Source organism: Carcharhinus amblyrhynchos, chromosome 10 (genome assembly GCF_965287045.1).
Source record: "Carcharhinus amblyrhynchos chromosome 10, sCarAmb.v2.hapA, whole genome shotgun sequence".
Taxonomy (NCBI): Eukaryota; Metazoa; Chordata; class Chondrichthyes; order Carcharhiniformes; family Carcharhinidae; genus Carcharhinus; species Carcharhinus amblyrhynchos.
In genome coordinates this window covers 82,413,527-82,557,705 of record NC_137333.1, presented here as the reverse complement: position 1 = coordinate 82,557,705, position 144,179 = coordinate 82,413,527, and the positions used below count along the sequence as shown (strand labels likewise).

The window sequence follows — 144,179 nt, the reverse complement described above, 5'->3', positions numbered from 1 at the left end:
ATCCATAAAATAATGAGAGGTATAGATCAGCTAAATAGTCAACATATTTTCCCAAAGGTTGTGGAGTCTAAAACTAGAGTTAATCTGCCAAACCAGACTAACACAAGACTCCATGTCAGGGCATTTTGTCAGGACAATGAATAAATCCTATTCATGAAATATGATTAAGTGTTCTAAATGTTCTCTCCATCTGAAACTTTACTGATAAATCTTGCATATTCTCAAGGTCTAAACATTGTCTTGAAATATGGCTTCACCCTAATGCCTTTTGCCATGATGTTTCATAGTAAATTGCTCTTGACTAAAGTGAACAAAATACCTTAAAAATACATTAATACGTTCAAAATATCAGCATACGTGTTTTAAAATCATAATCACTTGTTTAAGTCTCTTACTGCATTTTATATGTGTAAACTGCTTTCTTATTAGCTCATAAGTTTGTTTTAAAAGTCATTTAACTTACTGTTAGCTCTATCAGTGCCTTAAAGTCTTTTGATTTAAAAATCTTAATAAACCTATTAAGATTCTCCCACTTACAGTACCCAAACCTCAACAGCAGGTGGCAGTGCAGTGTGCAAGAGGGCTCTGAGTGAAGAAAAGTTATCTGAAATAACTCAGAAGAAGCAAAACACTCAAAGTAAATGAAGCTATTCTATCGGAAATGTTTGCATCAAATCTGAACCGGAAGTTATCAAGCACAAAATTCAAGCCGACTTAACAAGATGATGCACAGAAACCCAGAATGAATTTGCATAAAGTCAGTAAGAAAATAAACAGCTGAAACAACAGTTGATTGTCTTTCAAAATCAAATATGAAAGGAATGCAAGACTGTTCAGCAACTTGACAGCTATCCTAAAGGAGAAGAATGGACACATGGCAATAGAAAGCCATGGAGAATGAATTAAAAGGACACTCAAAATGAAGCAAGCAAGCTTCACAAAAGTAAGGAAAACATGTTGAAATACCTTCACATGCGACAAGAATCCCAAAGGTCAAAGTTTATTCCTCTGGAAAATTATGAAGAAAAATGAATTTAATGTAACTCTAAGGGGCTAAAGGTAGACAAGTCTCCTGGTCTTGATGGAATGCATCCCAGGGTACTATAAGAGATGGCGGGAGCAATAACAAATGCACTAGTGGAATCTTCCAAAATTCACTGAACTCTGCGGTGGTTCCTGCAGGTTGGAAAACAGCAAATGTGACGCCATTGTTTAAAAAGGTAACAAAAGGCAGGCAACTATAGGCCAGTTAGCTTAACTTCTGTAGTAGGAATCTATCATCAAGGAAGAAACAACGAGACATCTGGATACAAATTGTCCCATTGGTAAGACGCAGCATGGGTTCATGAAGGGAAAGTCACGTTTGACTAAATTGGCGGAATTCTTTGAGAACATTACATGTGTAGTGGACAGTGGGGAACCTGTGGATGTGGTGTATCTGGATTTCCAGAAGGCATTTGACAAGGTGCCTCACCAAAGACTGCTACATAAGATAAAGGTGCACAGTGTTACGGATAATATATTAGAATGGATAGAGGATTGGTTAACTAACAGAAAGCAAAGAGTGGGGATAAGTGGATGTTTTTCTGCTTGGCGATCAGTCACTAGTGCTGTGCCTCAGAGATCATGTTGGGACCGCAACTGTTTGCGATTTACATAGATGATTTGGAGTAGGGACCAAGTGTAGTGTGTCAAAATTTGCAGATGACTCTAAGATGGGTGGCAGAGCAATGTGTGAAGAGCATGCTGAAAGCCTGCAAAGGGATATAGATAGTCTAAGTGAGTGGGTGAGTGTCTGGCAGATGGAGTACAATGTTGGTAAATGTGAGGTCATTCATTTCATTAGGGATAACAGCAAAATGGACTATTATTTAAATGGTAAAAAAATGCAGCATTCTGCTGTGCAGAGGGACCTCGGTGTCCTTGTGCAGGAATTTCAAGGAATTGGTCTGCAGGTGCGGCAGGTAATTAAGAAGGCAAATGGAATTTTGTCCTTCATTGCTGGAGGGATGGAGTTTAAAAACAATGAGATTATGTTGCAGCTGTATAAGGTGCTGGTGAGGCCACACCTGGAGTACTGTGTACAGTTTTGGTCTCCTTACTTGAGAAGGGATATACTGGCACTGGAGGGGGTGCAAAGGAGATTCACTAAGTTGATTCCGGAGTTGAGAGGTTTGGCTTATGAAGACAGACTGAGTAGACTGGGGCTATACTCATTGGAATTCAGGAGAATGAGGGCAGATCTTATAGAAACATAAGATATCATGAAGGGAATAGGTAAGATAGAAGCAGAGAAGTTGTTTCTACTGGTGGGTGAAACTAGAAGTAGGGGGCATGGCCTCATCAAGGGGAGCAGATTTAGGACTGAGTTGAGGAGGAACTTCTTCACACAAAGGGTTGTGAATCTTTGGAATTCCCTGCCCACTGGAGCAGTTGAAGCTACCTCATTGAATGTTTTTCAAGGCGAGGATAGATAAATTTTTAAACAGTAAAGGAATTAAGGGTTATGTGAATGGGCGGGTAAGTGGGGCTAATTTCATAGAAAGGTCAGCCATGATCTTATTGAATGGCGGAGCAGGCTAGATGGGCCAGATGGCCTACTCCTGCTCCTAGTTCTTATGTTCTTATAACTCTGAACAAACTGAAGAACCAGTTGACAGATATCAGGAATTAGAGATAGTTTTACATAATCATATTTGTATTGCGGTTATTATAAATAAGGTACAGGTTTAAGCTTTATTTGTGTTTCTGCATTTGTCTGCTGAGGAATAAAACTTCAGTTTAGCTTCATATTAAATGAAGATGTCTACATGTCTATAGTTTAGTTTAATCTTTGCCTGCATTGTGATCAAGATTTTATGTCATAAAAGTGATTGCAAAGGTAAAATTAAAAACTAAGCTATTGCTTAACAACCAGAGGCTCACATTAAAAAATAGCAGTACATGAGGTTCAGTCTGGAACCAGGTAACCCAGAAGTATGAAGGTTTCCATAGAAGCTGACAGTACAGGCAGAACAATACAAAGGGGCAGACGGCAGGTCCTAGAAGCCAATGCACTGATAATACTATAAACCAGGGTTTGAAAAGAGGAAAAGCTTCAGAAGATCAAAGTCAAAGGAACAAAGAACTGGAATCTGAACACAGTGTTGTTCACTGAAGTTGAAGGAGCAGAGATGGACTCACAGTTAAAGATAGAGCGGCAAAGTACAAATCTGAAGTCTATCAGTGAGAAATCAGACATCCAAAGTAATAGTAATGTTGGTGTCAGCTTAATACAGTCTTTGAGGCACTGGTGTTCTGTTGGTGTGGCTCAGTACCAAAGAGATTGTGTACAAGCCTGAATGTACATACTGATCCAGGGGAGAGAAATACCAAAAGGAGAGGCTGAAAAACTGGATGTGGATCCTTGGTGAAGACCTCTGAGAGCTTTGCGTGTGCTGAGAGTCCGAAGTATGTCCATTTAGAATGGTGATTAGAAACTCTCATATGGTAGTCAAAGTTCCAGTAAGACCAGTTGGCTCAGAGTGTGACAAGCATCTGGAGGGACTTGACGAGAAACCCACAGAAGTTGAATTGGATAGCATCTGTCACTTGGTTTCAGAGTGTGGTGTGCCTGACCACATTTTGCCCATTGGTTTACATAGACAGTGCATTTACTGAGAACAGTAGAGTATAAAATATGTTCTGTAATTTGTGTTACTCTTTCAAATCTACACGTATCCAAATGTGAAGGAGTAACTATGGTGAAGGAGTAATGTATATTTAGTTAATATTTTCTTGGTTAGTAATTCTTTTGTTAAAGGTTGATTGGCAGTCCTGTAACCCTGTTTATCCATATGTCTAAACAAAAAAATAAAAGTGGGATCTATCAAGCCTGGTCCCATCCAAGGATCTGACTTGTCCAGTAGTAACATCAGCCGGGATCGTAACAGCAGAGGAGAATCAGCAAAATTCCATATTTTATTAGGAAGCCAAAACCTACAAGAAATAGATGGAAGAAGGAGTTGAATTAAAATGAGGAAGCATTGAAAGGAAAAGTCAAAGAACTTTCCAAGGTATAGACAGAGAAAAAAAGACAGAAATAAGATTGGAAATTGTAAATCCAAAAAATGAATGTAAGGAGAAAAAGGACTGGATATCTCAGACATTGAGTCGAATGAAAAGACTCTTAGCTTGCAAAACAATTTGAAAATAAAGCAATAAACGGATGTTTGGTCAACAGTGTGAAACAAGAGGAAACAAAGTTTCCATTTATGAAACATTTGCGACCAGCAAGAACATGGCAGATCCCAGAGAATTGGAAATTTCAAGTCCACCCTTAGTGTGAACGCAGTGCACATTCCCTTTGAAAGGAATGGGTCGAACTGCAGTATCCAAAAAAAAGCACATGTGTTTTTAACAAAGAGAAATGAAACTCAAAGGAGCACAAAGGTGAATTAAATATAGAGATACCAGAAACACGGAGTACTGCGACCATTCCTCCAAATGTGGCAGACTAGGATGTAGAAGAGCTGTCAAACCTTAAGACCACCTGAATTCATAAAGTCAGATACTTGAGGTGAAGGAAAAGTGAAAGCAAGTAAAAATTGCACTGTAATATTCAGTTGGAAGGGTGGAATGTTTTCTTTGGAGAAGAAAGGGGGATGTTGTGATATTCTGTTCATGCCCTTGTAGCGTGAGAGTGCTGTGAAGAGCATGGGTTAATGTCAGACTGGAGAATAGCATGATACATGGTATGAGGTATAGAATCAGATGGTCATAGACTCAAAGAGAACACACTGAACACCTACCTGCATGGATTAGCAGCACCATTTTGTATGATGGTCCCACCACTACCAACAATGTTATATTATGGTGTCACTGTTGCAGTGTCTCAGTATTAGAATATCTGCCTAAAAGATATTCAAAAATTACATCGCAACTGCCTTTTGAGGAAGAGAATTCCAAAGTATCACAATACTCCTAGAGAATTTATTTTCCTCATCTCTGTCTTAATCATAGAATCCCAACAGTGCACAAAGAGGCCATTTGGCCAATTGAGTCTGCACCAACAACAGTTCCATCCAGTCCCTATCCCTGTAACTCTACATATTTACCCTGTTAGAGTCCCTGACACTAAAGGGCAATTTAGCATAGCCAATCAACCTAATCAGCACGACTTTCAGACAGTGGGAAGAAACTGGAGCAACCAAACAAAACCCATGCAGACACAAAGAACAAAGAAAAAAGAAAATTAAAGCACAGGAACAGGCCTTTTGGCCTCCAAGCCTGCACCAACCATGCTGCCCGACTGAATTAAAACCCCCTACCCTTCCAGGGACCATATCCCTCTATTCTCATCCTATTCATGTATTTGTCAAGGCGCCCCTTAAAAGTCACTACCGTATCCGCTTCCATTACCTCTCCCGACGAGTTCCAGGCACCCACCACCCTCTGTGTAAAAAAATCTGCCTCGTACATCTCCTTTAAACCTTGCCCCTCACACCTAAAACCTGTGCCCCCTAGTAATTGACTCTTCCACCCTGGGAAAAAGCTTCTGACTATCCATTCTGTCCATGTCTCTCATAACCTTGTAGACTTCTATCAGGGGGAGAATGTGCAAACTCCACACAAATAGTCACCCAAGACCAGAATTGAACCTGGGTCCCTGGCGCTGTGCCACCTTGCCACTCTATGACCAACCATTATTTTAAACAATGGCCCCAGTTCTAGATTCTCCCACAAGAGGGTGCATCCTTTCTGCATGCTGACATGTCCCCTCAGGAACTTATATGTTTCAATCAAGTACTGATGGACGCTGCTGGACACCTAGACTGTACTGTTATTTAATAACTAACAGCTTTAGGTTAGTTTCCAAGAACACAAAGGATGGAAATTCCCATTAAGAAGTAACAGTTTTAATGGGTACCCTTTCACCTATTGAAATGAAAGAAACCAATGATACACCTTTTGCATTCCAGAAATCCATACATTAGGGATGTCTGGTACTTATGGAAACTATGTGTAAATTTGCAAACAAGTTATGAAGTATTTAGTTTTATTTTTATTCTATTTGTCAAGGGCCATGGCACTGGGCCAGAAAGACCATTCATTCCTTAGCTTTGCTTCTTGGTTTGTGTTATTAGCCAGCTGCAGCTCCAGCAGTGATAGTTTCCTGCCAATATTTCGGCAATAGGGAGGAGAAAAGAAATAGACAGGGTTCGTGCTCTTGCTTGCTATCCAATGAGCCCTATTTAAAATGTGCACTTGGTGTAGAAGATATTACAAAAAGTGAAATCACACACAGAAATGAGTTCAGAATTTATTGTGCAAGAGCCACATTTACTTCATACTTTGTATTCTCCAAAAGGTTCCTGAAGTTCCAGTCCAAAGGTGTGTGGGTTAGCTGGATTGGCCATGATAAATTGCCCCTTAGTGTCAGGGGGATTAACAGGGTACATACACAGGGATAGGGCCTGGGTGGGATTGTTGTCAGTGCAGGCTCGATGGGTTGAATGGCCACCTTCTGCACTGTAGGGATTCTATGTTCCAATCATTAATTCTACAGTGAAATTTTAACACCATGGGGGGAATTTTCCTATCCTGCCTTTCACTGGAATCATGTAAAGGTCCATTGATCTCGGGCAGGATTTTCTGGTTTGGGGAGAAGATGGCCGGAAGAGCCCACCCACATCTACTCTTTGTACAAATGAATTCACTGAGCTCCTAATAAAATACGTACAGAGGTTGCTGCCTGATTCCCCCAAAGACTTAAATGCCCAATGTGAATCTTGTCTCAGAAAAAGATATTAGCTTCTAGCAATTCTTATTCTTGCAGGAAGAGGAGTGTTGGGCCCATACCAGAAGCTGCCTTATGTTCTGCAGGGATGGGGATCTAACAATGACAAGCTGAGTGCTCCTCAGTTACCCATGCTGAGGGGCCTGATGCCTGTTTTTGTTGCGGTCCCTGACAAAACAATCTGACAGAGTTTTGGGTGGGAAGTTTCTCAAGAGCACACGGTTTTGGTCCGTGAAATTAATCCTCATTGTGCCTGTTTTGCATCAAAATAGATCCAATCAAGGTCCCATTGCTATTCCTAAATGTCAGTTATATAGTCAAACTTGGCTTATGAAAATAATCTAACTTTGAGATTGGGAGGTTTGTAAATTTGGGCACCAGTCCAGAACACTGAGCTCATAGTCAAATACTGTCTGCTGGATGAGATATGAAAATCAAACCTCAGGCTGTCCTCTTGGGCGGACATAAAAGATCTCATCGCACTTTTGAAAAAGAGCAGAGGAGTTCTGTTGGAGCCCCACCATTGATACCATCAAAAACAATTCACCTGCTCATCCATCATATTGTAAGAAGTCTCACAACACCAGGTTAAAGTCTGGCAGGTTTATTTGGAATCACGAGCTTTCAAAGCACTGCTCCTTCATCTCGTGTCCACTCACCTGATGAAGGAGCAGCACTCCCAAAGCTCATGATTCCAAATAAACCTGTTGCACTTTAACCTGGCGTTGTGAGACTTCTCACTGTGCCCACCCCAGTCCAACATCATGGCATTCATCTTATTACTATTTGCCGTGCACAAATTGACTGCTGCATTCTTTCTACATTAGAATAAAAAACTGCGCATCAAAAGTATTTAATTGGTAGCGAAGCGCTTTGGGACATTCTGAGTGCTTGAAAGGCACTATGGTAAATACAAGACATAGAATTTCTACCGATCAGTTCCTTCCATCATCTAGTATTGCTTCAAAGACCCAGACTGATCATTTTTCAGCTTCTCTGAACCCCAGTTTTCACTCCTTCCTGAATCAGGATTTACACAGTGTTCAGCTTAATATTGAATGCACCACCTCAACACACTAGATGGCAGTCTATTCTACTAAGTGGCTCAAAACTCCAAGAAGTAGTTTTCACTTTTAACCTTTTTTTGCCTTATAATCTGATATTCTTGTTCTTCTTTCCTAACTTAGTATAAAACTGTTATCAATTCTGATAAATATTTCATTGAGAATTGGACCAAAGTTTCTCATAGTTCTTTACCACAGCAAATGCATTTAGATTATCCGGCCCGGATGAGGTATATCCCAGAGTGTTGAGGAAGGCAAGGGAAGGGATATCAGGGGCACTGGCAGTAATTTTCAAATCCCCTCTGGCCACAGATGAGGTGCCAGAGGACTGCTAACGTTATCCCATTATTAAAAAAAAGGGATAGACCAGGAAATTATCGGCCAGTCACTGATAGAAGCTGAGAAAACAGAAAAACTTAGAAAACTTTCGTGGTAGGGAAGTTATGAAAGAATTCTGAGGGACAGAATATATCTGCACTTGGATAGATATGGGTTAATCATGGACAATCAGCATCAATTTGTTAAGGGAAAGTCATATTTGACAAACTAAATTTGGGCAGCACAGTGGCAAGCACTGCTGCCTCACTGCTCCAGGGACCCGGGTTTGAATCCCAGCTTGGGTCACTGGAGTTTGCACTTCCTCCCTGTGTCTGCCTGGGTTTCCTCCCACAATCCAAAGATGGGTAGGTTAGGTGGATTAGCCATGCTAAATTGCCCCTTAGGGTCAGGGGGACCAGCTAGGGTAAATGCATGGGGTTAGGAGGATAGGGCCTGGGTGAGATTGTGATCAGTCCAGACTCGATGGACTAAATGGCCTCCTTCTGCACTGTAGGATTCTGTGATTCCACGATTCTAAAAGGAGGTAACCAGGCGTGTTGAAGAGGGTAATGTATTGGTTTATGTGGACTTTAGCAAAGCTTTTGATAAAGCCATGGCACGCTGGTCAAGAAAGTAAAAGCCCTTAGGATCCAAGGCAAAATGGCATACTGGATCCAAAATTGACTGAGAGGTAGGAAGCAGAGGATGTGCTTCCAGAAGGTGCTTGGATGTGCTTTCTAGAAGGTAGAAGGATGTTTCTGTGACTGGGGTCAACACAGTAATAAGTTAAAGTCCAACAAAAGTTTCCAGTGGGATCCCGCAGGACTCAATGCTGGGGCCCTTGCTATTCATGGTGTACATTAGTGATTTGGATTTAACATAGTGGGTGTGATTAAAATGTTCACAGATGAATGAAAATAGGTCAGGTGGTAAATAGTGAGGAAATTGCTGTAGACTGCAGGAGAATATCAATGAACTGGTCAGGTGGGCAGAGCAGAGGCAAATGAAATTCAACCTAGAGAATTGTAAGGTACTGCACTTAGGGAGGCTAACAAGGCAAAGGATTACATATAAATGGTAAGACCCTGGAAAGTACTGAAGATCAGAGGGACCTTGGAGTGCATATCCACAGATCCCTGGTGGTGGCGGCTTAGTTAGATAAGGTGGTTAGGAAGACATATGGGATACTTGCCTTTATCAACCGAGGCACAGAATACTGGGGAGGCTGCAGTGGAGGTTTACCAGGATGTTGCGTGGGCTGGAGGGTGTGAGCTATGAGGAAAGATTGGATAGGCTGGGGCTGTTTTCCTTGGAGCAGCAAAAGTCGATAGGGAAATTAAGGTTATGAAGGGGAGGGATAGGGTGGATGGGAAAGGATTTTTTCCATCAATCAGGGAGTCAATAACCAAGGACACAGATTTAAGGTGAAAGGTAGAAAGGCTCAGAGGAGAGCAGATGAGAAACCTCTTCATCCAGACGGTGGTGGGAGTCTGGAACTCACTCCCTGAAAGGGTAGTTGAGTTAGGAACACAGATAACATTTAAGAGTATTTAGATATTCACTTGTACTGCCATAACCTGCAGGGCTATAGGCCAAATGCTATAAAATGGGATTAGGGTAGCCAGACCTGTTTTGACTACTGTGGATACAATGGGCTGAATGGTCTTCTTCTGTGATGTAGACATCTATGAAGTTATGTTATAATTTATTTTCCCAGTGATCTAAGGTCTATTGTTTCATTTTTTCTACCTCTATAAATATTTCTGTTGTGCCAAAGGAACTGGATTTTGAATTTGATGGCTAGCTATAAAATGGAGATTAGTAAACCAGCAAAAACACCATTTTGCAAGGTGAAAATTTACTTCTAAGGATTCACTGACAATAAAACCCTGCAGACTACAGAGAGTAGAGAAGCTGATTCATTACAGAAAATCTCTGCAGTAGGACATATAAATTAACCTAAAAAATTAGCACCAGAAGTTGGTGAAAAACTTCAAAAGAGCTGACAAAAACTTAATCATGCAGTTATCAACAGGGTCCGGTGAGACGGCTCACTTAACACAGTGGGCTGGAACTTGTGCAGACTGTCACTGCGGGAAACATGGCCAGGCCCACTTAACGGTGGGAAAGGCACCCAAGTCAACCTCTCGGCTGTGAGAAAACATCCCTAGCCTAAGACGTGGGGTGGTTCACACCCCTCTCGCAACCCCTGGCCATCTTTGTATGCGACTGCAACAAGCTGTGTGTAGATCCTCAGTACTCTAATACTAAATGCCACTAAGTTTTGAGGTTCTACCTGTCCCAGGTGTTGCAGAGGATGGGTCTGGCCACGCTGCCACGTAACACTCCAAATAGTTGGATCATATCTCAGCACCTGTCCTTCGTGGAGAAAGTTTTTCAAAAACACATCTTTAACCACATGACAATCAAGCAGTTGTCAGTGCATTATGTCCTCAAGGCTCTGAAGGAAAAGGAGATGGTGGATCTTGTCAGATGGTTCCCTGAGCAGACTGTTAGTTATTTGTCTCATCACCAGAACTTTCAAGCAGGCACCAAGACCTGGCTTGGCTGGTGGTGAGAAGGGCACTTCCTGTCAGATCCTTTACGCATGCCTGAAGTCTCAACATGACTGCACATTGCCCTCGAAGCAGCTGCAGGGGAAGGGGGGGTGGGTGGGGGTTGGGGGAGCGGATGAGACAGTCACACACTTCCTTTTTGGAATGTGCCTTTGTAAAGAAGCTCTGGAGAGGAATGCAGTGTCATTTGTCGAGGTTCATCTCAAGTAGCTCTGTGATGCAGGACTGTGTTCTGCAGGCTGTTCCCGGGGACACACACCGAGGCAAACATGAATTTCAGCTGGAGTGTCTTCAACTTGATGAAAGATGCTCCTTGGTCTGCCTGAAACCTGGTTGATCTTCCAGTGCAAAGAATTGTTCTTCATCGAGTGTTGCAGACTGGCACATTGCAAGGTCCAGGCCTACATTCTGAGGGACACACTCAAGCTTAGGGTGGCCGCCGCCAGGGCACATTTGGAAAAGGCCACTATGTAAGGCTGAGAGGCTAGTAACTGGGAAAAAGCCTTCCTGACTCTACAACTGCGCGTAACTCCATTAATGTACCACAAAGTGCAATATGAAGAATGTATGTAGTTTGATAAAGAACTTTGGATTATATCGTAATATATGAAACATTTTTGGACCGAATGCTGCAAATTTTCATCTTGGAGAAACTGTAAATATGATCGTTTTTCACTGTTGTAGTGATTGGAAACATTTTTGCAGATTATATAAGAATAGAGTATATTTTTGAAATTAAAAAATCCCCATCCTCAAGTATTGCTTCTCAGTCTTTTGGCTAAGATCACGTGTAAGCACCAAGGTAGCCAATGAGGTTAGACGGAGGCTTCACCTGGTGCAATTTTGAAAGCCATCTCGGCCTTTCAGCTAAGATGAAGCTCAGATCAAGCCCAGGAGGGGGTGCAATGCCTCATCCTATCAGCTTGGATCTTGTTTGATCGAGCCCAAGATCTGATGTATATCCTCATCTGTCAGCTTGGATCTCATGTGAAGACTCTGATTGGATTTAATTGACTTTTTGATTAGGAAAAAAGTATCAAAAGCTACAAAAAAACCATCCTCAAGAGTCAGATCAAGCTCAAGGTCAGTTGCAATGCCTTTTCTTATCAGCTTGGGTCATGTACGTCTCTTGTGGGAACCATGAATTGGATTCAATTTGAATTTGAATTGGTTTTTGGAGCCTCTCTGTCAGACAGACATATCACTGGGGATGAACAGAGTATCGCTCTGTCCTCAATGTAAATCATCATTGTTCACCCGCAGAGTCCAGCCAATAGCTTCAGTGCCCTGCCCATGATGGGAGCTTACTGCTGGCACCACATAATTGGTTAGATGTTAGTCCCCATGGTGGGACAGCTAGTCACTCCTAGTCCTGCTTTTCCCTGAAATGAGACACTATGAAGCCATCCCTAGAGTGTCGGCCCAGTCAGGCCCTGACAATTGTTCGGGCTTCTTCCACCTCTTCTTCTGTAAGGTCACCCTCACCGCCCTCCTCAACATCCTTATCTGAGATGGTGTGGCATTCCTCCAGGTCCAGGTAGTCTCTCCTTTGCAGCGCCAAGTTATGGAGAGCACCCCAGACTACAATGATGTGGAAGGCGGTCTGGGGTGCTACCCTGGAATGAGCCACTCACATGCAATTCAGAGCAGCTGTGCATTTAAATGCCACAGGCAGTGGGTATCCTTCCCTTCCCTATGGTGCCAGCTCTTGCAGGGTCTGGCAGGGATGGTCCACTATCCCCTGAGACAGACACAGCCTTCTACAGCACTGCAAACCTGATGTCTGCAGGTAGGATGTTGGAATACTCTCCTGGTACCTACACATCTGCGGAGCTGCTCCCAGAAGAGCAACAGGCCCAACCTTTCCCTCCGCCACAGGGTGCTGTTCTTGGCCAAGTGCTGCGGCATGTCAGTTTCTGCTGCTGCTTTATGCCAATAAATAGGATAGCCAACTTGACAGGCTCCATAATCCTCCAGACCATGCACTGTAAGGAAGAGAAAACCACAGTGAGCTACATGGGTTTGTGACTGCGTCCTGACCCTCATCCTTCAGTCCTTCTGGGATTACCACCCAATGGCAGCACACTCAGTAAGTGCATCAACACTACCTTTTGTATTCTCCACTCAAGACATTATAGCCACATCTCCACATTGGTCCCAGTCAACTCCAGCAGACTGCAGCACATAGATCCACCAGCATCTCAGTGGCACCAAATGGCCACATTACCTCAGCCCCTTAGCCCACACCTCGCCCCCCCCCCCCCCCCCCGCCCCCCCCCCCCCCCCCGCAACACACAAAGAAACCTGGTGTCATGTTAGCAGGCAGCTGAGTGGCTGCATGTGACTAGAATTTGCATCCAGACAGGGGGCTTCACTGATGCACCCCATCATACCCCACATGGGGTGTGTGATGATAGATATCACCATCACACTTTGCACAGGGGGCACATCAGTGTTATCTGTGTGATGTTGCAGCCTTACTGGGAATGTCAACTCAATGCTTGGGATACAGGGTTAAAATGTTTTGGCTGCACAGCATTTAATGGCATAATCACGAGTGAGGGGAGGCTTCTCAGCCAAGTGTCTTCCTCTTGTGGCAGACGAGGCAAAGATGAATCATGAGGCCAGCAATTAGCATGTCTGGCTCATTCCCAGAGGGCACCCTGTTCCTCCAGGTCACAAGAGGTACAGAGTTCAGCAGCCTTCCATGGCTATTTTACCATTACACTCAAACAACCTGACAATTGGTTTTGACCTTCTGGCAGCCTCTCCCCTTTGTCCTCGCACTGCTGCCCAAGTGTGGGTTCCAATCACACTGCAATCATTCTTTCCCCCACCCGCACCCCCCCCCACCCAATGTTCCAATCACACAGCAGTCATTCTTTTCCACTCCAACAACACCCCCCCCCCACCCCCCCAGTGTGAGACCCTTCAGGCTGCATGAGGGGAGATGCAGCCCACTTCTGAATCTAATCTGACACCCTGACCTATCATGGGATGCCAGTGCTGAGCCTCTTGTTTTCAAGCCCTCCCACCCTCTTGTCAGCCCCCAGGAAGGAAGTGCACTTCCTCAGCTCCGATACAAACAGGAACCAGGAGGGAGGATGTGGGAAGTGCTGTCTGCAGATCACCTTCACAACCTGTTTACAGTAAGGGGCACACTGACATGAAGGGAAGGTATGGCCTGCAGGTGATACTCCCCCAATACGGCAATTGTGGGACCCCCATCTCAAGTCCCAAGTGTTACTTATTTGTGTTCCTCCAAGTCCACTCCAGTGCCACCTGAACAGTAAACACACAGAGGGGGCTGGCTGCCTAAGCGATCACCTTCAGATTCCTCCTTGGATGGGATAGCAATAGGTTCACGATAATGTAGAGCTGTTGAAATGGCAATGGTGTGATGTCATGCCAGCGCCCTCCAACAATCTGATGGGGGAGGGCGGAGGAGAAAAGAGTCCAAAAAAGGGTGCTCGCTAATGACATGTTAATGTATTAAATGAACTTTTCACGCTCCCATGGCGCATTTCACACTACTCCACCAGCAAGGGGCAGGAAAGATCGGAAACTCGCTAACACGAATCACACTTTCCAGATTTTGAATTAAAAATCTACAATTTTTAACAAATAAAACATGAATGTTCACGCACTGCCATTCTCGCAGATGGCGATTGCAAGCTCAAAAATAGCCCCACATATCACTGTTCCCTCACTATCACTGGATCAAAGTCCTGGAACTCCCTTCCTAACGGCCCTGGGGTGCACCTATACCAGATGGAGTGCAGTGGTTGATGATGGTGGCTCATCACCATTTACTTAAGGCGACTGACATTCATAGCCCCCAAAACAATTTAAAAGGTGGCCCCCTTCCTGTGATCAGAAGGAATAGAGACTAAATAGTATCAATGACAGACATGAAAATCTCCCTCAAACTGACTTGTTTTATTTGTTAAAGATTGTGGTATTTTTTATTATGCTAACTCCCCATCAAGTTCGATACCCTAATTCCATTTCACTGTGTATAACAGCTTATTCTTTTCAATCTTAAATATCATGATTGCATCAGCTTTAATAATAATTTGTGTTTTATAGCTCTTTGCATAAAAAAAGTTCATTCTTTACACTTCATGTGTAACTCCACTAATAAAACGGGTGTGCCATATGTTTGAAATCAATGCTCACATACCCTGACAGTTAGGCAGCACATAGTTACGTCACTTATTAGCTTTGAATAGATGAATATGTTGCAACTGACATTGAACAGATAAATCAAACAAAGCCAAAATGTTTTCATATGGCAGTCTGCAATGATGTAAGTAGTGGCTAGACAGAAAATGTTTTCTTCTGAAGGAAACCACATACATCAAGCAGAAATCTGCACCACAGATGTGATTATAAAACAGAGAGAGGCTGAGAGAGAGAGAGACGCACACAGAGGGAGAGAGAAAATAATTACTTGCATGTAATTCAGATTGAAGTTACACTACAGGTAACTGATTTTTAAAAATGTGAGTTGGATGCTCCACCCCCACCGGTGTATTTGAAGGTGGGTGGTCTTGTAAAATAAAGCAGGGAGTCTTCCCACCACCCTCCTGCACACCCCCAACCTGTTTCCCATGTTTCCAAGGGTAGCCCACCCGCCCTTGGGTCTATTCAGTGGTCTATTTTTCTCATTCCGCCTCCAACATTACTTTACATGGGGCAGGGGTAGACAGAGGCAAGATGGGTATCCTGTGAGCTGTCATTGCATGGACTACTGTTGTGCAAGAAGTGGGGCGTGGGGCGGGGGGATGTAATAGCAGGGCATTTAGAAATGCAGGATCCCCTGTACACATTGGAAACACCCCGTTAAGTTTGCACTCCGTCATTTAATGCTCCCCGCCACCAGCCTCTAAAACCCAGTCCTCACCCCAAACCCTCACTTTGCTGGGGTCTGCCCTCCCAGAATTACTGAAGTCCAGAGTTCATGATACACAGGATTGCCTGGGTTGAGTGGAATACTAAACCGATGCTCGGCATCATATGAAAGAAACTTTACCCAAGAACTGCCTTTCCATGCATTGGATCCTTAAACCATAATCCATAGCAATTGTCAGAAGTTATTGACTTTATTTGCAGATAATTACTATCCAACCAGTTCAATGGAGAGCATAGAGTAGTGTACCAGAGACCCTACCACATTCAGTTCAAAAGTAGGACAACTAACAGATGCCAACATCATGAACTTTTGCATTGTCAACAACTGAGTGAAAGAAAAAGTGCCAAACTGTTTTTAACTGAATTCAGACTAACTATCAAGTGGTTTCTTCAACTTGGCCTTCTTCCAAAGTCCCAACTGTCATAGATGCTGGTGCCCAGTCCATTGCAGAGAAAATTACTCACAGCAAAGATATATCCCACTGAGAAAGAAGGATTCTAGGAAAGGGATAAATCAACCATGGTTAACCAAGGAAGTCATAAAACCAAGGAAGTAATCAAACTGAAAGAAAAAATGTACAATGTGGCAAAGATTAGTGGTAAGTCCGAGGATTGGTAAAGTTAGAAAAATCAAAAAAAGATGACCAAGAAAACAATAAAGAGGGAGAATATAAACTATGAGGGTAATCTAGTAAGTAATATAAAATTAGCAGCAAGAACTTTTTTAAATAGATAAACAGGAAGAGAGAGGCCGAAATGAACATAGTCCCTAAGAGAATGAGACTAGGAAAATAATAATGGGGAATGAGACAACAACAAAGGAGTTAAATGAATATTCTCATCAGTCTTCACAGTGGAAGATACTAACAACATTCCGTATATACTAAACAATCAAGAGGCAAAAGTTGGGGTGGGAGTGCAAGTAACAATAACAAAGAATAAATGTGAGGTTATCCATTATGCTAGCAATAATAGGAAGACAGATTATTACTTAAATGGGTGTAAATTGAGAGGTGGATGCTCAGCGAGACCTTGATGTCCTCGTGCATCAGTCACTTAAAGTAAGCATGCAGGTAGCAACGAAGGCAGATGTTATATTGGCCTTCATAGCAAGAAGATTTGAGTATAGAAATAGGGATGTTTTGCTGCAATTTTATAGCGTGTTGGTAAGGCCACACTCGGAGTGTTGTGTGCAATTTAGCTGGCTTTATCTGAGGAAGGCTGTCCTTGCTGTAGAGGGAGGGCAATGAAGAGTTACCAGGCTGATTCCTGGTATGGCAGATCTGTCATATGAGAGATTAAGTTTGTTAGGATTATATTCATGAAGTTTAAAAGATTGAGAGAGAATCTCATAGAAACTTATAAAATCCTAACAGGGTCAGACAGAGTAGATTCAGAAAGAATGTTCCTGATGGAGGGGGGGTGGTCCAGAACTAGAGGTCATAGTTTGAGGCTAAGGCTTAATTCTTTTAGAACTAAAATAAGGAGAAATTTCTTCACCCAGAGAATGGAATTCATTACCACAGAATGTAGTTGAGGCCAAAACATTGTCTCATTTCAGGAAGAAATTAGGTTTCACTCTTGGGACTAAAGGGACCAGGATATAGATGACACCTGGAATACAGCTGGACAATTGGAAGTAAAGAGACATTTCACAAATAGAAAATACTGACTTTTCCCCAAAGCGCAAGGGTGATCACACTAATTATAATGAACTGAATTAAGTCGATGAAATGAACAATGTAATTTCAGGAGCAGACAGAGACAAAATACTGCAGATGCTGAAATGTGAAACCAAACAGCAATTGCTAGACTCACTGCAGATTGAGCAGTATCTGGAGAGAGGGAGACAGACTTAGTTTGGTGCCCAATGGGTGGGAAAATGGGTGAGCCGAATGGATTGGATCTCCGGGACTTGGTGCACCATAGAGTCCCTGGTGTGATTTACTCAGCGGGGGGGGGAGGAGTGGCGGAGCTGCTGAACCTGACGGCTGGCATCTAGCGCACCAAGCAGGTCACTGCATATGCACCAATCTGATTTCCGGTGGATTACATTTTAAAAAAATAGCCTGGGGGAGTCACAAATGGCTGGACATCAGTCACAAATCCCGCTACAGTTTCCGTCCCCCTACCCCTCGACTGATATCTCCCAGCCCGCTGCACTACTCGAGCAGCACAGTGAGCTAGGAGAATTGGTCCCTTAATGTTTCAAGTCCATGACCCTTCATCAGAACTAGAAGATCACAGGAGGAGAAGTACTGGGTACATTAACATATGATTCTGCTTCTGATGCCTCCCCGCCCCCCCGCCCCACCCAGTCTCAGGACTGTTTACACATCTCAAGTTAGAAGTTATGGAAATTTCCACCAAAAGTTTGGATAGTTGCAGCCACAACGACAATTAAGAGGTTCAGGAACAGAGCAGTTTACTTGATCACCAACTCCTGTCATTGTACTGAATGCCCAATCCATCTATTACACTATGTACCACCTACAGGTTGCATTGCAGCAATTTATCAAGGTTACTCAACAGATGCTCCTTTTGCAGTCTCAGAATTGGTGTTAACTTCCAATGCCACTTTCCATTACATGGTTGCTGCAGCGCTTCTTACAACTGCATAGGCAGCGGAGATTCAGCAGACAGCTTGCTGTTTGGGCTGATTAATTAATGAAGACCAAACCTGAAGGTTCGCTTAGAAACAGTCATGTGCACTGCATCAACGGATGTCCAGCAGCACAGTAATCCATCACCAGGACTGCCCATTCCAATCTCAAGCCTCATATGTTATCTTTGGGTCTTTTTCCTGAGGAGACAGAAACAGAATATTTTCTGCCGGCTGTTTTGAGGAACAGATTTAAGGGGGGATAATTCTAATCCCGCTCCACCTCCCACAGCAGTTGAGAGGGGGTTGTAACATGGGTGAAAATGCTTCCCCCTTCGTACACAAACCAAACAAAACTATGCAGAAGAGAAAAAAGGTTCAAAAATTACTAATCGACAGTAGTTAATTTTTAAGGAAAGAAACAGAAGGCTGCCATCTACAAAAATATTTCTCAGTGGATTATGGTATACTTGATCTTCTCCAAATAAAAAAAGATATTGGGGGCGGTCTCACAACCTCATACACCATCAGCAAGGTAGGAGTGTGTGGACGAACAGGAATGGCGACATTCCCATTTTACCAAACCTGGGCGCAATGTGGGACTCGCCCAAAATGAAACGTCAACTTGCACGCACGTAGTTAAGGTGATACTCTCCCAATCGTCCCACCTCACTTACCATAACAACTTCACTGAGGCAGCTCAAACCAGCCAGTAAAACACCTGCTGCAGGTGCAGCAACAGAGCGTGAGCGAGGAGATAAGTCATTCAGACCCAAGGGTTCCACGCTGTAGGGCGGGTCACCAAAGCGGCCATGTTGGGCAGGGCTAAAAAGAGAAAGGTGCCACTCCTGGAGTCTTAGCAATGACCTCAGGTCCTAGTGTTGCCAACAATAGTGAGGGTGCATCGATGGGGAAGGGGGTGGGGGATAAATTTTGGGATAAGTGTGACACTGTGGTTATGGGGGTGAGGGAGTAACAGGGAGACTTTCCAAAAAGCAGGGGGGGTTGGGAAGAGGGGGGAGCACGATTCTCTGCAATCTGGGGGAGCAGAGGGAAGAGTGATATTGTGCTAGGGTGGTGCAAAGAAATATTGAGAATGTGGGGGGAGGTCTCTTACGTCTGTGGAGTGGAAGGGAAGAATGTGTCCACGGGGGGGATGGAGGGTGCAGGCAAATGCGCTGTAATTTTAGTGCTTCCTACGTGCATGTGTGTTTAGGACATCCAATCTGAGCTAGAACATAAGAACATAAGAAATAGGAGCAGGAGTAGGCCATCTAGCCCTTCGAGCCTGCCCCGCCATTCAATAAGATCATGGCTGATCTGTCGTGGCTCAGTTCCACATTCCCACCCTCTCCCCATAACCCTTAATCCCCTCTCTTATCAAAAACCCATCAACCCTCTTCTTAAAAATATTTAGTGAGGTAGCCTCCACCACTTCAACGGGCAGAGAATTCCAGAGATTCACCACCCTTTGAGTGAAGAAGTTCTTCCTCAACTCCGTTCTAAACCGCCCCCCCTTTATCTTGAGGCTGTGCCCCCTAGTCCTACTGTCCTTTCTGAGCGGGAAGAGTCTCTCTACCTCTATCCTATCCATCCCATTCATCATCTTATACATCTCAATGAGATCTCCCCTCATTCTTCTAAACTCTAACGAGTACAAGCCTAGTTTATTCAGCCTCTCCTCAAAGCACAATCCCTTCAACTCCGGCATCAGCCTAGTAAACCTCCTCTGCACTCCCTCCAAGGCCAAAATATCTTTGCGCAGGTGCGGCACCCAAAACTGCACACAGTACTCCAGCTGCGGCCTCACCAATGCCCTATACAGCCGCAGCAAGACCTCCCTACTTCTATATTCAATCCCCCTCGCTATGAAGGCCAGCATCCCATTCGCCTTCCTGATCACCTGCTGCACCTGCAAGCTGGGTTTTTGCGACTCATGCACAAGGACCCCGAGGTCCCTCTGCACAGCCGCCTGCTGCAGTTTTTCTCCACGTAAGTAATAATCCTTCCTACCATTATTCCTACCAAAGTGGACCACCTCGCACTTGCCAACAGTAAATTCCATTTGCCAGTTCCTGGCCCATTCGCCCAGCCTATCTAGATCCTTCTGCAGACTCTCCACACCCTCCGCACAATTTGCCGTTCCACCAATCTTGGTGTCATCAGCAAATTTCGACACCATACACTTGGTTCCCTCCTCCAGATCATCTATATAAATGGTAAATAGCTGAGGCCCCAGCACCGACCCCTGAGGCACTCCACTAGTCACCAACCGCCAATCCGAATAGCACCCATTGACCCCCACTCTCTGCCTCCTATTTGACAACCAGTCCTCTATCCACACTAACACCCTACCCCCAACTCCATGTCCCCTGACCTTCTGCAATAACCTCTTGTGAGGTACCTTGTCAAACGCCTTCTGAAAATCAAGAAAGACCACATCCACCGGCTCTCCTCTATCGACCGCCCTAGACACATCCTCATAGAACTCAAGTAAATTTGTCAGACACGACTTCCCCTTAAAGAAACCGTGCTGCGTCTGCTCTATCAAGCAATTCCCCTCAAGATGCCTCGCTACTTCCTTCTTGATAACGGATTCTAACATTTTACCTACAACAGACGTTAAACTAACCGGCCTATAATTCCCTGCCTTTTGCCTGGCACCCTTCTTAAACAACGGTGTAACATTAGCCGCTTTCCAGTCTTCCGGCACTTCCCCGGAATCCAGCGACGTCTGGAAAATAACCACCAAGGCATCCACTATCACCTCCGCCATTTCTTTCAGAACCCTCGGATGCATTCCATCCGGTCCTGAGCTGCCAGCTTTTGGGAGATTTAAGCCCCGCCCCCTCCCCTATTAGTGATAAGCATGTTGAAGAAAATTTTCTTGTTCTATGTGCATAAGATCACAGATTTGGACTCTCCAAAAAATGGATCAGAAACTCTCCTGTTTTTTTCACGCACGTTCTGAGCTGAGAATTCTTTATCATAAGATCACCCTGATTAAGTTTTCTAACCAGGATAGAGCAGTGAGTGCCTTGGGAAACCTCCAGTTTAATTGAATCTGCCTGTGAGCTATTAATGATGCAAATGCAATGACATCTGCCTTAATCTTAGTGAAGCAAGCCATTTCAGATGGGACCCCAAATATAGCTAATAAAAGAACAACATTTAGAGCTGTGGCAAGAGGATCAAAAATGGATGCCCAGAAACCAGCCAGCCTTAGACACAACTAGAATGTGTGGGTCTGCAGGGGGTGAGAGACCATCTGTCACATTTATACTTTGTGTTGGAAAAAAAACTTAGCAATTCTGGCCTTGGTGAAATGAGTTCTGTGAAAAACTTCAAAGTGAATTAAGCTTAACCGAGCATTGGAGGCTTGACCCTGAGAAGGGCCTCCTTGCATTGGTCAACTGTGAAGTCAAGTCCAAGGTCAGCTTCCCAATGGAGAGAAGGGGCCAGAGAACAGCATGAGACCATACAATCTTGAAATAAAACCACTGCGAGTTTGAGGCAATGATAAAATCCCTTCCAATAATGTGCTTGGAGACAGCTGAGAAAAAAGATGAACAATGAAAATAAACAAAACTACAGACCTGAAAATAGCAATAAAGACTGGATTGGGGCAAATTAAATTTGGCTACAAGCTTGATAAAACTGGCAAAAATCCCATCTTCAAACAGATCTGTAAAGCATTCAAGTTCCCTTTCCCCCCACAAAACAAACACTGAGTCAAGCTTGGAAGGCAAAATTAAGTGGTTATTGAAAAGCAATGAAAGAATGGAAAGTTTAAAATGTTGATGAAATTTTTTCCACATTTTTAAAGTAGAAATCACAACGGGGCTTGACATGTATTTTGAGGGAGAAAAGGGGCACAAACTAATGCAGGAAGAGAGGATGAACAGGAATGTATTTTCATAAGGCACCAGTTTATACTTGGATCATGACATCATATTAAAATCTTCTGAATATGGGCTGCCCAATGATAGTACAATAGCCTAGGTAGAGCTAGCCCACCAACCCATCTCCCCCTCTGAAATATTGTTCTACAGTCTGTACGAGTCCTGCCTGCCCAGAAAAATATTGCTATCTGCTTACTTACCACGACAAAAATCAATTTTTATATAAAAATAGGATACACTGAAAAGAAACAAGAACCTGGGCAGAATGTTCATTTTTATAGCTAACAGCTAAGGAAAGAGATATACCAAACCAATGCTGTAAATCCACCTTAACTTTAATAGCCAGGCTCATAACATTTATTCAATGAAGAGTGACAAAAGATTGTGTTAATGTTCACACCTAAGTAACTCGAATCAGCTCCAATTATATGAAATGGCAAAGCTTCTGAAGGAATTTGTTTGGAAAACAAATTTGGTGATATTCAATTTATAGCCAGGGAATGAGCCAAAGATGTGAAGAATATTCATTATGTCGTCAACACAGGCAAGAGGATTAGAATATAAGTATATATAAGTATATAGTATATTAGTATATATAATTAGGAGGTTGTTGGCATACAAGGACACAGGGTGCCCCATACCAACTTGATGGATATCCCCTTGACAGCTGCAACATATATAAGAACATAAGAACATAAGAAATAGGAGCAGGAGTAGGCCATCTAGCCCTTCGAGCCTGCCCCGCCATTCAATAAGATCATGGCTGATCTGTGGCTGCTCAGTTCCACTTTCCCGCCCTCTCCCCATAACCCTTAATCCCCTCTCTTATCAAAAACCCATCAACCCATGTCTTAAAAATATTTAGCGAGGCAGCCTCCACCACTTCAACGGGCAGAGAATTCCAGAGATTCACCACCCTTTTATTCAGCTCTACTTATGGAAAACAGATCAAATTGAGCCTTTATCCTGTCTGCATTTAATTGGAGAGTGGGGTTAATGGAATATTAACTGTCTCTTTCTAAAATTGAATCCACCGATCCTTGTTGCTTTAATCTCCTTTGTTTGAATTGTGAGAAATATTTCCCTGGGTTCCCCATTGCACTGATGGCACGGTGAAATCAGATTTCTTCGTTTTGGTAAAAACATCTATACTGGCAGATACAGACTTATAAAAATCTTTGTCAGATAGTAAGGTTATGTTAAATTTCTATAGGGACTGATCTTTAGCTTTGGACGTGAGGACCAGGTTGAGGGCAAAAGAGAAAATGCTGGAAAATCTCAGCAGGCCTAGCAGCATCTGTAAGGAGAGAAAAGAGCTGACGTTGAGTCCAGATCACAATTTGTCAAAGCTTTAACCAGGTTGAGGGAATGAGATGCATTTCTGATATAACTATGGCCGTATACTCGGCAGCTTTAGCTGTGGGGAGAAGAATCCTGTCGAAAAGGAAATGGTCAATGCGTGGTGTATGTGACAGAAATAGGAAAAGTCCCCTGTGACTGGGTGGAGAAAATGTCAAGGTGGAGAGTGTTCCTTGGATACACTGGAAGTCTTTGGACTTGAAGAATCAAGTCTTGTATTCAAGGCACAATTAAAATCCCCTCCAGACATGAGTTGGTGGTGTCTAGGTTGCAAATGGAGGATAGAAGTGACATTATAAATTTGATATTTAAGGGTCTATGCCCAGTTAAGGGCATGGCCATTCACCAAAATTTCTGGGCTTGAAGAAGTGTGCTACGAACTATTGGGTAGGAGCCTCCAGCTTAAAGGGGAGAAAACTATATTCTTTTGTTGATTAAAATGACGTCCCCTTAGCTTGGCCATTGAAAAGAAATGCCTGGCCAGCCCATGTGTGCACAATCTGGTGAGATCCTTATCCTGAAGAAAAGCAACATCAGTGCGAAGGCTCTTGAGATATGGCAGCACTGTAGACTGTTTTACTGGGCTAGTCAATGCCCTAACATTCCGTGTAATTAGTCTGATTGAGAGTCTCATTCCACCCTGACCGCCTGTGCTAGTCATATGTGTAGGAAGACTTTAAAAACAGATCAGTAACTTAAATAGAGAAGACAACAAGGCCAAGATCCGTTACATAGCAACAATGAAAAAATGCAAAGAGATTTTTTGGTTACTTTCAACATAGAAAATCCCTTCCACCCCAAAACATCCACGCACTTCCAAACAGCTAGAACTAAAACCAAACAATGCGATAATAAAACTATCAAGCCCCATGCTCGCCATAACTAAGTCCAATGCCAGGCAATTCACCTTACGTTGCATTCGATGACTAAACAAATGCGGCACAGTGGCACAGTAGTTAGCACTGCAGCTTCACAGCACCAGGGACCCGAGTTCCCGGCTTGTGTCACAAACTGTGAGGAGTTTGCACGTTCTCCCCTTGTCTACATGGGTTTCCTCCGGGCACTCCAGTTTCTTCCCGCAGTCTGAAAAGCGTACTGGCTATGCTAAATTCTCCCTCAGTGTATCCAAATGTGTGGCGACTAGGAGATTTTCACGGAAACTTCATTGAACTATTAATGTTAGTCTACTTGTGACAAATAAATAAACTTTTGAACTTGTCAGTGTGGCTTGAGCCCAACATATGAACAATACTATATAACATGCTAATGAAACCATATAGTTACAGCTCAAATGCATTCAAACAAGTGAACTCACAATGACAAGCTTTCCTTAATCGCCACAGTCAAGTTGGACTTGGATGTGCAAATCCTGTCGCTGTGGTCCGAGATGGCCACCTCACAGACGGCGAGGGTGTTGGCATGAGAATCAACAACTAAACCAAATAGGACCCAGTGACTCTTAGTGAATTTTTCATCTCCAGAGCCAAGTTTTATAGGGATTTGTCAAGCTCAGTGACAAAAACTTTGCTTAAAGTTTCGGTTAGAATCAGAATCATAGAATCCCAGCTTTAACAAAGGGTCACCAAGACTCGAAATATCAGCTCTTTTCTCTCCTTACAGATGCTGCCAACCTGCTGAGATTTTCCAGCATTTTCTCCTATGGTCATAGGATCCCAACAATGCAGAAGGCGGCCATTTGGCCCATCAAGTCTGCAACAACAACAATCCCACCCATAATCCCATGTATCTACCCTGGGAACCCCCATGTCACTAAGGGGCAATTTAGCATGGTCAGTCAACCTAACCTGCACATCTTTGGACTGGAGGAGGAAACCAAGATTTGATGCTAAACCCATTTGCGTCTTCACACCAAGGGTCAAAACTCTTGCATAAAGTCAAGGGTGAAATGTTACTCTGGGGGAGGGAGGTTATCACTCCAGCGACCATATCAACAAAGTGCTTTTCTAGAATGGTCACAATCCCAAAACAAAAGAGTGCATCACAAATCTGAATCAATTTAACTCAACTAAACAGATAGCCTCAGTGAATGACAGTCTTCTCAAACCAGCCAAGAGTACTTTATTCACTAAATTTGATGCAAATGGTGGATTTTGGCATTTGCCTTGGGGCAATGATATGGGCATTCAAGGCCTTCTCAGACTATGTACCCAGCAAATTTAAAAACCGTATAGCCCATCGTCTTAATTTTTCCCAAATAAGCACCAGGAAAATATGAAGCACAATTCTGATGAGCGAGAGGGTCTTATTGAAACTTACAGAACACTGCGAGGCCTGGAGAGAGTAGACGTGGAGGGAATGTTTCTATTAGTAGGAAAAACTAGAAGCAGAGGGCACAATCTCAGGTTAAAGGGACAATCCTTTAAAACAGAGATGAGGAGGAATTTCTTCAGCCAGAGAGTGGTGAATCTGTGGAACCCTTCGCCGCAGAAGGCTGTGGAGACCAGGTCATTGAGTGTCTTTAAGACTGAGATACATAGGTTATTGATTAATAAGGGGATCAGAGATTATGGGGAAAAGGCAAGAGAATGGGGATGAGAAAAATATCAGCCATGATTGAATGTTGGAGCAGACTCAATGGGCTGCGTGGCCTAATTCTGCTCTTATGTCTTATGGTCTTATGATCTAATGAATTCCCTGATTTCAGGTAACATATTCTATGTGTCGTGTGTTCCAGGAATAAAAAAGTGCATGATCTTGCTCCAAGTAATTTCAATTCTTCATCTTGTTGCTTTATGTTGAATATTGTGAGCCCACCATGTGCAAATCACCTTTGACATTTTAACAACTCCTTGTAAAATATAAAGACATTAGGAATAAAGTGCTGCAATTTAACTCTGAGTTGCAACAGGAAGCCAGTGAAGGATGACCAAATTTTAAATGGTCAATTGGCATAATCAGCAGCATATTAAAATTCTCCTGAAGAAGTATATTTCTTGGCAAACTACTTCTATAATTACTATACTGGGATACAAACTATACCAACTTTGACTGTAAATCTAACCATGCAGACATTTTGGAAGCAATTACATTTCATGTTTGGTTGACAGATTGTTCATGCCCTGACTGCTAGTTCAATGTAAGCAAAGCATCAATAGGGAAGGCAAACTTCTAGAATTGGCTTTAACATTGAATCCTGGGGCTTGGCTTCAGATGTACACTGTACCCTGGGAGGGAAATCAACTCAGCAATCCTTCAGCCAACAAAAATTCAATTCAAAAGCGAAATTGGTTACGTGTCATTTATTTGCCTCAGACTCTCCAGTATCCTGTGGTCCCACATGATATTCTGATCCCTGCCACTATCCTCAGGGTTTCATATGGTCTGGTCACTCACATTATATTCTTATCCCTCACATTATGCCTTGGGGTTCACTTTTTATCCTCATCTGCCACTCTAGAGCCTGCAATCTCACTTTATACATTGGGATCTCACACGACAATGTTAACCCTCAACTGTCTGAGATTGAATCAGACTGCTTGCAGTGTTGGTGTCATATCTAAGCCAGAGAAAAATTTTTACGCATACAGGAAGATGATGGTTCAGTGAGTCTAAGGGCAGCAGGACTTCTTCAGTGTCTCCTCAATGAGAGGCTTTGTTGAACTGCTCAATATGTCTGCTTCCTGTGAGGCAGCCTTACGGCATAGTCACATGACTATGGAAAGCTAGCTCTGACATACTGTGAACTTTTTAAAACACAAAGCTCCCCCTTTTCACATGAAATCAAAAATATAAACATCTCCCTTTTCATAGTGAACAAAAAAAACACATCTGCGTGCACAATTCTGTGTGACTGAGAGATACCCAAGTTACCCACATACACTCACCGTTCTCATGCATTAATGACTTGTTTGTTCTATTAGTCAGTCACTGCACATGCTTACACCCATAGCTTTTAAATCATGCAGGTCCTGAATGATATGTGTGCGCATTGACGTTGACTGTTCATTGGGTGATGTTCCTTGTCCGGAGAGAAGGAACATCCCATGGTCTTTGTTGCCTTGGTGACTGTTGTCATTCTATTGTGGTTGTTGGAGCCATGTGGATCTCTGATATTGAATCTAATTCAGTACACAGTACAGCTGGTGAAATCTCCTCCTGACCTGCTGACTGCAGTGAAGGAGCAGCTTCACCGGTTGATTGTATATGCCTGCGGCCAACCCAGTTTATTTGGTCATTCATGCCCATCATATACAATTGAGGTGACAGTTTCTCCACACATGTCCCAAGTTTACACACAGGTTGTACTCAATTGAGAGCATTGAGGTTTGCACCCTGAATGGCTCATATTTTTCCATGGTTACATATTGATCCTTCAAGAAGTCTTTCAATTTTGCAACTTCTTTGCATGTCTTTTCATCTGCCGTTTTGCCTGATAATACATCTGGTTGAGTTTTCTTCAACTCCCATTTTTAAGCTGCTAACTGAGGCTGAAGTGTCACTATTTCCTCCTGGAACCTTTGTGTCATCTCTGATATTTATTTGTTCAGCTCTCTGGCAATTTGATTCATTGAAGACTTCTGTTTAATTATGCTTGTTCAAAGGTTATGCTTGTTCAAAGGCTCAGCTTGAATCTTGCACTTCAAACCTTCCACTTCAGCTCTGATGCAAACATTTGCTAGTAGACCTACTTCATTTATCTTTAGCTCGTGCATTTCATTGCACTCAAGTGATCAGCAACCATCTTGTGGTTTACTTAAATATTGTCTCCCTTTCTCTGTCCTTCCTGTTAGGTCTTCTGTTGCCCTTCCTCTGTTAGCAAGTGTAGTAGTGGGTGCTGCCAGGTCTACAAGTAGGCCCATGGAGAAGATTGATAGATCCTGGACTTCAGTTTAAGTCCCAAACTTTTAGACTAGGATGAGACAGGGTAGCCAGGAGAAGGGGAGCAAGACTGGAGAGGAGGGAGGGAACGGGTTTCCAAGGCCAGGTAGGGAGGAACAAAAGCGAAGGTAATATTTTGGTGGTGGTGCCCGCAATATTCACAAAACACTCCCCCAAAAAAATGCATTCCCCTTCCTTCCCACATTTTCTACAAAGTTATTTAAAAAGCGGCCTTTTGTATCTTGTCTATCTGCCTAGGTAACCATTTCATAGTGTGGGCAGTGTATTATTTGGGACTATTGATTTACTAACAAGTTGAATTGCCTGTTAAATGTTATGGGTGGGCACCAATTTCAGCACCCAGCACCTACGATATGGTGAGAAGGGGGTCAGAGATGGGTGGGAAGGTGGTCAGTCAGCCAGTTGTCTTATATTAAGTACCCTCCCATGCCAAAAGCACGCCCAATGGCAGCTATAAAATCCATCCCAAAGTCTATCCTAGCCCTTTGATAATCTTGTATGTTCATATAATATCCACCTCACATTCTTCTAAACTCCAGAGAATCTAAAGCCAAATTATTCAGTCTCTCATAAAATTTCATCCCTGGGACCAATCTAGTGAAACTTCACCGTACTGTCTTCTAATGCAAGCAGGTCCTTCCTTTAATATGGAGGTCAAAATTGCACAGAGCATTCTGCATGTGGTGTCACCAAAGCCCTCTTTATCCTTGTGCTCCAATCCCCTTGCAATAAAGACCCAACATACCATTTGCTTTATTAGTTATCTACATGTATCTAAATGTGAACCTTTTGTGTTCCCAAGATTTATAAAATTTATGTTTCATACCTTTTAAAAATGTTTTTTCTGTTCCCATGACCAAAATGATTAACTTCATTCTTCCCCATGTTATATTCTAACCAACTAGAGGTGAGGCTATATTGGACTTGGTGCTGGGTAATGAGCCAGACCAGGTGCTAGACTTGGAAGTTGGTGTGCATTTCGGTGATAGTGACCAGAATTCAGTTACGTTCACCTTAGTGATGGAAAGGGATAGGCATGAACCTCGGGTCAGTAGTTTTAGCTGGGGGAAGGGTAATTATGAGGCTATTAGGAGAGAATTAGGAAGCATAGGTTGGACTAGGAGATTACAGGGACTGGGAACGTCCGAAATGTGGAATTTTTTCAAGGAGCAGCTACTGCAGGTCTGTGATAGGTATGTCCCTGTCAGGCTAGGAGGATTTGGTAGGGCTAGGGAACCGTGGTGTACTAAAAAAGTTGATTCGTTGGTTAGGAAGAAAAAGGAGGCTTATGTTCGGATGAGGCTTGAGGGCTCAGGTAGTGCATTAGAAAGCTTTAGATTGGCTAGGAGGGAGTTGAAGAGGGAGTTAAGAAGGGCTAGAAGAGGACATGAGATGACTTTGGCTGATAGGATTAAGGAGAATCCTAAGGCGTTCTATAGGTATGTCAAGAACAGAAGGTTGGTTAGGGCAAGATTAGGGCCAGTTACAGACAGTAGAGGGAAGTTGTGTGTGGAACCGGAAGAGATTGGAGAGGCATTGAACCAATATTTCTCTTCGGTGTTCACGCAGGGGGACATGAATGTAGCTGAGGAGGACACTGGGGTGCAGGGGTGTAAAATAGAAAGTATTGCAGTTGATACCGGGGATGTGCTGGATACTCTAGAGGGCTTAAAAATAGATAAGTCCCCTGGTCCGGACGGGATTTACCCTAGGATTCTCTGGGAGGCTAGAGAGGTGATTGCAGAGCCTCTGGCTCTGATCTTCAGGTCATCGTTGGTCTCTGGTATAGTACCGGAAGATTGGAGGACAGCGAATGTTGTCCCATTGTTTAAGAAGGGGAACAGAGACTTCCCTGGGAATTATAGACCGGTGAGTCTTACTTCTGTTGTGGGCAAGGTTTTAGAAAGAATTATTAGGGATAGGATTTATAGTTATTTGGAGAGTAATGAATTGATTAGAGACAGTCAGCATGGTTTTGTAGCAGGTAGGTCGTGCCTTACTAACCTTATTGAGTTCTTTGAGAAAGTGACCAAAGAGGTGGATAGGGGTAAGGCAGTTGACGTGGTATATATGGATTTTAGTAAGGCATTTGATAAGGTTCACCATGGTAGGCTTCTGCAGAAAATGCAGATGTATGGGATTGGGGGTAATCTAGGTACTTGGATCAGGAATTGGCTAGCAGATAGGAGACAGAGGGTGGTGGTTGATGGTGAATATTCGTCATGGAGTTCGGTTACGAGTGGTGTGCCTCAGGGATCTGTTTTGGGGCCACTGCTGTTTGTAATTTTTATTAATGATCTGGATGAGGGTATAGTTGGGTGGATTAGTAAGTTTGCTGATGACACCAAAGTCGGAGGTGTGGTAGATTGTGAGGAAGGGTGTCATAGTTTGCAGGGTGACTTAGACAGGTTGCAGAGCTGGGCCGCGAGGTGGCGGATGGAGTTTAATGCAGAGAAGTGTGAGGTAATTCATTTCGGTAGGAGTAACAGATGTGTTGAGTATAGGGCTAACGGGAGGACTTTGAATAGTGTGGAGGAGCAGAGGGATCTAGGTGTATGTGTACATAGATCCCTGAAAGTTGGGAATCAAGTAGATAAGGTTGTTAAGAAGGCATATGGTGTCTTGGCGTTTATTGGTAGGGGGATTGAATTTAGGAGTCGCAGCGTCATGTTACAACTGTACACAACTCTGGTGCGGCCGCACTTGGAGTACTGTGTGCAGTTCTGGTCCCCACATTACAGGAAGGACGTGGAGGCTTTGGAGAGGGTGCAGAGGAGGTTTACCAGGATGTTGCCTGGTATGGAGGGGAGGTCCTATGAGGAGAGACTGAGGGATTTGGGGTTGTTTTCGCTGGAAAGAAGGAGGCTAAGAGGGGATCTTATTGAAACATATAAGATGATTAGAGGTTTAGATAGGGTGGATAGTGATAGCCTTTTTCCTCGGATGGAGAAAGCTAGCACGAGGGGGCATGGCTTTAAATTAAGGGGGGGTAGTTATAGGACGGATGTCAGGGGTAGGTTCTTTACCCAGAGGGTGGTGAGGGATTGGAATGCCCTGCCTGCTGCGGTTGTAAATGCACCTAGTTTGGGGGCGTTTAAGAGATCTGTGGATAGGTTTATGGACGAAAAGGGATTGGTTTAGATTATTGGGTCAGTGTTTTTTTTTTAAAAACTGGTCAGCGCAACATCGTGGGCCGAAGGGCCTGTTCTGCGCTGTAATGTTCTATGTTCTATGTTCTATGTTCCATCTGCTACCATATTGCCCATTCACTTTCTTTGTCAAATATTGTCATTCTGGGCAACTTGTGACAGGAATGGGCTTGTCTGGATCCACTCAGCTGTAGGGCAAAGCTCTTGGCATTCTCCCTGAACAATGTGCCTGGAGCATTTAACACTTCTGGGGTTTCAGGCAGTATTTGAATTCAGGGGAAAATAAACTTTGACCAGCTTGAAGCGCAAAGACAGATTCGCCTGAAGAATGTACAACTGCACAAATCATTTTCTGACATTACATGGAACAGAGGAATTAATTCTAGCATAGCTGTTTGTGTGCAACAAATTAAACTGGAATAAAGTACTCATTAATGATATTTCACTTTAATGTTGTCAGTCAATATTTCCATTTAACATTGTCAGTTTCATTTTCATCCTGCTTGCTTCCAACTTCCTCTTCTATGGCCTGCCTGCCTACTCTCTTGACCTTTCTTACAGCGCTTCCCCTCTCACCATCAGTCTCTCTTGCTCCAGTGTTGCTTTACCACCCTTGCCTCCCAGCCTCTGCTCTTGCTGTTCCACTCTGGTCTCTGCTGCTGAACTAGCACTCAGGTCCTGCACTCCATCTAGTGACAGACATTGGTCAGTACAGGTAATCCTTGGGCTTCAGCTTCTACTGGCGCCGTTCAAGTTCTGGCACCAGATGGAGCCCAGTCAAAAAAAAGTGTACAAGCGAGTGCGCTGCAATTCTTTTAAACATTTTAAATTGTATTGTATTTCTTTTATATTTAGCAATGTATTCTATTTTTCAAGTTATTTCAGCTAGGAATATGTACTGCTGCACATATTTGCACACATGCTGTACATATTTCAACTTGTGCATTGCTTTTTCTGGGTGAGAAATGTCTGAAGGAACCTAATTCTGGCTTTAACATTGATTTCCATGGAAATTTATGATTTTCAGGAATGCCAGCACAGCTCTAATTGAGGACCCACTAACGGTAGCTTTATAGTTAATCTTTGGTGAATGAGCTCAGTCAGTCAATTTATAGAACAAACTGTGAATGACATGGTTTTCCCAACAGTACATCTGCCTCCTGTGGATTTAGCTCCACACATTTTTACTGGCATTTTTTTTTCCTTCACCCACTTCCCAGTTTCAGCTGGCTTCAATTTGTATCCTCAGCATCCTGGAATTTACTTCAGCGATTTGCTCAAAACAACAACTGCTGGTGCATACTTTTCATGCTGTAATACCATTGAATTATATAAGGTGTATGCATATTTTCCAGACACAGGCACCCCAAATTTCTAATGTGCCAGCTAGGGAATACATGCTTATTCTGCACTAAAGTGCACTGCCCGCCACATTAGGCCGGGTTCTGCCGTTGGCTTCCAGTTTAAAATACTGATCAAAATATTTAAATAAAAAGTCCTACACCTGTGAAATTTGGCAGTGTTACCACCTTGACCTGTTTAACCACTCATGATGCTCACAGGCTGCAAAGACTCTTCAACAACTCTATTTAAAAACCTTATAGAAACATCGAAAAGAGGAGCAGGAGGAGGCCATTTGGTCCTTTGAGCCTGCTCCACCAATCATCATGATCATGGCTGATCGTCCAACTCAATAGCCTAATCCTGCTTTCTCCCCATAAACTTTGATCCCATTCGCCCCAAGTGTATTGTCCAGCCGCCTCTTGAATACATTGTTTTGGCATCAATTACTTCCTGTGGTATTGAATTCCACAGGCTCACCACTCTTTGGGTGAAGAAATGTCCACTCTTCTTGGAAAGTCCCTCAGGATCAAGGATGACCTGTTTTTATTCAATTTCACTGCTTCTGAGATGACAAACAAAAATATAATGCACAATCTACAGACTCTGCCACATGTGGGTCAGAAGGCAGGACTGGGTGGATAAGTTACTTGGAGGTGTAAGCACTCCCTCAGAAGCCTTGACTTCACTTCTGTGTTCCTGACAATGTTCCTCAATGTGTTGGTGGCTTTCTGAATTAAACTTCTCCATTTGGTTTGTGTGGGTGTATTTGACCCCTTTAGTGATGACCTCCTGACAATCTCTTGGGGGGCTAAGCTCCAAGCAGAGAGGTAGCTTGGAGAATCCAATTGGAGTTATGATTGGAAACTGGTGGAACCCTAGTGGAATTTCAACCCTTATTTCCCCTAATAAAAACAATACAAGCATGGATTCAATGGGCTTTGTGGCCCCCTTCTGGAGCAAAGGGGAAGATCAAGAATACATTAGAGGCTGGGGAGATTAAATAATTTTTCAGTATGTTTAGGGGTGAGATGGATAAGTTTTTAATCAGCAAGCGAATCAAGGGTTATGGGGATAAGGCGAGAAAGTGGAGTTGAGGATTATATCAGATCAGCCATGATCTCATTGATAGGCAGAGCAGATTTGATGGGTTAAATGGCCTACTTCTGCTCCTATGTCTTATGATCTTACAGCAAAGGGAATGGTAATGATAAGATTGGTTCTGAGATTTGAATGATATTGTCCAAGGGGCGGCATGGTGGCCCAGTGGTTAGCACTGCTGTCTCATAGCACCAGGGACCTGGATTCAATTCCCAGCTTGGGTGACTGTGTGAAGTTTGCACGTTCTCCCAATGTCTGCGTGGGTTTCCTCCAGGTGCTCCGGTTTCCTCCCACAGTTCAAAGATATGCAGGTTAGCTGGATTGACCATGCTAAATTTCCCTTAGTATCAGGGGGACTAGCTAGGGTAAGTGCATGCGGTTATGGGGATAAGGCCTTGGTGGGATTGTAGTCAGTGAGGACATGATGGGCCAAATAGCCTCTTTCTGCACTGTAGAATTCTGTTCCATGAAGTTAAATTGCCTACTTCTTTCCACTTTTAGACACTGTTGGTAATGATTCAATTGTCAATTATAACTCCCAAGAAAGTCAGGGAAAAAAATGCTAGAAATACTCAACAGCATCTGTGAACAGGGAAACAAAATTAATATTTTAGGTTGATGACCTTTGCTCAGGTTTGTAAAAGGTTTCAGATATAACAGGATTTAAGCAAGAATAGCGGCAGGGATAGATGGCGAGGTGATGACGGACAAAGCAAAGGTCTTTGAAAGGTTACAAGGCAGGAAAGAAAAGGGATGTTTATGTAAGGGAAAAGGAGTAGGCAATGGGACAAGCAAATAAACACGTCTAGAGATATGAATGGGAGGAACAGAGCCATTGCCAACCGCTGCTGCCAAAAGTCCTGGCAGCAGTGGCTGTGTTGAACTCCAGCGTGAAGTCAGGAAAGCTATAAAGAATCTAATCAAAAGCTGAACTGTTGTTGCTCCATTTTCTGATAAGCTTCATTGGAAAAGTGTAGGAAGCCAAGAACAGAGATCTCATGGTGAATTAAACTGACAGACAACCAGAAATTCAGAGTCACATTTTCCGATTGAATGGTGGTTTCTTAAAAAGCAGTCACTCAATCTGCATTTAGCTTCTCCAGTATCAAGGAGAGTAGACCATCAGCAGCAATTACTGTACCCAAATTGGAAGAAGTACAAGTAACTTGCTGTTTCACGCCTCTGGAATGTATTATAGTTCCATTACCATCCCTTTTTGCCTTCTCCCATTACAAGAACATAAGAATGGGCAATTCAGCCCCTTGAGCCTGCTCCACCATTCAATACAATCATGGCTGATCTAATCTCGGCCTTAAATCCACTTGCTTGTTCATTCATCATAGCCCTTCAAACCATTACTAATTAAAAATCTGTCCACCTCTTCCTGAAAGTTAATCAATATCTCGGGATCCACCACACTCTGGGGTAGTAACTTCCACAGACTCATGATCCTTCAAAAGAAGTCATCTCTCTTCAACTCAGTTTTAAATCTGCTACCCCATGTAAAATTATGATCTCATTCTAAACTACCCCTTAACCTACACCTGTCATTCTAGAGAGCCCCAGAAGTGGTAACATCCTCTCTATGTCTACCTTGTCAATCTCCTTCAGCATCTTATATACCTCAATTAGATCTCTTAAACTCTAAAAAATATAGACCTCAACAGCTCAACTTCTACTCAAAGGCAACCCCCCCACCTCTGAAATCAATCTAGTGAATCTTCTCTGAACTGTCTCCAATGTAACTACATCCCTCCTCATTGAAGGGGACCAAAACTGTGCACAAAACTCTAGATGCAGCCTCACTAATGCCTTGTACATTTGCAGCAACACTTTTATATTCTCTGCCTTTGGCAATAAATGTTAAATGAGTAAGAACTTTTTTAACACATCAAGTCTTAATGATCTTGAATTTGCTGCCTTGTGAGAGAGTGGAAGTGGAGATGATTGAGGATTTGGAAATAAATTTGATGGCTATTTGTGGTATCTTGGCCACAAAAGGTAACTGAACACGTTATGATATTCAATCTTTATTCAGTACAGCATGGACTCAAAACTGAAGGCAGCTAGTTACATCAGTATGTACATTCATATAGGGAGATGCTTGCTATAACACTTGAGAGGAATAAACTTGTAAGTCACACGGTCTAGAACATGTGAATGGGAATGACTGGATTCCTCTATAGTGAACCAACATGGATCTGAGCCATAATTCTCAATGGTCCTAGGGCTGTTAAAAAAAAAGCCACAAATTATATCAAACAGACCAAAAGTCCCAGTGTTAAAATTCTTCCTTATGTGCGTCAGAAAATTTCCAGATCCTAAAATAGGTATTCTGCCCAAAAATTCAAATTATGTGGCAAGGAGAATTTTTGACCATCCGTAGACAATCAATGAGCACAATGACTTCACTGTTTGAGTAGAAATCCTCTACTGTATTAAAATCTATAAATCTATGACTCTGTATTAAGAACTTCATTCCTGGCTGGCAGGCAAGCAGCTCAAGCTGCTTCCTCTTCAGTCCACCCACTGTCCCACTTTGCATTTCATCTAGGCAATTATCTATTGACCAAGTACAAAAGAGAAAACTCTGCCCCAATCTAAGGTCTTGCATTAGACTACAGCCAGGTCCTACAATTTTGTGTAAATAGCCCAAGTTGAGTAACATGTTTACAACTGCAATGCAGTTGCTTCTTAACAGTTCAAACCTTGAATCATTTCTAGATGGTGGTGGTATATGAGACAGGATTGAGAGAAAGGAGGTCCAATTGTGAAAATGCGTTCTCCCCTGTTGGAAAGTTATCAACGCAGTGATTCATCTGCCACTTGTGCTAAACCTATCACTCAACCTATCACCCAACCAGCCTGCCACCGGAATTGCAGAGAGCGGAACGTGAACCATGCTAAGGCCCATGGTGCCACATGGGAAAGAAACAAGTCTCTACTCATATCTATACTTGAAACAACCCTCACAGGGGAAGAAATGCATGAACTTACTGTGGAATATTTCAGGGAAGGGGTTTTTCATTCAATGTTTTGTTAGAATGAAATTCCGCCTTGTGGTAGCATAGCCCTTTAAGGGGGTAATCCCTGAGGGCTGCATGATTGGGATGGACTGTATAGAGTGTATAGATTGTATAGAGCCAAGCCAATCAAATGCAAAGTTGCTTGTCCAGAGTTGGGGAGGAGCCTCAGTTGGAGTGGAGAATCGTCGTGTATTTAGTTCTGTCAGGTCCTTGTTTGTAAATAACTACATATTGTTGGTAGTAAACCCTTTTACACTTGAACCACAATGAGCTGCCTTCAATCTATTACACCCTTAATGGAAAGCATAGAAATAGAAACTTTAGGAAACTACTTCCTGCAACAGTTTCTCTTCGTGCTATTTCTATAGAGCCTCTCTGGTCTGCCATGCTTTTCTATCACAATTACACTCATCTACTACATTCACTTCCTGACTCAGTCCTCCAGGTTTCCAAAGTAAATGGTGCTTTGCATTCTTATTGCCAAGACCTAAGCAGACATTTCACTCCCAACATAGCTGATGTCGTCATCCACAACCTCCTAGAACCTCAAAACGGCATGTCAAAAGAAATTTTGATGCTGCAATTAAATTATTGGATCACAAAATCCCAGATGAAGTTTCAATTTGCCTTCAACTGTCTGAAGTCAAGATCAAACATAATATCATTCATAATCCTCAAAATTTCATTGTGTTAAGAAAATTGGAAAAACCATTACAGCAACATCAAAGTGCAGGCATTCTTTCCAGGATGATTAATTTATATCAAGGCTTTTTAAAAAAAATACATATTTTAAATATATCATCGTTCCTTCACTATCAGTAGGTCAAATCCTGTAACTCCCTCCCCAACAGCACTATGGGCGTACCTACATTATAAGAACTGCAGCAGTTCAAGAAGGCAGCTCACCACCATCTTCCGAAGGCAACTAAAGATGAGCAATAAGTGCTGGCCCAGCCAGCAACACCCACATCCCATAAGTGAATTAAAAAATACAGCATTTAAAGGAATAGAAATAGGCTTTTTGGCAACCAGTCCATGGCATTTCAGTGATTCTTCTCTACATTTACCCTATCAAGCATTTTCATAATCTTGAAACTGTATCAGATTATGCCTCAGTCTTTTTAAGAGGAATGAAGCAGCCTGTTTCTTACAGATAATACACACAATAGTGTGTAATTTTGGGGGTCTCCTCACCCAAGGAAAGCTATATTTGCCATAGAGGAAGTGCAACAAAGGTTCAAACTAATTCCTGTGTTGGAGGGATTGTGCAATGAGGAAAGATTAAATAGACTGGCCTTTTTTATTCTCTGGATTTTGAAAGACTGAGGTGATCTCATTGAAACATCCAGAATTCTTACAGGGTGGATGTAGGAAGGATGTTTCCCCTAACTGACCTCATCCAGAACTAAAGGGACACAATCTCAGAATAAGGGGCAGGCCACTTACGACTGAGATTAGGAGGAATTGTGTCACTTCGAAGATGGTGAATATTTGGAATTCTCTGCTCCAGAGGCATGTGGAGGCCTATCATTGAGTATGCACAAGGCAGAGATTGATAGATTTCAATATATTGAAAATATCAAGGAATGATGCAGGAAAATGGTATTGATGGAGAAGATCAGCCATGATCTCATTGAATGGCAGAGCAGGCTTGAAGTCTGAATGGCTTAGTCCTGCTCCAATTTATGTTCTTAAACAGAAAATTGAGCCTTTTGCTTGTTCTGAATACCAGGAGCTGCATGTGAGTTTCCTCTGTAATACAATCACCTCTAGCTTATGTCTTTTTTGTTATTTTGTTTTCATTTCCATAGCAACCTCAGAGTCTAGCTTCTTGGAAACTGTGTCACAGCCAGAAAATCCAAATTTTCCTCCCTTCCCAAAAAACTAGCTCAGTCTCACTTTGGCCAGGGAAAGTGTACAAAAACAAATTTCTGGCAAACTGCAAAGTTAACCACAATAGTTTCTTTTAATTTATTTCAATTTTGCCCTTTTTGTCAGGAACAAGAGGGGGCTGCTGAGAGGAGGAAGGGGGGTGGGGAGAGGAGGAAGGGGGGTGGGGAGAGGAGGAAGGAGGGTGGGGAGAGGAGGAAGGGGGGTGGGGAGAGGAGGAAGGAGGGTGGGGAGAGGAGGAAGGAGGGTGGGGAGAGGAGGCCTCAGCCTCTCAATCTGCATAACAGGTTTGAGGTTCTTGCTTCCAGTGTGGACGAGGACGAGGGAGGTGAGGTTGGTGAGCAAACTGCACACGGTACAGTGATGCAGCAGGACATCAGCAAGGAGAAGGTGAAAAGGAACGTAGTAGTGATTGGGGATAGTGGGGTGAAGGGTATTGACACTGTCCTTTGTCACAATGACAAAGTGCACAGAAGGATGTGTTGTCTACCTGGTGCTCGGGTCCGGGATGTCGCATCTGGGCTGCAGAGGAACCTGGAGTGGGAGGGTGAGAATCCAGTCGTTGTGGTACATGTGGGTGCCAACGACGTAGGCAAAATGCGAACTGAGGATCTGGGGAGGGAGTATGAGAAGCTGGGAATGGAATTAAAGAGTAGAACCGACAAGGTAGTTATCTCTAGGCTACTGCCTGAACCGAGTGCAGATGGGCGTAGGGTAGATAGGATTAAGGAAGTGAATGGGTGGCTCAGGGATTGGTGTGGGAGGAATGGGTTTGAATTTATGGGGCATTGGCATCAGTATTGGGGTAGGTGGGACCTGTTCGGGCGGGATGGGGTTGGTCTGAACCGTGCTGAGACCAGAGTGCTGGCGAATAGAGTAAAGAGGACTGTAGACAGGGCTTTAAACTAATTGGGGGGGGGGAGGGTGTGAGGGTAGGTGACGTTACGGGGGCTAAATTTGAGGAGAGGGTACAGGTAAGGGAAGAGGCCGAGGATGTCCCAATAATAGAGGGAGTAGGGGGTGTGAGTATGGTTGGTGGCATTACGGCAAATAGGGTCCAGGTGAAGGCTGGGATGAAGGCACTTTACCTGAATGCACGAAGTATTCAGAATAAAGTGGATGAGCTGGTGGCGCAGATCAGCACAAATGGATATGATCTGGTGGCCATTACAGAGACTTGGCTGCAAGGTGACAGGGACTGGGAGCTGAATGTCCAGGGATATCAAGTGTTTAGGAAGGATAGGCAGGAGGGAAAAGGGGGGGGTGTAGCTCTGCTGATTAAGGATAGCATCAGGGTGGTAGCAAGGGATGATATTGGAGCCAAGGAGCAGAAAGCGGAATCGTTGTGGGTCGAGATTAGGAACAGCAAAGGGAGGAAGACGCTGGTGGGTGTCGTCTATAGACCCCCAAATAATGATCTGGAGGTGGGGCGGGCTGTTAACGCGCAAATAAGTGCGGCGTGCAGGAATGGGACAGCCGTAGTTATGGGGGATTTCAATCTTCATATAGATTGGTCGACCCATGTTGGATGCATAAGAACATAAGAAATAGGAGCAGGAGTAGGCCATCTAGCCCTTCGAGCCTGCCCCGCCATTCAATAAGATCATGGCTGATCTGTCGTGGCTCAGTTCCACTTTCCCGCCCTCTCCCCATAACCCTTAATCCCCTCTCTTATCAAAAACCCATCAACCCGCTTCTTAAAAATATTTAGCGAGGCAGCCTCCACCACTTCAACGGGCAGAGAATTCCAGAGATTCACCACCCTTTGAGTGAAGAAGTTCCTCCTCAACTCCGTTCTAAACCGCCTCCCCTTTATCTTGAGGCTGTGCCCCCTAGTCCTACTGTCTTTTTTGAGCGGGAAGAGTCTCTCCACCTCTATCCTATCCATCCCATTCATCATCTTATACGTCTCAATGAGATCTCCCCTCATTCTTCTAAACTCTAACGAGTACAAGCCTAGTTTATTCAGCCTCTCCTCATAGCTCAATCCCCTCAACTCCGGTATCAGCCTAGTAAACCTCCTCTGCACTCCCTCCAGGGCCAAAATATCCTTGCGCAGGTGCGGCGCCCAAAACTGCACACAGTACTCCAGCTGCGGCCTCACCAATGCCCTATACAGCTGCAGCAAGACCTCCCTACTTTTATATTCAATCCCCCTCGCTATGAAGGCCAGCATCCCATTCGCCTTCCTGACCACCTGCTGCACCTGCAAGCTGGGTTTTTGCGATTCATGCACAAGGACCCCGAGGTCCCTCTGCACCGTCGCCTGCTGCAGTTTTTCGCCCCGTAAGTAATAGTCCTTCCTACCATTCTTCCTACCAAAGTGGACCACCTCACACTTGCCAACATTAAATTCCATTTGCCATTTCCTGGCCCATTCGCCCAGCCTATCTAGATCCTTCTGAAGACTCTCCACACCCTCCGCACAATTTGCCGTTCCCCCAATCTTGGTGTCATCAGCAAATTTCGACACCCTGCACTCGGTTCCCTCCTCCAGATCATCTATATAAATGGTAAATAGCTGAGGCCCCAGCACCGACCCCTGGGGCACCCCACTAGTCACCATCCGCCAATCCGAATAGCACCCATTGACCGGTGGGCTCGAGGAGAAGTTCTTGGAATGCTGCCGGGATAGTTTCCTCGAACAGTGTGTGTTGGAGCCGACGAGGGAGCAAGCTATCTTGGGTCTGGTGTTATATAATGAGGCAGGTAGAATTAGGGACCTTGCGGTGAAGGATCCTCTTGGGGAGAGTGATCATTGTATGGTGGAGTTTCTGGTGCAGATGGAGGAGGAGAAAGTGGGTTCCCGGACGCGCGTCCTTTGTTTGAACAGAGGGGAGTACGGTAGGATGAGAGAAGAATTGGCGAATGTGGACTGGGGGAGCGCGTTGGAAGGTAGGTCTGCTGAGGAGCAGTGGAGGATCTTTAAGGAGATCTTTCTTGGTGCTCAGCAGAAATTTATTCCGATGGTCAAAAAGGACAGTAGGAGGAGAGGTAATAAGCCGTGGATAACGAAGAAGGTGAAGGAAAGTGTTAAATTAAAAGCGGAGGCGTTTAGAGTAGCAAAGAGTAGTGGGCGAGAAGAGGATTGGGAGAGGTTTAAATGTCAACAAAGATTGACAAAGAAGATGATAAAGAAGGGTAGGAGAAACTATGAAGCTGGGCTTGCGCTTAATATAAAAAAGGATAGCAAGAGTTTTTATAAATATATAAAAAGGTAGGGGCTGGCTAGGGTGAACGTTGGTCCCTTAGAGGATGAGAAGGGGGACTTAGTGGTAGGGGATGGGGATATGGCGGAGGTCCTGAATAACTTTTTTGTTTCTGTCTTCACGGAGGAGGACATGAATAATTTGCCAGGTGTTAGAGATGGAAAGGTGGTAGGACTGGAGGGTCTTAATGACATTACTGTTACTAGAGAGGAAGTGCTCGACAGACTGGAGGGACTGATTGTGGACAAGTCGCCAGGACCGGATGGAATGCATCCGAGGGTTCTGAAAGAAATGGCGGAGGTGATAGTGGATGCCTTGGTGGTTATTTTCCAGACGTCGCTGGATTCCGGGGAAGTGCCAGAAGATTGGAAAGCGGCTGATGTTATGCCGTTGTTTAAGAAGGGTGCCAGGCAAAAGGCAGGGAATTATAGGCCGGTTAGTTTAACGTCTGTTGTAGGTAAAATGTTAGAATCCGTCATCAAGGAGGAAATAGCGAGGCATCTTGAGAGGAATTGCTTGATAGAGCAGACGCAGCATGGTTTCGTTAAAGGGAAGTTGTGTCTGACAAATTTACTGGAGTTCTATGAGGATGTGCCTAGGGCGGTGGATAGAGGAGAGCCGGTGGATGTGGTCTTTCTGAATTTTCAGAAGGCGTTTGACAAGGTACCTCACAGGAGGTTATTGCAGAAGGTCAGGGGACATGGAGTTGGGGGTAGGGTGTTAGCGTGAATAGAGGATTGGTTGTCAAATAGGAGGCAGAGAGCGGGAGTCAATGGGTGCTATTCGGATTGGCGGATGGTGACTAGTGGAGTGCCTCAGGGGTCGGTGCTGGGGCCTCAGCTATTTACCATTTATATAGATGATCTGGAGGAGGGAACCGAGTGTAGGGTGTCGAAATTTGCTGATGACACCAAGATTGGAGGAAAAGCAAATTGTGCGGAGGGTGTGGAGAGTCTACAGAAGGATCTAGATAGGCTGGGCGAATGGGCCAGGAAATGGCAAATGGAATTTAATGTTGGCAAGTGTGAGGTGGTCCACTTTGGTAGGAATAATGGTAGGAAGGATTATCACTTACGTGGCGAAAAACTGCAGCAGGCGACGGTGCAGAGGGACCTTGGGGTCCTTGTGCATGAGTCACAAAAACCCAGCTTGCAGGTGCAGCAGGTGATCAGGAAGGCGAATGGAATGCTGGCCTTCATAGCAAGGGGGATTGAATATAAAAGTAGGGAGGTCTTGCTGCGGCTGTATAGAGCATTGGTGAGGCCGCAGCTGGAGTACTGTGTGCAGTTTTGGGCGCCGTACTTACGCAAGGATATTTTGGCCTTGGAGGGCGTGCAGAGGAGGTTTACTAGGCTGATGCCGGAGTTGAGGGGGTTGAGCTATGAGGAGAGGCTGAATAAACTAGGCTTGTACTCGTTAGAGTTTAGAAGAATGAGGGGAGATCTCATTGAGACGTATAAGATGATGAATGGGATGGATAGGATAGAGGTGGAGAGACTCTTCCCGCTCAGAAAGGATAATAGGACTAGGGGGCACAGCCTCAAGATAAAGGGGGGGCGGTTTAGAACGGAGTTGAGGAGGAACTTCTTCACTCAAAGGGTGGTGAATCTCTGGAATTCTCTGCCCATTGAAGTGGTGGAGGCTACCTCGCTAAATATTTTTAAGACGCGGGTTGATGGGTTTTTGATAAGAGAGGGGATTTAGGGTTATGGGGAGAGGGCGGGAATGTGGAACTGAGCCACGACAGATCAGCCATGATCTTATTGAATGGCGGGGCAGGCTCAAAGGGCTAGATGGCCTACTCCTGCTCCTATTTCTTATGTTCTTATGTTCTTATTATCTCTTTACTCATCTTTGATATCTCATTATTGTTTGCTTTTGGTTTTTTTTTAGTCAGACATTCTTTCCTGGATTCTTGAGCAACTGTTTTAAATGTTTCCCACTGCTGTTCTATTTATCGATAAGTAAATAATTCCAATTTATTTTCCCTTTTTCCATTCTCATCCCTAATCAGCCTTTTTCTATAACTTGGTCTTTATTTTGCTTGCTTTTTATACTGATATAAATCAACCTTTCATATTGTATTCAAAAGGATTATTGTAATCAATGTTACACTAACATTTGTGTCAATCAGTATTTGAGGCGGATTTTCACAGTGGGGGAAGGAAACTGATGTCACAATGACTTCCAGGTACCGAACCAGACCCCAGGAGGAAGCCACAGTGGGTCCAGTATAACATGGGGGAAGAGGACATTGGGAGCATCTTAACTGATATGAAGGTATTTGGTGATCAATTAACAGCTGCAGAGGTGGGGACAAGTGCAAGCTTGATTTAACATAAACATGGGTGGCATGGTGGCACAGTGACTAATACTACTGCCTCTCAGTGCTAGGGACCCAGATTCAATTCCAGCCTTGAATCACTCTCTGTGTGGAGTTTGCACATTCTCCCCATGTCTGCGAGGGTTTCCTCCAGGCGTTCTGTTTTCCCCCAAACTCCAAGTGTGGGTTAGGTTGACTGACCATAGTAAATTGTCCCTCAGTGTCCAAAGATTTTTGGATTAGGGGAAATCAATGGGGTAAATATGTGGCGTTACAGGGATAGGGCCTGGGTAAGATGTTCTGTGGAAGAGTCAGTGCAGACTTGATGCATCGAATGGCCTCCTTCCATACTAAGGATTTAGTGATTCTCAAAATCATTATGGAAATAACATTTCCAAGTGTTAAATATGCACTCTGTAACTCAAGCATGAAGTGCTTCTGAGAGATTTTTTTCCCTCTGAATGTGATGATGTCATCAATTGGCCTGTCATTTCCAGTTCTGTACACAATAAAGCCAGCGATTTTTATTTTAGTGCCAAACTGAGTTAGGGACCTCGGTGGAAAGCTTTTGAAGATTTCGGCCAATGTGATTTTTCTATCCCAGCAGCAAAGCAGGGAGTTGGAAACAGGCCTCCTTCTTTGGACTTTCTGTTCAGCCAGGATCCAAGGAGTCATTTTAGCTTTCCAGGCAGGACTGGACAGGTGGGCATGAATTTTGCAAGCAGGTAGGGGAGAGCAGTTGAAATTTCAGACAGTTATTCCTAATCATTCACTCCTTTATCTGCTGGCTCTTTCTTTTTCTAACTTCTCTCTGTCTCGAAATTGAGGCTTGCTTGCTCAGTCATGGTGCAGCTGCTAGTGCAAAAAGCAGGCAGGGCAACAAGCAATGACGTTCATGAGCACAGCACACGTGTTACGTAAACAGTCCTGTGCAGGAGTGCTGCCTGTGAATGCACCGTTCAGTTAAATGGGCTCTATGGCCACCTAGTATCGATCATCATTCTAAAATCTTTAGGAGTGCTTTTCGCAGAACTATTATGGAGCAGGAGGCCATTTGGCCCATCATGTCTGCACCAGTTCTCCTAACGAGCATCATGACTTAGCGCCATTCCCTGCCTTTTCCATGTAGCTCTGTGCATTGTTCAAGTCATCATCTATTGTAATGTCCACATCAATCCCTTCATTGAACTTGTTTCTACCACAATAGCATTCCAGACCTGAACCACTTGTGAAAACAATTTTCTCACATCACAGTTGCTTCTTTTGTATATCACTAAATCTGTGATTTCTCATTTTTGATTCTTTTGAGTGGGAAGTTTCTCCCATCCACAATATTGAGTACTATCAGGATTTTGATTATCTCTATCAAAACTCTTTTTAGTCTCCTTCTCTTCAAGGAAAACAGTCCCAAAAATCTATCCTCATGACGAAAGATTCTCAACTTTGGAATCATTCTTGTAAATCTCTTCTGCACTCTTTCTAATGCTTTCACATATTCCTGCATTGTGGTGCCCAGAATTGTACACAATATTCCAGTGGAGATTTAACAAGTTCCTTGTATATGTTTATCAGTGGCCCTATTAATAAAGCCCAAAACACTATACGTTTTATTAATTGCTCTCCACCTTCAATGAAAAATGTACAAAAACACCCAGTTCCCTTTGTTCCTGCACTCCTTTCAGAATTTTACCTTTTTGTTTTGTATTGTCTCTCCATGGTTTTCCTACCAAAATGCATCATAGAATCATAGAAACCCTGTCGTGCAGAAAGAGGCTCTTTGGCCCATCAAGTCTGCACCGACTACAATCCCACCCAGATCCTACCCTCTTATCCCTACATATTTACCCACTAATCCCTCTAACCTCAGGACACTAAGGGACAATTTTAGCATGGCCAAACAACCTAACTCACACATCTTTGGACTGTGGGAGAAAACCGGAGCACCCGGAGGAACCCCATGCAGACATGAGGAGAATGTGTAAACTCCACACAGACTGTGACCCCAGCTGGGAATCGAACCCAGGTCCCTGGAGCTGTGAAGCAGCAATGCTAACCACTTGCTACCGTGCAGCCCTTCTCCGCATTGAACCTCATCAGCCCACTCCACATGTATTGGGATACAGTGAAAACTATCATTTCTTGCACGTGATACCAATGAAATGTATGGTTTATAAACTGCATAGGGGAGAAGGAAAGGAGAGTGTAGACTATAGTGTTGCAGTTAAGGTGTTGGAGGAATTTGAAATATCCTGGGATTAAAACACCAAAGACTATTTATACAGAATGGATTTATTTAGGATAAGAATCACAGACTGCCTTTATATTTATTTATTTATTATAGAGGTACTGTCTGTATAGAAATGCATATAACCACAGTTAGAGGATTTAAATATGTATTTTTGGAAGTGCATTATTGAATCGGCATATAGTTTGGCTAAGAGCACAGAGTTCTTAGGCATCAGGGGAAATAGGTAAGTAAAGTGAAACCATTTCCTTATAGCAATACACCCATAGAAACATAGCTCTTATCAGCATGGATACCAGACAGCTCAGTGAAAGAGACGTTCATTGATCAAGGATAAACTAGTGGTTCCAGACAGCTCAATGAATAGGCAGAGTCTTCAACCAGGTCAGAGTGTCTGGAACTGGCAATAGGTGGCCATGGGAAAGTCAGTCAGAACTTATTTTTCCGATGAGAATATCTGCAATTGGTCAAGGTATATGACATTTACTAATGATGATTGATCTGTACTAATGATGAGCCAGAGGACAGATAAAATATATAATTGTAATGCCATCACGATGTACCTTCAGAGAAGTGTTGGACTGCCCAGCTCCTTCTTTCCCAGCATGTGTCGGTCAATAAAGAACTGTGGTCATGAGTCTTTGTATTAGCTAAAATTGATCCTCTAAGAAAAAACCCTACATACGGTGAAGAGAAAGATCAGCTTAATGTTAGATCCATTCAAAAGTCTGATAGCAGCAAGGAAAGATGCTGTTCTTTGAGTCAGTTGGTTTATGTTCTCAGACTTTTGTATCATTTTCCCAACGGAAGGAGGTGGAAGAGAGTATGTCCGGGATGCATAATGTCCTTTATAATACTGGCTGCAGGAAGTGTAGATGGAACCAATGAATAGGAGGCAGGTTTGCCTGATGGACTGGGCTACATTCATAACCCTTTGTGGTTTCTTGTGGTCTTTTGGAGCATCAGTAAAAATTGGAGAGTGTTGTAGTGGGCATGCCAAATTTACTTAGCCTCCTGAGAAAGTAGAGACATAGGTGGGCTCTTTCAACAGTAGTGTTGGCATGGAGGGACCAGGACAGGTTGTTGGTGATCTGTACACCTAGAAACCTGAAGCTGTCAACCATTTCCACTTCATTCCCATTGAAGTAGACAGAGGCATGTTCTCCATTACGTTTCCTGAGGTTGATGACTATCTCCTTCGTTTTCCTGACATCGGAGGGAGAAATTATTGTCATTGCAATTTTCTATCTTTCATGTACACTGTCTCATCATTGTTTGAGATCCTCCACACTACGGTGTCATCAGCAAACTTGAAAACCGATGTCAATGCCCTTTTGAAATTCTACACCACCCTTTTCAGTTACAGTACTTCCACGTTTTGCGTCATCTGCAAACTTTGAAATTGTCCCCTTGCACATCAAGGGTGGCATGGTGGCATTATGGTCAGCACTGCTGCCTCACAGCGCCAAGGATCCGGGTTCAATTCCCAGCTTGGGTCTCTGTGGAATCTCCACATTCTCCCTGTATCTTCATGGGTTTCCTCCAGATGCTCCCAGTTCCCTCCCACAATCTGAAAGACGCGTTGGCTAGGCGCATTGGCTATGGTAAATTCTCACTCAGTGCACACAAACAAGACAGAGTATGGCAACTCAGGGATTTTCACAGTAATTTCATTGCAGTGTGAATGTAAGCCTACTTGTGACACTAATAAATAAACTTAATATCATTAGCCAGCAGGAATTTGAGGGTGAACATTGTTGCCTGCAGGCCATTGTGAGGATGGGTTGACAAGTACCCATTGTCATGATGAAAATACTTTTTAAAAGTGGAATTTGGATCATGATTAGCTGATGGCAAGTTGAAAAGTTACTGCTTGGGAGTCAACTGCTTGGAGCTGATCTTGTTTTAACCTCTCTCTTGTGGCGTTGCTCTAGATGCTGTGGAAGGTCTGGCCTTGTTGCCCCTGGCAACAGACAGGGCATTTCCGGTTTCAGAGCCCCGCCCCCTGGCAGCGGACCGGAAGTTGGGTCGGATTGGGGGAAAATGGCCGCCGGGAGAGCGGCTTCTTGGCGATTCCAATGATATTAAAGAAATAAAACGGCCGGGCGCTGAGAAACCTCCAATAAGTGGTTGGCGATGGCACGGGAAGCGGCAAGTCAGCTTTATTTTCGTCACTGTTTGTGTGTCGGAATTTTTTGCGGGGGTTGTTTGTGAGTGAGATGGCACTTCCCCTTCCGCCCCCAAGCTCGGCCCGGGATCGGGACACAGATTACCTCCAACAGCAGGCCGAAAGCACAGCGATCTCTTCCCAGCTCTGGGCACCACTGACCTCTTGCCCCAGATCCGAGATTGGGTGGCCTGGTCCCGACTCATCCACCCCCTCTGGGCTGAGGGGGGTGGCGCTGGGTTTTGAATGGGAAAAGGTGGTAGTGACAGTGGCCTCCCTCCCTGTCTTCTCCTTTCTGGAGGGAATATTCAGATATCCTAATTGTAAAGCCTATTGATTGACCCGAATAATGGCCCTAATTTATCCAACTGGCAATTAATGCAAATCTTCCCCTCCCTCCCAAAAACAAAGAGTAGCAGATACAAACATAGGTGTTCTACATAATCAGAAAATGCTGGAACTTAGTAGGTCTGACAGCATCTGTGGTGAGAGAATAGAGCTGTTGAGAGTCAGCATGACATAGAATTCCTACAGACAGCCCATCGAGCCCACACCAACAACAATCCCATTTAGGTCCCATTCCCATATCACAGTTACCCTGCTAATCCCTCTGACAATAAAGGACAGTTTAGCATGGCCAATCCAACTAACCTGCACATCTTTGTAATGTGGAAGAAAGTGAACTGGAACACATGGAGGAAACCCATGCAGATATGGGAGGAATATGCAAACTCCACGCAGTCACCTGAGGCCAGAATCAAACCTGGGACCTTGCGCTGTCAGGCAGCAGTGCTAACCACTGTACCAACATGCTGTCCCATCATCCTGACTCAAAAAGTTGGCTGTATTCTCTGTCCGTAGATACTGTCAGATCCGCTGAGTTTTTTCAGCATTTTCTGTTTTCGTTTCAGATTTCGGCATCCACAGTATCTTGCCTATGTCCAGGTGTTTCTGTCAGTTTAAGACATCCTGTGCATCAAACCATCTCATTGAAATCTCTCCTTCTGCATTGTAGGGATTCTGTACAATGTTCTGAAGGGGCTCGTCAGGGTAGACTCAGTTTTCTTCCTGGCTGTGCAATTTAGGACACGAGGGTAGTCTCTGGATAAGAGGCCAATCATTTTAGACTGAAATAACAATCTTCTTCACTCAGTGGATGATGTGGGTTTAAAGCTGAGGTGGACAAATTTGAGGGAGTCAAGCGACATGGGGAATGGGCAGAAAAATCAGCCATGATTGTATTGAACGGCAGAACAGGTGCGATAGGTTACATGGCTTACACTATTTTCATTACTAAATTACATTATTCTCTTGCAGTAAATTGTCTCCAGTTTGGTTCTAATACTTAGCTGCTATTTTGGAGTCACTGATCTTATAAGTTTAATCTTTCTCACTCTTCCCTATGTCTGTAATTTCCATCAGTCCACAGTCCTCAGAGATGTCTGCACTCATCAGTCTGTATTGATTTTAATTGTTCCACCATTGGGGCTATGCCTTCAGTCAATTGGGCCCTTAGCTGTGAAATTCCCTCCCTACCTCCTTTAAGATACTTCTTAAAAGTCATCACTTTGACAAATCTTTGTGTCATTGGACCTAATACCTCCTTATATGGCTTAGTGTTATATGTGTTTTGTAACGCCCATGTGTATTTCTGTCAAAACAGGATATCTATTGCTGGAAATATTAAAGCTCTGCAGAGAGAGATCAACAACAACTTATGAGAGGAACGGGATTAGCTCTCTCAGTCCCTCAATGATACATAGAACACTACAGCACAAACAGGCCCTTCGGCCCACAAGTTGCGCCGTTCATGTCCGTAACTACAGGCCAAAGAACTATCTGTAACTCCCAATCCCATTAAATCCCATGTACTCATCCAGAAGTCTTTTAAAAGACCCCAGCGAGTTCGCCTTTACCACCACCGATGGCAGCCGATTCCATTCACTCACCACCCTCTGAGTGAAAAACTTACCCCTAACATCTCCCCTGTACTTGCTTCCCAGCACCTTAAACCTGTGTCCTCTTGTAGCGACCGTTTCAGCCTGGGAAATAGCCTCCGAGAATCCACCCTATCTATTCCTCTCAACATTTTATAAACCTCTGTCAGGTCGCCTCTCAACCTTTGTCTCTCCAGGGAGAAGAGACCTAGCTCCCTCAACCTACCTTCGTAAGGCATGCCTTCCAATCCAGGCAACTGGGTACTGTTGAGAAAACTAAGTCGGGGGGAATATGTGGTTGACAATTCAATTTTTGTCACTATAAGTAACTGGAAAGAAACAGTTAGAAAAAGGACTGATATAAAAGACGGATGAGACTTAAACAAAGAGACAACAACTAAGAATCATTTAAAGCAGAAAGGTAGCTCCTAAGACATTACAAATCCCCAGTGGGCACCGCAGGGGCTGGGGTGCATTATGGACCCCGATAATCACATTTTGATTTGATGTTTTAAGTTTCCTTTATACTTCTGTTCTGTTCGGGCTGTTGCCCCTCCTTTTAGGGAGCTGCCCGTTTTACTTTGTCCCAGATTTCATTCAATTTCATTTATTTGGTTTGCCCTAAAAGACAAAAAAAACATTACAAATCGCAAAGTAGCCAGTGGGCTGTATAAACAATATCAGAGTGATGTACAAGAAGTAGAAACCAGGAATAGGCAGAAGAATGTGAAAGGCAGTTTGTCTTTAGGATATATCTACATAAATGCCAAAACATTTAGAAATGAGGGCAAAAACAATATGCTCTTCTCAAGAAGAGATAATATAAGTAAAATGAATTGCTAAATGAGATGGCAATGTTGGAAAGGGGCTTATAACAAATGAAGTCCACAGCTAAGGATCAAATTTATTGCAGGTACTAGGCCAATATTATGTAAACCCTGTCATTTATGAGAGTATTACTGGACACTGATGGGGGATTAGATGGCAAAGATATTAGTAAACTTTTCATGTGTTCATCGGGGGAGGTGATGGCCCAGGGGTATTACCGCTAGACTATTAATGCAGGAACTCAGCTAATGCTCTGGAAGTCGGGGTTCGAATCCCACCACAGCAGATGGTGGAATTTGAATTCACTAAAAAAAATCTGGAATTAAGAATATACTGATGACCATGAAACCATTGTTGATTGTCATAAAATCTCCATCTGGTTCACTAATGTCCTTTTGGGAAGGAAATCTGCCGTCCTTATCTGGTCTGGCCTACATGTGACTGCCTTCCTTATCAGGTCTGGCCTACATGTGACTCCAGAGCCATAGCAATGTGGTTGACTCTGAACTGCCCTCCAAGAGCAACTAAGGATGGGCAATAAATGCTGACCAGCCAGTGATGCCCATACCCATGAACGAATTAAAAAAAAATCTAAAAGGGAGACAATGCATACACACAAAGCTACAGACTCGTTAATTCACCTTCAGTCCATGTAAGATCATGAAATCAATAATCAGGAGTAAACTTGAGAATACCTGTACAGTAATAACTTTGTTAACAATGGGTCAACAGGGAGAATCCTGCCTGACCTCCCACAACTTTCAGAATATTACCATCCTAGTGGGTTGTGGGAAACTTGATAACATTGTGTACCAAGATTTCAAAAAGATGTTCTGCACAAATGATTATAAATCACAAAGAATCAAGGTAACAATATGAATGGATAAGGAATTGGTATACACTGGAAAGCAACAATATTTGTTAGCGGAGTTAGTTCCAGGTAGAAAGAAACACTGGGTTGGATTGCTGTGAACATGGGATTGGAAAATTTGCATCTGGCATACTGTAGCCTACTGGTTATGGTCCTGAATTAGAAACTTAGAGCTTGAGAGTTCCAATCTTGGAAAGCTGTGAAATTAAATTTAATAAATCTAGTTTGGTCTACCAACATGTAATCTGATTCCACATTACAAAGTTGACTCTTTCTTCCCCCGAGGAAAACAAAAGATTGAGTAAATTCCTCCTTGCAAATAACTCCAACATTCTCAGGGACAAATATGTTTTTTTTAAAGTAAAGGACCTGTACAGAGAAACTCAATGGTCACATTTACAAATGATACAAAACTAGGAGTGACTGAGGAAGCAACTCAGAAATTATACTATTGGACAATGTATTAACAGTTGAGTGGAAACATGGCAGATGAAATTTAACATAAACAGATATAAAGCACTACATGTCAGAAGAAAAAATAAGTAACCGATGTACTCCAAGGATGATGTTGAAAAAACTAAGGAGGCTAAAAGAAATTTAAGAGTTTTAGTGGACTCCAGGTCAAAATGTGCAACCAATGCAAAACAGCAATCAATAAAGACAATAAAATATAAGACTCTTAATTATGGGAAGACAACGTTAAACAGGTTAGACTATACCTTGGGTATTAGCTCCTTTTCTAGTGGCCTGAATGTAAAGGAAACACTTAGTGCCATAGGCTGACTCCTAAGGCTTGACTTTCACAGTGTTGAGAAGACACTGCATACCTTTAAAAATGGTGAGTGGGACCCGGGTGGGTAGCACTGCTATCTCACAGCACCACAGACCCGGGTTCAATTATGGCCTCGGGTGACTGTCTGTCTGGAGTTTTCACTCACTACCTGAGTGAGTTTCCTCCGGGTGCTGCAGTTTCCTCCCACAGTCCAAAGATGTGCAGGTTAGGTGGATTGACCATACTGAATTGCCCCTTAGTGTCAGGGGAATTACCAGGATAAATATGTGGGGTTGCGGGAATTGGATTTTGGTGGGATTCATTGTCAGTGTGGGCTTGGTAGACCGAATGCTCTCTTTCTACACTTTCAGGATTCTATATCAAACCTCCAAAGAAGTTGATAAAGGAGGGTAGAAGAAACTATGAAGCTGGGCTAGCGCTTAATATAAAAAAGGATAGCAAGAGTTTTTATAAATATATAAAAAGGAAGAGGCTGGCTCGGGTGAACGTTGGTCCCTTAGAGGATGAGAAGGGGGACTTAGTGGTAGGGGATGGGGATATGGCGGAGGTCTTGAATAACTTTTTTGTTTCGGTCTTCATGGAGGAGGACGCGAATAATTTGCCGGATGTTAGAGATGGAAAGGTGGTAGGACTGGAGGGTCTCGATGACATTACTGTTACTAGAGAGGTGGTGCTCGACAGACTGGAGGGGCTGATTGTGGACAAGTCCCCAGGACCGGATGGAATGCATCCGAGGGTCCTGAAAGAAATGGCGGAGGTGATAGTGGATGCCTTGGTGGTTATTTTCCAGACGTCGCTGGATTCCGGGGAAGTGCCGGAAGATTGGAAAACGGCTAATGTTACGCCGTTGTTTAAGAAGGGTGCCAGGCAAAAGGCGGGGAATTATAGGCCTGTTAGTTTAACGTCTGTTGTAGGTAAAATGTTAGAATCCGTCATCAAGGAGGAAATAGCGAGGCATCTTGAGTGGAACTGCTTGATAGAGCAGACGCAGCACGGTTTCGTTAAAGGGAAGTCGTGTCTGACAAATTTACTGGAGTTCTATGAGGATGTGTCTATGGCGGTGGCTAGAGGAGAGCCGGTGGATGTGGTCTTTCTGAATTTTCAGAAGGTGTTTGACAAGGTACCTCCCAAGAGGTTATTACAGAAGGTCAGGGGGCATGGAGTTGGGGGTAGGGTGTTAGCGTGGATAGAGGACTGGTTGTCAAATAGGAGGCAGAGAGTGGGGGTCAATGGGTGCTATTCGGATTGGCGGATGGTGACTAGTGGAGTGCCCCAGGGGTCGGTGCTGGGGCCTCAGCTATTTACCATTTATATAGATGATCTGGAGGAGGGAACCGAGTGCAGGGTGTCGAAATTTGCTGATGACACCAAAATTGGTGGAAAGGCAAATTGTGCGGAGGGTGGGGAGAGTCTACAGAAGGATCTAGGTAGGCTGGGTGAATGGGCCAGGAAATGGCAAATGGAATTTAATGTTGGCAAGTGCGAGGTGGTCCACTTTGGTAGGAATAATGGTAGGAAGGATTATTACTTATGTGGAGAAAAACTGCAGCAGGCGACGGTGCAGAGGGACCTCGGGGTCCTTGTGCATGAGTCGCAAAAACCCAGCTTGCAGGTGCAGCAGGTGGTCAGGAAGGCGAATGGGATGCTGGCCTTCATTGCGAGGGGGATTGAATATAAAAGTAGGGAGGTCTTGCTGCGGCTGTATAGGGCGTTAGTGAGGCCGCAGCTGGAGTACTGTGTGCAGCTTTGGGCGCCGTACTTACGCAAGGATATTTTAGCCTTGGAGGGAGTGCAGAGGAGGTTTACTAGGCTGATGCCGGAGTTGAGGGGGTTGAGCTATGAGGAGAGGCTGAATAGATTAGGCTTGTACTCGTTAGAGTTTAGAAGAATGAGGGGAGATCTCATTGAGACGTATAAGATGATGAATGGGATGGATAGGATAGAGGTAGAGAGACTCTTCCCGCTCAGAAAGGATAGTAGGACTAGGGGGCATAGCCTCAAGATAAAGGGGGGGTGGTTTAGAATGGAGTTGAGGAGGAACTTCTTCACTCAAAGGGTGGTGAATCTCTGGAATTCTCTGCCCATTGAAGTGGTGGAGGCTGCCTCGCTAAATATTTTTAAGACGCGGGTTGATGGGTTTTTGGTGAGAGAGGGGATAAAGGGTTATGGGGAGAGGGCGGTAATGTGGAACTGAGCCACGACAGATCAGCCATGATCTTATTGAATGGCGGGGCAGGCTCGAAGGGCTAGTTGGCCTACTCCTGCTCCTATTTCTTATGTTCTTATGTCCTGCCTCCATTTTCGACAGATTCAATTTGTGGGGGGTGATTCATACAAGAGGAAAATATGAGCTCAACAAGACCATTTGAACTTAATGCTAAGTTCAAACTGAGCCCATTTTGGCAGTTCCAAGGACTGCAGTGTGAGGAAGAGTAGACATAAAAACTGTTAAAAGGCAGAAAAGGTTCATATAACTTTCATGATCAGAACATTTTTTAATAATTTCCTGATGTTTTAACTTAAAAAAAACTGAAGTTGTCACTGAGAGTTAAAAAAAAGTGATGGACTGCTTTGATTAACAGGTTCTCTGTTAAAGGTTTAAAAAAAGCACCAGCTCCTGCTGTTTCAGTAGAGTTCTTTGTTGATATTTTGCTAATGGCAATTATTATGCAATTATGAATGCTTGGCTGACTTTCAGAAGCTTAATAGTTCTCTGAGACGGTTTCTGTGATCACAGTTTGATTAACAGTTTGAATAGGCTAATAAAGGATTAGCTGTCTTTGATGTAGAGTCTGAATAGAAGCTTGTTTTGGTGTCTGAATCATTAAATTGTTTCAAGAAGGAGATGGATATATTTCTGGAAAAAAATGGGTTAAAGGGATATGGAATATAGGTACGAATTTGAGACCAGGAAGAGATCAGCATGATCTGATTGAGTGGTGGAACAGGCTCAAAGGGTTGAATTGCCTACTTATGCTCCTAATTCCTATATTCAAAGTTGTTTTTGTAAAAGATTAAGATTTAAGATTTAAAAGATTGATTGTATTTTATGAATGGGATATTTTTCACTATCAGGAACGTAGGACTGAGAGCTAGATTAGATTGTTAGAAATGTATTATTTTATCTCCATATGGCACCTGAGTTCTGCCAATGCTGAATACCAAATGACTAGCTATAAAATAGAATGGAGGGTGGGATGGGGCATGGGTGGGTGGGGATAAGAGTTGGCATGGAAGGTGTGAAGGTAATGGGGTGGCTGGGACATGGGTTGGCATGGAAATTATGAGGGATCATGGGAGTGGGTGCGGGCTAGAGTGTCTAACAACTGGGACTAAGTTATGAAGAACCAAACTGGTCATCTTACCATCTTGCGTCAGCACTTTCCCATTCCCGTGGCTGACTATGCTGCTGTTCTCGGGGTGGGCAGGCCTACCTTAATCCTGCACCCACCCCCACCCCACCGGCCACATCAAAATTGTGTGATCTGGGGAAGATAACTGAGGGAATGGAAAATAGATTCAGACTGGTAAATGTGAGGAAATTCTGCTTGCGTAGACGAATTGAAAAACAATACTTGACTGCAGAATTGGAGGAGCTTTAAGATCTTTTTGGTGTAAAAGCTCGATTGTGACCACGTGCACTGGAGATTCACCCAGTCCCCATTAACTCCACTTTTACTGGAGCATCTTGATGGGCACGTTCGGTGGAATGATGCCATGACAGCACAGGCAGTCGCACTCACCCTAAACCTGGAATTCAGATCTTATTCAATGAAAGATGTAATACGGTAGATGGCAGAATGCTCCTGGCATAACTCAAAGTGAGTATTGGTAATTAAGCTGTTGATTAGTAAATGCCATTTGATGGTGCCATTGATGACAATTATAAAAATTCCAAATAACCAAATCACCATTTAATAAATCCCATCATTGGTAGTGCCATTGGGAAATGTTGATTCGGCCAGGAGGATGTTTTTACACAGGAAGATTAGATCAGCAGGAGAATTGGGTGGTTCCATTCCTGAACATCTGCAAAATGCTGGCCGAAGTGTTACCCAAAGAATGATGTGAAGGAGTCATTTTAAACTGTAACTTATTTAAATACCCAAAATGAACGTGTAACTAGTAATGCATCCATTTTGGATATAAATAATAGATCTTTCTCATGCTAATGGTGGCTTTCTAACATTAGAGGTGCTACATCAGTACAAGTTGTTGATGTTTTAATGCTTTTTGGAAAGTCCTGCAAAACAATGAACTAATTTTGCTTTCAACAGCGTTTGAAGTTTGTTGGAGAGTCGTGACTTTATACCCACATTCGTGATTTCAGTTTGCATACCTGAGGTCTGATTCTTTTCATGATGGTGAGTTTTGTGCAGTTGAACAGCTTTCCTGTGAACCTGTGAATTGTATTGTAACTAATTGGCACCCATTTGTCGACTGCGAAACACCTTTATTTAAAATTAGTTATGAGAAAGAAACTAATGTTTTAGAAAGCTATCAGTCATTGTACTACACTTGTACAAATTTTTTGAGCTGTGTAGCATCATGGTTAGAATGTTGAATGTTTCCTTTTACAGCAAAAAGAGATAAAATTGAAATTTGATATCTAGTCTTGTTCTTTAAAATTTTAGTTATGAGCTGATTTTGGGTGGGAGCAGCTACTTAGTTAGAAGGTATCAGAATGCAGGAATATTAGTTTTAAAGTACATTTTTGAAACAGACACACCAGCTAACTTTTCATTTCTGCACTTGTCAATTCACACTGGAATTGAAGATAAGATGAAAATGTTCTCTGCTAGTTGTAGGGTTAGTTGTGAAATAATCTCAGTGAGCCTTAACTTATTTCCAAGGGGATGTGCATCTACTGCAGAAAATTATCCAAAATTGGAACTAAAGTATAGTCTAAACAAAATATGCAAGATGGAAAAGTTAATAATGGTACTTTGCCGGCGAAGGTATATAATTGTGCAGTAAAGACAAGCTTATCACAACCTTTAAAGGCAGGCTGCCTGGTTGTACTTGATGCGGCCTGTGTACATGCAAATTAGTTTTTCCATTTCCACAACTGTTTGTAGGTGGAAAGATTCACATTGTTAAGCTAGTGGCCTCAAGAAGAAATCTGTTCCTCAATTCAGCCACCTTCCTGCCTGGTCCATCATCTGTGAGATGCCTGTGTCCCACTTGGGCAACTGCCCACCACCTCTGGAATCTTCATTCATCCCCATCCACTTAATGATCTTTGAGCCTCTTGTTTGTGAGCTTTTCATGCAGGCTTGTAGGGGTGTAGCTTCTGCAGCCTATTTAATTTCTAACATTTCCCATTCTGTCCCAGTCAGATTATCTATGCCTTTGCCTTCACGTTGAACTATTCTAATGACCTCCATCCACTCTCTACAGACCATAAAATTCAGATAATCCAAACCTTTCCATTAAGATCTTTCTCTCCTGAAAAGCCAACTCTTTGACTTAGCCTTTCATCATATTTGGCAATATCTCTTTTGTGTCCAGTTTTTTGCTGGTAATTAGATACATTTGCTTGAAAGCATATTAAATTGTGCATCAGTTTCTGGCATGTTATGTCTTCACTGATTTTTGTAGTCAAGTAGACCCAGCACTATTTCCACACCAGATAATATATTGGGTTTTGATGAAAGCAGCTTAAGTATTTCTCAGTGGTAGTCTACTGTGAACTTGGTTCTTAAGATTTAAAAAATCAATTCTATTTCTGTAACCTGGAATTATTTTCGCTGAACTGAATACTCATTCTCTTATTCTGATTCTTACAATTATTTGGTTTATACAGATTTACTTTCATATTTCTGAAAAGTGGTTTTTCGATTAGATTATGCATTGGTCCTTCTGAAAACTGGACTGCCCGTAGTCTATATATTGTTGCCATTTGGATTCAGTTATAATCTAGTAATGGATTCGAAGCAATAATTTCCAGTGAATCACATGTAACCAGATAATCACTTGTAAAATTGGTGCTTCCTGCATGTGGAAGAAGAATTTTGTGGGGCTTTGGGAGGGAAACAATCAAGTAGAGGATTTTGGTTTCCTATTTTACTTAAATATATATAAATAGCATATATAACCTGGTCTTTGGATTATTTTCCTGGAGTTTCTCATTAAAGCAATGTATTCACCATTGGGATGCCTAAAAAAATTGGCATACACACGGGAAGTTCCAGAAGTAAAGTCCTAAAACTATGGATTTCATGTTGCTTAGTATCTTTAGAATTCCTTAGTAAAATCTTTTTTTTTCTGCAGTATCGCGCTTTGGAATATGCATTGGACCGTGCAGAGGTAAGTCACCTACAGCAAAACATCTATTCTGAAGTATAGCATTTCACTGCAACTGTTATTTAAATCTGTTCCTTGGTATTTCAGTATATATAATTTTTTTTATAGTACATCATTGGATGTGCCAGACAACGACCTCCAAAAAGAAGACATTCATCTAGTGGAAGGTGGTGGTCTGTAATTAAACTATTTAAAGTTAAATGTATATTAATGACTTGCATAGCTTCAAAACCTTGAAATTTAAAACTTGTTATTTTAGGAAATCTGTACATCAGAAATTGTATGACTTGTACATGGAAGAATGTGAAAAAGAACCAGAACTTAAGGTATGCCCAGTTCATCCACCAGTCCATAATTCCTCTATTAGCTATTTTGGCCTGCTTGAAAATTTATGCAAAAACATTTTTAAAACAATTAAGAATTAAAATTTGTTCCTTTCTTGTCAATTGAACAGAAAAATACAAGTTTAGTAAATTGTAGTCAACCAGTAGAAGAAAGGAATAATATACCTAGCTTCTCTTTTTGTTTTAGTTTCTACTTTAGTGGTTTCATTGGCCTGGCTCTCCAAATGCCCACATAAAATCATAATTGTAACTCATTTTTTGAAATGGTTTATCCCATATTTGGATCTTGTTAAAAGTCTTATGAATCCTGAAAACATTTTAGATCATTAAGCCATTGGGCTCCCGGATGGCTTCATGAGTGCCTGCGTTGAATAAGTCAAACCAAAACAATTGAAAAGTCCCCAGGCTCAATTCCTGATCTTTCCTGAGTTAACTGACCTCAGTTGTTGGGATTCTATGATTCTTTTGTGTCAGAATGACTAAAATTGGCAACATTTCTACTTCTTATCTGGGGACCTCTGCCTGAAGTACAAATGAAGATTTTGAGGCAAGGATAATATTGATGCTGAGATTAAAAGGGTTAAATTATTAGGGCAGGTTACCTCACTAACCTTTTATTTCCTTGAGGGAAAAGAGTTAACAGTTGATCTAATCAAGGTAGTTATGATGACCAAAGGATTTGATAGGATGGACAGAGAGAAGTTATTTTGGTAGGGGAATCCAGGGAGCATAACTTTAAAATTACACCTAGACTTTTCAGGGATGATTTTCAAGAAGGCTTCACAGAGGATAAGGAAAACTAGAACTGTCCCCAAAATGTTAGCGAGACAAGAATAATTGCAAGTTTCAAAATTGAAGTTGATACATTTTTGTTGGGGAATGGTATAAAGGTGTATGCAACCAAGAAACATAGATGGAGTTAAGACACAGAGCAGCGTGGACCAGTTGAACAAGTTTGAGGGGTTGAAGGCTGATTCCTGTTGTCAAAACTCATGTAAAGAACCATGACAAAGCATTAGTGATTGCTTGAACAATGCCACACAAGGAGACAACATATTAAGGAGAGGAGAATTGGTGAAAAAATTGTAAGAAAAGAAATGGTTGAGTGTTATGACAATAGCAATGATACCTGCTGTCTGTTCCTTTGGTTATTTTAGCACTCTTATAAAATGGCGTAGCCAACAAGTGCAGTATTTTGTTATTTTGATGTACTTATAAAATATATGCCTGTAAGTGCAATATTTAGAGATAGCTGCACCAATTTTTTAAAGGGTATACTAAAGTTATAACTTATTACGAATAGTGAAAATCAGATTTTGCCATACAGCTGAATTTGATATTTGCATAAAATGTAAATGTATTATTAATTTCCAGAAATTAAGGCGAAATGTGAACCTGCTGGAGAAACTTGTTACACAAGAACGAGTGTCATGTCTTGTTATTAATCTATATCCTGGAAATGAAGGTTATTCCCTGATGCTCCGAGGGAAAAATGGATCAGGTACCATTGTGCACTATTTGTTGACTATTGATTATAAATGCTTTCCAGGTATCCTCAAGAAATTATCTTTGCCATTTTATTATTGCAAACAAAACCTTTCATCTGGCGTCTTGCAGATGAGTGCATTTGGTAGGCTTTATTCCATTGCCTGTGTGTTTAAAGTAAGGAGTCTGGCATTGTAAATTTTTTAATATTGCAGTTTTTTTTTAATCTTACTAACTTCAGATTCAGAAACAATTCGGTTACCTTATGAGGAGGGAGAGTTGCTGGAATACTTGGATGCAGAGGAGCTACCACCCATTCTTGTAGATCTGTTGGAAAAATCTCAGGTGAGGTAAAATATGTACAAGCCATGAGTAACTATGGTGTAATTCTTTGGAGGAGGAACATCAGAAAATTCCCTCTTACACTGAACAATAGTTTGGCTTCTGCGAGATATGTGTTTTGCCTGTACCACACATAGTTTTGGTAGTAGTTTGGGAAGGTGTTGAGGGACGAACCTGGGGAGTTGGGGATGTGGTGCTGCCTCAGCATATCCGAGGACTCCCATCAAATAGACATCTGCATTCTGGGGCTGAATTAACCCCTAAAGTTAAAACTACAATCCATCACAAAAGACTTGTTTGCCATTGGCACAGCAGTCTACCAGTGTAGAGATATAAGACGGTTAGATTTTTTTGAATTCTGCTTTTTGTTGGCCCAAGCATAACAACATAACATAAGAAATAGGAGCAGGAGTAGGCCAACTAGCCCTTCGAGCCTGCCCCGCCATTCAATAAGATCATGGCTGATCTGTTGTGGCTCAGTTCCACATTCCCGCCCTCTCCCCATAACCCTTAATCCCCTCTCTCATCAAAAACCCATCAACCCGCGTCTTAAAAATATTTAGCGAGGCAGCCTCCACCACTTCAACGGGCAGAGAATTCCAAAGATTCACCACCCTTTGAGTGAAGAAGTTCCTCCTCAACTCTGTTCTAAACCGCCCCCCCTTTATCTTGAGGCTATGCCCCCAGTCCTACTATCCTTTCTGAGCGGGAAAAGTCTCTCCACCTCTATCCTATCCATCCCATTCATCATCTTATACGTCTCAATGAGATCTCCCCTCATTCTTCTAAACTCTAACGAGTACAAGCCTAATCTATTCAGCCTCTCCTCATAGCTCAACCCCCTCAACTCCGGCATCAGCCTAGTAAACCTCCTCTGCACTCCCTCCAAGGCTAAAATATCCTTGCGTAAGTACGGCGCCCAAAACTGCACACAGTACTCCAGCTGCAGCCTCACTAACGCCCTATACAGCCGCAGCAAGACCTCCCTACTTTTATATTCAATCCCCCTCGCAATGAAGGCCAGCATCCCATTCGCCTTCCTGACCACCTGCTGCACCTGCAAGCTGGGTTTTTGCGACTCATGCACAAGGACCCCGAGGTCCCTCTGCACCGTCGCCTGCTGCAGTTTTTCTCCACATAAGTAATAATCCTTCCTACCATTATTCCTACCAAAGTGGACCACCTCGCACTTGCCAACATTAAATTCCATTTGCCATTTCCTGGCCCATTCACCCAGCCTACCTAGATCCTTCTGTAGACTCTCCCCACCCTCCGCACAATTTGCCTTTCCACCAATTTTGGTGTCATCAGCAAATTTCGACACCCTGCACTCGGTTCCCTCCTCCAGATCATCTATATAAATGGTAAATAGCTGAGGCCCCAGCACCGACCCCTGGGGCACTCCACTAGTCACCATCCGCCAATCCGAATAGCACCCATTGACCCCCACTCTCTGCCTCCTATTTGACAACCAGTCCTCTATCCACGCTAACACCCTACCCCCAACTCCATGCCCCCTGACCTTCTGTAATAACCTCTTGGGAGGTACCTTGTCAAACGCCTTCTGAAAATTCAGAAAGACCACATCCACCGGCTCTCCTCTAGCCACCGCCCTAGACACATCCTCATAGAACTCCAGTAAATTTGTCAGACACGACTTCCCTTTAACGAAACCGTGCTGCGTCTGCTCTATCAAGCAGTTCCACTCAAGATGCCTCGCTATTTCCTCCTTGATGACGGATTCTAACATTTTACCTACAACAGACGTTAAACTAACAGGCCTATAATTCCCCGCCTTTTGCCTGGCACCCTTCTTAAACAACGGCGTAACATTAGCCGTTTTCCAATCTTCCGGCACTTCCCCGGAATCCAGCGACGTCTGGAAAATAACCACCAAGGCATCCACCATCACCTCCGCCATTTCTTTCAGGACCCTCGGATGCATTCCATCCGGTCCTGGGGACTTGTCCACAATCAGCCCCTCCAGTCTGTCGAGCACCACCTCTCTAGTAACAGTAATGTCATCGAGACCCTCCAGTCCTACCACCTTTCCATCTCTAACATCCGGCAAATTATTCACGTCCTCCTCCATGAAGACCGAAACAAAAAAGTTATTCAAGACCTCCGCCATATCCCCATCCCCTACCACTAAGTCCCCCTTCTCATCCTCTAAGGGACCAACGTTCACCCTAGCCAGCCTCTTCCTTTTTATATATTTATAAAAACTCTTGCTATCCTTTTTTATATTAAGCGCAAGCCCAGCTTCATAGTTTCTCCTACCCTCCTTTATCAACTTCTTTGTCAATCTTTGTTGACATTTAAACCTCTCCCAATCCTCTTCTCGCCCACTACTCTTAGCTACTCTAAACGCCTCCGCTTTTAATTTAACACTTTCCTTCACCTCCTTCGTTATCCACGGCTTATTACCTCTCCTCCCACGGTCCTTTTGACCATCGGAATAAATTTCCGCTGAGCATCAAGAAAGATCTCCTTAAAGATCCTCCACTGCTCCTCAGCAGACCTACCTTCCAACGCGCTCCCCCAGTCCACATTCGCCAATTCTCTCACTCATTCTTCTCTCAAGCATTCTCTCACTTCCCCTCTTGGAGTGACAGGATGAAGCACTAAAATTTAAATCAACTCATTCCATGGATTTTTGATGGAGTCAGACAAAAGCAGCTGATCAAAGTACTACCTTGATGTGCATCTGATGGCACAACTGCCCTGCAGAATATTCCTTAGAAAAGAACAGCTGTTCTGCAACCGTTAAATGGCTGATTAGTCCTTAATAGTCTGGGGGTGGAAATACTGTGCATTAGGAACAGGAAGTGCCACCTCTGAGAGCTGCTTTCCAATTGCAGGCTGGCAAATTTCCAGTGCCAGCAGGGCCAATAGATATGTAGGTTATTTTCACCACACACACACAAACATATCAGATTAGCAATTTTTACCTATGGCACATTTAATGTGAGAAGTCTGGCAACACCAGGTTTTAGTCCAACCTATTTATTTGATAATATATTCACAAGCTTTCGGGGTTAGCCCCTTCGTCAGGTGAATGGAGAGTTCTGGCCTCAGACAGAGCATATAAAGCACAGACAGTTTAGAGATTACATAGAGTTTAGAGGATGAGAAGGGGGACTTAGTGGTAGGGGATGGGGATATGGCGGAGGTCTTGAATAACTTTTTTGTTTCGGTCTTCACGGAGGAGGACGTGAATAATTTGCCGGATGTTAGAGATTGTCTGTGCTTTATATGCTCTGTCTGAGGCCAGAACTCTCCATTCACCTGACGAAGGGGCTAACCCCGAAAGCTTGTGAGTATATTATCAAATAAATAGGTTGGACTAAAACCTGGTGTTGTCAGACTTTTTACTGTGTTTACGCCAGTCCAACGCCGGCATACCCACAACATGACATTTAATGTGAACCAGGAACAGTAAGTTATGATAGTGATTTCAATGCCAACTCATGTGGAGAAAAGGAATTAAAGAGAATGACAGAAATATGGTTTTAAGGGAGAGCTGAGTCAAAGAAAAAAGTTTTTTAAAAAAAGGCCTAACAATCATTAAGGTCTGAGGGAAAGGGGCTTCATTCTTAGAAAATATAACTTTTAGTGCCATAAATGTTAGCTGGCAGTAATTAAGACATGGCACCTTTAAAAAATGTGCGTACACTTGACTGGGCAAATCCTAACATTTAATGTGTTTCACGATAACATTCGTGTAAGTAATGCAATTTGACACCCCTCCATGTGTTTGAATGCTAAGTGTCATGGTGTGATACTGCTACAGTGAAGCTTCTAGGGGAGCAAGGCAACCCTGAAAGCATCTTGCTGATTTCTGTGTTTGACTATGCATGTGAGTTTGCCAGAAAATGCTGTCCGATTTACTCCTTTGAATTGACGAGTTTCGGTAGCCTCACCATTTCTCCAGCAAAACCCATGCATTAATTTAGTCATTTGATCAGACTCCATCCAAATTTGTTTTTGATTTAAAATCAGCATCTATTTGTGAAATCAGTGTTGACAATGTTCAATTAAAAATTTATTTTCCTTTTAGGTGAATATTTTTCACTGTGGATGTGTTATAGCTGAAGTACGAGATTATCGGCAGTCCGGTCATATGAAAGTCCCTACGTACCAAAGCAGGCATATATTACTTCGGCCCACAATGCAGGTAATAACTTGTGTTTGATATTAAATGTTATATTCTCCCTCTCTCACTTCACTCCCACTGCCATCACAAATACCACTTACTTTTAATGAGGTTAGCATTATATCTTTCCAAAATAGTTTCTGAAATCCAAGCTGTTTTTTTTTGTCTGTCTTTGCAGAAGGCATTGTAATGCCGGAATGCAACTGAACCTCCAGTACTCTATCAAGCAACTATTTTTCATGTACGAACCCATAGCATAGTGTGTGTGGACTATTTCAGGATGTAGAATTAAGGATAATGGAGTGTGTAAATACTTCCTTGCTTTGTATATTTTTTTGATTTGATTTATTATTCTCACATGTATTAACATACAATGAAAAGTATTGTTTCTTGCGTGCTATGCAGACAAAGCATATGGTTCATAGAGAAGGAAAGGAGAGAATGCAGAATGTAGTGTTACAGTCATAGCTAGGGTATAGAGAAAGATCAACTTAATGCAAGGTAAGTCCATTCAAAAGTCTGACAGCTGCAGGGAAGAAGCTGTCCTTGAGTTGGTTAGTACATGACCTCAGACGTTTGTATCTTCTTCCTGACGGAAGAAAGTGGAAGAGAGAATGTCCCGGATGCATATGGTCCTTAATTATGCTGGCTGCTTTGCTGAGGCAGTGGGAAGTGTAGACAGAATCAGTGGATGGGAGGCTAAGTTGTGTGATGGATTGGGCTACACTCATGACTTTTTATAGTTCCTTGAGCAGAGCAGGAGCTATACTAAGCTGTGATACAACCAGAAAGAATGCTTCCTATGGTGCACCTTTAAAGGTTGATGAGAGTCGCAGCTGACATGCCAAATTTCTTTAGTCTTCTGAGAAAGTAGAGATGTTGGTGGGCTTTCTTAAGTATAGTTTCGGCATGGAAGGACCAGGACAGGTTGTCTGTGATCTGGACACCTAAAAACTTGAAGCTCTCAACCCTTTCTGCTTGGTCCCCCTTGATGTAGACAGGGGCATGTTCTCCTTTACGCTTTCCAAAGCCAATGACAATCTCCTTTATTTTGTTAACATTAAGGGAGAGATTATTGATGTCGCACCAGTTCACCAGATTCTCTATCTCATTCCTGTACTCTGTCTCGTCACTATTTGAGATCCAACCCATTACGGCGATGTCGTCAGCAAACTTGAAAATCGAATTGGAGGGGAATTTGGCCATACAGCCATAGGTGTATAAAGTGTATAGCATGTGGCTGAGAACACAGTCTTATGGGGCACCAGTGTTGAAGATGATTGTGGAGGAATTGTTGTCTATCCTTACTGTTTGTGGTTTGCAAGTTAGGAAGTTCAGGATCCAGTGACAGAGGGAGGTACCGAGGCCCAGGCCACGGAGTTTGGATATGAGTTTCGTAAGAATAATGCTGTGGAAGGCTGAGCTGTAGTCAATAAACAGGAGTCTGACATAGGTGTCCTTGTTGTCTCGGTGTTCCAGGGTTGAGTGCAGGGCCACGGAGATGGCGTCTGCTGTGGATCTGCTGCAGCGATAGGCAAACTGTAGTGGATCCAGGTAGTCCAGGAGGCTGGAATTGATTCGTGTCATGACTAGCCTTTTGAAGCACTTCATAATGATGGATATCAGAGCCAATAATCAAGAATTATTTTTCCCCACACTATCCTCTGGATCCCAGAAAACTAAGGCCATTATCCAGGTGAGCAACTGCTCAGTCTTGACTAGATAAGTTGTGGTGGTTCATATTCTGCCTTGTAGGTTTTAAATTAGCCACCTCAATAGTACAAGTTTATATTGGGGAGTCAGTTAGCTCAGCGGGCTGGATATTTGATTAATGATTCAGAGTGGTTATTCAAGAAGGTATGTCTTCTCAACCTTGCCACTTGCCTGAGGTGTGGTGATCTTTAGGTCACCACACCTCAGGAACTATGGTGACATTACCTTCATCTTTACAAGTTTAATGTTGTAGAAAAATCCTGCGGTTTGAACTTGTTGTATGAGTGTTTCAACTGTGCTCCAGAATCGGGGACCGGCCATGATATTTGCTGGAAATTGTGTTGAGTTAAAACAATGCAGGTAGAGCTATGTTATTTCAAGTGATTTTTTTTCAAAATGCAAGATAATAAGCTTGTTCCCAGGAGCCAGCTGGTCCTCCATACAGCAGAGCCCCTTTGCCTAGACCCTTCCTAAAAACATTAAACAGAGTATTAAACTTAAAAAAATATGATTGATTAAGGATGGGTGACAGGGCAGAAGATTGAATAGAAAGTTAAAAAGCAGCAAAGAATGACTGGAAGATTAATAAGGAGGAAAATATTAGAATCCCAGAGAAAGCTATATGAAAACCAGATGGCAAGAGTTTTGCTAGATCAGGTGTTCCTAAACTGGGTTCCACTGAGTGTGACTTCAATGACCAAATAAGAGTAAATAATATTCTTATTTGGCCATAGCAGTCACATGACATAATGCTGATCAAAGTGATTGCTGATTGAATAAAATAAATTCACAAATAGAAATTTAGGATAATGACAGTTTATGTATTTTTTTCAAGCCAAACTGTAGGTCAAAGTCAGCAAAAGCTTACACTCTTTAGTTTACTAGTTAGTTAACTTGGTATAAAGTGATTCTGCCATTTAATGATTTCATGATGCTTTCTTTTCTATAAGTTGTAATATTATGCTCAACTTGCCTGTTTGACGCCCACCTTGTAATTATACAATTTCCTAACCTGTAAAATATAATTGTTGTACTATACCAATCTTTATACTTCTTTCTGCAGACCTTGATTTGTGATGTACATGCAATAACAAGTGACAACCATAAATGGACACAGGTAAATTTTGCTGCATCTAACTTACATGGTAAATCTATTTAATAAGTTTATTTAATAAGTTTATTAAATTCATTTAATAAACTTTCATGTATAATTATCCCTGCTTGAAGGCCATGGAACAAAATCACAAGAAATTTTGGAATTTCTTCAGTTAGTAAAGACACACTTGTTCATAGTGGCCATTTTTTGAAAATTTAACTAAATATTTGTTGGGAGAAGTGTTGGGTTAAAACAGTGCAGGTACATTTATGTTACGTGAAGTTGATCTTTTTTCGTGATGCAGGACGATAAACTTGTTCTTGAGAGTCAGCTGGTGCTCCATACAGCAGAGCCCCTTTGCCTAGATCCTTCCTTCACAGTAACATGCACAACCAACAGACTTGTCTATAACAAACAGAAGATGAACACTAGACCAATGAAAAGGTGGGTGTCATCAATCATGTGGTAAAGTTTTATTTTGATATGCTACAGTTACTCAAAACCTCTTTCACAATTATAGCTATCTGAATACGTACTCCAAATCATTCTATTTTGTATGAGAGATGTATCTAATTCTTAAAATAAATGCCTCTCTATATTTTTATTTTCTGATCCACAACCAATCCAAGTCCATTAAATCTAAATATTTGCATCAAGACAGGAGGTGGTCAGAGACAGATAAGCAAGTTTTTTTTTGTTGTTGTTGATGATTTGTGCAAATTAACATGTAGTTTCTGTCCATGCAATAATTTGTATTTCTCATTGATTGTACAGCATTGTGTACTATGTTTTTGAACTGTGATTACTGGTTATTAATTTGGGTCATTCTAAGTGTTGACTGTGGCTACCTTCAATAGGTGTATGAAGCGGTACTCACGGCCAGCATTAAATAGACAACAGGAGATAACCCAATTCACAGCGCCACCTCATCTCAAACTGTTTGATTATCTACAAAAAAGAAAGGAAAGAAAGCCAGTACCACCCATTGACCTAAAAATTTCAAGAGCTGGAAGTGTATGTTCCATTTTTATTTTTTCCAATCGACTGCTTATATTAATTTATTGTTTTCAATTGCACAGTGTTCTAACATGAGTTCTTTTTCCCTCTTTTTGTAAGTGTGTTGATATGTGGAAGCAAAATCCATGCCAGCTTAGCGTGCCACCTGAAATTGATGTAAGTGTGCTTTCTTTGGAGTTCATCTGGCATGTTCTCTAATTAATCTCCAGAAATTGCTGCAAAATAGTTTGATTTATTATTGTCACATGTATTGCTATACAGTAAAAAGTATTGTTTCCTGTGTGCTGTACAGATAAAGCATACTGTCCATAGAGAAGGAAAGGTGAGAATGCAGAATAAAGTACAGTCTTAGCTAGGGTGTTGAGAAAGATCAACTTAATGTGAGGTAGGTCCATTCAAAAGTCTGATAGCACCTGAGAATAAGCTATCCTTGAGTCAGTTGGTGTGTGTCCTCAGACTTTTGTATCTTTCCCAGTGGAAGAACGTGGAAGAGAGTATGTTCAGGATGCGTGGGGTCCTTGCTTATGCTGACTGCTGAGGCAGCGGAAGTGTAGACAGTGTCAGTGGGTGAGAGGCTGGTTTGAATGAGGGACTGGGCTTAGTTCACAGCCCTTTGTAGTTTATTGCAGACTTGGACAGGTCAGAAGCCATACCAAGCTGTGATACAACCAGAAAGAATGTTTTTAATGGTGCATCTGTAAAAGTTGATGAGACTCGGAGTAGACATGCCAAATTCCCTTAGACTCCTGAGAAAGTAGAGGTATTGGTGGGGCATCGGCATGGAGGGACCAGGACAAATTGTTGGTGATCTGGACACCTAAAGACTTGAAGTTCATGATGCCTATCATTAATAGTGTGTTTTTAAAAGAATACAAACCAGCAATACATGATGTTAATAACCCAGCCAATGTTAAATGCTAGGATATTGCAAATTACAAAAGGGAAACTTGGAATGTCAGTTCCTAAATATTTGTTTTTCAAATTGGTGTAATGTGACAAAAGATATGAAGACCAGTGAGGAAGGTCTCAGCCTTGCTGTAATAATTAAGCAAAATGCATTTTATTAAATGCAAAACAAGGAACAAGACAGGCAATTAAAGATAAAACACTTAATTACAATAATGGCTATACACATCACTGAATTGATCCAACTCAAAATCCCTCTAATTTCCTAAACTCGGAGCTCAATGTCCAGTATGTTTAAACAAAATCCAGCGAAAGTTACCACGCTCAACATCTATATCTCTTTTGGGAATTGCTTCTGGTTTTTCAAGAACAACTGGCAGCACAAACAAGATTCCCCATGCAGTGGCTTGTTTGGAGTGAATGCAGATTCCTGCTGTGTGTAACTGTAATCTTGGATCAGCTTTGCTCAGCTTATCTCCGTGTTTTGCAGTAGTAGAGGTAGCTCAGCATTGGCCGTAGGCTGAATCTTTCATGCTCGCCAATGCCTACAGCTTTTTCCATTGCTCAGCCATCCCGCTGCCAGGGAACCTGCCATAGGGGCTTGCACTTGGCAGGACATACAGATCTTGCTGGCAGATAGGGCCAGAAAATCCCACCCAATAAAGTCACAAGATTTCACTTTTACTATTTTTACTTTGGTGAAGCAAACGGTCATCACCTGCTAACTCATACTTTAACAACAGGAATTAATAAGGTAAACATGCATTAACAGGCAAATTGGTCAAACAAACACAAACTGCACATCAAATGGCAGAAAATACCAGGACAGTTACCCTGAACTTTCTCAGCAACCCTGACATCAACAATCACTGTTGAATCCCAAAATTCTTTAAAATTTTGTCTTCCTCCTGAGGGATTTTAGCTCCTTTCTTTTGAAGATCTAGCCTCTGATTTCCCTCAAAAGCTAATCCAATTCCAACTGCCCAACAACTACTCGCCTCTTAGGTGCTTAGTCTCGTCTCCCAAGACTGTTTCCACTGAATTCATAAGGCTGCACCTAGCATTTAATTGTCAGCATGATTCTAATTCTGGTTGCTCTTGAGTAGAATCCCACTGCTGATGGGCTTCTTTGGTCCCAACGGCTGCTGTTCACTTTGGCTTCACTGAGCTGTTGGCTGCCTTGGGCTTCTCTTAACCTCTTATCTTTACAGTAGCACAAAGCTAGCAATCTTCTGATGCTTCCTCCAGCTCCTGACTCGCTTGAGGGTGGCACGATGGCACAGCGGTTAGCACTGCTATCTCACTGTGCAGGGACTGAAGTTCAATTCCAGCCTTTGTTGAATGCCTGTTGATGTTTGCACGTTCTCCATGTGTCTGTGTGGGTTTCCTCCGGGTGCTCTGGTTTCCTCTCACAGTCCAATGACATGTGGGTTAGGTTGATTGGCCATGCTAAATTTACCCTTAGTGTCAGGGGATTAACAGGGTAAAGGCAAAGTGTTATGGAGATAGTATGGGGTGGGATTGTAGTTGATGCAGGCTCGATGGGCCCAATGGCCTCTTTCTGCATTTCAGTGATTCCGTAATTCTCTCTGCCCCTCAAATTTATAGGTATGACCTGTTAACATGTCCTAACAGAGTTCTGCTCCCTACCCTAAGGCAAGATCGAATGCATTAACCCTGGGTATATTCTGTACCTTAAATTTTACAATTTCCAGTCAACCACAGGTGCCGACTGACATAAATCCAAAAATATAGATTTTCCCACAATTGTTGTGCTGATATCAAAAAACAAGAACTCATTATCGTATGTTTAGTGTTCTAGAGTCAACCTTCCCAAACTCTTCAAAAATCATGTAAAAGTTATATTGCAACAGATTTTGCGTCTGGTGGCTGTAAAATTGAATTCTCACAATCTAATCTGGGCAACAGATTATCTCAGTGTGTCAACAGCACCTTTAATTTGAGCCACATTTGATGCATAATATAATGACAATCAGTACGCAATAATTCTTTGACTTCTGTTCTAGTGAAAAGTACATGTTCAGCTTTGCAGTTAACTGGAGTTTCAGACTTTATGCATATTAGAATTTGACAGCTGTTTGTGGCCCCTGAAACCGAGCATCTGGAAAATGTGTACAATTGATGCAGTTTACTTGCATTCAGTTTGGGGTGCTCTGAGTGTTTTCACACCCTGCGTATAGATTTTTTAAATGAATTGTAGCAGATTTTTTATTCTTATGGTGGGAGAGTGACTCATTGAATGGTTTCTTACAGTAAAGCTTACAAAGTGAAAAACCCTTCTGTTTTCTCTTCATTAATTTTGGTTTCAAATTTGGCACTTGCTGCAGGTGGAAAAGTATGCAAAGGTGGAAAAAGCTAGCAAATCTGATGACTTGCAAACAGCTGTCTGGCCGACCCATGTACGTACCTCTGTTTTTTTGGCTTCTTGAAAAATCTTGTGGGACTTGATCAGACACAATGGAATTTCCAATTACAGTACTTCTAATTGCAGTGATTTATTACACTGGGAATGTGAGGCAAAATAGTCATGTGCCTCCTTCTAATTCAGCTTTATGTATTTATTGATAGTGACATTTTTCAAAATCATTTTAAGCATATTCATTGAAAATTTATCCCATAATTTATTATTACAAAAATTAAGTTACGAATTTGAAGGAAATAAATGTCACAAAGATTGAAAGGTGATTATAAGCAAGTATTTACCCTGTATGGTCAATTGCAAATGTTCGGTTGGACAAATGACTACATCCAAAATATGTATTTGATTAAATCTCCCTATACATCTTTAATGGCTTGTATAATTGAATGAGAGTATAGACATTTACTTTGGGGAGGGTGGATTTTCCACCCTCATTTTTAAGAGTGGGAGCAGCAGAGTGGGCAGACATAGAATGGGAGTCCCAAAGTGACCTTTGCAAGTGGGATTTCCCCAATCAATTGTTCCCACTCCCCATTAATGTTGTAACAGAAACCATAAATTTAAAATTTGGGAACTCTATTTGTATCAGTTTAAAAATCATCAGCCCTCTACACCTGATAGTCCATTCACGTTAAATTGTCCATTTGCATCAATGTGCCTGACGTGAATCATGACTGGTCCCCCATGACGTGCTCTTGGCAAGCAGAACCTCACTAGAAGCAAGTGAGTACAGCCCCTAAGTGCCTCAATCTACAGGCCTAAGTTGCCAGCCCCCACCTCATCAGTGTGATATCTTGGAACTGTCCTCTTCACTTCTTTGAGGCAAAAAAATAAAAAGTATGGCAGGAAAGCTCAGCAATGCTGCCAGCAGGTTACCCTCCATTTTTCCTGCCTTGGATGACTCTTTGCCAAACAATGGCAAAGTTCTGCCCTTGGTGACAGTCTTGATTATTTGCCAGGCATCATTTGTTCATTTAATGGCAATGTTAGGAGCAATGTATAACTTGTAAATTTAATTTATATTTTGTGTTACGAAAACTGGAAAATGATTTTTGCTTCATTTAGTTTTCTTATAAGTTTGATGCTGGGAAGTCTGGCTAGCCCCCTAACAAAAAGAGCAACTTGTCAGGATTTGTTTGTGTACGTACATTTTTAATGAAGTTTTCCAACGTTTGAAGTGAAAAGTGGGGTTAAAAATACACAAAAAAAACTGCTGTTACTGAGCAACAAGGGTCCACTGGCACACAGACCCAGAGTGGCTCATCGCGCCAATTGATCGGGGTGGCAAGTCGGATAAATAGCAAGAGAGACAAGAAACCAGGCACGAACCTGCTTTTTTACTTCATGAATTAAAAGGCCTGGATTGTTGGCATAATCAACCTCGCACCAGGGAAGCGCTGATTTTTAAACATTTTAATCTATTTTTAAATATTACCGGTGAGCCCAGGATGTAATAGTCTGGCTCAGTCGCGTCAACGGCCTCACTAGTGAAAGCCCTCACCGGCAAAAATCAAGCATGATCCCCACCAACAGGGACCAGACCTGTGGGCACTGCCAACCTGGAAAGAGAAATGAGATCCTGCGACTGAAGTTTGGAATTAGGGAACAGATTAAAGAACATCTCCTCAATGGTAGAAACCCCAGGATTACACCTGCTAACCAGTATAGAAATTACTGGTTAAGGGAGATTAATTGCATGTTTGATGGTGGAGGGAAGAATTCCAGTTTTTGGGAATCGTGTAGGCAACAAGAGCAGTCTGTGGCTTCATGCTTGCTTTGAGCTAGAAGTAATGTCCCTGTTAGTAGAGTAACTAGTGCTGTGGAGAACGTTTAAACTAATGTGGTGGAGAGAATAAACAGGATGGTGAAGAAAAGAATAAAAGTAATACATTAACTGGGTGAATTGTTACACCACAAGGTAGACTGGGATAAAGGTTGTATTGGGAATCAAGAGTGCGGAACAGGTTGTTTAAAAGGATTTATCCTGATGGCTTCCTAACTCAGTATGTTTCTGGTCCAACAGGTTCCAATTGTTTGTTTAGTTCTGGGAAATTAATTATGGCAAACAATTAATATGAGATTATGAGAACAATTAGGCTGTAGTGGTCATAACTACAGGGAAGGGATGCTCGATACTCTGGGTTGATAGAAGAGTAAAAGATTTATCCGGCAATTAAATTTACAGTGACGTCTCATCTTTAGGTTTACTGTGTAGCATTAAATGATGACACTAAGAATATTTAATTATTGAATTCTTTAAGGAAGCAAATGATGAATACGTTTTTGAGTGGGAAGGAGCAGATCAAGTTCATGCCTCCAAATTAACAATTTATCAGTCATCAGATGACCCCCTCTTTTATGGTAAGATACACATGATGAAGGACCCCAAACCAGAGGAAGAAAACGAACACTTGGTTACTCACATCCCGTAAGTAGACATTTACTGCACAATAGGATTAGGAATTATGAACATATACAGGAATAGACCAGTCAGCCTTTGAGTCTATTCCACCATATAATAAAATCATGGCTGAGATATTCTGGTCCCATTGTGGCAGGACCTGCCTTGGGAGACTTGGCGGTTGACCCAAAGGTCCACCCTGACTTCTGGCATGGTGGCAATGAAGTCACTGTGAAAATCCCCTAGTCGCCACACTCGGGTGCCTGTTGAGATATACTGCATTCACACATCTTTCAATTCAATCCCAGTACCATTCATAAGGGGTTATCTTTTGAGAGAAGGTTGGACAGGTTGGGCCTTTATCCACTGGAGTTTAGAAGAATAAGAAGTATGGTGGCACAAAGTAAAGTAAAAGTAAAGTTTATTTATTCATCACAAGTAAGGCTTGCATTCACTGCAACTAAGTTACTGTGAAATTCCCCTAGTCGCCACACTCTGGCACCTGTTCAGATCAATGCATCTAACTAGCGTATCTTTCAGATATTGGGAGGAAACTGGAGCACCCAGAGGAAACTCATACAGTGGCTAGCACTGCTGCCGCACACTGCCAGGGACTCGTGTTCAATTCCTGGCTTGGGTCGCTGTCTGCCCATAGTCTGCATGTTCTGCCTGTGTCTGCATGGGTTTCCTCCGGGTGTTCTGGCACACTGCCAGGGACTCGTGTTCAATTCCTGACTTGGGTCGCAGTCTGCCCGGAGTCTGCATGTTCTGCCCGTGTCTGCATGGGTTTCCTCCGGGTGTTCTGGTTTCCTCCCACAGTCCAAAAGATGTGCTGCTTAGGTGCATTGGCCATGCTAAATTCTCAGTGTATCCAAACAGGTGCCCGAGTGTGGTGACTAGGGGATTTTCACAGTAACTTCATTGTAATGTTAATGTAAGTCTACTTGTGACACTAATAATATAAACTTAACTCCAGGTAATGGGAGAGGTTGGAAAATTCCCCTCCATGGCTAATCTGACTTTGGCCCCAACTCCACCCTCCTACCTACCCTCTACATACACTCTTGTTTGTCAAAAATTCACCTAACTCTGCCTTAAAACTTCAGTAACAATGCTTCCACCCCTCTTTGGGAAAGAGAATTTCACAGATTCACAAACTCTGAGAGAAAAATTCTCCTCAAGTTCATCTGATATCCCTCATTTTTAAACTGTGTCTCCTTGTTCTGGTCTCTCCCAACAAGGGGAAACATCCTTTCAGCATCCATCCTATAAAGTCCCTTCAAGATCTTAAATGTTGAAGTAAGATCACCTCTTATTCTTCTAAACTCTAATGGATAGAGGCCCAACCTGTCCAACCTTCCCTCAAAAGATAACCCCGCATGAATAGCTGTGGGACTGAATTGAAAGAAGTGCAAAATAAATGTCTTAGAGTAAATCGTTCTGTGCTCCAACTTTAAAAAACGCTGACCCAAATTGGTAGCTTCACCCATTAATGTTGTGTTTAAGTTACCAAAAGAAATTTCAGGAATTTACCATTAAACCAAATGATGAAATTATACTCGTACATCTTTTGAGGAACTATCCGTTAGGAGTAATTATTATAATTATATATGTGATAGAAAAATCAACGTATCCACTCATATTCTATGTGATATCATGACCAAAGACCACTACTCACAATGCGACTTGAGGGAAAGCTGTAAACTGAATGTTTGCTCTCAGCAACCTGTAAGCAACAATTCAAAAATGGTAACACGGACACAAGAGATTCAGACTAACAATTAATTTTAAAATGTTTAAAATTGTGAAATTATTTAATTGAAAATTGCAACTATTATTTTATCCAGAATTTTGTTACGCCATTGTGTTTAAGGAAGAGTAATATTACAAAAAAAATTCTAGATTTGATCATTCGGCAGTATCAAAGTATTACTTGGGTTATATTAGCACTTCAAAAACATTTTATAGTTTTTAGTAAATATGTTAGATATGTCAGGAAATTACAAAATGTTTTATAGTTAATGGACTATTTCTGAAATGTAACCACTGCTCTTTTTAGCTGTGGTAGCGGCTAGTTTGTCCCACATCCATGAAATTAATCAATCGGTTTTTGATACTTGAGGGAAGAATGTTTGTCAGGAAGCTAACTCTGTTCTTCCTCAAATAACCATAGATTTTTTTAAATCCACCTGAGCTGGCATGTATATTCTTAGTTTCACGTTGCATCTAAAAAATTGTGTCTCAATGCCGACTAAAGTACCAGCTTAAACTGTGCACTCATGTCTGTGATAGTGCATGAACCCAGTGCATTCTAAGTCAGAATTGTGAATGTATAACTTGCAGAAGTTTATTTGCAATTGAATAGTTTAAGTCTATACATTTTTTTATATTTGTTCCATGCATCTCAACTCTAAAACGTTGTTTTATATACCAGGTTCCCAATAGGCACAAAAGCAGAAGCTGACAGGTGAGTGCCCTTGGTTTTCCTCTCCTCCTCTACTTACACACTGTTTATTACAGAGTTTTCACCATCTGGGTTTACTGTTTAAAACCCATCTTGTTAAACTCTAGGTTTGTAAGGCAGTATTTTGAGGTTTTGCAGCAGGACACCAAGTGCCCAGTGAAGATTTCCCGCAACTCAGCTGGCTCAGTTAGCCAGAGTCACTTGTCACCTGGAAAAGAAATTGAGGTGGGTTCACAATAGTATGCTTTTACTATTTAAAGTTTGGGTTTATATTCAGAATTGTTATGTTTTTAATCAGTCCATCCTCTTGATATCTTTACCCATTCCATTGCATAGTCTTAAGATCATGTCTTTAGTGAAATTATAATTGAAATTAGTTTTTCATTAAACACGATGTATTATTTTGAATAGCAGAACCTCAAGCAACCAGCTCCAACACCTTCGGTGGTCCTCCAGATTGCTACACAAAGATGAATTTGAGCATTAAATAATTACATCTGCATCCCATACAAATTCCTGTAGAACTGCAGTCTCTCCTGTTCCTAATTCCAATGCAAAATGATGTTTTTTCCATTTAAAAATAAACTAATATTTATATATGGCTACTGATTTATTCTTGAAAGCGCAGCATTTCTTAGTTGAATAATAAACTAGTTATGTTACCACTGCCAGCCAGCTATTTTATTGAAGATGATGAACAGGACTTTAGTGTAGATTTTTTAAAAATAGTGATCGCTACGCTGATCTTATTCTATATGTAAGTATATGCATGTTGATGATGAAAACCAATCTTACAAAACAAATTAAGCCCATAATTTTCCTTCAGGAGTGCTCCAGTGTCACATGACTCACTGAGTTTCGTTGCACATTTTGCAATAGTCATAACAGTCAGCATATTGGGATATTTTATGCCCTCTCACGTGGTTTGGAGACAGAGTACTTTGGCGGGAGTGTGGTCTGCGAGCATCCTGTCGCCTTCCTGCTTCCATCCAATTTAATTCCAGGATGGGAAGGCCCATGTCAGACTTGCTGCCCAGTTGCCAGTTGAGGCCCTTAAATGGCCAATTAATGACCACTAAGGCCTCATCCAGCTGCCACTGGTATTCGCCCAGCTGTGGATGGATCCAACACCATGTGGCATGCTGTGTGGGCTGCTTTTTCCTGACAATGGCAGAGGGTTCAAAGGTTCCCGGTGCCTAACCTTTGCAGCTGACTCCCCTCACTTCAACCCCAACCCCCCCCCGTGACCTCTGCGCCAGAAAACCTCTCCTGTCATGACATACCTCTGGGCTGTGTCACTTGATCTTGGATCTCTGGTCTGGTGGCAGTCCTTCCAGAAGCAACCACCACATCACCAGTGATGCTGGTGAGCAGAAGCAGCTGCCACCCTCTGATTGGCCAGCAGCTCTCAGTGGGTACTAGATTTCAAGGCCCGGCTGGTGGCCACTCCTACCAGACACTTAATACTGATGGGTGCTCCTAGACGCTCCTAGACAAGGCAGTGCATGTCTATTGCAGACAAGTCCTCCAACACCTCTATTAAGTTCTCCCCCCAACTCCCCAAAGTTTGCAGAGGGTGGAAACAGTTAAGCTGTAAACTAAAGCCTCTGCACTTCAGTAATAACGAGTGTACTTGTTAAATACTATGACTTAGAATATTGAAAATAATTAAACACTAGCATGCTGTGCTTGTCAAAGTGAAAAGCACCATGACTGAAACTTTCCAGTTGTTCACACCGGTGGGATCTTCTGGTCCCGTCGATGGCGCACCCCTGCTGCGTGTTTCTCAGTGGCGTGAGGTGGAGTCAATGGGAAATCCCGTTTACAGTGACAGGATCATTATATCCCACTACCAACCAATGGCACGCTGCTTCCTGCCGTGAGAAACACGCCGCAAAAAAGTCAGAGAATTCTGCCCCATGTGTCTGAAAGGAAAAATGTGTTCCATATGTTATGCTGAATAACTATTTGATTTGTTTTTACTTGTAGCAATCTGAAGACATTTCTGGATCTGTCCAGTCTTCTATACTGGGGAAGGGTGTGAAATATCGACCTCCATCCATTAAACTTCCTAGTAGCTCAAGTAGCAGCGCTTCAGGTAAATTCTTTCATAACTGAATTGTTTGTATAGCAACCTTAATCATTTCTGATTATGCTTATATTGGTTCATGCACAAATGAAGATGATTACATTTCAGAAGAACAGAACTGAAAAATCTGATAAACACGTATCGCTGAAATGTAACATGACTTTGTAGGAATATGTTAAATATTAAATATTCCAAGCTAGCCTTTTTTTTAACAATGTCAGTTATTGAATTGTTCATTTTACTTCCCTGACCAATCTTTTCTGTTTATATTTATGTTATAGTTAACTTAATCTAAAGGGATTCTTAAATCCAGATCCAAATGATAATTGTTCTAAGTATAGGTTAAAGTAATGCATTGGCTTTACAAATCATTGTCACCTGATGATTATGATTGCACAAATCAAAATAGTGATAGTTCTCACATATGTTCTGCAACAACACTGCCAGTAAAAGACACTCTTGACTGATACCTGAATAATTTTTTCACTTCGTCTTGCACAGAGAATGGGGATGGGGGCGATCGGCCAGGGTAGTGACCAACCTGGCCAGGGGTGGGGGGGCAATCGGCCAGAGTGCCATTGGCTGGGGGTGGGGTGGGTGGGGTATTGGGACAATATCTGAGGGTGGGGTGGTTGGGCGATCAACCAGGAGGTCAACAATCAGGAGTGCAGGGGAAGGTAGGCGATATCCAAGGAGTGGGGGGCCTGATAGACCTGCAGTGTTCAGTTGCACAGAACAGAGATCTGCGCATGCACAATAGCACCCTCTAATGTGAGCAGCCAGCTTTTACTGTTTCTACTCCCCATACTGGCATGAATTACATTTTGCCTTTTTTTTGCCATAAGATCGCGTCTAAAAGCTTACTGAAAAAATGGGCACGATTCCCTTCCACTTTAATGCTTGTTTGGCACTTAGAATTTTTTTGGTAAGATATCCCCCTAAGATGCTATTTGTGATATTAATTGTAAGCAACCTACTTACTATGTGTTCCCAATTTGAATGGTTTGGCTATCAAGAATTTTGGGGTTGCATTCTGTAGAAGCCTGATGCTTCTTTGAAAAAAAATCTAATTGCCACAGAATGCTGGGAAATGTGTTTTTTGGTGAAAATAATGATAGATTGATAAGTAAGAAGTTAAAATAAGTTGCTGATCAATCAGTAAAAAACAGCTTTGTTGGATCAAACCACCTATTTCTGTTCATGAGGTTTTCTTTTTCTCCAACTGTTAGAAAATAGGAAGAGATTGGTAAAAGCCAGAAAACAGGTCCATCCACATTTCCCATAGAGAGAATAGTATAGAGGATGGCTTAAGAAAGGATGACTAAAAAAGGAGCAAAGAAAGTATGGGGAATGGAAAGTTAAGACCTTGGTTTTCCCAAAATGGTAAGCTTTTTAAGTAGTGTTAGACTAAAATATATTTGTGATCTATTTTAGGAAATGTCTTTAGTCCGTTGCAACAAAGTGGCCACCTGAAATCCACAACTCCCCCTCCTACTACTACTAAAAGTGCTAGTTTGTCTAGAAAACATTCTGCGGATTTTAATCAAGCGAACATCCTCTCACCACCTGCCATGTCTCCAGTGGGTACATCACAAAGTGAGTGGAATAACTAGCAACATATTTGTGGCTAGTTCACTACGTTAATGGTGTGCATTCATGTTAATAAGCTAAATTGCTTCGTATGGCTTTTCCCTAAGAATGCCTTTCTCTAATGTTGAATGTGTGCCACATTTAAATGTATAATTTAATTAAGTTTCATGTATATAATTGTATATTACAGCATTTTGTATGTCTGTGTACTCAAAATAGTCAAAGTAAAAATAAATGAGTGCTGTGGTTGACAAATTGAAACGTTCATAAGCATTGGTGTAATATGAATGTATAAAAGATTTGATGACAAACGCCAGTGGTAAATTCAAAGAATTTCAAAATTTGAGCTTACATGCTTAAGTTGTGAACATCTTAAGGTAACCTAGTTCTGTAACTAGTTATTACTGCAAGAAATTGATCACACATGAGCCTCAGAAATGGCTGTAGAAATTTGAATTAGGGTTATGTGATTTGCCCAGAGATGATATCAACAACTTGCATTTATATAGCACCTTTAAAATAATAAAACTTCGGACAGTGCTTCAGAGGAGCGCTATCAAACAGAATTTGAGTCCAGTCCACCAAAGGAGAAATCATGACAGGTAGCCAAAAGCTAGGTCAAAGACATAGGTTTGAAGGAACATTGTAAAAGAAGAGAGAAAGGCATCAAGGTTTAGGCAAGAAATTTCAGGGCTTAAGAACATAAAATGTAGGAGAAGAGGTAGGCCATTTGGCCCCTTCAGCCTGCTCCACCATTCAATAAAAACATTGCTGATCAGATTGTGGCCATAATTCCGTTTTCCTGCCTAGCTTCCTCTCCCCACAGCCACTCCCAAACCTGCCAATTATCCTTTATTCCATTGTAAATTAATAATCTGTGTATCTCACCCAACCCTCACTGCTCTCTGGGGTGGAGAATTCCAAAGGTAAATGACCTTCTGAGAGGAAATTGTTCATCATTTCCATCTTAAATGGGAGACCCCTTATTTTGAAACTGCATTCCCCAGTTCTAAATTCCCTGATGAGGAGAATCATTCTAAGTGTCTACTGTGCCAAGTCCCCTCAGAATCTTTCAATAAAATGTAAACTGGACACGTTTAGGCGCAATCTGCTGCATCTTCCCTCGTAAAACAATTCCAACATCCCGGAATCAACCTGGTGAACTTTCTTTGAACTGCTTCAAATGCAAGTACGCTCCTCCTTAATCAAGGTGACCAAAACTTTACACTACTCCAGGTCTAACCTCACCAGTGCCCTGTATAATTGTAGCAAGACTTTGGCTGGGATTTTCTGGCCCTTCCCACCGCCCTTTGCTCGCTTGCAGGCGACTGTCTTCCCCTCGAGAGTTCCCTGGTGGTGTGGCTCATTAGTAAAGCATAAGGCCACTGGCTTTGGCAGGACTGGAAGATCCCAATGGCGAATAGAGTTCATAGAATCCTTACAGTGCAGGAGAAGGCCATTCAGCCCATCAAGCCTGCACTGACAACAATTCCACCCAGGCCCCCATTCCCATAACTCCATGTATTTATCCTGCTAATCTCTCTGACACTAAGGGGCAACTTGGCATGGCTCTAATCTGCACATCTTTGGAGTATGGAGGAAAACCAGAGCACCCGGAGGAAATCCACACACACACAGGGAGAATGTGTAAACTCCACACAGACAGTGGCCCAAGACCAAAATTGAACCTGGGTCCCTCGCGCTGTGGGACAGCAGTGCTAACCACTATGCTACCATGCCGTCCAAGAAGTTGCTTTCCCTGCTTCTTTAAAACAAAATAATGCTGTGTTTGATTTGTCATGTAAGTAATTTTACACAACTTTAACCCTTCAATATTCCGTTTTGAAGATTGAGATCATCAGTGGGAAAACATGCAAACTCCACACAGTCACCCTAGGCCAGAATTGAATCCAGGTCCCTGGCACTGTGGGGCAGCAATGCAAACCACTGTGCCACCATGCTGCCCAATGGATGTGTCCTGGGAGAGAATCCCAGCCTTTAAATCTTTTATTCTCTGTCCTCCATGCAATGAAAGCCAAAATTCCATTTGCCTTGCTAATCACTTGCTACACCTTCATTATTTATTATTCATGTTCGGGTGTGTCCAGATCCCTATGTACAGCAGCATTGTTCAGTCTTTCTCCATTTAAATAATATTCCATTTTTGAATTTTTCCCACCAAAATGGACAACATCACATTTTCCCAAACTATATTTAATGTGCCAGTTTTTTGTCCATTCAATTAACTTACCTATATCCCTTTGCAGGCTCTGTGGACAGAATTTTCCAATCCTGCTCACCCAAAACCAGAAAATCCCACCTGAGGTCAATGGACCTTTACATAGTCCTTGCCTTGCCCTTGGCGGGCAGGACAGGAAAATTCCTCCATGTGTCTTCTTCACAACAACATGCTTTCCTACCTGGTTTTGTGTCATCATCAAACTTGACTACCTTCATCTAAGTCATTAATACAGCTTGTAAAGAACTGTGGCCTCAGCACTGATCCCGAATAGAAAATGACCAATTGTATCCCAACTTTCCATTTCCAGTTTGATAGCCAATCCTCCATCCACATTAATATATTACTCTCAACAGCATGAGGCAACTTAAGATACAGCCACCAGTAATGAAGTGATGAAAATTGGGGTAGCACAAAAGGGCAGAGTTGGAGGTGATTTTGGAGAGTTGTAGAGCAGAGGTTTCCAAGATGCTGAGGAACAAGGTCATGGAGATTTGAAATGAAGATAAGAACGTTAAAAATTATGTGTTGCTTGGCCAAGATCTGATGTTGATCAGAGAGCATATTTGGGATGCATGGACATGGCTTGGTGCTTGAATTAATTGGTAGCAATTTTGCTTGTAGAATCATTCTCAACTCCATTTGAGCATATAATGTAGATGAAAACTGCAGTGAAGGTCAGAGAGTTGATATATTATCTATTTTTGGATGACATGTTAAACGCACCCCTGATCTGTTGCTTAGGATGGGTGTTAAAGGTTCTGCAGAAGTACATAAAGAAGAGCCCGTCACTACTACTCCCTCGATTATTACTAGTTGAAACAGACATGGTTGTTTGTGAAAAGTTGCTGACACAGAATGACAGCCATGTTTGTTCACATAATAATCACTGCACTTCCAAAAGTACTTCACTGTGCGGAGGGTGCCCGCTCAAAAAAGACAGTAGGACTAGGGGGCACAGCCTCAAGATAAAGGGGAGGCGGTTTAGAACGGAGTTGAGGAGGAACTTCTTCACTCAAAGGATGGTGAATCTCTGGAATTCTCTGCCCGTTGAAGTGGTGGAGGCTGCCTCGCTAAATATTTTTAAGAAGCGGGTTGATGGGTTCTTGATAAGAGAGGGGATTAAGGGTTATGGGGAGAGGGCGGGAAAGTGGAACTGAGCCACGACAGATCAGCCATGATCTTATTGAATGGCGGGGCAGGCTCGAAGGGCTAGATGGCCTACTCCTGCTCCTATTTCTTATGTTCTTATGTACAGTGCTTTGCAGTGTTTAGACACGAAAAGTACTATATAAATACTGTGATATATTTCAATGTAAATATTTTGTAGCAATGATTTTTGTTCATTACTACATTTCTGCTTCAATTTGAATTTCTTTGGAAGTCACTGTACTTTCACACCATTGTAATAACTGCATCAACTTTATAATACATTGTTTTAGTTAACTGAAAAAAGACTTTAAACAGGGAAGTAACCAATACGTGAGAGCACCTTTGTGAAAATACAAGTGAAACTTGCTGAAAAAATTACCCAAGAGGTAATTTCTTTCTTATAATTGATAGTGTAGATACAATGCTCTTTATTTGAATTATCATATATCTACAGCTGCATTGATATAAATGCTTGTTAATTTGCTAACATTTAATGGGTGCCTGCCCTTAGAAATGCTGAGTTGGAAACTAGTATGTTTTTCCCCAGTGCTGTTTATTCATAATCCTTATACTTGAATCTATTAGGGTACATGCAGATAACCATTTAAACCTTCTATAGAATAAAATAATGCCAGGAGTTATGGAATTATTGTGACAAGATTTACACACATTAAAATTGAAAACAATGTTGCCATAAGTATCCAGTGGTTGAAATATTTCTGAAATATTTTTAAGGATTTTTCCTGTAAGATAAATGCAGCATTGCCAGTACCATGAGCATCCGCCTATACAAATCCAATCTTTTGGTCACTTACAATTCAAGCTGTGTTAATGTCTTGAATCCAGTTTGGTCTACGCGAGTTTGTATAGAGTCCCAAACATAAGATTTATCTCAGACGTTGGCAAAACAGGTAAATTTAACAATAAAAAGGGCTTTTGTAGATGGCAGAGGAGTACATTAATTCTAAGGTTAAACACTCCTTGAATTTGTGGCCATGATTTTAGATAGTGTATGAAGGCTTGATGCATACTTTAAGTTAGAAATGATTTGAAATACAACAATATTATAAATTTGATTCTACTTCACAGGTCATAGTTAGTAGGGCATCCAAGTCAGGGCAGTCACAAGAGATTTCCCATACCTGAAGAATTCCAGACGGTTTATTTAAGTTTTTATTGAGTGGAATAATTGTGCAATTCTCAAAATTACTTGCTAAGAATTTTTAAGCTTTAAGTAAAAAAAATAAGCGTAGTGACAATCTGAGTGGAATCTATTGGGGAAATTGTATTAATCCTAGAAATTTAAAGTAATAATGTAATTCTATACTTTTAATACAGATTTCCTTTCTGAATCTTTGCAAATGAATCGAGTACTCAATTTCAAAGAGCAGTCAGTGACAAATTATTAGTAAAGTTTATAGCATAAATGTTTAATGCCATCTTCGCTATAGATTTATTAATATTTCTTGACGATGGCATCATTCTCTGCAATTTGTACCTCACTTTACTTAATAATAATTAAAATTTATGTCTGCCTTGTACCATTTTAATTACCTAAAATGTGATACAAACAGAATAAAAACCATTGGATGCAACATATATACATACTCTGCTTGTTACATTAACTGTAACTTACCCTTCTACTAGTGAGGAATTCTCATCAGACTATAGAAAGGTGTAAGTTATGATATGATGACCCTTGTTTAGTAGTCATATTTATTTTACAACAAATGGAATAGATACAGTGCAATATGAATACACTACACACTGTTTACAAAGTGACCATGCCTTCATTTGCAACTATGCCTCAGATTGCTCATCATGTAGGTTGAAGACTGTTCTTGTGGTGCAACTAAATTGCTTTGTGCAAGCATAATATTTTAAAATGGAAGAAATACCCTAAGGTTAAAAACTTGATTCCTATTTAATGATTGGAACTTATTTGTTAAACACTCATTAAAATTAGAGTTAAAAGAAGATCCATAATTTTTCCCATCACTAATATTCAAGAATGAGCATTTGTAGGATGCTATGTTGGTTAGACCATAGATTATGTTGAAGGATGGTCTAGCTTTGCAAAATGACCTTCCTTATCTGTACTACTTTGCAGTATGGTTAGCAAATGATCCTACTATGAGAACAACATGAGAACCTTCAAAAGGTGGAATCGTTTCCTGTGTTCATTAGGATTAACACAGACAATTAGATTCCTTTCCTCCAAAAACAATTTGGCCACTATAGAATGCGTTATCCCATCCACCGTCAGCAGTCTAAAGGAACCTTTCAGGAGAAACAGACACTTTTCAAAATTTACTAAGTGATCCTGCAAGACTTCTGTAGAGCACAGAAAGTAACCCTGACAATTTTGCCAAGCACAAGTATTTTAATTTTGCAGGGTAGGCAGATCTGTCTGTGCTAAAATTGCTATATTAGTTATCTGTAGTAAAGTGTAGTTTAAAATACGATGAAATTATTATTTACTGCTTGATATAGTCCGTCACTCTTTCAGTGAAAGCATACTGACTCTTACGTCATCCTTCCCTCTGAATGCCCTGACAGAAAACATTTTTACTTTTCATCCCTACAGCTCAGAAGGATGTCATTGGCCCATTGAACCTGCACTGTACACAATCCCACCCAGGCCCTATTCCTGTAACCCTACATGTTTACCCTGCTAGTCCCCCTGACACTAAGGGGCAATTTAGCATAGCCAATTAACCTAACCTGTATATTTTTGGACTGTGGGAGGAAAGTGGAGCAGCCAGAGGAAACCCATGCAGACACAGGAAGAATATGCAAATTCCACACAGACAGTGACCTGAGACTGAAATTGAACCCAGGTCCCTGGTGCTGTGAGGCAGCAGTGCTAACCACTGTGCCATCCTCAGAGATACTTTCCCTGCTTATTTAAAAAAATATAATGCTATGTTTGATTTGTCTTATAAGTAATTTTACTCTATTTTTACCCTTCAATACTCTATATTGAAAATTGAGATCATCAGTGGGATTATTTTCAAACCCCACGTTCATGGCTCTCATGGTCCAAATAAACTGATGATCACTGCCTGAAGAGTTTCTCGTAAAGCACATTAGTAATGGTTTAGTCAGCTGCCCAATTCCAGCATACCCAATAGGTATGCCTTATTCAAGGAATTATGAGGTTTTTTTTGTTTTGATGAACTGTCCATGACTAGCACTGACACCTAAGGCAACCTTGACATAATTCTTAGGAATTCTGACCAAATATTTTTGATGCCTAAAATACTGAGAGCCAAGTATTTCAGTCATCTGACCTCTGAGTCAGAAGGTTGTGAGTTCAAGTCTCACTCCAGGACCTGAGTGCATAAATTAAGGCTAAGACTCCAATGCAATGCTGAAGGAGTACTGCACTGCCAGAGGTGCTTTTGGCTGAAGTGTTAAACTGAGACGCTGCCTGCCTACTCAGATGGACATTAAAAAAAAAATTCCATGGCACTATTTCAGAGAAGAACAGGAATATCAGACCCAGTATCTTGGCCAATATTTATCTTTTAATCAACATCTCAAAAAGAAAGATTATCTGGTCATCTCATTCTTCTTTGTAGGAGCTTGCTACATGCAAATTGATTCCATTATCTTACTGCAAGTGACTTCGCTTCAAAAATAGCTCATTGGCTATAAAGTACTTTGGGGTGTCCATTGGTCATGAAAGACGCTATATAAATGCAAGTCTATTACTTTTTTTAACAATCATTAAATTGAGATTTGGGGAATTTGCCTTGTCTTCAGCCTTTCTAGCTAAATTATATTGTGGGCACTGAAGGCATGGCTTGATAAAGTTGACCTACAAATTAGGACAAATCAAACTTGATGACAATAGTCTTCGAGTTTGACTGGCACACACAAGGGAAATACCTCTATTACAAAAGGATTCCTAAACACTCAGAAATCTTGAGTCCAGTGATGTAACAAATCTTCTTAGTTAAGGAATGGATTGAAACATTAAATATTAAAGAAACAAAGGGCATGTAAACAGCTAAGGAAATTATGGTTTTGAAAAATGCAAAAAAGGTGACTGGGTTGGAGAATCTCAATAAGAATTACTTGCAACAGGTTTAAAAATGAAAATGTAGCTGAAGTACAATGTTCCTGGAATCAATGTCTGGACCAAAAGGTTAGAGAGCACCTAGGGGGAAAAAAGCTTCATTGGAGCTGTGTATGAGCAGTGACTGCCAGAGGAACACTTAATAGTACTACAACTACAGGATGGGAAACAAGTAAAGCCAAATCAACTTCCAGGATTCAGTTCAATGACAAAGTTTACACATCATAACAGTACGCAGAGAAAGAGAATTACATTAGTTTTATATATATTTCATGTAGATTTTAAAATCTTTCTTCTGAAATTGGATTCATGGGCACAGCACTTCAAAACAAGCATATATGCATATAAAAGGACTAATTTGAAGTTTCTGAATTTAAACTTTGTAGTGTTAATGCAAGGTTAATACCCATCAGTCCCTCCTGACTAGGATGTCTTTGCTGATAGACACATGGATTAAAACTTTCAAGGTTTGCAAGATTTTTCACTCGTCAGTAACTGTTTCAAAACCCCAACATAGAATAAATCATTGATTCCTTGCAACACCTTCGAGCAAACTTGTCTCTTTCTCATTGTGTGGACTGTGAAGAACATTTATAAAGTGCCCACTGAACTCCTTATCTGATAAAAGGAGAACTAAAATTAAGCTAACATGTGTTCTCTTTCACTTGGTACAAGTTGAGATTTCTCTTCAGATCTTTTAATTGTGGACTCTCACGTTGATCTGTCACTGTATAAAAAAACAAGGAATGTAAACTTCGCATGTTACACTGTGTTCTAAGATATAATTTGATTTTATATAGTTTTTACACTTCAAAGAGAAACTATCTTTAAGACACTTGTTAGAAGTGGAACTATTGTTAAAACTGTATTCTTATCACGGGAACAAGTTGTCCTCAAACTTCAGTAATCTGCAAAAGTATTTATTTACCAATCTCTAAAAGTAGACTCACATAAGATAATTTGTTTCTTTTGCATGTATAACAACTGCTACATTTGTATTAACTGTGAGATTATTACACTTAGAATGGCCTAAATTCACCCCAATGGTTCATTATCCCATTAATTGGTAGGATATAATATTGAACCATTTAATTGTACAAAATCACGTGCTATCTGTTAAATATTTGAAAATTTTAAGATGCATAGGTAAAGCTGAAAAGTTTTTTTAATTCATTTATGGATGTGGGCATTGCTGACTGGGCCAGCATTTATTGTCCATCCTGAATTGCCCTTGAGAAGGTGGTGATGTGCTGCCTTCTTAAACTGCTGCCATGTGCAATTACTGATTTATATCTGACATTACTGATTTACATCTGATGTTACCAATTTATACCTGGTGTCTTCCAATTATTGATTTATATCTGTATTTTTCCATTAACTATTCAGGTAGTGGAAGATTATTTCTAAGTCTAATTTTCATACTTGTATACTGCATTTGTATTGTGTGAGCTATTATTTCCTTCAAACTGAATGGATGGAGAGTGACTTGATTAACAGTTTACAGATGACCTTGAAACCTATTTAACAGCAATGTATACAATCGCAAGTCACTATTCCTGTTTACTTGAGTGAACTATTTTTTCCCCCTTGGCATTAACATTAAATTGTTTTTTTTTGGGGGGGCAGTTTTACAGAAAACCTCTGTATCGGTTTTAAAGTAATAATGTGGCACTTTTTTTTTCTTGATGAGCAGGATCTGGAACACCCAAGCCATCAACCCCCACACCAACCAACACCCCTTCATCAACTCCACACCCTTCTGATGTCCAAACCCCAGCATCTACAGCCACTCCCACAGCTACTCCTCCACAAGAATCAGGCCTCAATCCGCAGACCCTTTTAACCCCTTTTGCCCAACAGCAGATGGCTCTCAGTCAAGCTCTGCCAGTAATGACCATACCTCTTTCCAGTATGGTAACTTCCATTACAACAGGGAGTTCATCCACCCAGGTGATGACAAATCCAGCGGGTCTCAACTTCATCAATGTAGTGGGCTCTGTATGGTAAGAATATTCTAAATCTTTTAAACCTATCATATTTTATTTGAATGTATTAATCTTATAAGATTGAAGTATTTTTTACTTTTATTCAAGATTGTGGATTTTTGTTGTTCCTGACTCTGACAACAGATTCTGGATCAGTGCCATATATATAGTTCCTACACTCAACATTCTTCACGTACCACAGGAACAAACCAAAGTCACCAGTGAAAACTCGTCACTTTTGATGCCATAGTGACAGACCTCTTTCTTCCATGCCACTCTACCCTGTTATCATTGCGGTACTTATTATGGTACTGCATGATAAGTTTGTTTTACAGTTTTCCTGAAGTCTGTGCATTTTATTTTGTTTTACTTGTTGGAGAGATTTGGTGACTTTGAACAAATAAAGATTTTAATTTCCCAAGTGTGTGCAAGGGTTCATGGCAGTGGGAATGATATCTTAACATAGTTAGACAATCAGTCAAGTGGGGAAAGGCAGACAGTAGGAATAAATAGGGCATTTTCAAGTTGGCAGGTTGTAATTGTTAGCACCACATGGATCAGTGCTAAAGCCTTAGCTATTTATAATCTATTTTAATGACTTAGAATGACAGAGCTAGGTGGTAATGTAAACTATGAAGGGGACACAAAATGGTGTGAATGAGATATAATTAAGTGAGTGGGAGACAAGCTGGTAGATGGAGTGTAATGTGGATAAGTGAGAGGCTATTCATTTGAGAATAAGAATATAAACTTATAGAATTTTTTAAAAAGTGTGAAAATTATAAATGTTGATATTCAGAAAGTTCTGGGTACTCACAAGAAACACAAAGTGATGCAGGTACGGCAAGCAATTAGGAAAGCAAATGGCACGTTTACTTTTAATTCAGGAGATTAGAGTGCAAGGAAGCCTTACTACTATGTGTAGGACTTTGGTGCAAGCATACCTGGAATCTTTTAGCCTCCATAATCTACAAAAGGATGTTCTTACCTTGGGAGTAGTACAGCAAAGGTTTTTTTGACTTTTTTGGGATAAGATGGCAGTGCTATGATGAGAGGCTGAGTAAATTGGGCCTATACGATCAGGAGTTTAGAAGAGTGGGAGGTGATCTCACTGAAATGTGTATAATTCTGAAGGAATTTGACAGGATATGGACAATGACAGGAAATATCCTCTGGCTAGATATGTAGAACATGGGGTCACGGCCATAAAGGGGGCCATTATTTAGGACTGAGATGAGAACAACTTTCTTCCAGAGGATTGTGAATCTTTTTAGTTCTGTACCCCAGGGGGCTATGTTGTTGCCTATATTAAAGGTTGGGATAGATTTTGACCACAGGGAATCAAGGATGGAGTTCAGGCAGAAGATCAGCCATAATCAGATTGAGTGGTAGAGCAGGTTTGAGGTACCATATGACCTAGTCCTTCTCCAATTTCTTATGTTCTTATGAAGTTAACTATCTCCAGTCGCATCTCCACTTCTGCAAGTGACTCCTTTTACTCCAGAGTTTTATTGCAAATCTTTTGAAAACTTATTGAAAAACATATGAACACCCAAACTTTCATCACAGTCTGCACCCTCTGATCTTCCTCCAACACAGCCATTGCTGAATTCTGATACTAAATTGAGAAGCTCAAGGACTTGGTATCATGCATAGAAGTTCTCTGTGCTGCTTTTCCTCTGGCCTTCCCTTTCACTCTTAACTGCTCAGAGGGTGTAGGGGCAGACAGTAAAGCTGGTGCCTGCCATGGTGAATTGAGGAACGTGCTGGAAGCAGGCAGGAAACTCTTTTGCATCCCACTAATGGGATGCAGACAAAGGTCTGATTTCCCCCCCCCCTGTCTGATTCTCTACGGTGCCAGTGGAAAAACATGCCGATGCAAAACACTCTTCTAAAATCTACAGATGGACCTTAGATTCAGTGCCCAGAAGGGGTGTCCAACTTCCGGTCCTGGAGGTCGATCTTTATTTTCAGGAGGTCCGTTTTTTTTCTTCAGTAGTTTGTCAGTGACATTGGATGCCTTTTCAATATGCCGAGATAGGACAGTGGACCTTGCGCCATAAGGCCTATCCTGCCACAGAATAAGGTGCAAAACACCCAATTGCATAATTAATGAGGTTAGGGTGAGACGATTTGGCATGCTTTCCATGAACTTCCAGGAAAACTTCCACATTCCTGCCCCCGCTGTAGGACTTAGTCCCCAGATGGGAGAATTCTGTCCATGCCCCATTTCACACAGTAACCATCAAGCTTTTCTTCTCCACGAAATCCACCACTTGCCTTCTTGATGTAATCCTGATTTACTCAACTTCCATTTCTTGACCCCATGTTCACCAGTAAACCTCTTAAGTTTAGTTTTGTGCGCAACACTGAACTGCCTTGGCCCAAGTTCTCAATGACAGTTGATGTTACATCACTTTATCTCCCTTTATCTCTTTGTTATCTTTGAAATTACTGATCACTCCATACTAACTACCTCTCATCCACAAACCACCTCCACAGCACTGTTCTCTTCCATTTCTATTACTTCAATGTAACCAAACTGCTATTTTTCCTTCTATGTTGGGAGGCAATGGCCTAGTGGTATTATCACTAGACTATTAATCCAGAAGCTCAGCCAATGTTCTAGTTAGCCAAGTTCAAATCCCACCATGCCAGATAGTGGAATTTGAATTCAATAAAAAAAATCTGGAATTAAGAATCTTCTGATGATCTTGAAATCATTGTTGATTGTCAGAAAAACCCATCTGATTCACTAATGTCCTTCAGGAAAGGAAATCTGCCACCCTTACCTGGTCTGGTCTACATGTATCTCCAGAGCTGCAGGAATATGGTTGACTTTCAATTTCCCTCTGGCCTAGCCAAGGGTGATTAGGGATGGACAATGAGTGCTGGCCAGCCAGTGATGCGCATGTCCCATGAATGAATGCCCAAATAGCTATCTGCGGTGTTCCCTATCTCTCTTTCATGAAAAAGTCACCCTTGGGTAACATGATCAGCAAGACACTTTATCTGTATGTTCCCTGTTCACTGCTAGCAATGACTCTGTTGGGTCCTTGAATTGACTTCCTCCAGCGTAACATTTTGAAAACTAAAGATTAGTATATTTTTCATTTCTGTCAGCACCTGTAGGCTTCTTGCAGTGGATTGATAAATATGCTGAAATACATTTGTCAATTTCCATGGCTGTCCCCTGTGGCCAATTTTGGTGCAGCCACAGTATTCAGTTCAGTGCTGGCAGGACTTCATAACTCGTGTCCTTTCCCTTTCTATGATTACTCCTTCAGTTTCCTCGTTGTGCTTCCAATCTGCCTCGCTGTTGCTGAAACCCCAATTTGCACTTTCCCCTCGTGGAGTGATTGCTCCCAAACTCCTCTTGTCATCCAAACTGGCTGCACCTTTTGGCACAGTTTAGTTGATAACTTATTCCATCCTTGTTGGGTCTCTGTGCGCCAGCAAATCAAATCCAGTTCCTTACAATAGAAAATGCTGGGAAACGCTCAGCAGATCATGTAGCATCTGAGGAGGCCAGAATTCTCCCATCACACCAGTGGCTGAGATTCTCCAGTCCTGCTGCAATGAATGAAGATTTGGCTGAGCACCCAAATTCTTCATTCTTGCTGCCAGTGGTGGGAGTGTGAGACCAGAGAATTCCAGCTAGAGCCAATACTTCAGGTCAGAAATGTCATCCAACCTCATGAGAGGCTGCCTGATCTGAGTATTTTCCAGCAATTTCTTTTTGTATTCCTGATTTTCAGCATGCATGGTATCTTGCTTGTTGCTTTGATGTTCAGTTTCTTGTACTAGTTTTTAAAAGCATTCAGTGGCCTCATTTCATCCTTTTTGAGCTATTTTCTTTAGCTGTACCTTCTACCTGCGCTCTCCATCCTACCATCTAACATTGATCTTTCAATCATTATGCTTTGGCCATCTTGATGTTTTTCCTCTCAAGCAAATGAATGTTTGCTAGGCTAAATTCAAGAATCTTGTTTCAGACAGCATCTGCTGAGCTGTTGTTTGGATTAACTCACATTGTGGGCCTGCAGGCTGACAGATTAATTTTATTTCAGGTGATTAATCTAAACCGACAAAAATGCACTCTTCCTCTTGAGTAACGTGATCAGCTTCGATTAATTCAGTGATATTCTGCTTGAGAAAAAATCTATTATCCAATAGTTCATCTCAAGAAATTATAATAAAACAGCTAAGTTTTAATATCATTTCACAATCTACATTCAAATTAACAGATAACTTAAAATAGGCAATTGCAAATTATTGCCTCTATGGGGCTAAACTCCTGAAGTGTGAAAAAAATGCTGATTGAGAAAGTTAAATCTCTTCTTACTCATTAAGAAGAAGGATTTTCAATAAGGAAGATTTATTTTATCCAGCCATTTCTAGAGATAGGATTTCTTACCTTCTCACAAACATTATCCGTGTGTTACTCTAGTTTTAAAGTTTATTTAGTGTTAAGAATAGGCTTACGTTTGAAGTTACTGGGAAAATTCCCTAAATGCCATACCCGAGCGCCTGTTCGGGTACACTGAGGGAGACTTTAGCATGGTCAATGCACCTAACCAGCACGTCTTTCAGACTGTGGGAGGAAACCAGAGCACCCAGAGGAAACTCATGCAGACATGGGGAGAGCATGCAGACTCAGCACAGAGAGAGTCCCAAGCCAGGACTCAAACCTGGCTCCCTGGCACAGTGAGGCAGCAATGCTGCCGTGCTGCCCCTTTACTATACAGTAAAGGAATAGTAAATTGCTCTATTTATATCAGTGGATTCTTCAAGGGACTTAAATTAAGTGATATTCTTCATTGGCAAATATAGATAAATCGTCATTCAAAGAAATGATGACAGCCATGTAAAGTGGGCAAAATTAATTTTATCTGAAATTTTTTTCAGCCCCGTGGTTGTGTGATTATTAGTTTAATTGTGCACTGATACTGTTGCACGTAGATTGCATCTTCCTATGAATAATTTCAATTGAGGGAATGTTACTTTTTAAAAACGTGAAGTAAGATATTTGCTGCAATTTTACTGCTCCGCCTGCCATGGGAATCGGAGCAGGCGAGAAGCAGACAATAGGAAGGTCTTTTGACCTCGGGCAAGATTTTCTGGCCGTGGATCAAGCAAGGACATAAAATCCCGCGCGCGCGCGCGCCCCCCCCCCCCCCCCCCCCCCCCCCGCCATTTGATTTTTTTCTTACTATTTCTTCAGCTCTGCAATGTTTTCAGACTAAATTTATTTTGGAGTCAAAGTACACAATAACAAGAATCATACAGGAAAGGGTACAATATAATGAAAATATATTTGTTTTATTTATTCATGCATTACAAGAACATATTGAAAAGCCTATAGAAGAAAGACTTGTGTACCTTATCAAATACAATGTGTATCATTTAATTTATTTATCACTATTCTTTAACTCCTTCTAATGCAAATCTTTTCCAAACAATCAACTTTTTGAATCAATTAAATCTTATTCCCATCAGACTGATAATAACTAATAAGTTTTTAAATTTGCATCAATGTCATTGAATTTTATGTTAAACTGGAATTGTAACCAGAAATGAATATTTTGAGTCCATTTTGTCTTGAAGGAAAAGGAGAGCCCAAGAAGAGTGTTTCCAATATTAAGTACTCTCCTCTGTATGTGTTTCTATTATAAATTTTTTATCTATTTAAGTACTTAACCCTTGAAGCATTTTGGTGAATAGATTTCCTATCAGAGACTTAACGTTCTAACCTCCATTCTCACCCAGAACTCTTCCACTGATGTAGATTAAGGGTATAACTAATTTCACTTGAAAAAGTTGTACTTTGAACAGACCTGGATGTCTAGCTAAAAGCATTTGATCTGGATATCAACTGTGGCACAACAGTACACAATCCAATACAAACTTTATGCAGTACTGTGCTTCTAGATTGGCATCCAGCCTTGATTTCCAGTTAACAGGCCAATAAAGATCAGATCTCTAACCTCCACCATCACAATGACTGCAGAAGTCACTGGAGGCAGAAATAGGAAAACTTCATGGAGAAAGGAAATTGGTTTATAAAATAATGAGCTGTTCTTTCTAATTACTATCGACATACTACTATACATTATACATTTACATTTTAAAATCAATAATTGACACCCTTCTAAGAATATTTTTTATTACCATGTTAAATAATATGCCATTCTTGGCTATGGCAAATGGTCAATTTAATTTGGCAATACTATTAAAGTCAGTTGAGGCTTGGAATCACTTTTGAAAAATTTGAAATTGTTGTTTGTAAAAATTGCTAATCAAGCATTTTTCAAACAGAGAATAAGTCCAGATTTCAAAAACCTATCTGAAATTCGGGATTTTTTTGTTGCCTTTCCTGAATTCCTCTATATTTCTTTTTTCCAGTGATTACATGTAGACACAGTATCCCATGTTCAGTCTCAGTTTTATTCAATGTTTCTTCTTGGTGTGGTGTTCTTTGGTTCTAATTTCACATTTTAACGTTTTTCCTTGCCTTTGCAACTGCTGTTCAATATTGTGATGACACTTGGACCATTTGGTCAACTTTTACACAAGATCTTTCTCCTGGCTTATTTTTATTAAGTCTATGCCTGCTGCGATTTATTTTCTATAACCATATTAGGTTTGTAATTTCATGATTCTTTAGCTTTATAATAATTCTAGCATGTTATGTTAAACCTTCTAGTTACAACTGATGTTGTAAGAAGTGACCTAATTACTAAAATAAATCAGAAACAAAGGGATAATATATTTGTTTTGTCCCCCACCCTTTAGTGGAGCACAGACATTAATGAGTGGTTCGAATCCTATGCTGGGGAGTAATGCTGGAGCCATAACTCCCACAGGCATAAATCTAAGCAGCATTATACCACCAGCGGGACTGGTGCCGAGCTCCCTGCCAGCTGCCATGCAATCCGCAGCTCAAGCAGGTCAGTACTAAATAATACACATGATTGATGAAGTTCCTGAAATATTTTAAACAATTACTGTTCATCTGACTTTGGTCTTTTATTTTGGTATACCTATACTTTAGGAAACCCCAAAATCTCCAATCTTTCTAGAAGAGTTAGTGAGACAGAGGGCAGAATTCTTTCAATGCCCTGCTTTGGTTGTGGATGGGGGGAGAGAATTTGGCGGGATTGCAAAAATCAGTTTCACGCTGACGTGAATTTCCCACGGCATTCTCTGCCATAGCGGATCAGGAAACACCTGGAGGCCGGCATGAAATTGATTTGCATTCTGCTGCTAATGGATGCAGATGAAAGCCCGACCAGAATCTTCCACCCACGCCTGATTCTTTGTTACACTAGCAGGAAAATACACTGGTGCAAAATGCATCTGGAACAACGTGGCATGCAGATGCCGGGATTCACTGAATGATCCCTGGGACTGCCTCGGGAGTTCAGATTGGAGGCCAGCAGAAACCTTGGACCCCGGAACAACATTGCAGCAATAGGGACAAGCGTCTACAGGTGGAAGATCCAGTGTCATTGAGGAGATCCATCTTGCAACCTCAGAATGTTCCTGGAGATCCTTTTTTCTCAGGAGGTCTATCTTCTTTCTTCAGTAGTGGGTTATCCACCTATACATTATGGCATCTGGGTATGATGGACTATGTGCCATTAGACCTGCTCCGCCACAGGTATGGCGTAAAATAACTGGTTGCGTTATTGATGAGATATGGTGTGGTTTCCCACTGGCCTCTGCAATGGGAAACATATGTCCCTGCCTCCACCACAGGAGTTAGTCCAAGATGGGAGAATTCTGCCCATTATTTTGAGCATTATGTTATTTAACTCAGCCTCTTCGGGTTCTGCGTTAACCTCTGATACTTCCCAAGAAACTTTCAATATCAAGATTGGTTAGAATTGTCTGAAAAATCTATTTCTTTAGAAGAGAAGTTCCAGAATTTTTTTTCAGCACTGATATAGAAATGAAAAAAAAGCTATATTTTTCATTGTAACATCAAGTAATTTTATTCCCCAAGGTAGCTGTATAGAAAACAAATACAACAGGCAGGCAAAAACAGATAAGTTGGATTCACTCAGCAGTTTTAACTCAAGGTCACTTTCTTGAATTATCCATTGCCATATAATTCTGATACGTGATATTTTTGTTAGGTAGATGTTGTTTCCCTCATACAGCAAATTAAACAGTCTCAACAATTATCTGTTTCCTTTAACACAAAGATTGATGATAAACTGGTACTCATCAGCAGGTAGACAGTTGATTTAGCTGCCATCTCACAACATTGGTTAAACATCATTCCACCCTTTAAATATCTCTTGCTCAGGTTCTAATTTTGGGGTACCCAAAGGGTTTGTGAGCTCTGAGACAACAATGGCAGCTGTGGAGCTAAGGCTGAGTTTTGACAGCTGGAAGGCCGCTTGCAATGTTTGTGCTGTTTTTCCAATTGGTGGGCATGGCTTTACATTCTCTGAAGCTCGATTGCTGTTACAGCCGCAGCATCCAAAGAAGGGTCTTCGCTTTTTTCAAGGCAAACCCAGCAATTTTATATCTGCTCTCGCCGTTCAAGCATGAGCTCACACAAAGTTTGAGGCAGTAAAATGGGATCACATCAGGAAAATGTTTTGGAAACATTTCTAATTAATAGTGTAGCCTACATACACAATCAATATGGAACAATGTTCACATATCAGCAAAATTGCTGTTGAGATTTAATCACAATAAATGTGGCAATGTTAGTAATGTGGCAATACAATATGGATCCAGTGCTGGTAACTCCTTAAATTTGTACAGCTTTGACATGGATGAAGAAAGCAAGGTTTACATAAATTGATTAGGTTCCATTTTTCAAACAGAAAGAACTTGACTCGTTGGCATAGGCCTTGGGGCTTTTTTTTAACATGAGAGTAAGGACCCATCTACTTGCTATATCATCTTCATTTGTGTGTTCTAAATGTAGCTTTGGTGGAATTTGTCAAGCTAGACTGCACTCCACTTAAAAATTTAAGACCTTACTAAGGAAGTTTATTCTGTGAAATGGTTATTACCTGCTCTGTTGGTCATGATCTAACTGATCCTGGCAAATATCCAAACTTTCAAGAAACCCTTTGAAGCTGTGCCAAATGTACTAGGGCTTCAGGGATTAAATTGAGTACAGGTTGCCTAGACTGGGCTTGTTTTTCCTCGAATAAAGAAGTTTTAAGGTTTGAACAAAATTAGGTGTTTTAGGAGTCAAAATTTCATAGAGTAGATACAGAGAAACTGTTTCGTCTGGAAGGTGCAGTTCAAAGGAAAAGGCACAACCTTAAAATTGGAGCGTGCCATTTAGGAATGAAGTTTCAAAGCACTTTGATATACATGGAATTGTGAAAACCTGAATCCCTGACTTTCAAAAGGTCAATTGAAGTGTTAAAGACTAAAATCAATGGATATTTGTTAGGTATGGGTATCCAGAGATATGGAACTAAGGCGGATATATGGAGTTGAGTACAGAATGGTGCTAAAAAAAAACCTACATCTTCTCCAGCCTTCCAATGAGTTCATCAGACCAGACAACTTCCTTCCCTCCTTGTCTGCAGGAAGAGAGGAAAATCTATTGCATGAGTCATTCCAGTATAGGCACCCTCCATCTCAGTAGTACAGGGCTAGCAGCTATCTGGCTTGTTGCTCCCTTAACTTGAATAGTTAGAAATTAATGCAAAATTTTCATTTCTGTTTCCAGCTGAGAAAGGTATCCAATAAAGTTCATTGGTCACCCAGACAATTAAGTGCAGTGTTTTTGGTAGTTGTCAGTGTCTGGAAAATATCTAAGTCGAACGAATATTCCTCAGCTAAATAATGCAAGAGTCAAAAGTTCCGTTTTCTAACTTGGCTAAAATTCAAGTTAAGCCTTATAAATTTTCTGGAGTCTTTCAAGTACTCTAGCTTGATGCTGTCGGATTGACTTTCAAATGATGTAATTTGAAAGAGCGATTTTAAGTCTGTTCAAATTTCTAGTCCCTGATTGCACAGCAAGCCTAAATGCCAAGATTAATAAAATGTAAAGATTTTAATCTCCTGTGCAAAATCTGAATCCAGATTGGATAACGATTCACTTCCGTCAGCTGTCACTGAATTTTTTTTTTCAAAGCATCGATTTCTTTGGGAGCTGCTGGAAATAAGATTTTATTGTTGGGGAATTTACCATTTATGATTACAGTTACTTAAGGAAGACCACTTCAATCTATCAAAGAACAGATTCCTAAAAACAACATTCAATGCCCAATTCTGTAGAAAATCAACCACCAAATCATACTGGAAACATAAAGAGTATCAATGTTATTGATGATCTTGCTGCTGGTGACTCACCAGGAACTTCTGATTCAAGTCTGTTATCCTGTTGTGGTACACCATCAGTCTAAGTTCCAGTAAAAACTGATCGTAGTCCTTGGATGATTCCTGTGGCCCGGGCTCGGGAAGTGTTTTACAATGTCTGTTCAGATTATGTTTTATTAAACAAGGCCACAATAATTGCTAGTACACCATGTCCTTCCAGTGACCCTACTTCAGTACAAGATAGCACTTCTTCAGTGGATTGTCCGGCACATAATTCCAGTTATGTTGACATTCAAGTTGATCCTCCAGATGTCAGCGTAAGGGTCAGTGGTCAGAAGTGGCACTCACTTGATTTGTGTCCTAACATGTTTCTGAATTCTTATCTACAACTTTATTTAATGCTACATATTAAAATATTTTAGGAGCAGTGAAACGTTTATGGCGTTGGTTATGACATTCAGTGTCTGAGCATAGATTTGTGTATCACTCTTAAAATGACCTTTCTGGCTCCTTTAAAATGGCCTCACTTTATCATTCAACAGTTAGAACTGCTGGTACATTTCAGATCCAGATCAGTGACAGTCTTGGAGAAGGTTTTGCATCTTAAACAGTGAAATATATACTGCTGTAAAAGATGGTAATCTATTCAGAAATATGCAAAATGCTTTTGGGAAACCTACATATAAGTATATTTAAATCCTTGTACCTGTTCATAACCAATGATTTTGAATCAAATAACATAATATCAATGACAGTGACTCTATATTTGTTTTCATTACAGGTAGCTCATTTGTTGGTTTAAAAAATACTCCTGGTTTCCGACCTCTAAATTTGCTTCAGGTAGGATTCCTTATTTCGGCTTATCCTGTATTATTTTAGTTCATAGTCATTTAAAGTCAGTTTCACAGATAGTGGTTATCTGTGAAGTTTCATTTTATAACTCCACGCCGTTTTTGAAATGTGGAACATAGCATGTTTATAATGGCAAGTGGAGCTTTAATTCTGCTCAGTGTCAGCTCATAACTTGAAATTCAGAATTCCTAACAGACTAACGTAAACAAAATCCTGTAAATCTCACAACCATCTTGATGTGGGCATTTGCAAGCACAAATTGAGAACAGGATTCATTCCCCGATTCCAGCCATTACTTCCCCTCCTGCTCATTATTCCCAACTCTAATAAAGTTAAACTAAAATTAAGTAACTGTGCACATGTACAAAATGTGTAACATATCTCTGAGCATGTATTATAGATAAAACTTTTTTTTAATCTACAATTTGTGCCATGAACAAAGTTGGAACATCTGACACCAAAGCTAGCTGACATCGTAAACAGTTCTCTAGGGCAAAATTCCTTTTTCCATCAAAGCTGCTTTGTAATGCCTCCGTTTTATAGTAGCCCATGCCTGAATTAAAATCATCATGACCCTCAGAAGTGAATCTAATATTTCCTGCCAGCTGTTAAGAATTCTGAATTTAGAGATGGGTAGTGAATTTGGGTTGAATTCATTGTTCATTTGCCACTAGAAATTTTCTGTACTGTGTATATTGAAGATTGTCACTTGATAATATATAGTGTAGTTCTGCATCAGCCTTTTTTTGTTATTCCCATTGAGAATGTGTGGAGACTTGTTGGAATCAACCATCAGGGAGGGAACAGATGTTGCCGAACTGCCAAGTACGCCTAACAAAGGCAGGCAAAGCCAATATTACGAATAATAACAATAGTGACTCTTGGAATAGAAAAGATCTTGGGAGCAAACTGCAGGCAACAAAGTAACTGTATTTATTATTTATTGGTGTCACAAATAGGCTTACATTAACACTGCACTGAAGTTATTGTGAAAATCCCCTAGACTTGCAGGCTGTGTACAATATAGCTATAGCTCGAACAGTACATAACCTGTTTATCACAATAAGGATTTTTGAAAGGTTTGCATGCCACTCATAAAATTTTGTGGTATAAATTGTTTTAAATAATTGATTTTTCTTTATAACTATAATATCAGCTGAAATATTACTAGGATAAGGAGCACCCATTGATCTGAATGTATGTGTGTATATGTTATCACAATCGCAGCCCAGGAGGAGGTCCTAATAGTTACAACATATAAGGAGACCATTTGGCCCACTGTGTCTGGAACTGCTCTCTAAATGGGCAATTCACGTTGTGTCATCCCTTCATCCTCTCCCCATAATCCTGCACATACCTTTTATTCAGATAATAATCCAACTTCCACTTAAATGACTTAACTAAACCTATTTCCAGCATACTTAAAGACAGCACATTCCAGATCTTAACCACTTGTTGCATGAAAATGTTTTTTTCTCATGCCTGCATTGCCACTTTTTCCAATTACCTTAAATCTCTGCTTTGTGGTTCTCAACCACCGTGGAGGCTGTGGAAAGTCTGCAGAGAGATCTGGATAGGCTGAGCAAGTGGGCGAGAACTTGGCAGATGGAGTATAATGTTAGCAAGTGTGAGGTTATCCACTTTGGCAGGAATAATAGTAGGAGGGATTATTATTTAAAAGGTGAAAAGCTGCAGCATGCTGCGGTGCAGAGGGACCTGGGGGTCCTTGTGCACGAGTCGCAAAAACCCAGTCTGCAGGTGCAGCAGGTGATCAAGAAGGCGAATGGAATGTTGGCCTTTATAGTGAGGGGGATAGAATATAAAAGTAGGGAGGTCTTGTTGCAACTGTACAGGGTACTGGTGAGGCCGCAGCTGGAGTACTGTGTGCAGTTTTGGTTGCTGCACTTGCGGAAGGATATATTGGCCTTGGAGGGAGTGCAGAGGAGGTTCACTAGGTTGATACCGGAGATGAGGGGGTTGGCCTATGAAGAGAGATTAAATAGACTGGGTCTGGACTCGTTGGAGTTTAGAAGGATGAGGGGGAATCTTATAGAGACGTATAAGATAATGAAGGGGATGGATTGGGTTGAGTTGGAGAGATTCTTCCTGCTTAGAAAGGTTAGCAGGACTAGAGGATACAACCTCAAGATAAGGGGGAGCAGTTTAGATCAGAGTTGAGGAGGAACTTCTTCACTCAAAGGGTGGTGAATCTCTGGAATTCTCTGCCCGTTGAAGTGGTGGAGGCTACCTCGCTAAATATATTTTAAGTCACGGGTAGATAGGTTTCTGATAGACAGGGGAATTAAGGGTTATGGGGAGAAAGCGGGAAAGTGGAACTGATCCACTTCACATCAGCCATGATCTTATTGAATGGCGGGGCAGGCTCGAAGGGCTGGATGGCCTACTCCTGCTCCTATTTCTTATGTTCTTATGTTCAATCCTTCCACCAATGGGAACAGTTATCTACTCTGACCAGACCCCTAATGATTTTCAATACCTCTATCAAATCCCCTCTCCACCTTTTCTCCTCCAAGGAAAATAAACCTAAATAATATATACAGATTATTAATTCTTTCAGATATCTGGTTTACACTACTTGTAAATTAGTTGTTGAGATCCTAAATTCAAAACACCACCTCACAAATAGTAATCTCTATATATCAGAAGATAACCTTAACCTGAAATAAGTTTTATCTGTCAAACGTTCAAATTTAGCTAGTCCATTCAAGCAGCATTTCTGAGTTCCTGAAAATGGGTCAGTAAGTTAATGAGAGTTAATGTAAATTAATGGCTAATGTGAAGATTAGCTAAATCACCCCATCACGACTAAAAAAAATCTGAAAGCTTTTGTTGTCCCTCCTATCTGATGTATTGTGAAACAATTTAGAATCATTATAAAGGGACCAGACAATGGAAGTACTTATTCACATTCACTTACAAACTCATATTGCCAATATTGAAGATACAAATGCTGCTTTTAAAGTGATTTCAGACTCCTAAATTATAACATCCCAAAACATATTTCAAAATAAAACAATAGTACTTTTAAATTGTGGGTGGCACAGTGGATCACAGCACCAGGGAGCCAAGTTTGATTCCAAACTTGGGTGACTGTGTGGAGTTTGCATGTTTTCCCCCGTGTCAGCATGGATTTCCTCCAGGCGCTCTGGATTCCTCCCATGTCCAAATATGTGTGGGTCAGGTGGATTGGCCATTTAAATTGCCCTTTAGTGTCCCAAAATGAGTAGGATTAGGGGATTAGAGGAGTAAATGCCTGGGGTTATGGGATAGGGCTGGGGGTGGGCCTGGGTAAGATGCTCTGCTGAAGGATCATTGCAGCCTCAATGGCCCGAATGGCCGCCTTCTGCGCTGTAAGTATTTCATAATTTAATAATAAATTATGAAAATCTGAGAAATGTGCAGACTGACACAATGTCAAAGTACAAAAAGAAATGTGACTAACAAAACATGTTAAATATTGAACCTTATTCACACAAGTACAAAAGAAAGCTTTTTGACACTGTATGAAAGTTAAATATTACCTATAAGAATGGATAAAATATGAAACAGTATGGATCATTTTATTAATGTAGTTATTGTTGTATAATTACATTGTTTTGATATAGATGTTTAGACTATTACTTTGACTATTTATGTCCATTAACCCTATTTTTAGAAGGCTGTATGTTAATTTTATTTGATGTTTTAAAACATGACTTTTTATTAATGCTCACGGCAATCCTGGAGTAACTTGCATGCATTGATATTCTTGATATAACAATTCAAGACAAGCAGCGCAGTGCTCCAAGCAAACTTAAATATTTAGACAATTAAAGTCCAATGTGCAGTTTTAACACATGTTTTCCTATAACTTCTTTAAAAAAAATTTAGGTGGAGTCTCCCTTATTTACATTTTGTTCAATCTTCACATAGCATTTGTCTTCTGGTTTGGAACTGTTCCAGTGAAATTAATAGGATGTATGTGTGTTTATGGTTTTACATTCTTCCTACTTGGGTACATCTGACCAAAGAAAGCAGTTTGAAATATGAGGAAGTCTACTGGCTGAAAATGATAGCCAAAGAATTTAAAATAAATGTTCCAAAGTGCTTCCATCCAACAATTAAACAGTTTGTTGTACATGAAGTTGAATTAGATTCCAAGAATGAATATAACCACACTTATGGTTCAAATATCTAATATTTACTAATGCAAGTAACATTCGCAACACACAAATGCCATGCAATGACCATCACCAATAAGAGACACTCTAACCACTGCCCCTTTACATTCAACAGTGTTATCATCACTGAGTACCCCAATGTCAACATCCTTGGGGTTACCATTGACCAGAAACTCAGTTGGACTCACCACATTAATACAGTGGCTACAAGAGCAGATCAGAGGCTAGGAATACTGTGGCGAGTAGCTCACCTCCTGATTTCCCAAAGCCTATCCACTATCAACAAGGCATAAGTCAGGATTGTGATGGAATACTCTTCACTTGTCTGGATGGGTGCAGCTCCACAACACTGATGGAGCTTGACACCATCCAGAACAAAACAGTCCCCTTGATTGGCAGCACATCTACAAACATCCGCTCCCTCTACCAGCAACGCTCAGGAGCAGCAGTGTGACTGTCTACAAGATGCACTGTAGCAATTCACCAAAGATCCTTAGACAGCGCCTTCCAAGCCCATGACACTTACATTTAGAAAGACAAGGGCAGCAAGTAGATGGGAATACCACCACCTACAAGTTCCCCTCGAAGCCACTTTGTTCCTTCGGAATCACTGGGTCAAAATCCTGGAATTCCCTTCCTAACGGCATTGCGGGTCAACCCACAGCACATGGACTGCAGTGATTCAAGAAGGCAGCTCACCACCACCGTCTAAAGGGCACGTAGGAATGGGCAATAAATGCTGGCCAGACAGCATGTCCCACGAATGAATAAAAAAAATCCAACAGTTTCTCTGCGATGGCAAATCCTTCAGGCCTTCTCCAACACCTTATGTAGTTGTAACAAAAGAATAACGTCCACATGCATGAGTGCACATTATTGTATTTCATATACAAAGCCTTGAAAATAAGTCAGCAAATCCAAAGTGGAAAATATTTGAATTATTGTTTCCTATCTAATGTAGTGGTCAATAATTTCCTGATTGTTATTAATTAAACAAAAATTATGTCCCTTTTAGGATGCTACAGTGGCATGCTGTGTTGGCAGACAAGATATTGTAATCCTTTATATATTGTCATTTAAAGATTCTAAAATTTATTAATCCTAAGACTGTATACTCATCTTATAGGAGGAGATGTGTACATGCACAAAAGAAACATGATTACTGTTTTTGATATTTATTGCCATATTATTTATTTTGTTTCTTTGGTTAGAGGCACATAACATGTTTCAATTTTTTTCAAAATGTAACTTAAGAGTTCCTTGTACACCTCAAAAAATGCATCTGCTCAAAGTGACACTTCCATGAAGAATAATAGTTGCACGTCAAAGTTCGGTGAACAAAGGAAGGCACGTTGCATATTGAATGATGGCAGAACCCAGCACCTCAGTGCAAAAGGCAAGGCTGAAATGTTTCAGTCATCTTCAACCGGAAGTGCTAAGTTAATGATCCCAACTTCCCTTCTCCCGAGGTTCTCAGCACCGCAGAAATCAGTCTTCAGCTAATTCAGTTCCCTTCACATGTTATGAAAAAAAGGCTGAGTGCAGCAGACACCACAAAGGCTGCAGGCCCTGGAAACATCCCAGCTGTAGCAACAAAGTTTTGTGCCCCAGAACTACTTGCACATCTAGTAAAGCTGTTCCTGTTCAGCCACAACATCGGCATCTACCTGACAATGTGAAAAATTGGTCAGGTATTTCCTGCCAATGAAAAGCGGGACAAATCCAATCCTGCCACTTACTGTCCCACCAGTCTATTCTCAATCATCAGCAAAGTGATGGAAGAATCATCAACAATACTATTGAGCTGCAGTTACTCAGCAATAATATGCTGATCGTTGCTTAAGTTGGGTTCTGCAGAGTCCACTCAACTCCAAACCTCAGTAAAGCCTTGGTCCAAACATGGACAAAAGCTGAGTTCTAGAGTGAGGTAAGAATGTCTGCCCTTGACAGCTATTGACCAAATGTGATGTTAAGCAGTCATAAGCCAATAAGAATCCAGGAAAACTTCCCTGCTTAAAGTCATATTAAGGATGATGGTTCTGATTGGTGGAACACCATCATTTGAGCACCAGGACATTGCTGCAGGATTTTGTCAGGAAAGTGACCTGTGCCCAACCACCTTCAGCTGCTTCATTAGTGACCTTCCATTAATCTTTTTGTTTCACTACCCCTGTTTATATTAGTCTCGAATAGAGTGTATAATAATAGGTAATTATACTAAGATAAATTGAGTATTTTGAGATGGTCCATAAGGATAATCAAATGAAACATTGCAATTCCAATTTGAATAGGTAATCTTTTAGAGTCATAGAGGTTTACAGCATGGAAACAGGCCCTTTGAAGGCTCAATCAGCACAGCACCCACATGCTTTTATTAATCATTTGATTATGCATGTTTTCCTAGAATCTCCAATTTCATGCATTTTTAAGCAATTAAATAGCATTAAATTTAGCTATATGATAGCAATGTAGTTCACACAACTGCTGTGGGTGAATAAAAAGCTATTGTTTCTTCCTTAATTTCTGCCATTGGGCATTTGTTTATGCATATTTTAAACGCATTATTCCTTATCTATCCTCAAATTTCCTGTTTCCTACAGTTCATTGGGTTTAACTTTCTCTTAACCTTTTACATAACTTTATTGTGAATGAATTCCCATTGTGATGAACTGTACTTTTGAACTTGTCACAGCAGAATGACTAAATTTTTTCTGGAAATGCTTTAATTTCCAAAATCATAATTGTTATAGAAGTAAAATGTAGAATCTCTTTGCAAACTATACAGTTTTGTAACTAACAGTAGCTGGAATTAAATATGGCTGTCTTAGTGATATCCTACCATACTTTTGCTTTCGGTACAAAGAATCTTCAGAAAATCTAATTGATTGATTTTGTTTACTTTTTCGTTACCTCTTTAGGGCTACTGGGAACTGCTTCAATTCTTAATCAAACTTATTGTTCAATAAATACTGTTTTGAATATGCTGGTTAGTGTAGAAGGAGCAAGATGAGGCAGGACAATGCATAGTAGAGGAGAGAGGGCTACCGATTCCTCAGGCAGCAGGGACCTCAGAGATGGGCCAGCGTCATTGTGGAAAGATTAACTAATGCTGTGAGAAGGTTTTAAACTAATGTAGTAGAGGAGGAGCAGCAGAATGAGAGGAGAAGCAAGATGCAGGAGTGACTCAGAGAGACAAGCCACATTGAAATGTAAGATAGTTCAGAAATAGGTGGGTTCCCAAGGAGGGGATGTAGGTTGATATAAAGAGCATGAGCACAAATGCAGAGTGTGCAAATTTTATTTTTTTGTAATAAAATTTATAGCTGCAGGCACAGTTTGCCACATGGTAATAACAAGAAATCTGCCTCAAACACGGGGAGGATCAGGAACTTAATGTTCCAGGTTACAAGTTATTCGGGAAAGATAGGGAAGGAAAGATGGATGTGACAATGTTGATCAAAGGTACTGTCAGCTTGTACAGAGATTTATTGTACTTGACCTTACCGTCTAACTCAATAGATCCACTTTGGTTCTGACAAGACTTTAATCAACTACAGCAAAAACAAATTGGCTCCTGAAACTCACTTTTAACCCTTGAGTTAGCATCTCATCTCAGATCAGACCTGTTGAAATGAATCCATTGGTCATTAGTTGTTACTGGCTTAATAATTGGAATTATCCATTTACATACATTGCTCCATGGGGCAGAACAATGAGATGGTTCATGATCTTTCCTGAGATAGGTTTTCATTCATTCTTTGAATGCCTGCCCAGATGGCCAGGGTCTAGTGAGGCCCATATTCCCTTCAATATCTGAGTCCTCTCTGTTCCCTTGAACAGTGCTTACCGCAGCAAATTAATATTTTAAACTTTAAACATTGAATAATATTCTAATCATAATAATTACCTGATTAATTGGTTATTCTTCAATTATATATTAAACTCACTACTTATTTATTCATATGCTTCTGGCTGGTAACTAATTGAATAGCAATTTTTGATTAATACGGCATGATGAAGTACTGAACACAAAATTGCTTTGTAGCCCAGGTTGGTACAAAATGGTGTCTTAATCTTATTAGCTTAATACAGTCCATTTAATGAAAAGGTCCTAACCAAAAAGCTGGATATAATCTCAAAAAGCAACTTGTAAAGAGCTTGTAAAAGTCGATACAGTGGCACAATGAGCAGCACGGTGGCACAGCAGTTAGCACTGCTGCCTCTCAGCTCCAGGGACCAGGGTTCAATTCCAGCCTTGGGTAACTGTGGAGTTTGTACATTCTCCCCATGTTTGCATGGGTTTCCTCCACATACTCCAGTTTCCTCCCATAATCCAGAGATGTGCAGGTTAGGTGGATTGGCCCTTTGTGTCCCAAGATGTGTAGACTAGATGGATTAGCCGTGGTAAATGTGTGGGGTTATAGGGATAGGGTGGGGGAGAGGGCCTATGTAAGATACTCAGTCAGAGAGTTGGTATAAACTTGACTGAGTGAATGGCCTCCTCCTGCACTGGAGGGATTCTTTGACTTGGAGAAAACAATGCTTCTGACATGTTTTCCTTTTTCCTGAACTGCCCCCTGCCCTCCCAACTGTGGTTGACATGACCCTCAACCATGTTCACCCTATCTCCACACCTCTGTGCTTACCCCTTCCCCTCTCTCCCAGGTTTCCCAATGTCCTCATTTTTCAGCCCATCAGTCTCCAAATTCAAAAGATCAATCTCCATAATTTCCTGCAACTCCATGTTGCCATCACCAAACACATCTTAACCTTACCCCCCCCACCCTACTGCTCACAATTTGTCTCCCCTACACTGGGGAGACTAAACACAGTCCGAGACCCCTGTCAATTAGTGGGAGGTGGGGAGCTCAGTTCGGCAAAGAAGACACATCTGAGGTGCCGTTTACTCCAAACTCTTTACAGGTTGCTTTGCGAAACATCTTTGCTCTGTCTGCAAGCATGACCTTGCTCTTCCTGTAGTGTACGTTTCAACTCATGATCTTGCTCTCATGCGCTCATTTTTGCCCTTAGCCTGCTGTAGTGTTCCCATGAAATCCAACACAAACTGGAGGAATAGCACCTTACAGCCTTCTGGATTTAATATTGAGTTCAACAATTTTGGACCATGTACTCTGTCCTCCATTTCCATCTTTAGATCTTTTTTCCCTACTCCCACCTCACCCCAACCACCTTCACAGAGCCATCCTTGTTCTTACGTTCTGCTTCCACAGAGCGCTGACCATTGTTCTGGTATTAATATATTCTACCATCTTGGATTTTGTTTTTAACGCGACCATTGACACTCCATTCATTAAATGTGTCCTCAGCTACAACTTACCCCAACCTTCCATTTTTTCCACCCCTTTTCTTCGGTATAAAATCTATCGCATTTCTCCCTCTCCAGCTACGTAAAAGAATCATATGGACTCAAAATATTAACTCTGTTTCTCTCTCCACAGATACTGCAATTCCTGCTGAGATTTTCCAGCACTCTTTTTCTTAATCTGTTTTTATTTAAGCATGACTTGGAGTGTTGTATGAATGCGAGACATGGACCTTATGAAAGCAGTAGGCTAACTTGCTAAATAGCCTTAATGTGGGTTTGAAAAGAGGATGAAAAGGATTTGCTGGACAGAAAAATAATAAATGATGAAGCGCTGCAGAGTGAATGAACAAAGAAATTTGTTGAACATAATTAGGAAAAGGCACAGGGACAGGATAGGACACTCTAAAGAGGAAAGAGACGTGTAAGAGATGTTACAGAGGGAAAATTTCAAGGAAAAAGAGCAAGAGGAAGAAAATATCAGCATTATATGACTTAAAGGATGAAATGCTGGCATTGGACTGGGGTGGGCACAGTAAGAAGTCTCAGAGCATATAGGGCTTGAAGGATGTTAGTGCCAGATGAAAAGACTGGCAGAGAATAGAAAGATGTGTCAGGACCACTATGAGGCAAGGAGCTGCCTTTGTGCAAAGCACACATGCTGGTGATAAGTCTGTGTGTGCTAGCTGGCTGTGTACATCGCAGAATCACAAAATTGTTACAGTGCAGGAGGAGGCTATTTGGCCCAGCAGTGTCTGCACCGGCTCTCCCAATGAGCATCATGTGTTAGTGCCATTCCCCTGTGTTTCCCCTAAACATCTGCACATTGTTTCTATTCAAGTAATCATCTAATGCCATTTTGAATGCCTCGACTGAACTTGCCTCCAGTACATTTTCTGGAAGTGCATTCCGGAACCACTGCTTGTGTTTTTTCTCGCATCACATTTGATTGTGCATGTCTGTCTCTAATTTATTTTTAGTGGTGGGGGTGGGGAGAGACTTCCTTACCTGATTTGAATAGTTAATCAAGAGACCCCTGGTGCCAGTAACTGATTTTGATATCACTCCAGTTTGTGTACTGATCTCAGTTTTTGTGGTGATATTTGTGTTTTCAGCAAACTGAAATCAGACCTTATATCCTCAATTTCAGATGAAGCACACCAACAACTGAAAGGAGAAATGCTAAATTATAGATTTATAGTGTATTGCTATGGACTGTGTTTGAAAATACTACCAGCCCTATCCTTAGTGCATACACAGTAACCATGCGAAAGCAAAAATTGAAGTAGCGCTATTCAGGCAATTTCCCTACTTTTCAAAATACACCAAAGTGCATTATTTGAGCATGCTTTAAGTAGAGGATATCTGCAATGGAAAACTATAAAGAAAATTCAAACATGAACATACTCAAATGGAGGAGAGCTAATTTCAATGCATTGAAAAGGATTGATATCAAAGAGTGGCACAAAAGCAATAAATGAACAATGAGAAGCCTTCAAAGAGGAGACATTTGGATTGAGACTACACACATTCCTACAGAGGAAGGAAATGCTTACCAAGCCAAAGGTATATGAATAGATTATTATGAAACTCTTCTGATAAATGCCAATCCTTAATACATTGAAGAGTCAAATTGAATACAGAGTGTACAACAAAGAACTGAAAAGGGAAATCTCTTGAAAAAAGAAGGCTGAGCGGTGACTTAATAGAAGTTTTTATTTCATAGGATGGGAGCATTCTGGCAAGGATTTTTTAAATTTGATTTATTATTGTCACATGTATTAGCATACATTGAAAAGTATTGTTTCTTGCACGCTATCCCGACAAAGCATACTGTATGTAGGGAAGAAAAGGAGAGAATGCAGAATGTAGTGTTACAGTCATAGAGTGTAATGAAAGATCAACTTAATGCGAGGTAGGTCCATTCACAAGTCTCATGGCAGCAGGGAAGGAGCTGTTTTTGAGTTGTGTTCTTAGACTTTTGTATTGTTTTCCCGATGGAAGAATGTGGAAGAAAGTATGCTCCAAGTGTATGAGGTCCTTAATTGTGCTGGCTGCTTTTCTGAGGCAGTGGAAAGTGTAGGCAGTGTCAGTGGATGGGTGGCTGGTTTGAGTGATGGAGTGTGCTTCATTCATGACTGTTTGTACTTGGATTCGTGGACAGAGCAAGAGCCATACCAAGTTATGGTATGGACAGAAAGAATGCTTTCTATGGTGCATCTGTAGAAGTTGGGGAGAGTTGTAGTGGACATACAAAGCTTCCTAGTCTCCTAAAAAAAAAAGAGGCATTGGTGGGCTTTCTTAACTTATAGCACCTACATGGAGGGACAGGACAGGTTGTTGGTGATCTGGACACCTAAAAACTTGAAGCTTTCAACCATTTCTACTTCGTCCCCATTGATGTAGAAAGGACCGTGTTCTCCACAATGCTTCCTGAAGTGATGACTATCTTTTGTTGACGTTGAGGGAGAGATTATTGTCACCGTACCAATTCACCAGATTCTCTATCTCTTTCCTGTACTCTGTCTCACATTGTTTGAGATCCAACCCACTATGGTGGCGTCATCAGCAAACTTGAAAATCGAGTTGGAGGTTGAATTTGGCCGCACAGTCATAGGTGTATAAGGAGTATAGGAAGGAGCTGAGGACACATTGCAAAGCACCGGTATTGAGGATGATCGTGGAAGAGGTGTTGCTGCCTATCCTTACTGACTGTGGTCTGTAGGTTAGGAAGTCTAGGATGCAGCTGCAGAGAGAGGAACCAACTACCAGGACATGAAGTTTGGAGATGAATCTCATAGGAATAGGGGTGTTGAAGGTTGTAGTCTATGAATAGGAGTCTGACATAGGTATCTTTGTTATCTAGGTGTTCCAGGGTTGCGTGTAGGGCCAGGGAGATGGCATCTGCTGTGGACCCGTTGCGGCGATCGACGAACTGTAGTGGATTCACAGTCTGGATTAGGCCAACATTTGTTACCAGTCCCCACCATGGCACAGTGGTTAGCGCTGCTGCCTCATAGCGTCAGGGACCTGGGTTCAATTCCCAGTTTGGGTCACTATCTGTGTGGAGGTTGCACGTTCTCTCTATCTTTGCATGGGTTTCCTCCGGGTGCTGTTGTTTCCTCCCACGATCCAAAAGACATGCTGGCTATGTGCAATGGCCATGCTAAATTCTCCTTCAATATGCCCAAACAGGCTCTGGAGTGTGGCAACCAGGGGATTTTCACAGTAACTTCATTGCCGTGTTAATGTAAGCCCTCTTGTGCCTTCAAGCTAATTGCTCTTGAGAAGATGGTGAGTTGCCTTCTTGAACTGCTGCAGTCTATCTGGTTGAAAAGGTCTCAACAGTGTATCCAGCAAGAATGTTTCCTCTTGTGAACTCCTGGATATGTGTCAGTGATCAGAACTTTGGTATAAAGGGCATAATTTCAATGTTTGCAGATAGGCAGAACTCAGAAAAGTTAGGGAATAGTCACAGACTTCATGAAGACATAGGCAGACTGTGAAATATGCAGGCATATGGCAGATGCAATATAATATAGGGAAATTTGAACTGATGCATTTTGATTGGAAGAGTGAGGAGTGGAAATGTAAGTTAAATAATACAATTTTAAAGGAGATGCAGGAAGAGGAACAATTGGGACTATAGATGCCAAGTCTTTGAAGAAGACACAACAGGTTGAGAAGGTTGTTGTTTAAGTATGTACACCAAATATACCGCTCACGATGCTGTCTCTAAATTGGGGAGAGCAAATAAAGATTGGGTAACTGTTTATGGGCCACCACCAGCAAATCTGCAAGCATGATTCTGACTTTCCGGTTGTCTGTTATTTTAATTTTCCATCTTGCTTCCAGTCTGTTATTGCTATCTGACACGCTGCTTTAACAATGCTGAACACACACAATTAAATATATTTTAATAAACTGTGCTGCAAAATGATCGTTGAGTTTTTTTAAAAATTCAGTATTTTTTCCCATTCTAAAGGAGCTGATTTCCTGGGATGGCACTCCTTGGAATAAAGTTCTGTGGATCATAATTTGGACCCTTTGAATAATTTGAACATTAGACCCTTAGAGGATGAGAGGGGGGACTTAGTGGTAGGGGATGGGAAAATGGCTGAGGCCCTGAATAACTTTTTTCTTTCGGTCTTCACGGAGGAGGACGTGAGTAATTTGCCAGGTGTTAGCGATGGAAAGATGGTAGGAGTGGAGGGTCTGAATGACATTATTGTTGCTAGAGAGGCGATGCTCGACAGACTGGAGGGGCTGATTGTGGACAAGTCCCCAGGACCGGATGGAATGCATCCAAGGGTTCTGAAGGAAATGGCGGAGGTGATAGTGGATGCCTTGGTGATTATTTTCCAAACGTCGCTGGATTCCGGGTAAGTGCCAGAAGATTGGAAAACAGCTAATGTTACGCCGTTGTTTAAGGAGGGTGGCAGGCAAAAGGCGGGGAATTATAGGCCAGTTAGTTTAACGTCTGTTGTAGGAAAAATGTTAGAATCCATGATCAAGGAGAAAATTGCGAGGCATCTTGAGGAGAATTGTTTGGTAGAGCAGACACAGCACGGTTTCGTTAAGGGGAAGTCGTGTCTGACGAATTTATTGGAGTTCTATGAGGATGTGTCTAGGGCGGTGGATAGAGGAGAGCCACTGGATGTGGTCTGTCTTGATTTTCAGAAGGCGTTTGACAAGGTGCCTCACAAGAGGTGATTGCAGAAGGTCAGGGGGCATGGAGTTGGGGGTAGGGTGTTAGCGTGGATAGGGGATTGGCTGTCAAATAGGAGGCAGAGAGTGGGGGTCAATGGGTGCTATTCGGATTGGCGGTTGGTGACTAGTGGAGTGCCCCAGGGGTCAGTGCTGGGGCCTCAGCTATTCACCATTTATATAGATGATCTGGAGGAGGGAACTGAGTGTATGGTGTCAAAATTTGCTGATGACACCAAGATTGGTGGAACGGCAAATTGCGCGGAGGGTGTGGAGAGTCTGCAGAAGGATCTAGATAGGCTGGGCGAATGGGCCAGGAACTGGCAAATGGAATTTAATGTTGGCAAATGTGAGGTTGTCCACTTTGGTAGGAATAATGGTAGGAAGGACTATTACTTACGTGGCGAAAAACTGCAGCATGCGACGGTGCAGAGGGACCTCGGGGTCCTTGTGCATGAGTCACAAAAACCCAGCCTGTGGGTGCAGCAGGTGGTCAGGAAGGCGAATGGGATGCTGGCCTTCATAACGAGGGGGATTGAATATAAAAGTAGGGAGGGCTTGCTGCAGCTGTATAGGGCACTGGTGAGGCCACAGCTGGAGTACTGTGTGCAGTTTTGGGCGCCGCACTTACGCAAGAATATTTTGGCCTTGGAGGGAGTGCAGAGGAGGTTTACTAGGCTGATTCCGGAGTTGAGGGGGTTGAACTATGAGGAGAGGCTAAATAAACTAGGCTTGCACTCGTTAGAGTTTAGAAGAATGAGGGGAGATCTCATTGAGACGTATAAGATGTTGAATGGGATGGATAGGATAGAGGTGGAGAGGCTCTTCCCGCTCAGAAAGGACAGAAGGACTAGAGCTCAGGATAAAGGGGGGGCAGTTTAGAACGGAGTTGAGGAGGAACTTCTTCACTCAAAGGGTGGTGAATCTCTGGAATTCTGTGCCCGTTGAAGTGGTGGAGGCTGCCTCGCTCAATATTTTTAAGACGCGGGTTGATAGGTTTTTGATAGACAAGGGGATTAAGGGTTATGGGGAGAGGGCGGGAAAGTGGAACTGAGCCACGACAGATCAGCCATGATCTTATTGAATGGCGGGGCAGGCTCGAAGGGCTAGATGGCCTACTCTTGCTCCTATTTCTTATGTTCTTATAATAGGCCTACTGTGTTTTAGCCAAGTAACAGTGCTTAATTTAGGCCTATAAATGGTGTGTCAGGTGTTGCACTCCTGGTTATAAATCTCCAACCTTCTACAGCACTGTTCCAATTAAGCTTTGAGGTAACCTCTCCAGCCAGTCCACAACCATGACCTGAAACTTAGTCACGTTCCATTTTAATTCGCTACTTTGCTCGTACTCTGATCTTTCTATCCGTGGCTTCTCACTGTGTTTCAGTCAAGTTCAACGCAAACTTGAGAAACATCACATCATTCTGACTGGATACTTCTGGACTGAACATTGAGTTCAACCGTTTTAGCTGATAGACGTTTTTCCTGTGCTGGTTTGCTTTTCGATGGCAGCTGTTTACGATGCTGCCATTCACATTCTTGTTTCATTGCCACTCCCTTTGGCCTTCCGACATGAACCCTTTTTGTCATTTAATCTCACTAACACCACTTCCCTTTGTTTTCCCCCACCCCCACCTTCCCTCCTTTTAATTACGCAAATCCAATTACATTCTGATGAAGGGTCATAGACCTGAAACATTAACTCTCTACAAAGGTTGCATGATTGACTGTTATATTATGTTTTCATTTCAGATTTCCAGCAGTCACAGCATTTTATTTTAATTTTTGTCACTATAATTAGGGCCTGATGCCCTGGAATATTTATTTTGAAAGTTCCCTTTATAGGTGGAATGCTGCCTACTTCGCAGATCCAACACGTGTTTTCCTTCAGAACCTTAAGGATTTGGTGGCACAAGCTTAAATCGAATGTATACAGGTGATGAGTCGCAGGCAATCCATCACTTAACAAGGCTGCTATGACTCAAACATGTCCCAGTGATTCAATCAATTTCTCCCTCTGCAGCTAACTTATGAAATTTCAGATATTTCAGCAAGAAAAAAAAATTCTGCAGTGATGAAATTCATTGCCCCTTTAACTGTGCTTCTGTATAACCTGTGACAGCATGGAAGCATGTAAAAACATGCACACTTCTTCCTAGAAATTAAATACCTAGGCATCATGTCCACTTTAACAATTTGAATATGGACTCTTGCCATCACATGGACGAAAGTGGTACAGGATCCTGTTGGGGGAAATATACTGAGCAGCCAGTCAGAGGCCATGAGTTCATATCCCATCATAGAATCTCTACACTGCAGGGGGCGGTCATTCGGCCTATCAACTCTGCACTGACCACAATCCCACCCAGGTCCTATTCCTGTAACTCCACATACTTACCCTGCCTATAGGCCTGACATGAGGGTCAATTTATCATGAACAATCCACCTAACTCGTGCATCTTTGAATGTGGGAGGAATCTGGAGGAAACCCGCTCAGTCACAGGAAACATGCAAACTCCACTCACACACAGTGACCCAAGCTGAGAAATCGAACCCAGGTCCCTGGCACTGTGAGACAGCACTGCTAATCACTGTGCCACCATGCTGCCTCTGATAAGGTGTGAAACTGAATTCAGTCATTTATTGAGCTGTCAAAAGAAAAAAAGACCATTGTCAATATCCATCTGATTCACTAATGACCTTCCAGGAAACCTACTGTTCCTAACAAAATCCAAATGTGACTACAGACTGTGGTTTACTCAATACCTTCTGAAATGGCGTTCCTGGCCACTCGGTTTGAGACATGCTGTGTAGAGTTTGCACGTTCTCCCTGCATCTACTTTAGTTTCCTCCTGCTGCTCTGGTTTCCTCCCACACTCCAAAGATGTGTGGGTTAGGTTCACTGGCTATGCTAAATTGCCCCTTGGGTTGGGGGACCAGCAGGGTAAATACATGGGGTTATGGGTATACAGCCTGGGTGGGATTGTTATCAGTGCAGGCTGGATGGACCAAATGGCCTCCTTCACTGTAGGGATTCTATGACATAGGGATGAAAAGTAATTATTGTCCTTGTCACTGCCAGCATTATTACTTCATAAGAAGCACAATAAGTTCACAGTGGCCTTTATCATGTTATTTATAGGTACACAGAAAAATAATGTATCACAAATTTTCAATGTGAATACTTAAATAACATGCCAAAGGGTTGGAGTTATTAAGGTAATATGTAATCCAAATTTAGATAGTGGTTTTGTCTTTATTTTACATTTTTAATCCTATCCCAGCTGTCAAGTTGCCAGCCAGTGATCATCAATCCACTACAGCAGCAACAGCTCCCCCAGTTTTCTCAGCAACAGTCATCCCAGCAGTCTGCAACCTCCAGCCCTCAACAGCAGGGAGAACAGGTGCATTTTTTTTTCCATGTTACAAAGTTAGTAAGTTGAGTCACTGAACAGACTACAGGCCACAGCTGAAGAATACAGCAGTAAATACAGCTTTTGAAATGACAAGAATGTAAATATTGAACACAGAAAACTAAAGCTTTTAAGACTGGGCATTGTCAACATATGATTTCCTCCTATTCTTTATAATGAACAGGAAAATTAAAACCTGATGCAGTCAAATTGAAATCGAGTTTAGTATTTCAAATTGCAGACTGACATTCGCCTTTATAGGCACATTCCAAAATATCTTGTGGCGTGCTTTGCAATAATGGTAGTAAAATGTTGCCATACTGCTATTTTACTTTATGATTAACTTCAGAAACTTAAGCTAGTATCATATCTATGTCCCTAGGAAAAAACTAACATGCAAAGCATAATTTTAATGTCTGACATTTGAAAACACTTCAGATAAAACATTAACTGTTTCATCAAGTTGGGATTCCAATCTAGTGGCGTCTACAAAAGCCATTGAATAGCTAAACATTAAATCATTGCTTCTAATTAAATAGTGTTATTTAATGTTAACAGCATTAATTACATTAAATGCAAAAATATTTTAAAACTTCAAACATGTTTTTCTATTTACTTGGAGAAGCTCATTTACATGGTCAGGCTGAGCCAGGAGACTGGTGTAAAGCTCTGGTAGGAGTGAAGTGAAGGTCTTCAGTGACAACTCACCGAAATATCAAAGCAATATTGACTCCGATTTGGTATTATGCTTCTTTGTGTTTGAAAGGGTACATCAGTATCTTAATTTGCATTGATTGTTTAGAAAGTGAAGGAGGCATTACTAATTCTGGAGAAAATCAGGAAAGGTTTTGAAGGATTGACTAACATAGTACAATACTGACATCTATTGATAGAAAGTCAATACTTAAAAGGCACAGTGATTTTTTTTGATATTACATTCCATTAATAATGAGACTGTACATAATTTAATCATTTGGTATAGATGAGTTATTTCAGAATTGTGAACTTTTAGGAACATTCAATTGTTTAAAAAAAAGAACCAAAGGCAACTGAGAAAAGAATGCACTGTAAAAGCAAAAGCATAACAAAGTGCAAAAAATGGGTCATACAGAAGATCAAAGGTTAAAAATCCCATACTACCGAGTAACATTTTGGTTATCAAACATTTCTACAAGCAGTTTTAATAGCCTGAAATTCATCCACCTGCAAACCATGACCCAAGTAGGTTACTCCATCCAGTAACTGTACTGTATAACTTAAAAGTCAAGCAGTCAATCTATTCAATGGTTAATTTGTGACAGGCTACATAAACTCGCTATGACTGTTATATTCAGAATTTTAAGCCATTTATTAAATCCACAAAATTTCAGCAGTACCAATGGCAAACTTTCATGGCAGATGGTTGAAGCTGCTTTATTTGTGTTGGCTTGGGTGAGATGGGTTATTGTATTGCTTCGTAAAATGCATGATGCTTTCTTTTTTTGCCAACTTCAATGTCACACTAAACTAGGATTGTCTTTCACGTTTCCTCCTAAATATCTTCATTCACACTGGATGAAATTTTCTCACTCTTCTACCAGGTCACTCCTTCAGATACACAAGTTGTTATAATTTGTGTCCCAGATTGCTTGCCTCTGGGAATCACCTTTTCCATTGAAAAAACAAAAAACGTTTCATTGGCGTTTGAACTATATACAAATTCAACAGAAATATCAAGATACTACTTTTTTGAAGAGCTACTTCTGAGTTAGAACGCAGTACCTTATTGTTGAGGCTAATATCTGGGAAATATATCTGCATGCACCAAACCTGTCCAGTTAAGGATCTGCTGTCTTTGATTATTAAATGTAATCAATCACTCTTCCTTCAATCAACACTGAATTTAATTGAATCCAGTCATTGTTACCTGAGTAAGTGTAAAGATTATATCCACTGTTCCTGGAAAATGAAGAAAGAATGGCATACAAACTGTGGTTGTTTGCGCATGCTGAATCTAGATAGAGTAGGTTTACTTCTGAACAGATCTGTTTTTCACAAAGTTATTTAATTCTTCAGAACAGTTGTAGCTATGTCATCAGCTTCTTAAAATTTCCCATTAAAGTGCTGTGTCCTTGTGATATCTTAGTTTGGTTCACTGAGATCGAAATCCTACAGATTTAGTCCGGAAAGTGTTCAAATAACAAATAAACGACACTGATGCAAAGTACCATAGATCTCAGATGTAGGAACTCTGTTCTGTCCAGCAGAATTCTGACCAGGTTCCAGCTAGCCAGGAGCAGGCTTTGGCAGCTCAGCCATCTGCAGTCATCAACCTGGCAGCAGGCTTTGTGTCTCCACAGGCTGCAGGTACATACTATTACTTTCATCTCTCACTTATGTTCCTTACTCTTCCTTTCATTTCTGTCTTGAGTAGCTTTCTTTCAGAAATGTCTGACTAGTCAATCAGCCTTGTATTTTGCATTTATGAACTGCTAACAATTGCTTTTCTTTTTCCCATGGCGTCTTGTCATGCCACTTCCAGTCAGATACAGATTGCTTGACAGTGTGCACCGTATTAGAAGGGTTGCACCAATTCTTTGAAAGCCTGAATGCATGCATTTAATTTGTTGCACTTAACCCTTTCCCCTCAAGCTTTTTTACCCCTCCCCTACCCTACAAATGTCTGTTGCTTTGCATAGCAATTCTTCAGGGTGGTTTGGGAGTGTACCTATCCATTTCCACTTGTCTTCCAGTCCCTGATTATACCCAATATTGTGGTGATGTGACTAATCAATTGATCAGCATGCATATTTCCATTAAAATTGAAACTATTTAACATTTTGAGTACTGAGTGTGCATTATTTTAATATAATTAAAGTTAGGAAACTGAATTATGCCCATTCTATCTTTAATAAATTGTTAAAACCCATTCATTGAGATATTTTTCAACAAATTACTATCATATTTAAATGCTACTAATTTGGACCTTGGGAAAGCTTCCGCAAATATTAAGATACTTTCAACTGAAAAACTTAGCCATCATCAAGCAGCAAGAAATTAAATGCACCCTCAGTATATTTTTAAAAATTACATACCTGTAATCTAATTACATTCCATAAAATTATTTAGCTGTGTTTCTGATTTAGACTAATAGGTGAATTCTACTGATCCCCTTTCTGTTACAATCTTTCCCTATCCTGGTTCCCTTCCTCATTTGAACCTCTTGTTGTCCCGCCTTTCTCCCCCTACCTATCTTCCCTGTAGTGTTGTCTCAGCTTGGCTCTGCTGTGAACAGACCTGGGCAAAGCCTTCCTCAGCAGAGACTCCAGCTTACATCTGCCTTGCAGCAGCAACAGCAACAAGCCTTGCAGCAGCAGCAACAGATACAAGTAATCCAGCAACTTGGCTACAGTTACATGAAATAAAAAATTCTCAGCTCCAAAATAAAGAATGGAGAAAAGTAACTGAGGTGCTGCCAAAAATCTAAAAGATTTTACGTTTGTTTGAATTTGGGAAGAGTTGGCAGTCAAAAAAATGGGCATTTAGGATGCAATTATTTAATCACTTTGGAGCACTGAATTTACATTAATGACATCCTAGCCATCCGCCTCTTTCTTGTACTTATGCTCAAGAAGTGCTTGTGGCACATTGAAAGATGAGAACCACTGCAGGTAATGATATTGGGCTACTTCCCACTCACCACCTAAAAATTGGAAAAATAAATGTAAGAAAATTATTTTTTTTCATACCTGCAGTTGGAATCGAAGTCAACTGTGCATTATGAAAATGGCTTTTGATAAAAGATGCTAGTGCTCAATGTGTTTTCATTGCACATTGTTTTGGATTATATTGTTGTGCTTTTTAAAAAGGAAGATTAAATGAGTCTCAGCATGATGAAATTGAAATCATTTGAAAACGCAAAATATAGAATTGTTTTAACTTGGGATATTATACCCCAGTACGATACTGAGCCTAGCACAGATGCCTCTAAGAAGTTGCTGACTTGCTGCAGTTCTGTTACCATCTACATCTGCATCCAACTGGAATTACTAAAGCATTTTTAGATCAGACGTTGACTAACAAGCATGCAGTTAGCTCTGCAAGAACAAGTGTTTGTGTGTCAAATTGTCTTAACTCTTCTGTGCCACTGGTGCTGCTTGACTGTAGTCATTAAGTTTGTGGGTTTAATTTTCTTTTCTTGTCTCCATCCTTAAACACTTCCAAAATGTTTAAACTGATCCATTTCTTTGCTGTCAAGCCCACAATTTGATATCTGAATATTTTTCTCCGAGTCTTACAAATGTACTCTTTTATTCCCCTTCCGTTCCTCGCTGCAGTTACGATACTTGCAACAACAAATGGCTATAGCAGTTCAGCTTCGGCAACAACAGCAGCAACAACAGCAGCAGCAGCAACAACATTCAGGCAGCCAGTCAAAAAGTAAAAGGAAAAGAGGGACTCCGACTCCACCAAAATCATGAATCATCTCGTATTTCTAACTTGCTTCTTAAACTTATTATTTTTTGTGGTGAAGTGAATTTTTTTTAAATATTTTTTTAAAAATGAAACCCAACCATTGTATATTGTATAATCTTTTGTTTCAGCAAAAAGTCATTTTGTTAACGGTTTAAAAACAACTTGTACATAACGATTTGAAAGAAAAAAAACGGATTTATTGTACAGTGAAACTTACAACAGGATTAACTATTCTCTCTCTTTCACATTTATTGTGGGTGTTACACTCTTCATTACTTCAGTGAGCAGTTTGTGGACTTCTCTGTGTCTTGTCTGTGCTCGAACAATGCAATCCTGGAGTTTTTCACTCGAGAGACCACTCCCCCCTCCATATGGAAAGAAAAAGACAAGATAATTGGCAACAAAGATAGATTGATGTTCTTATTGTTATAAAAAACAGCCAAAGAATGACAGATGATTTTGTACTTTAAATCAGTGGTGTTAAAAAAAATTGAAATTAGGTACTGAAGTGGCAGCAGCTCAAGTGCAAGGTTTTTGAAAAAATGGCTTGCACATACTACCCGAAGGCTTTCTAAAACATTGAATACTGAACAACCTAAACAAATCCATGTACAGAATGAACCAGTGAACACAATTATGCAGTACAACTGAATTATTAATTAAACATTTCTTTCAAAATCCAAATGTCCGCTGGCTAAAATAATTGCACTCAGGTGAATAAATTTGAAAACTCTGCTTCAAAGAAGTCCTGGTGATTAAATCCAAGGCTTTTCCATTAGTATTGATTTTTCTGTCCATTTTCCAAAAGATACTTGTCTGAAGGTATGGTTTTTTGTGGGGGGAGATGGAGGGGAAGGAGAAAATGAACAAAATCCTGCTTAGGAAGTGATTGATGGCCTAGATAAAGGAGCTGGAGGCCCTGCTACTGCTAGCATTGGGAGGGTAGAGTTTCTGGGGTAGGAATTTGGAAGAAGGAGTTTACAGGATATTGTAAAGGATTGGATATAAGCAGTTGGATTATACGCAAGGTCCAGCTCAAAAGGTGGATTGAACATAGAAGCATTGTGGAACATTTTAATAATGGACTGAAAGTGAGAAATGAGTTTCCACTCTGTCAGATATTACACCACCATTAGGTTCAGCCTGAGCATTTACTTCTGAACTGTCAGTAATGCTTTACTGCTCATGTTATACGGCAATAACTCTGTTGTCAGTTTAGGCATATTATTCATTTACATTCCAAATGAGAAAAAGGCAGCTAAACTGAAGCCTTTGTTAGAAACAGTTTCTTCCATTGCACCTGTATAGGCTCACATGTAGTATCCATTTTTCTAATTTCATTATTTAAGGTTTAAGTACCGATAACATAAACGTTATTAAAATAAAATTACCCAAGAGGACTAGTAGATGGCATGTGGTGCCTATAATTTTTCAGCTGCCATTAGACTCCTGGATTCCAGCCCAAAATAAATTTTGATCTAACAAAATCATGCAAAAGGACAGATCGTGGCAAGTCAGAATACTTACTTAAGCAACACTTAATATTAACACACCTGGTTTATGAACAGCACAGAGCCTATCCTCTTCATCAATTACTATAGTAGCCATCCCTGATGCCAAGGTCTCCTCCTCAGCTGTTGGATCGACAATGAATATTGTGCTTTTATTATATTAAAGGAATGAAAAAGAATTTTTAGAATATCATCCAAGTTAAATTATCAGTTAATTCTGCAACAATTTGCTTCCGAGCTCCACTAATTCACACAACCAATTATTGCATTTTGGAATAACAGGCAGTAAGACTGGAAAGTTAAAGTTAAAATAGCATTCCATTGAAAAATAATACAAGTGTTCACTAAAGAACAAAGGAAATTACAGCACAGGAATAGGCCCTTAGGCCCTCCAAGCCTGCACCGACCATGTTGCCCGACTTAACTAAAACCATTCCAGGGACCGTATCCCTCCACTCCCATCCGATTCATGTTTTTGTCTAGAAGCCCCTTAAGAGTCACTCGCATATTTGCTTCCACTACCTCTTCCAGCAGCGAGTTCCAAGCATCCACCACCCACTGTGTAAAATTCTTGCCTTGTACACCTTTAAACCTTGCCCGTCACACTTTAAACTTATGCACCTTAGTAATTGACTTTTCCACCCTGGGAAAAAGCTTCTGACTTTCCACTCTGACCATGCCCCTCATAACCTTGTAAACTTATACCAGGTCGCCTTTCAACCTCCATCATTCCAGCGAGAAAAAAAAACAAGTTTCTCCAACCTCCTCAGAGCTAATGCCCTCCATACCAAACAACATCCTGGTAAGTCTTTGCTGTATCTGCTCCAAAGCCTCCACATCCTTCTGATAGTTTGGTGACCAGAATTGCACACTATATTCCAAGTGCGGCCTAACTAAGGTTCTATAAAGTTGCAACATGATTTGCCAATTTTTAATCTCAATGCCTTGGCCAATGAAGGCAAGCATGCAGTATGCCTTCTTGACTACCTCCTCCACCTGCATTGCGACTTCCAATGATCTGTCTACCTCTACACCCAGATCCCTCCGTCTATCAAAACTCTTAAGGAAATCATGCACCACACAGTGATCCTCAGGATCGTATTACAAAATACGAAAAAAATCGAGTGTATTTGACATTTACCACCTAGTGGAAAAATAAAGCATTGTAAAATAGGATCTCAAGAACCCAATTCTATTAAAATATCACTTAAAAACATTAATCTCTACAAAGCCTGGCACTTGGAATATTTCATGTTTATACAGATGCCTCCAAAACAATTTTGGTTTTCAATTTAAAAAAAACATACAAAATAATGGTTTGGATAGTACAAAGTGTTGGGCAGTGGCCATTCATTTTTGGGATCAGGGTTCAATTTTAGCTCAGTCTGATAGGATAAAAGCCTCCTTTACATATTATGCATGAACAGTGTCTAGACAATCTCAATCCCATCAAGACAGAGGGTTCTCGATTTCTTCCCTCGATAGAGGCCTTATCAGTCCCCCAATCACTACACCCTCCACTGCCAAACTGAACTTGTTCTCACATTGAATAACTTCTCTTCAAATGCACTCACTCATTTTCTCCAAACAAAAGGTGTTGCTGTTACAAGGGCTATGTGGAATATCTTTGTTCCAAGCCAACTGAAAGTCCCTCACTTCTTTTTCCAATACACCAACAACAATCAGAATCATTTCCTACTCTCACCCTGAATTGGAAACTTTTATCAACATTGCATCTAACTTCCAAGCCTCTCTTGCTTGCATCAGGTCCATTTACAACTCTTCTTTTCCCTGACTTCCCTGTCTCCAATATGGTAAGAAACAATATTCACAACATGCAAAATGCAGCACTTCTGAGTATTAAAACTAGGGTTTCAGCCTAACTCTATACTCAAGTCTAGTGAAATCTGAACCCACAAGTGATTATGATTCAGGGATGTGTGCCAGCTCTGGGTTAACACACTGCTACTCACTGGGCCAAATGATCAGGTACATGATGTGAAAAACAAAATAGTAAAGCAATATGACAATAAAAATATCCTATTAGCAATGAAAACAGCAAGATTATTTTTTAAGCTCAATTTTATATAAGAAACGAGAACTGGAGTAGGCCATTAGGTCCTAGGAGTTTGCTTCCCCATCAAACAAGATCTTGACTAATCATCTATTTTACCTCCACCCTCCTGCATGACTCACATATCCCTTAATGCAGAAAAATCTATTGACTTACAAGGTACCCAATCCACAGCTCTCTAGGATAGAGAATTCCAAAGATTCACAATTCTGCAGTAATTTCTCAGTCCTAAATTGCTGATTCCTTCCGAGATTGACTGTTCTAAATTCACTCCACCAGCGAAAGCTATTTTTTCAGTACCTGCCCGGTCAAGCTCTTTAACGAATCTTACACGTTTTAATGAGATCATCTCTCATTCTTCTATATGCTGGGGAACACAGTCTTTGCTCATAGAACAATCCCCACATCCCAGGAACAAGTCCTGTGTGTCATGTTTACCTTCAATAATCTCTAAACATTTACATACCTAGAGAAATGATTACGATCTTTTTATGCCTCTTCCTAATATGTTCTCTTATCAATTTCTTAGTCCTCCTTTGCTGAATTCTAAAATCCTCATCTTTACTACTCATTTTTTGCCACATCGTAAATCTCTTCCTTTGACCTAAAACTATCTTTAATTCTTGTTGTTATCCTTGGTTGGTCCACTTCTTCTATCCTAGAGGTATGTATATTTGTTGCAAATTATAATTAATTCTTTAAATGCAAGCCATTGCATTTCCAAAACGCAACCTAAGAAAATGAAATCTAAAACACTACTTATAAGAACATAAGAACGTAAGAAATAAGAGCAGGAGTAGGCCATCTAGCCCTTCGAGCCTGCCCCGCCATTCAATAAGATCATGGCTGATCTGTCGCTGCTCAGTTCCACTTTCCCGCTTTCTCCCCATAACCCTTAATCCCCTCTCTTATGGTTGCCATACTCCCATTTTTCTAACTTCAATTTTACTTTCAGTCACTTCTCCCAATTAAATTCCAAGTGAAATAAGAGTAGAAAATAATCTCTACCAATCAGACAGATAATCAGTTGGTCAGTTCAGAGGATAGCTAAGAATAAGAATGAAATTGGAGATACAGATCTTTGCAGACTTGATGCCCAACACATTCAACTATTGCAGAGCAGCAATCAATAGAGCCAATCAAATACGGAACTATGTAGCTACAACAGTAAAGCAGAGGAAGTCATGCATGTTAAACTCTACAGTGCACTTGTCAGACTATTCATTGAATGTGTCTCCAATTGTGATCATCAGGTAAGGAGACAATAAACCATGGAAGGAAAGACCCACAGATTGATACCCATTTTAAAACTTTCAGCTTTGAGAAAAAACAGAAGGACTTGTTTTTGTTTCAATCCTAAAGGGAGACCTGAGAGATGATCTTATAGACGAGCCTCAAAATTTTGAAGTAAATTTGGAGAGCAAGACAGAGGACACTAACTCATTTTAGCAAAAAGTAAATTTAAGACTAATGTCAGAAAGCTTTTTCACAAAAAGAGTGGCAACACATGGATTAGATTTGCAGGGGGAGCAGTGGACAGGGGAATCCTGGTACTTACTAACATAAATCCGACAATGTCAAGGAGGAACAAATATTTTTAGATGGATAAACTAAAGCCAACTGCCTTTCATCATGCATGTTGTGATCTAATGATTAGACAATGAGATGCATAATGGTTTTGCACTAGCTAATTTGGAATATTATGCCCACAATCATAAGAGTACAGTATCTTTCACCCATCACAAAACAATGTTATAAGCAGTGTTACAATATTTTACACTCAAAAGTAACTTACTCATCAAAAATTGCAAAAGATGTAGCAACTGGGTGCTTTCTGATATTCAGTTGCTTTTTCTGATTCATATTAACTTCTGCCAAACCAGTTTCTTCACTGATTGATACCGATGGCAATTGAACTATAGAAAAAGAAATTAATCATGGATAATCATCTAGAATGGATTACAACATGAAGCTGTGGATTATACTACAAACTCCTGTAGTTAAGGGAGACAGCAAATGTTTCCATTTTATTACTTTACAAAACTCGGTTCAATCTTTTACAAGAAACATTGCAAAATGCAACAGTTATATTCTGTTGTATAGGACAAAAGTCAGCAAGAATCATGAAAACTTTGCAGTAGGAAACCTTTTTGCCCCAACAAAGTCCGTCAATGTTTCCTTCTTCGTAAATCACCTAGTTTAAGACAATGTTTGTTCCCCAAATGCTTTCATATTTTTCATGTCAAAAGAAAGTGAACTGTTTCAGCAACAACTTGTAGTTACTGATAAAATTAAAAAGGGAAGTGTGGAAAAGTGGCGAAGAAGAGCTAAAACCCATAAGGGAAAGGCCAACAAAGCCATTATCAGCTGCTTCAGCAGGATTTCAATCATGTGGAAAACAAGCAACAATAACTGCATAAATATTTGCAACAAAAGCACAGTCATTTAAAATGAGTCATAACAGCAATTTTTAAAAATGAAACAATTCATACTGGAGCTGCTAAAATCTGGAATATAGCTACAGTAAAGTTATGTAAACTAATAAATGTTTAAGGACACTAATGTCATTTTTTCTTATATTTTCCACACATGTTCATTGTTACATCAAATAAACACCAGTTTAATGCACAAGTTTTATGTGGAAAGATAATACAAATTGAGCATCATAGAGGTTTACAGCATAGAAACAGGCCCTTCAGCCCAACTTGTCCATGCTGCCCAGTTTTTACCACAAAGCTATTCCCAATTGCATGCGTTTGGCCCATATCACCCATGTAACTGACTAAAAAACAAAACTGCATCTGCCTCTAATACTACTTCAGACTGCTCATTCCAGACACTCACCACCCTCTGCATGAAAACATTGCCCCTCTGGACTTTTTTTTGTATCTCTGACCTTAAATCTATGCCCTCTAGTTTTAGACTCCCCTAACTCGGGAAAAGATGTTGACTATCTACCTTATCTATGCCCCTCATTATTATATAGACCTCTATAAGATCACCCCTAAGCAATCCTAGAACCATAGAATACCTTTGTTAGTAAAATTAAAGTTTATTTATTAGTCACAAATAAGGCTTACATTAACACTGCAAAGAAGTTACTGTGAAATTCCCCTAGTTGCCACACTCCAGAGTGTGTTCGGGTCAATGCATCTAACCAACATGACTTTCAGACTGTGGGAGGAAACTGGAGCACCCGGAGAAAACTCGTGCAGACACAAGAAGAATGTGCAAACTCCACACTGACGGTGACAAGCCACGAATCAAATCTGGGTCCCTGGCACTGTGAGACAGCAGTGCTAACCACTGTGTCATCCCACAGAATGCGGAAGGAGGCCGTTCGGCCCAACAAGCATGCACTGACAATAATCCCACCCAGACTCAGCCTCCTACGCTCCAGGGAAAAAAGTCCCGGTCTATCCAGCCTCTCCTTATAACGTAAACCATCAAGTTCCCGTAACATCTTAATAAATCTTTTCTGCACTCTTTCTGGTTCAATAATATCTCTTTAACAGGGTGACCAGAACTGCACACAGTATTCCAAGTGTGGCCTTACCAATGTCTCGTATAACTTCAACAAGATATCCCAGCTCCTGTATTCAATATCCTGACCAATGAAACCAAGTATGCCAAAATGCCTTCATCACCCTGTCCACCACTGACTCCATTTTCAAAGAGCTATGAACACATACGCCTAAATTTCTTTGTTCTGTAACTCTCCCCACCGTCCTACCATTAACTCAGTAAGTCCTGCCCTGGTTCAATCTATCGAAATCTACCATCAACTCACATTTATCTAAATTAAACTCCATCTGCCATTCATCATCCACTGGCCCAATTGATCATACTGCAATCCTAGAAACCTTCTTCACTGTCCACTATGCCACCAATCTATAGATATGTTAAGATATGTTCTATAGATATGTTAAGAACAAAAGGTTGGTTAGGGCAAGATTAGGGCCAGTTAGAGACAGCAGTGGGAATTTATGTGTGGAACCGGAAGAGATTGGAGAGGCACTGAACCAATATTTCTCTTCGGTGTTCACGCAGGGGGACATAAATGTAGCTGTGGAGAACACTGGGTTACAGGGTTGTAAACTGGACAGTACTGCAGTTGATAAGGAGGGTGTGCTAGTTATTCTTGAGGGTTTGAAAATAGATAAGTCCCTTGGGCCGGACGGGATTTACCCTAGGATTCTCTGGGAGGCAAGGGAGGAGATTGCAGAGCCTCTGGCTCTGATCTTCAGGTCGTCGTTGGTCACCGGTATAGTGCCAGAAGATTGGAGGTTAGCGAATGTTGTCCCATTGTTTAAGAAGGGGAACAGAGACTTCCCTGGGAATTATAGACCGGTGAGTGTTACTTCTGTTGTGGGCAAGGTTTTAGAAAAAATTATTAGGGATAGGATTTATAGTTATTTGGAGAGTAATGAAATGATTAGAGATGGTCAGCATGGTTTTGTGGAGGGTAGGTCGTGCCTTCTGCAGAAATTGCAGATGTATGGGATTGAGGGTGATTTAGGAAATTGGATTAGGAATTGGCTGGCGGATAGGAGACAGAGGGTGGTGGTTGATGGTAAATATTCGACATGGAGTTCAGTTACGAGTGGTGTGCCTCAAGGATCTGTTTTGGGGCCACTGCTGTTTGTAATTTTTATAAATGATCTGGATGAGGGCATAGCTGGGTGGATTAGTAAATTTGCTGATGACACCAAAGTTGGAGGTGTGGTTGATAGTGAGGAAGGGTGTCTTAGTCTACAGGGAGACTTGGACAAGTTGCAGAGCTGGGCCAAGAGGTGGAGGATGGAGTTTAATGCGGAAAAATGTGAGGTAATTCACTTTGAACATAAGAACTAGGAGGAGTAGGCCATCTAGCCCTTCGAGCCTGCCCCGCCGTTCAATAAGATCATGGCTGATCTGTCGTGGCTCAGTTCCACTTTCCCGCCCTCTCCCCATAACCCTTAATCCCCTCTCTTATCAAAAACCCATCAACCCGCGTCTTAAAAATATTTAGCGAGGCAGCCTCCACCACTTCAACGGGCAGAGAATTCCAGAGATTCACCACCCTTTGAGCGAAGAAGTTCCTCCTCAACTCCGTTCTAAACTGCCCCCCCTTTATCCTGAGGCTGTGACCCCTAGTCCTACTGTCTTTTTTGAGCGGGAAGAGTCTCTCCACCTCTATCCTATCCATCCCATTCATCATCTTATACGTCTCAATGAGATCTCCCCTCATTCTTCTAAACTCTAACGAGTACAAGCCTAGTTTATTCAGCCTCTCCTCATAGTTCAACCCCCTCAACTCCGGAATCAGCCTAGTAAACCTCCTCTGCACTCCCTCCAAGGCCAAAATATTCTTGCGTAAGTGCGGCGCCCAAAACTGCACACAGTACTCCAGCTGTGGCCTCACCAGTGCCCTATACAGCTGCAGCAAGACCTCCCTACTTTTATATTCAATCCCCCTCGCTATGAAGGCCAGCATCCCATTCGCCTTCCTGACCACCTGCTGCACCTGCAAGCTGGGTTTTTGCGACTCATGCACAAGGACCCCGAGGTCCCTCTGCACCGTCGCATGCTGCAGTTTTTCGCCACGTAAGTAATAGTCCTTCCTACCATTATTCCTACCAAAGTGGACCACCTCACACTTGCCAACATTAAATTCCATTTGCCATTTCCTGGCCCATTCGCCCAGCCTATCTAGATCCTTCTGCAGACTCTCCACACCCTCCGCACAATTTGCCGTTCCCCCAATGTTGGTGTCATCAGCAAATTTCGACACCCTACACTCGGTTCCCTCCTCCAGATCATCTATATAAATGGTAAAAAGCTGAGGCCCCAGCACCGACCCCTGGGGCACTCCACTAGTCACCATCCACCAATCTGAATAGCACCCATTGACCCCCACTCTCTGCCTCCTATTTGACAACCAATCCTCTATCCATGCTAACACCCTACCCCCAACTCCATGTCCCTCGACCTTCTGCAATAACCTCTTGTGAGGTACCTTGTCAAACACCTTCTGAAAATCCAGAAAGACCACATCCACCAGCTCTCCTCTATCCACTGCCCTAGACACATCCTCATAGAACTCCAGTAAATTTGTCAGACACGACTTCCCTTTAATGAAACCGTGCTGCGTCTGCTCTATCAAGCAGTTCCCTTCAAGATGCCTCGCAATTTCCTCCTTAATGACGGATTCTAACATTTTACCTACCACAGACGTTAAACTAACAGGCCTATAATTCCCCGCCTTTTGCCTGGCACCCTTCTTAAACAACGGCGTAACATTAGCCGTTTTCCAATCATCCGGCACTTCCCCGGAATCCAGCGACGTCTGGAAAATAACCACCAAGGCATCCACTATCACCTCCGCCATTTCTTTCAGAACCCTCGGATGCATTCCATCCGGTCCTGGGGACTTGTCCACAATCAGCCCCTCCAGTCTGTCGAGCACCGCCTCTCTAGTAACAGTAATGTCATTAAGACCCTCCAGTCCTACCACCTTTCCATCACTAACACCCGGCAAATTATTCACGTCCTCCTCCGTGAAGACAGAAACAAAAAAGTTATTCAATACCTTAGCCATATCCCCATCCCCTACCACTAGGTCCCCTTTCTCATCCTCTAAAGGACCAACGTTCACCCTAGCCAGCCTCTTCCTTTTTATATATTTATAAAAACTCTTGCTATCCTTTTTTATATTAAGCACTAGCCCAGCTTCATAGTTTCTCCTACCCTTTTTTATCAACTTCTTTGTCAATCTTTGTTGACATTTAAACCTCTCCCAATCCTCTTCTCGCCCACTACTCTTAGCTACTCTAAATTCCTCCACTTTTAATTTAACACTTTCCTTCACCTCCTTTGTTATCCACGGCTTATTACCTCTCCTCCTACGGTCCTTTTTGACCATCGGAATAAATTTCCGCTGAGCACCAAGAAAGATCTCCTTCAAGATCCTCCATTGCTCCTCAGCAGACCCTCCCTCCAACACGCTCCCCCAGTCCACATTCGCCAATTCTTCTCTCATCCTACCGTACTCCCCTCTATTCAAACAAAGTACGCGTGTCTGGGAACCCACTTTCTCCTCCTCCATCTGCACCAGAAACTCCACCACATAATGATCACTCTCCCCAAGAGGATCGTTCACCGCAAGGTCCCTAATTCTACCCGCCTCATTACATAGCACGAGATCCAAGATAGCTCTCTCCCTCGTCGGCTCCAACACACACTGTTCCAGGAAACTATCCCGGCAGCATTCCAAGAACAATGGCAAGAACAATGGCAGGAATAATGGATGTGTAGAGTATAGGGCTAACGGTAGGACACTGAATAGTGTGGATGAACAGAGGGATCTAGGTGTATTTGTACATAGATCCCTGAAAGTTGGGAATCAAGTAGATAGGGTTGTTAGGAAGGCATACGGTGTCTTGGCGTTTATTGGTAGGGGGATTGAATTTAGGAGCCGCAGCGTCACGTTGCAACTGTACAAAACTCTGGTGCGTCCGCACTTGGAGTATTGTGTGCAGTTCTGGTCCCCACATTATAGGAAGGATGTGGAGGCTTTGGAGAGGGTGCAGAGGAGGTTTACCAGGATGTTGCCTGGTATGGAGGGGAGGTCCTATGAGGAGAGACTGAGGGATTTGAGGTTGTTTTCGTTAGAAAGAAGGCGGCTGCGAGGGGACCTTATTGAAATATATAAGATGATTAGAGGTTTGGATAGGGTGGACAGTGATAGCCTTTTTCCTCAGATGGAGAAAGCTAGCACGAGGGGGCATAGCTTTAAATTAAGGGGTGGTAGTTATAGGACAGATGTCAGGGGTAGGTTCTTTACCCAGAGGGTGGTGAGGGATTGGAATGCCCTGCCTGCTGCAGTTGTAAATGCGCCTAGTTTGGGGGCGTTTAAGAGATCCGTGGATAGGTTTATGGATGGAAAGGGTTTGGTTTAGGTTAGAGGGTCATTGTTTTTTAACTGGTCGGCGCAACATCGTGGGCCGAAGGGCCTGTTCTGCGCTGTAACGTTCTATGTTCTAATCTTACTAACCATGCCTCCTAAATTCTCATCCAAATCATTAACATAATTGACAAATAACAGTGGACCCAGCACTGATCCCTGGTCACAGGCTTCCAGTTCGTAAAACAACCCTCTAAGCCACTTTCTGTCTTCTGTCATCAAACCAATTTTGTATCTAACTTGCTACCTTACCCTGGATCCCATGAGATTTAACCTTATGCAACAACCTACCATGCGGTACCTTGTCAAAGGGTTGAATTTATTTATTTAAAATCTGCAATGATTAGACATTAGAGTACACAGAGAATACATTTCATGGTTTCCATATTCAAAATAGTGAGGAAATTATATGAAAGAATTTAGGTCAGTTTCTGCTTTTTGAATTCCCAAATTTTTATAGGCTGGTAAGGAGAGGCAAATGGCTTACAGTCAGAATTCCCTTTGCAGGTTAAGATTAAATAAATTTGTGCATTACTTTTTAAAAACTTAAGCACCCTTACCATTTTTCAGTGCTGCCAGCAGGGCTATTATACAGGCATCCAATAAGTTTCCATCATAATCTAAGCACACCATGTCACAATATACTACCCAAGCAAGCTGAAAGAAAAAAAAGATGCATCAATATTCCAGTTAAAAATGTGTTTCCAAACTGTACCTCTAATGTGATATAATTGAAATGAACATGACATATTAAAAAGCATCCAACATACGGGTGTAGACACTAACTACGTACAGATCTGGGTCTATAATCCATCCCACCCCATACTGATCCTGAACCTGACCCCCAGATTTTTTTATATAACCCATTTAGGGACCAATAATGTTTTAGACATATTTTGAGATTCTAGGTACTGGCTAAGGGAATAAAACTACAAACTTACATGCTTTCTGAACAAACAAAATAACTTTACTATACAAAATCAGAAAAGTTAAAAAAAATTATATCCATTTTATACTCTAAAATTCATAATTAATACAAAGAACATGCGAATTAACAGACAAACGATGATCAAACACACCACAGTGCACAACACATGGCAGATGCGACAACAGATCCTATAGATTTTTCAGCAACCGTCTCAGATGTCAGTACCTCCTGTGAATTACACAATCTCATTAAAACTGTCTCCCTTATGAGGGATTGCAAGTTTCTCACTTTTGGAGATCTAACCTTTGAATTCCCTCCAAAAGCCAATCCTCAACAACTGCTCATCTCGCAAGGGTTCAAACTAATCCCAGAGACTACAATCGCCTGGATTCCTGAGTCTGCGCTCCAGCACCAACTCACAGGCACAGTACCAGCTCTTCAACTATGTCAACTGCTTCAATGGGTTAACTTTTCTACAGTGACCCACAGCAGAGGGTAACCAACTTTCTGCTGCCTTTTCAACTCTTCAAGGTCTCCCCCAAGTCCTCACTAGCTGGAGCCTGTCAATCGCAGCACTTTTACTATTTGAAGCCTCCCTTTTTGCTCTTCACACAATAATGTTCTTTCAGGATTTGAGATTTCCACCTATCCCAAGCAGGAGATAATATCAATTAATACTGGCTTTATGCACTAAATGGGCAAGATGAAACGCCCCAGTTTAAAATCAAGCCTCGGATCTCATCTGCATTAAACCTGTGAGCTGCTGATACCAATCAGGCATTCCAGTGCACTTCAACAAATTTCAGCTGGGTCCGTCACAGAGTTGGCTGAAGGTAGATTCTAGAGAGAGGTGAGCTGCGGTAGGGAAGCCTACGCCAACAGCAGTCAACTGAATTTTACAGATCCAGGAGAACTGCTGGGCTCCACAGATTTTCCTACTATTTTGTGGAAGATTTGCAGCAATCACTTTAAGGACCAAAGATTAGGCCACTGAAGACCCAGAACAACTGGATTTAATATTTGCGGCACAGCATGCCCAATGACAACCAATTTCAATTGGATCCCACCAGTGGGACTGCAACCTTGATCTGAAAATGGCGGGCCACCCAATCTGTTTCAGAAGGCGCCCAGTAATGCTGACAGTTGTCAGTTTCCCATTTGACAACCATGCATTTCTGGAAGACATCAGGCAGACTACAGCCCAAAAACTAACCTTCCAACATCAATTTTCCCAATGGTTAAAAAAAAAAGAAACGTAGTCGAATTTCGCCTGTTTCCTGGTTGCTTTGCTGCCACCACGTGGCACAGTGGTTAACACTGCTGCCTCACAGGGATCCAGGTTCGATTCCCGGCTTGGGTCACTGTCTGTGTGGAGTCTGCACATTCTCCCTGTGTCTTTGTGGGTTTCCTCCAGGGGCTCTGGTTTCCTTCCACACTCCAAAGATGTGCAGGTTAGACGGATTGGCCACACTAAATTGACCCTTAGTGTTAGGGGGATTAGTGGGATAAATACATGGGGTTACGGGGAGAGGCCTGGGTGTGAGTATTGTTGGTGCAGGCTCGGTGAGCTGAATGACTGCCACCTGCCATGTGGGGATTCTATGATTTTTTTTAAATTGCTCTCTGCCAGCCATCAACCCTTTTAAACAAAATATTCCAGAAAAAGGAAACTTAGCAGGCTTTCATGGGTTTTGAATAACCACTTAACTTTGAATACTAGCATATTGAACAAAAAAAATCTTTACACAATTGAAAATTGTGGTTAATATTTGCATTCAAAAATGCTAGAAGTAAATTCTACTGTTGAATTTTTCTTACCTTCCCTTTTTCAATGCATAGATCTTCCTTCTGTATGATCTGTGAACTGTATTTTTGAGAAAAAGTTGAATTTCTCCACAGATTTTAAATGAGTCATACTGTTGTACAATGAAAAGGTATTAATATATAATTGAAAAGACAAAAATAAATCTGTAAAGTTGCTGATGAAAATGAGATTCTTACTTTTCTATGACATCAAAAATGAACTGACTTGCTGCTTGTGCCTGTTCCCCAGGAGGGCCAGGTCGAAACCTTGATGAACACAATGGCGGTAAATCTACATTTGGCACTGTAATAAATAAATTGTGAATCTTACCATCCTCATTGTACTTCCATCTTATGTGCTTAAAAAAAATGAAGAAAGCTATTGTCCACTACTACTGATTGCAAAAATTGTATGTAATTAATTGCCACTTTTGGAAGAGAAAGAAGTAAACCTGCAATTAAAGAGTTTTATTTTTCCCATTTACGTCACTGATCTTACATAGACAAATATCATAGCCCAAAGCAGATAGCAATGTCTTGCAAAAGGAAAACTGGTGGTAGTGGTTGGTTGAGATATAAATTATTAAATCCACAGGAACTCCCTGCAATTCTTCAAATAGTGCCATAGAGCCCTTTATGTACACCTGAGTAGGTAGACAAAGACTTTGTTTAACATCTTATTTGAGAGTCATATCTCTGACATTGCTCTCAATACTACACTGATGCTGCTGCCTAGTCTATGTACTCAAATTCTGGAGTATAGCTTGAAGTCACAATCTTTTGTCTCAGAGAAAAAAATTGAAAGCACATATCATATGCTAAAAAAAAGTTAGATGTGATTTAGTTGTTTACCGAATAAGTTATTTTTACCAACTACATATCTGGAAGTGAAAGAGTACAACTTCCTGTTATGAACAAAATAATGTGTAAATGTTACACTAAATGATCTCCACCTCTTTTGGACTGTATTTTTAATTTAGCATGTGTCAATTACCAATAACAAAGAACAAGACAGTTTACGGTTTTAAAGTTTAAAGTAAAAGTTTATTTATTAGTCACAAGTAAGGATTACATTAACACTGCAATGAAGTTACTGTGAAATTCCCTGGTCTGCGCCTAACTAGCAAGTCTTTCAAACAGAGAGGAAAACGGGAAACCCATGCAGACGCGTGGAGAACATGCAAACTCCACATAGACAGTGACCCAGACCAGGAATCGAACCTGGGTCCCTGGCGCTGTGAGGCTGCAGTGCTAACCACATGCCACCAACTGAATAACTGGTATGAATCATTTCATCAACACCAACTATTAAGTTCATAGTGAACATGGATCAGAACATAGAAACAGGAGTTGATTCAACCCCTCAACCTTTTCCAACACTGAATTAAGATCATGCTTCACCTCTATTTATCCACTTTACCATGCAGATCCTTGATGCCCTTAGCCAGAATCCACAGTTTATAGGGGGAGGGAATTCCAGATTTCCACTACCCTCTGTATAAAAAGGATCATTATTAAGTGTCCTAGCTGCTGTAATTTAAAAAATATGTTTCTTTGCTCTGGATGCACAACAAAAGCAAATGGTTTCCCTGTACAGACCCTATCAAATTTTGTCCTCATAGAAATATAATAGTATGAGTAGACTATTCAGCCCATCGAGCCTGCTCTGCCATTCAATATGTTCATGGCTGATCATTCCTTTCAAAGCCTTTTTCCCACACTACATAGAACATAGAACATTACAGCGCAGAACAGGCCCTTCGGCCCACGATGTTGCGCCGACCAATTAAAAAAGCAATGACCCTCTAACCTAAACCAATCCCTTTCCATCCATAAACCTATCCACGGATCTCTTAAACGCCCCCAAACTAGGCGCATCTACAACTGCAGCAGGCAGGGCATTCCAATCCCTCACCACCCTCTGGGTAAAGAACCTACCTCTGACATCCGTCCTATATCTACCACCCCCTAATTTAAAGCTATGCCCCCCTGTGCTAGCTTTCTCCATCCGAGGAAAAAGGCTATCACTGTCCACCCTATCTAAATCTCTAATCATCTTATATATTTCAATAAGGTCCCCTCGCAGCCACCTTCTTTCTAGCGAAAACAACCCCAAATCCCTCAGTCTCTCCTCATAGGACCTTCCCTCCATACCAGGCAACATCCTGGTAAACCTCCTCTGCACCCTCTCCAATGCCTCCACATCCTTTCTATAATGTGGGGACCAGAACTGCACACAATACTCCAAGTGCGGACGCACCAGAGTTTTGTACAGTTGCAACATGACGTTGCGGCTCCTAAATTCAATCCCCCTACCAATAAACGCCAAGACACCATATGCCTTCCTAACTACCTTATCTACTTGATTCCCAACTTTCAGGGATCTGTGTACACATACACCTAGATCCCTCTGTTCATCAACACTATTCAGAGTCCTCCCGTTAGCCCTATACTCTACACATCTGTTATTCCTGCCAAAGTGAATTACCTCACACTTTTCCGCATTAAACTCCATCTGCCACCTCTCGGCCCAGCTCTGCAACTTGTCCAAGTCTCTCTGTAAACTATGACACCCCTCTTCACTATCTAGCACCCCTCTTCACTATCTAGCACTCCTCCGACTTTGGTGTCATCAGCAAATTTACTGATCCACCCAACTATACCCTCATCCAGATCATTTATAAAAATTACAAACAGCAGTGGCCCCAAAACAGATCCCTGAGGCACACCACTTGTAACCGAACTCCATGACGAATACTTCCCATCAACCACCACCCTGTCTCCTATCTGCTAGCCAATTCCTGATCCAATTAACTAAATCACCCACAATCCCATACATCTGCATTTTCTGCAGAAGCCTTCCATGGTGAACCTTATCAAACGCCTTACTAAAGTCCATATATACCACGTCAACTGCCTTACCCCCATCCACCTCTTTGGTCACTTTCTCAAAAAACTCAATAAGGTTAGTAAGGCACGACCTACCCTTCACAAAACCGTGCTGACTATCTCCAATCAATACATTACTCTCTAAATAACTATAAATCTTATCCCTAATAATTTTTTCTAAAACTTTGCCCACAACAGAAGTAGGACTCACCGGTCTATAATTCCCGGGGAAGTCTCTGTTCCCCTTCTTAAACAATGGGACATCATTCGCTATCCTCCAATCCTCTGGCACTATACCTGTGACCAACAACGACCTGAAGATCAGAGCCAGAGGCTCTGCAATCGCCTCTCTTGCCTCCCAGAGAATCCTAGGGTAAATCCCGTCCGGCCCAGGGGACTTACCTATTTTCAAACCCTCAAGAATATCTAGCACATCCTCCTTATCAACTGCAATACTATCCACTTTACAACCCTGTAACCCAGTGTTCTCCACAGCTACATTTATGTCTCCCTGCGTGAATACCGAAGAGAAATATTGGTTCAATGCCTCTCCAATTTCTTGCGGTTCCGCACATAACTTCCCACTGCTGTCTCTAACTGACCCTAATCTTGCCCTAACCAATCTTCTGTTCTTAACATATCTATAGAACGCCTTAGGATTCTCCTTAATCCTATCAGCCAAAGTCTTCTTGTGTCCTCTTTTAGCTCTTCAACTCCCTCCTAGCCAATCTAAAGCTTTCCAGTGCACTACCTGAGCCCTCAAGTCTCATCCTGACATAAGCCTCCTTTTTCCTTTTAACCAGCGAAACAACTTTTTTAGTGCACCACGGTTCCCTTGCTCGGCCATTTCCTCCTTGCCTGACAGGGACATACACATCAAGGACTCGCAGTAGCTGTTCCTTGAAAAAACTCCACATTTTGGACGTTCCCAGCCCCTGTAGCCTCCTAGTCCAACCTATGCTTCCTAATTCTCTCCTAATAGCCTCATAATTACCCTTCCCCCAGCTAAAACTACTGTCCCGAGGTTCCAGTCGATCCCTTTCCATCACTAAGGTGAACGTAACCGAATTGTGGTCACTATCACCAAAATGCACACCAACTTCCAAGTCTAACACCTGGTCTGGCTCATTTCCCAGCACCAAATCCAATATAGCCTCACCTCTAGTTGGTCTATCTACATACTGAGTCAAAAAACCTTCCTGCACGCTTTGTGCAAAAACTGACCCCTCTAATGAGCTACAGCTATAGCTATTCCAATCAATATTAGTAAAGTTAAAGTCCCCCATAACAATTACCCTATTACTTTCACTCCTATCCAGGATTGTCTCCGCAATCCTTTCCTCAACCTCTCTAGAACTTTTAGGAGGTCTATAAAAGACTCCCAACAGGGTGACCTCACCTCTCCTATTCCCATATTCCTTCATGTCATTGGTATTTAGAAATCTGTCAATCTCTGTTTAAAACACCCTGGTTCACTGAGCTTCAGTAAAAAGTCTGACAACACCAGGTTTTAGTCCAACCTATTTATTTGATAATATTCTCACAAGTTTTCGAGGGGACAGCCTCTTCGTCAGGTGAATGGAGAGTTCTGGCCAGTCCAACGCCGGCATACCCACATCATCACTGAGCTTCTACAGCCCTCTGAGGCAGAGAATTCTTAAGTTTACCCTCATCTTAGCCTTCCTGATAGCTGCTGCACCTGCATGTTGGCTTTCAGTGACTCACCGATAAAGGCACCCAGGTCCCTATTGTACACTATTGTACACTACATTTTCTAACCTCTCACATTTAAAAAATATTCTGCATATCTATTCCTCCCACCAAAGTGAATAACTTCATATTTTTCCCACATTTTATTCCATCAGCTGTGATTTTCCCCATTCACTAGATCTTTCCAAATGTCTTCGAAGCTGCTTTGCACTTTCCTCACAACACATTCCCATCTAGCTTTGTGTCATCCATGAACTTGGAAATATTAGCTTTGGTCCCCACAAGCAAATCATCGATATGTATATATTGTGAACAGCCAGGGCCCAAGTAGTACCCACTAGTCACAGTGAAAATGACACGTTTATTTCTATTCCTTGTTAACCACTTCTTAATCCATATATTACCTCCTACCCTTTGTTTTAATTTTGATAACCAACCTCAAATGGGGGCCTTCTCAAAGTCCAAGTAAACGGTGTCCTCTGATCAATTCCATTTGTAACACCCTCAAAAAGTTCCACAGATCCATCAAAAAGATTTTTCATTCATAAATCCATGCTGATTATGCCAAATCAGATCATCTAAGTGTCCATTTATCACATCCTAACAGATTCCAGCGTTTTGCATTTTCCCCATTACAAACATAAGGCCTAAAGTTCCCTGTTTTCTCTCTCCCTCCCATCTTAAATAGTAGGGTGACATTTGTTATCTTTCAATTTGCAGGAACTGTTATAGAATCTATAGAATGGTTGGAGTTATACCAAACACAAAGGAAGATGGTTGTGATTGTTGGAAGGGAATCATCTCTGCAGGAGTTCCTCAAGATAGCATCTAGGGCTGAACCATTTTCAGCTACTTGATCAATGACCTGCCTTCCAACATCAGGTCAGAAGTGGAGATGATTGCTGATGTGTTCACTACCATTCTCAATTCCTTAGGTAATGAAGCACCATGTGCCCACATGCAGCAAGGCCTCAGCAACTTCCAGGCCTGAGCTAACAAGTACCAAGCAAAATTCATATGATGC

The 144,179-nt window shown here is 41.5% G+C and overlaps 2 protein-coding genes across 8 annotated transcripts; one reads left to right on the top strand and one right to left on the bottom strand.

The window, feature by feature from the left end:
* Window positions 1-48,679: 48,679 nt before the first annotated feature.
* supt20 (SPT20 homolog, SAGA complex component) lies at window positions 48,680-137,721 on the top strand. Of its 7 annotated transcripts, XM_080197473.1 has the most exons (25): window positions 48,680-48,808; window positions 57,531-57,617; window positions 59,527-59,562; window positions 59,668-59,726; window positions 59,819-59,885; window positions 61,278-61,404; window positions 61,630-61,733; window positions 65,791-65,907; window positions 68,663-68,716; window positions 69,000-69,139; window positions 69,553-69,709; window positions 69,812-69,868; window positions 72,967-73,038; window positions 75,320-75,486; window positions 77,894-77,926; window positions 78,031-78,148; window positions 79,913-80,021; window positions 81,447-81,608; window positions 90,771-91,080; window positions 97,858-98,012; window positions 102,146-102,204; window positions 119,712-119,831; window positions 122,087-122,186; window positions 123,084-123,208; window positions 124,157-124,309. In XM_080197473.1, the coding sequence occupies exons 2-25, from the start codon at window positions 57,612-57,614 to the stop codon at window positions 124,298-124,300; spliced, it is 2,598 nt and encodes an 865-aa protein (XP_080053599.1). In that variant the 5' UTR covers window positions 48,680-48,808; window positions 57,531-57,611; the 3' UTR covers window positions 124,301-124,309. The 7 variants fall into 7 exon arrangements, with proteins under 7 accessions (XP_080053599.1, XP_080053600.1, XP_080053602.1 ...); XM_080197474.1 differs by lacking the exon at window positions 119,712-119,831; XM_080197476.1 differs by lacking the exon at window positions 123,084-123,208.
* Window positions 124,471-138,817, bottom strand: exosc8 (exosome component 8). Its single transcript, XM_080197485.1, has 6 exons — window positions 138,755-138,817; window positions 138,572-138,617; window positions 136,386-136,482; window positions 129,676-129,796; window positions 125,849-125,955; window positions 124,471-124,660 (listed from the first exon to the last, which is right to left on the bottom strand). Exons 3-6 carry the CDS (start codon window positions 136,456-136,458, stop codon window positions 124,524-124,526), a joined length of 438 nt encoding a protein of 145 aa, XP_080053611.1. The 5' UTR covers window positions 136,459-136,482; window positions 138,572-138,617; window positions 138,755-138,817; the 3' UTR covers window positions 124,471-124,523.
* Between the last annotated feature and the right edge of the window lie 5,362 nt (window positions 138,818-144,179).

Excerpts from the sequence above, each read along its gene's own strand:
- exosc8 (XM_080197485.1), bottom strand. The coding sequence starts at position 136,458 with ATGGTGTGCTTAGATTATGATGGAAACTTATTGGATGCCTGTATAATA. Across the intron at positions 129,797-136,385 it reads GCTGGCAGCACTGAAAAATG|TTCAATTGCCATCGGTATCA; the intron begins GTAAGGGTGCTT and ends CTTTTTCTATAG. Across the intron at positions 125,956-129,675 it reads TCTTTTGCAATTTTTGATGA|CACAATATTCATTGTCGATC; the intron begins GTAAGTTACTTT and ends ATATAATAAAAG.
- supt20 (XM_080197473.1), top strand. Across the intron at positions 69,710-69,811 it reads AAATTTCAAGAGCTGGAAGT|TGTGTTGATATGTGGAAGCA; the intron begins GTATGTTCCATT and ends TCTTTTTGTAAG. Across the intron at positions 123,209-124,156 it reads AGCAGCAGCAACAGATACAA|TTACGATACTTGCAACAACA; the intron begins GTAATCCAGCAA and ends TCCTCGCTGCAG.